A 135796-nucleotide genomic window follows, 5' to 3' on the forward strand; every position below is an offset into this window, starting at 1 on the left:
CATAGAGTAGGAGTGGACAGAGGAGAAGAAGCGGGGGGTGGTGGGAAAGTGTGCTGTGAAGGCCGTCGAGAAGAAAGGCCAGGAGCAAAACTCTACAACGCGCCTGCGTGCTTTGGCTGGCTTGCCGGAGGGGGCCTCGCCTTTCTCTCTCACTCTCTCTCTCTCTTTGCCCCCCCCAAGGCCACGCCTCCCTCAGTTTGGGAGGAGGAGAAGAGCGCGCGCGCGCGCGCGTGAAAGGGGGCGGAGCGTGCAAAGTCCCGCTCGCGGCTTTTTTTTTCTCCTCCCTCAGCTTTCCCTCAGTGGCGGGCGGGCGCGCGCGCCGCCCCCCCTCCGCACGAGCCGCCTCCGAGCCTCGCTTGTGTGAGGCTTGAGGGGAGGGGTGTTGGCGGGTGTGTGGTGTGTGTGGGGTTCCTCCCCTCGACGTCGAGAGGGTTGTGGGGTGTTGGTGTGTGTCTGTGTGGGGAGGGGAAAGGAAAGGAGGGCTGCGCTGCAGTGGAGGGGCAGCCGTGGCTCGGCAGCGTCCCTCACAAGGGACATTCCCGCTCGGAATGTGAGGCGCGGCAGAGGCAAGGAGGGTTCCTTGTCAACTGCGATTCCCTCAGAAGCCGCAACCAGCAGCGGGAGCGGCCTCGGGCTTCCCAGCGCGGGGTCGGGCGTTGACTGGAGGGTGGGGAGGCTCCTCAAGACCCTCCGGGAAGGGGCGGCCGAAGAAGGGGCGGCTTCTTGGGCGGCGGCGGCGGCACTACCACCACCTCCGTTCCTCCGGCGAGCCTGCGAGACCCCCTCGTCGCCTTGCCATGAAGAAGTTTTCCCGCATGCCGAAGTCTGACGGTACCGGAGGGAGTACGAGCAGCGGCGGCGGTGGAGGAGGAGGAGGAGGCGGCGGTGGAGGCGGCGGCGGCGGATCGTCGTCGGCGGGTGCGGGCTGTGGGGTTGGAAGCGGCCCGGCCGTGGGCAGCAGCAGGGTCTTCGCTGTAGGACGCTTCCAGGTCACTGTGGAGGAGCTGCTGGCGGAAGGTGAGTGTGGAGAGGAGGGCTGAAATCCCCGGTAACCCCAGATGATCCATTCCCATGTGGACATGTGCACGCACACGCAACCCTCCCTCCCCTTGTAGGGCCTTGGAAAAGACACCGAACTGACAAGAACCCCCTCCCCCCCCGCCATTTCCACCTCATCGGGTAGAAGGACTCCGATGGTCTTGCAGGCTCTCCCTTTTCTGTTGCCATGGTTCACAAGACCCGTTATTAATGTCAGCTCTTGGGGAAATTCTGGCATTTGTGTCCGTCTGGTGTGGGGATAGACCGTAACAATGGATGGATGAGGGGTTTGGTAGCCGCATTTCATTTAAGTAAGGGCAAGGATTGCCTGCCTGTTCTTTTTCTCTGTCATTCCTATTCCCAACTTCTGCTTTTCTAAGAATTGCGTGCACTCTGAGGAAAGAGAAGTGCCACTGCCAGATATCGATAGCGAGGCTTGAGTTCTGTATAACGCATTTCCTAAGCCTAGTTGTACCTGCCTCCTGTGTTTCATCTGCAAAAACCTAGCTAAAGTGCAAGTACTGTACACCCGTCTCTGGCTGTGCACAGGATAGCGGGATCATTTCTGAATCCAGCAGTTGTAGTCACTGTGTTGTAGAGGCCTTGAAGCAGACTTCCTCAGGCAGGCGACCTGTGTTGAGCAATGCAATCCTGGCTGGGAATGATGTGAATTGTAGTACGGTGGATTGGGGAAGGCTGTCCTAGATCTTTCTCTTTTATGGATGTAGGGTGGAAATTGCAGGCCCATAAGTTTTTAGACTACACTTTTTTGTTTGGACCTGGGGTGGCTTCCATAAGCCCGGTTTATGTACAGTAGTTCTGTCTGGGTATCATGTAAACCTATGAACAGTGATGTTAGGTGTGCGCTAAGCCTACTGGGGGCTGATTTTTTATTTGGCCTATAATTCTGTTTATTTGTTAACAGTGTTTATTATGAAAGTTGCATGTAAACTGCTGTTTCCTTACAAAGTAGCATGCAGAGGATTTGTAGCAAGGTAATAATGATTACATGCCATCAAGTTGATTCTAACTTACAGTTGCTGTCTAGAAGAAGGGGAGGAAAAAGGTAAAGAAATCACTCTTAGATTTCTTTACTTTGAACAGGTGACCAGTTGTCACTTAGAAGACCTGATACACTTCTGTGCTGGACAGAGCACCCGTCCATGTTGTATTCAAATACAGTATATATATATATATTGCTCATAATCCCCTCTGTACATGTTGGCAGTTTATGGAGTATTAGGAGCAGTGGAAAACCTATGTGTAATACTCATATAATCACCTAGTCCTTTATGTTTGATTGGGTTCTGCAGTCTTGTGGCACTTATTTGCTAATTTTGCACTTTGTATATGACTTCTAATATACAGTACTTTGCTGTTGTTTCATAATTCATTTTAATTAGTAATGCTTTATCACACAGGGACTCTGAAATAGGTAAATATCTGAATTATGTGTTTGAAAAATAGAAGTGATGAATAATATTAAAGAGAATAATCTGAAAATCTGAGTAAACTGTGCTGTTAAGTTTCTGTATTACTCTTTGCAAAGATATCTTCCAAGTTGTACATGTACAATAGTGCAGTTTATTTATTTCATAGATTCAGCATGAATATTAGCAAAATTGCATGTATGTCTTCCAGAAGTGTTACAAATATATACCGGGAAGGAAAGCACCTAATTTGTATTTTAAATTCTAAATATTTAAGTTTACTTGTGTTTAAGAGTTGGATGGATTTGATTTAAATCATATTAGATCACAATTTAAATCACAGTTTAACTTTAAAATGGATTTTTAATGATATTAGAAATCATTTTTAAATTCAAGTTGTGATTTAAATCAATATGATTCTTAAAAAATAATTGATTTTTTTATCACCTTGATTATGAGCCAGCCAGAATTCGGTTAAATACTCATTTCAGTGACAATTGTGAGACAGATTTAACAACTATTTGAAACCTTATGAATATGTTTGCCCTTATGAATGGGTTTATGCATGTGAAAAATATCCTACTCTTGAAACTGCATGTTGGTACCTGTTGGCTTGTAGAGTTCTTTGTTTTGAGAATTTACCATGTCATTTATGTCCCCAGCTTCTTAATGTTGTGGTTGCCTTGTCATTTATGTTTGGGTGAGGGACTGGATTAGTTCATTAATGTGCATACCCTACTTTAGTTTGTTTGAGTAGAGGAATATATATGTTGTAACTGCTGATATAATATCGATATTGATATGATACTGTATTTGCCTGTGACAACAGAGGTGGGTAAAGTGCAGTCTTCCAGATGTTTTTGGGCTGCAGTTCTCAGCCTTGACTATTCTGGCACCTAATGATGGGGGTGCAGTCATAAAACCTAGATCCCCAACCCAAGAAAAGGTTTAAAATTTAGTTGTAATACAGTATGATAAGCAGTGTTTCAATTTCTTACAATTCTAAGCAGCAACAACATTTTCTCAAAATGACTAGTTTGAGAAGGAGATAATTTTAGAACTGCACAGCTGGAAGGAACTCTATGGACCATCAAGTCCAGCACTTGTCGAGGAGGCACAGTGGGGAATTGAAATTCCAGTTTCTGGCTCCACAGCCAGATGCCTAAACCACTGCTTATCTACTGTTCAATATATATCTACACCTATCAGCAAGATATCTGTCACAACTCATCTTCTCCATATCTCTCAGGTTTGGTTGTTTTATAGAGAGCTGTATCCCTTACTTCTAACTTGCAGGAATTTAAAAGTGTTTTAACATCCAGCTGAACAGAGCAAGAGAAAGGCTGGCCAAACATAATAAGGCAGAGAAGTTCCATGATAGGGTATGACTTGTGGGAATACCCCTTTTCTTGGTGCCGTTAACCAAACCTCCTTCACAGGCATGAATACTGTATAGCAGTGGTCCCCAACCTTGGGCCTTCAGATGTTCTTGGACTACAACTCCCAGAAGCCTTCACCACCACCTCTGTTGTATAGGAAAGACCTCTCCAGCAAATATTGAGACGTTCTGCCTTATTTGAAATTGTTACATAGGTTTTTGTTATGCACACAGTTGTTAATATATGTTTCCTTTAGCCATGTTACATTGGTGTTTGTTAAGTGAGATGTGCTTATATATGCACAGGGAGCATGTTCAAATTGCATAGTAAGCCAGATTGTAGCAGGATGAACTGGCATACCAAATCCTGCTGTCCAGCCACTTAAGCTTACTGTGGAAGCAACAAAATTTTATGATGATGTCTCAGTGTTTTTCTTCCACATGCTAAAGAAATAAACCCTGAACTGTTTCTCTGCATGTTGGAAAAGAAACAAGCAGCATTTAGCTATTGCTTCATTCAGACGTTGTAAGGAACAGACCACAGCTCAAAGATCTGTGGCTTGTTGCCATTCTTGTTGACAGTGAGAGCATGCAAAAATGGGTGTGAGCATGCTGGCAGGACTCTGGCAGGCTAGAATGCAACTGAATTATGGCTGGTTATATGTGAATCTGTTTGCAGAGAATTAGATAAGGCAACTATGAGATTTGGTATAAAGCAGCTTATGTTCAGTAGGCATGTGTGGTTGGCTATTTTGGACTCCAACTCCCAGAATTTCCCAGGCAAAATTGTGTGAATTCCAGTGTACAGACCCACACTTACATTTCACTCACCTAAAGATACTGTATGTAGAAGGCTTTGTGACTTAGCCCCAGCCTAGCTTCCTATTAAAGAAGGAAGTCTTGAATTATACTCTGTGGAAGGAACCTTCCAAAGAACTACAGTCATGGCCAAAAACATTGGCACCCTTGCAATTCTGTCAGAAAATGCAACTCTTCTCTCAGAAAACTGTTGCAGTTGCAAATGTTTTGGTACATGTTCCATTTCTTTGGTTTGTGTTGGAACAACACAAAGAAACAGAGCAGAAAAGTCCAATCTGATGCAATCCCACACAGAAACCCAAAAACGCATGACTGTATGTCTCCCATGGATCCATAGGAATCACAGATATTGTGGGCAAGGATCCCTCTAAGGTGTGAGGCTGTGTGTGCACCTCCACTTTCCTCTTTGCAGCCCCTTTGGTTCTGGTTGCAACGGAACCCTGTGCACAGGCGGGCCAGAGTTGTGCACACACACACGGGAGAAGTAGCATGCATGAGCAGTGGAGCCCCACCCAGCAGGGCTGAAAATTAGAGGGTACATTGGCTGTGTCATATTCCTTTTAACAAGAAGCTAGGCTGGAAATATGCCATGGAATCTCCGAGCTAGGCTCTTCTATTAATGTTAGACTGTAGCCTGAACCTCCCACAGTCTTGCTTGGGGAATTCTTGGAGAATTCTGGAACTAGAGTAAAAAAAAACCCCAAATGGTACATCCTTAATGTTCAGATACTTGCATTTAATGAATAGTGTATTATGTTAGGTTGAGTCCCAACAAATATAAGCAGCTGAAGTGTGCTTACTAATATTGTTGCACAAACTTTTCTATGGCATGTGATTTGTGTTACAATGTGCTGTAGCTGTTTCCCCATACATGGAATATGTGTTGTTCCCTTTGGAAAGGAGGTATGAATGGTGAGGTACATGCAGTTTCATATTGGAAGGTACATTCAGACATGGCTACTTAAAATTCTCAAAATTAGCCTGATAATTGATATAAAAGAGCATGCATCCTGGCTAATTGGGCTTCCTTTGTGCACATGCTGGGAGATTTAAACTATAAACAGTTGAAGATGATGTATACAGGGAGGGAATAGCATTTTTTGTGTGTGGAAAAATCTGCTCCTCTTAGGACTGTCCACTTCTATTGGACTATTCTCCCACAAGGCCATCTAACATGAGTGTAACTGAACAAGTTCTTGATGACTACCAACATTTTCTAATATAGTTTCCTTTTATTTTCATAGTGAATATTGATGATACTTCTAGGCCACATTGAAAGTATTTCTGTTCTGAGAAGTTGGATATTAACAATTATTATAAATAAACAAAGGGTTTGTGTACATAAGAGCATGGATTTCAGCTCACTTTCTTTTGCAATGTGTATTTATTCATTTTAATATGTAATTGTGAATTTTTTTTCCTGGGAAAAAAGTTCTGAAACTATATAAACTAGAAACATGAAATTTTGAATGGACGCAGTTGACTTCCTGCTTAAGTAACTGAGGGCATGTCTGCGCTGGCAGAATAACTTGTTATTTGGATTACTTATGGTGCTGCTTGGTTTCCGGCATCCACATATGTTTTGAGTTTGATGATCCATTCTGCCCCCTTTTAGGGCTATTCTGCTTCTTTTTGGAACAATAGTAGTTCTACAGTTTTGTTTTGTTTTTTTTGCAGGATTTGGAGCAGTCCTGATAAGCCCATTGTGTAGCTTGTGCAGATGGTTAGCCTGCACTAAAATAGAGTTGCAGATGGTGTTATCTAAGGTGATAATCTTGTGACATATTTGATGGGTTGTGGCATTAAAAGGGATGATGGACACCCCCCCCCCCAATTTTCATAGTCTCTACCATTTATTTTTAAAGGAAAATATATTTACTCATTTATACATCAGGGGTCTCAAAACTTCACACAGAAGGCCACATAATGTATTTTTTATATTTTTGAGGGCCAAAGGAACATGCATGTACTCACATCTGCTCGCCCATACTCCCAGCTGCCCGCACTCTCGCTGGCCCGCATGCACTCCCACTTGCCCGGCTGCCTGCACTCCTGCCTGCGCACACGGACGTACAGACGTACAGACCAGATAAAAAGGACAGTAGGGCTGGATGTCGCCTGCTGGCTGTACTTTGAAGACCCCTGTTCTAGATAAAGGGCAGTATTATGTGCCCCATGCTAGATAGATGCATTGCAGTTTTGCTGTGTCACTTACTTTATTTAGCAAGAAAAAAAGGAAAGTTGCTGTGTCCCACTAAATGACAGCTGTGGGGAAATGAGCAGGAAGGGGGGTTCTCATTAATTGAAAGGGGGCAAATTGGCGCAGTCCAAAGACCTATCTGGAATCTTATTATGGGAGCAAAAACATTGACCAGTGTAAACAGAACGATTGCTTAAATGAGAGATAAAATAGATCACACTAAAGAGAAGAAACTTGCCCTATCTAGATGTGTTTTAAGTTGGAAGTCTGTTCCCCTATAGCTCTAACTAGGCCCACAAATCATCAGCTTTTAGTAGTGCATGGTTGTAGGTGTTTACTGGAGTCTTCTGTAATGAGTCTCAGATAAACTTCAAGCATAAAATGCTTTCCCTCTAGCTAAGAAAGAAGTAGTTGTACATGTTTTAGAAAGTTTCTTTGTCTCATCAGTCTCTGAAGCAGATAACTAAAAACACATCCATTTGCACAGCTATTACCAAACTTGGATTCCTGCTTTGGTTACATCTCAAAACTGGTTTCCCTGGAGCCTCAAATGGTTCTGATAATTCACTCTTAGTAGCGCCTGATCATAAGACATATGATGGGCTTTACTTTTAAGCATGTCGTGTAAAATGTAACTCCCTCTGGCTACAAACTGAGCAGTTAATTTACAGTACAGTATTGTCTGCTAGGCTTCTGTCAATTTTTTTATTTAATCACACAATTGTTTGTATTGTAATCAGCATTTCAAAACAGTAGGGATGAGTTGTGATATGCTATGATTTGTACACACATGAAATCTTTCAGGCAATGTAGGCTTGAAAACATTGTCCTTTTAACTGTAAAGATTGGGTGATTGTAATTATGAAATTGAGAGCTCCCTTTCTACCAACACAGATGTGAGTGCTGGGCCGAATAATGGGCACATTGTCTTGGAGGCAAATCCACCCTATTCTCTTTTGCAAAGTAAGAACTTAAAATAATAAAACTAGCAGGGTGAAAATGTATATGTTATATGGCTGAATTAAGCAGTCAGTCTGTGCAGCTCATTTGTGGCATTCAGGGTCCTGGCATCAACAGGTTTTCAGTTGTCTAGTAAGCCTGGCCCAGATTTACTATTGTTGTATTTCATTTTTAGGTGTAGAACAGTTTTTAAAGATACAATTATAATAAACCAAGAAGCTTGAATCATCTTAGTCCTGGTGAGGGTGAATGAATTTTAAATCTCTAAAAAAGTCTGAATAAAATAATAGGTTTAAATCAAGGTTTCCATTTACAATCCATGCTTTTAAATTCACTTTTATCTTTAATGAAATTATTTGTAAAAATTAAAGGAATTAAGTTGTGATAGTGTATCTTATCTATACCTTGAATATCCAGGGTGGATTTGATGTATTTTAAATAATTTAAGTAAAATTTTGGATTTTTAAATTTACATTTGATTTAAATCATGATTTAAATTGATATAATTTTAAACAAAATAATTCCTTCCCCACCTTGCTATGATTCTTTTTTCTTTTTTTGTGGAGGTTGAGAGGAAGAGAAAGAATTAAACTAGAAAGTGCAAATATATTCAAATATAATCCAAATGTATTCAAATATTGTTTTCAGATAGTTTCACTTTCAACTGTGTTTTGAGACCCCTTTGACATATGTTACATCCTGAAAGTGAAATCTTTGAAAGTTTGCCTAGCCTAGCATCTATGTGTTAAAACTAAAGCTACCACTAAATCGATTTTCATTATAATTTTAGGATGGAATTTCTTTTGTCCTTGCAGCAGAACTACAGCTGAACAGTTTTTAGCTGTGTTCAAAGTTGGTAGGTTCTACTTGGAGAATCAGTATGGTGTAGTAGTGGATAGAACGATGAATTGGGATTTGGGAAACTGGGTTCAAATCCCTCCTTGGCCACAGAAATTCACTGAGGTATGGCTGGTACTGGGAAAACCACTCAACGTGTCTCACAGACCTTGAAAACTCATTAAATGTGCATTGTGCTATATATCTATGCTTTTAAATCTTATGTTGGAAAAAGGAGAAGAAAACTCAGAGTGCACTTGATGACGGATAAAAACAGGTTTCATCAATGAAATACTGGGTTTGAAGTCTATGGAACTTGATAATTTGTTATAGACTCTTTGTTAAGAACTGAGAGTTCCAGAATCTAGGGATGTGGGTTTTCCAGAAAAAGTGGAACTGGAGAATTTTCCAGTGCTCTAAATAATGTTATCTGATCAAACACATCTAAAGCTTTTTGTGGAAAGTATTTTATTGGAATCTTTGTAATAATGCAACATATATGTAACAAAAATGACTGCACCTAAAAGAATCCTTTTTTAAAAAGTACATATACCTAAAGAGAACCGCACCTGATGTACCAACAGTTTAACTCTCTATTGTTGAGGTATAACTGTAAGTAGTTTCAGCTTCACCTATTCACTGTCTGCACTACTTTTCAGTTCCATTTCAAGTTGAGAAAAATCTGATTCAGTACAACTATTTGTACATTCTGTTTCATTAAAAGGTGGCCATGAGTCTGTCAGCACAGGGAACTTACCACAATTTATCTTGACTACTTGCACTTTTGATTGATTAAGAAGCAAGAGATGTGCAATAGAAGCAAGCATAATAGCGTGTTCGTTTGTTAATCTATTGAGGACAATTACACTGTGTATAATTCTGGTCCAGACCAAATAAGAAGCCAGTTGCATTGGGCAGAGGAAGAGTTGTCATACATTATTTTTCAGGTGCCCTGTGGACAACTGAGCATTCAGGTTTCTCAGTGCTTGTCTCTTTTAATGAGTAACTTACAGACGTCTGCGTTCCCCCTTTAGCCCATATATTGTGATTGATTCCAGTACAGCATTGCAGATTATATTGGTTGGAAAATTTTGACAGGAAAATATACCATTGGAAAATCATTAGTATCCAAAATATTTTTTTAGGATCAAGGTGCATGATTGTGGTAGATTCTGCCAAAGTTTTCTAGAGCAGAAGCTGTGTGGTTCATTTCTAATTAGAAGTTGTTTGAAGGGATGGTAAAGCAAGGCACTTTGAAGTCTGATGCTTGAATTTAATAACAATTAATAGTAAATAATAATTTGTAAATGCATTTTACAGGACTATATTGGAAACTGATATAGTGTAATACCTAGCAATGTGAGATGTGAGCTCAGACAGGTATGATTCAAAGCTATTCTTTCAGGAACTCTTAGCCCTAGCACCATTGGGATGATAGTACCAGTGTATTTTATTGCCTTTTTAAAACTGTTAAGAGTATATTTGTGAAACTCACCCTAGACTTACCTCAGCAGACTATTCTTATGTGTCCTGTCTTACATAAAAATAGTGAAAATCAGCTTTAAAGAGCAAAAGGGCACATGGATGATAGCTGGATTGCTTAGTGGTTTAGGTCTCTGGATGCGGAACCAGAGTTTGGGAGTTCAGTTCCCCACTGTGCCTCCTTGGCAGGGACTGAACCTGATGATCTATAGGGTCCCTTCCAGCTCTGCAGTTCTAAGATTCCACAGAAACTTTGAAAAAGCCAGTGAGCAATTCCTTTTACTCACTGAAGCTGTGCACCAAGTATGCTTTTTCAGCAGTTCAGGTTGCAGAGTCCAACTGGAAGAAAAACTGAAGCGAGGGGTTTAGATTGGAAGTAGGGGATTCAGATCTTTTTGGCTTTTAAATAGGACCCTTATTTCCACTCCAAATTTAACGTTGAAAAAAAAATACTTCTAAGTATCTCCTGCATCTCTTTTAGCCCTATAGGACTAAATAAATGCTCCTGTTAATGTATTGCCGTGGAGCATTTTAATTTGTACAGCTTGTTTTTCTAAGTTGTAAATATTCCAAGAAAACAAGATATGGTCAATTTAAGAAAAGAGATAAGTAGTATCATTGAGACATATACTGTACAGTACATCTAAACCAGATAAAATTCTAAGAAGATATGGAAAGCAGAAACTCCCAGTTTTTTTTTTAAATAATTGTAGACAGAAGATTAGCAATTATTGGCTAGAATCCTGTTGGTGATTTATGCATGTATAAATATAAATAAATTTGTATAGGCTGTGGTGGCAGACCATTGCTAATTACCAAGGTGCTGACTATGTTCTTGAATGCATGCCTAGTCATATGATGGAACCATAACCAGGAATGCAATGGCCATCTTGTTTATTAGTGACAATTTGCTGTTGTGTTTTTTGAAATTTCACTTATGCACAGGAAAATTCTAGCCTAAGTTTTAAAATTAAGTGATCATTGTACCATAAAGTCATTACAATATATGTGGAGAGAAAAAAAGTTCATAGTTACTTTCTATAATTCTGCAAAGCAAAGAACACAGAGACGTTGTTAGCAAACATTTTGAAATGTATTCTTCAGTGCTGCATATCAACTCTGTTCATGTTCAAAACAAAATACATTTCGTTAATTGTTATGGCTACTCGGCATGTCTGCCCAAATGTGTGAATTTCAGAACAGAGGAACTTTAAACTGACTTTTTTCAGTGATTTCTTAATGTTGTGTTGACTTTAAGTAAATCTGTTCTTGCCAAGAGCTGCATGTTACACTTCATCACATCACCTGATTTTTTTTCTTCTACAAAAATCAGAGGTGTGTGACCAGAATCTTGGTACTGATTTATTCTTACATGAGGGAAATTGAAGAAGTCTTGGGGGCAAATTGCTACTCATTAAGGAGGTACTTTTTGTCTTTCTGGAGGTATACACAGTCAAATAATTGGGGGCATATCTAATAGTGTGACCTGCTTCACATTAATGTTGACCAGCTTGTCATCAAGACTTACACCATTTCTTCTGTGCAAGTATAAATTAGTAGGGTTCTGGCTTGTATGTTTGTGTTGATAAGAATATAAAGTGTATGTCACACTATTCTGTACATTAGAAACTACATTAACTGTATGGTAATCTGTTCCAATATGCTGTCTTCTTCTTTGCTAGCCAATTCCTAAATTAAGTTAATCTGACTCTTACAGTACATTGAGATACACTGATAATTAAAATTTTAAAATGTGCCTTTAGCCCAGTGCTTAACACTTGAATAAGAAGCGCAATGCAAGTTTGTGAGAATGCATGGTTTCCCTCATTTGAACTTAAACTGTATTAACATTTTCAATAAGGTAGCTGTAGAATCAGAATTGGGAAAGAAGAGAAAGGCCAAGGGTGAGAGATTAAGGAATTCATCCATCACTGAAGTCAATTAAAAACAATTTTAACAACCTTTACCATTTCCCCCATAAATTAAATATGTAGATTTGCCTCTTAGGGCACAGCCCTTGGGCTATAGCATTTCTGAAAAATGGCTTTCAGCCTTGCTGAGGTCACCTATCCCACTACATAAGAAATATAATTATTAGAATCCTGATAACGTCAGTACTTTAACAGCCAATAATACAGTTCATTGCACGCCCTGTAGTTTGTCATCTTGTTTGTCAAGACTTCAAAAAACAAAGGGAAAATAATATTTATTGCTCTGAGGTTCCCTTCATCAGAAACAGATGTAGGGTTAAAACTCATATATTTCCAGTGCTTAGCTTTATCTGACATTGTAAAACAGAGTTTAAAATAAAGAACAGTTTTAATGTTCAGGGGCTTTTGGTACTGCAAACCAGTAATAGTGTGAGCATACTGACACTTCATTGAACCTAAACCTCATAGAAACACCTTAAAAAAAGAATGGTGAGACTTATTTATTTATTCAATTCATATACTGCCCATTTAGCTAATTGCTACTCCGGGAGGTATACAACAAATGTATAAAATATAAAGTATGCAATTGCTATAGACACTAAACATTAGCACAAATAAAAAGCATCAAGACTGGTGGCAATACCCATAATGGAACTTACACTAGATATTCAAGATATATTCTTGATAAGTCCCTACAGTTGTTTGTCTAAGCCTAAGAAAAGCAGTGTTGCGTGAAGTCGAAGTCTTATTTAGTCTAGCGTCCTGTTTCTCTTAGTGCCCAACCTAATATCATGACCCTCAGCCAAAAAAGAACCAAGTACTGTATTTTGAAATATAAAATTTTGATAGGGTGGTAAGGTCCTGGCAGCGCTACAAGCTTGAAGCATTCTAATCCATATCACCAGAGGTGAAATCTGAAATCTACCCTTGTTGAGTGGCTTCATCTCTGATTTGGAGTTTCCTTTGAACAAGGACCTAGTTGGATGGTTCTGTGAGTTGGGTGCTTAGCTGTAGAGGTTGGAATTTTTATTCCATACTCTGCCTCCAGCAAAAAAAGCCAGCTTGTGTAGCCTTGTGCAAACTACACAGTCCCATAGTGCCCATAAAAGAAGGGAATTGTAAATCATGTTTGAGTATTATATGTATCTCAGAAACATTTAGAAAGTCACTGCAAGTCAGATTTGACTATACAGTGTATAATTTGGTCTGCATGTCTGGCCATGGATTTTGGAATCTCAGTGTTGTTATTTTCCTGCACATCCTCCAGAATTGTGATGTCCCACCTAAGACTTATGTGAGGTTGAAAGCTAGCCTATTTGTGAGATTTTAGTGGTCTAACAAAGGTACCACCTATGTTTGTATTTGAATTGTCTATAATGATTATACTTGCCCACTTTTCATTACCTTGTACTGTGTTTCCCCGAAAATAAGACAGGGTCTTATCGTATTTGCCGGCGTATAAGACGACTGGGTGTATAAGACAACCCCAACATTTCCACTCAAAATATAGCATTCGTTATATACTCGCCATATAAGACTATCCCTCCCCCTGCCTTTTAACCTGCTGGAGGGGCCAAAGAGGGAGGAGAAGGAAGGCAAGTTTCTTGGGCAGGCTACCAGCTGGCTCAAGGCAGAGGCCAGCGTCTGCTCACTCGCCCGGCCTCCGGAAGTCTCCTCGGGAGCCTGGCGCGGTGACGGCCCTTGCGACGAGTGGGGCAGCTCTGGCTTGTCGCAGCCGCCATTTGCTTGCCAGCTTCTCTCCACCCGGGCAACATGGTAGTACGTCACGGGGAAGAAGGAGGTGGCGCTGCTGCTGCTTTCCACAAGGGTAACTGTGCGAGGTAGTGACTGAGCCGGTGGGGACCGAGGTCCACCCGCTTCCTAGGCTGGGCTTGTCTCTCCATGCTGCTTCCTGCTGGGCCATGCGGCGCCTGAGAGCCGGAGCCGCCTGCTGCCTCCTTGGGAGAAGAGGCGCCTCCTCCTCTTCCTCGTTCATTGTCCTCTTTCCTCCTTGCACTACATGCTGCCTGCTCTGGGTGCACCTGGCGTATATGACAAACCCCCCTCCCCACTTGGAGGTGTGTTTTTCAGGACAAAAAAGTAATCTTATACACCGGCAAATATGGTATATTAATTTTTGCTCCAAAAACGCATTAGGGCTTATTTTCAGGGGATTTTTTTTCATGTACAACAATTGACATTTATTCAAATACAGTCATGTCATCTTGTGGTTGCTGCACAAGGGTGGAGGGCGGTCTTTCACTTAAGTGGGGCTTATTTTGGGGGTAGGTTTTATATTACAAGGATCCTGAAAAATCATACTAGGGCTTATTTTTAGGTTAGGTCTTATTTTTGGGGAAACAGGTTATTGCTGTTTATTATGACTGTTATTCAGAAGCATACCTATAATTCTGAAGGTGCTATATAGGCATAATGGTTAGTAGCTATTTTTATTGAGTTCTGTTCAGTGGGGTTTTTCTAGTAGATGTGCATTGGCATATTGGAGAGCCAGTACTGTATAGTGTGGATTCAGGATCGTATTAGGAATCAAGATAGTTGTGTTCAAATGCCTGGTTGGTTATGGGAGCTCACTGAAGGTCCTTGAGAATCTCGCATATGTCAAAAAACCCTATTAAGGTTTCCATATCCTGGAAGTGAGTTGACAGTAATAAAAACAAGAATTTTAGTACTGGAGAAACAAAACTGCACGTCTGTTTAAATAGTAATGCTTTTGGTATTTACCAGACATCCAAGAAGTGAATATAAAGACCAGAAATGTCTTGAAATTTAAAATTCATATTTAAATGTTAAGCTGTCATCTGCATTACAGCTTTAGTTTAGGCAATATACTTTGGTATTGAAGAGGAATTTGTCATATTAATGAATGCTTATGTGAATAGCACAGACCATGGGTGTTGCGTCAGAATCACAGTGGAGAGTGCACAGTTGTGAATGGAATTGAAACTTTGTGAATTGGCTTTATTCTTTGAGCTAATTTGGAAACATACTTCAAGAAGACAAAAGATTATTTTAAAGAATTTTAAACTGCCCAGTTTTTCAGTGATTACCATTTTATTAGTAAGTCCTTATATCATTTGGGTCTTACTCCATTAATTACTTTAAATATTAAACTTATCAGCAACTTTTCTTTTACATTGTTAAACACTTTTTCCTGAGCCTGTTAAAACTATTTAATTAACATCATACAATGTTTTTTATGTTTACCAAAACAAGACAGTACATTCAGATCATGGCAATTTAGCTTCTGGACTGTTACAGATTTAAAGTTGCAGAATGTTGCCACCTAATGGCAAAAGATTAATTACCTTGTGGCTTTCAAACTTGGTTCCATGGAAATCTGCGGGTTTTGCAGTAAAATATTCTTGCCACGTAATAGACCTCTTGAAGCCTTCAAAGACTCATTGAAAGCAACCTCATTTCAATAATCCAGTTGTATCTAAATTTTGTGTTCCCATAATGTGGGTTCATGGAGGATGACAAGGATGTTCTTGGCAGGGAATTTGACCTGACTTAACCTTTAGATCAATTCTGATTTTAATATTAGGTGCCCTCAAGGAGAGAACTGTTGGCCTAGCTGAGTAAGTGCACCTTGCTCTTTAGCTTGGGCTTCAAAGAATATTTGTAAGCATTTTCTGACACTTAGAACGTCAGCTTTCCAGAGCAGTACTTGACATGTTCTTCAAGAGTGGATTGATGAATATAATCTACAAAAGCAAGAGGAAAGGTTGATTTAAATTACTGACTTCACTGAAATGTTTTCTTGATACTATTTCACATATTTTCTACACAGTGGCACAAGTCTCTTACTACAGCTAAACAAAATATTGTTTTACACTGTGGTTGCATTCATTCAAACCAGCCTACAGTATTTGTCACAATGTTCTTTATGCTGTATAGTAAATGTTTTCACAGTATTTCCATCAAGAGTCTTATGTTACCACTATCAGTGTGACAATTCCAGTGTGAAATTAAGTATGAGAAGATAGTGAATCAGCTCACTGGGCAACTTCTTGTTTCCATGTTGTTCTTTTCTTTTTCATATTTCTTGGCCCAGCCCTACTCTCACCAAAACCAAACAGTAAACAAAAATGAAATGTTCATAGTGATTAAATTGAAATTACTGACAGTTACCAGGGTGTTTATAGTAGTTTATGTGTGTGAAATGGAAATGAAATGCCTGTGCTTTGGCAGGTAGAAGTAGTCTTGCTTATCTGCAAAATTATTGAAATAGTTCTTCTACTTGCATAAATATTCTTTAACTCAGGGGTCTCCAAACCTTTCAGCATGGGGGCCGCATCATATATTTTAAACATTTTTGAGGGCTGATGGAACACATTCGTGGGCTGAAGGGAACGGAGCTGAGCCTGCGGTGGTCCTCAGGCTGGATAAAAAGGCAAGGCGGGCTGGATGTGGCCCATGGGCCGTAGTTTGGAGACCCCTGCTTTACCTTAATAGAAGAAAACTCTGACTGAAGAGCTAAGATGATTATAATGACTATAGTCTTAAAGGACAGCATAGTATTTTAACATTGGTTTTCCCTCATTTATTTTGTATATTCTTTATTGTATAGTACAGAGAGTTTCTACGAACTTTTCCCTTGTGCATATCAATGCCAAAAGTGATGCAAGCAGCTGCATTTGATTCTGGATTTGGGAAAAGGTGCAACCATCATTTTGTGTTCTGGGTGAAATGACTAGTGATGCCTTTCTGCAGATGAGGACCTGAGATGGGAAGGGAGCATGCTTGTCTCACGTTTGCTGTGAAGCTACTGAAATACAGGAATAGATTCCATGGATTTGTGAGTGGATTCATGAAGGAAAGTTTGGTTCCATAATACTTCCAAGTAGAGACAGGCATGAATTGCTGGTTTGGTGGTTTGGCACAGTTTGTTTCTTAGCGGAACAGCTCCCCCAGATGCTGCCTCTGCCTGGGTGCCCGCTGTAGGGGTGGGGCATGAACTACGGATCAGCTGTTCAACTGCGAAGCGAACCACACTGAACTGGTGGTTTGTGCTCATCTTTACTTCTAAATACTATCCCTTGGCAGAAGCTGAGAGTTGTATAGAAGATTATTTTTAAAAAAATTCTGAACCTGTTTTGGAAGCTGATGTGGTGCTTTGCAAACATAATATGCAGAAAAGGATTTTATATTTATGGATTGCTTGCTTGTACCAAAAATGGTAAAAAGAAAGATAGGAACAGATTATGAGAAAAATTCAGAGTTAGGGTTTGTCTTTTAGAATGAGAGTTTGAAAGATACACAAACATAGCTAGTGGTGAAGGCTTATGGGAGTTGCAGTTCAGGAACATCTGAATTACCCAGGGTTGAACTACATCACAGTGGATAATTAAAAGAATGTTGATCAATTTACTGTTTCAGGAGTGAAACTTTAGTTATGTGAAGAGAGGTGGAATAGAAATTAAATCAGCTCATCAGTCAATAATAATAAACAGATGTTCTAGTTTATAGATCCTTTATAATTTGATCTCTTCTTTTTTAGGTGGGTTTTCCACTGTTCTGCTTGTACGGACCTATGGTGGAATCCGGTGTGCACTGAAACGAATGTATGTTAATAATGTATCTGACCTCAATATCTGCAGGAGAGAAATAACAATAATGGTAAGTCACAACATTTTCATGTTGTGAATATATATATGTCTAAATATTGTGTTAGGCGTGTGAGTTTATTACCACAGCTGCTACCATATGTGGACTGAGGGATACCACTATTGTAGCATGTGTGGTATTATCTTAGGAAGACAATAATTCTGTTGCTGATTGTTGTTCAAACCTATTTTTATATGATGGGCTTTGTGTTCCAAAAGTGTGTCATAAGTTATGAGAGTGTAAAAAATTAGTGAGGCTGTCATCAACATTAACAGGCACCACGTAATAAAAATTACTTTGACAGTAATTTTAGCTGCATGCTGTTAAAACAATGGTAACTTGTTAGTGTTTTATCTTATGTTGGACCTATCTTTAATCCAAACATTTGGTGTGGGATCTAGTTATGTTTTTTGAAATGTGTATATCCCTCACTGAGCTCTCAATATTTTTTCCTTATCTGTTTTCTTAGATATGCTGGTTTAGGAGTCACGTCTGCCTAGGAAATACTGGGAACTTTGGTTTTGCTGCCTGTCTCAAGTTATAATTCCTAGGATTTTTTGAGAGGGGAGAAACAAATCACTACTTTCACTATTCTGCATTGCCGAGTTTGTGCGGGGAGGGGGGGTCTGTCTCTGCTCAGGCCATGGACCGGGGGTTGAGGACCTCTGTTGTAAAGTACTGGCTTGTAGACATACAGTATGTATTGGGAGAAAAAAGATGCAGAAAGAGAAGAAACAAACAGGGTCGGGCACCATTTCATGTAGTTCAATTTTTTATTATTCCTTTACACTCAGGAATCTTGTTTCTTTTTCAGAAAGAACTGTCTGGGCACAAGAACATTGTAGGGTATTTGGATTGTGCTGTTAATTCTGTTAGTGATAATGTTTGGGAAGTACTCATTTTGATGGAATATTGCCGTGGTAAGTAAGGCTCATCTAATTTTAAATAGTTGTCTAACAAATGGTAGAGTAAGACTGTAACAGCAAAAAATATTTCATGGATTGTTTGTGTAGCAGCTGTTCATTAGGACCCACAGAGATAGATAGTATATACATTGCCACATAAAACTCAGTGTTTTGATTAGTTATTTTTGAAATATGACCACTTCTCTCCCAAATGCTTTCAGTTTGGGGCATGTTCACCATAGGTAAACTAACATTCCTCCCTGACAACACACTCTCCAGCATGCAGAAGGAATCTGAATATTTATTATAGATACTGTAGCTAATCAGGACTTAAGTGGCATCTTTGGACTGTTTTTAAGGCATTTTTCTTGATTTGGACTGATACTGTTTTAAGTTTTGGCATTGCCCAGATTTTTTTTTTATAGTTGCTGCATAATGCTATCTGAGAGGCTTGCCACCTATGCTATTTTGGCTCCTTACATTCCTGCATATCTTGTATGTTACTCAATATATATTTTACTCAGTATATATTAAGAGTTGACCCATATTATTTTTGGTCTTTACATAGTGCCACAAATTCTATGAATAGGGAGCATGGTGCTCTTTCATTTTTCACTCATTAATTCATTAATTTATTATTTCAACTTCTATATCTCATTAGTGTTATCACTGTCTGTGTTGCTGTGTATATTTGATTTATTTGCATTATAAATACATTTTAATTGCTTCCAAATTGGCAATATATAGCTCTTCTGATTACTCTTGAACACAAACATAGAGTATTGGTTCAGAACATATAGTTGCCTATGGCTGTCTTCTTACTTCTTTTATAGTTTATATAGTACTGGGCAAAAGGGATTGCTTGAATTGGTATAGGTATGTATATGGAGATTTAGGTACGGCTACACTTGCATTTGATAGTCTTTCTGTGGCTTGATTTGCAGCCTATTTTATGCTTCTGTTTGGATTAGATGATCACAGAGACTGCAAATTATTTTGGTACCAGTGCCCATATTGGCTCCTAAATTTGAGGCAGTTTGATCTACACCACAGCCCCCCCTCCCGTTCACTCTGCCTACTGATCCTTGGCTCTCCTTTTGCGGTTCATTGTAAAGCTGGTAGGCTGTTTAAAGTGTTGCATGGCATTAAGGAACAGGGATAATTTCCCAAAACTCACCATAATGTACAGTCACATACACATGTATTATGAAAACATAGTCTCCTTTAGTTTGTCAGAGTTGTTTTTATTTCATATTGATTTTTTTTTCCTGTTGAGAGGTGATCTAGTGTTAGACGAGTATATCAATATAATGATAAGGTGATTTGTGCTAAACTCTGTAGTTTTTATTAAAATATATTTTGGAGAATGAAACAACTGATCCCATTAGGAATGTTTGAATCATTGTGGATTGAACAAAATAAAAGCCCCCAGTGGCAGGAAAAAAAAAGGCTGCACTGAGTTGCCTTTGTTTTTGCATCGTATGATCAGTTACAAAAAGCAAATTCTTCTATTTCACACAGCAGGGTTTGAACCCAGGCCTCCTGAATCCTAATCTTGACGCTATCCATTACTGCACAGTGACTCACGTGGTAGTCTTTCTCTATTAAATTTGGTACCTTGAAAAAAGACTACTTGAATTTCTCATTTAAAAGACAATGCTACTAGTTGATCAAGATAGTTAAAAACATTCGTGTTTTGAATAACTAGCATTTCCAGCCGTAAAGTCTTGTATTTATCCACTTTGTTCAGAATTCTTTAAAGTATTGTTGCATTTTTCTACCTTTTTTTTGGTCAGCGGGACAGGTAGTGAATCAGATGAATCAGAGATTGCAGACAGGCTTTACTGAGCCAGAAGTGCTAAGAATATTCTGTGATGCCTGTGAAGCTGTTGCTAGGTTGCATCAGTGCAAAACTCCCATTGTTCATAGAGATTTGAAGGTAAGTGGAACTATTGTGAGTGGTATTCTTGCTGTTCTTAGTTATGAATGGGCATACCTTTACTTTGTTTCTGTTATCTTTATAGTATGATGCTACTAAATTTGAATTAGCCTTTTGAAAATTCTTCACTGAGTTGAAAATCAATGAAGCAGATGTTTCCCTGCTGATGTGATAGAGATTATTTTTTTGACAAAGGCATCTTCTCCTGTCTTAGAGCTCAAAACAAAAAAAAGAGTTGGCACGAAGACTGCAAATGGTATAGGTATTCTAGTAATAGTGATTATACACATGTAGGAGTCTATATTGTCGTGCCTTCTGTCTCTCCACCTTCTCTATATCATCAGGTAGCTATCCAACAAAGCTTTCTTTGTTTGGAAACCTTTGGCAAAGCTGTATGGTCAGAAATGCTGATGATTTTATCAGTTGCTACCATCTATTGTTGATTTAATGTTTCTTATTCTCCCCTCAGGTGGTGAGGCTCCCTAGGGATCTCTTTCAACCTGAAAGAAGCCTTTGGGAGTCTTGGCTGGGAGAGCTTGTAATGTCTGAAAACTGTCACTGCTAGACCTTGCTGTGGTGATTTTTGGATATGAAATATCTTCCCCTTATCCTGAGGCTCCCAAAGGGTTTCTCAGGTTGAAAAGGATCTTTAGGGAACCTGGAAACTTTGAGTGGTGGAGATTTGAAATGTTAAAGATTAATGTTTATATGTGGTAACATCATCAGTATTTATAACCGTGGAGTTGTGCAAGAGGATTTCAGCCATCAAATGAAGAAAGATTTGCTGTGACATTTTGGAGTAATGAAAGGGTTGTTAAATGCCAGAGAGGAATGTATTAAAATATTTGAAGGCCTGCTCTGGTAATCTTATAGGCAGGTAACCTTGAGGTTATAGTTATTTGTACTAATTCTGACTTAGATGCTGTAATGCAGTGGTGTCGAACTGTGGCCCTCCAGATGTTCTTGGACTTCAACTCCCAGAAGCCTTCACCACCACCTCTGCTGGCCAGGATTTCTGGGAGTTGAAGGCCAAGAACATCTGGAGGGCCACAGTTCGACACCACTGCTGTAATGGATAGAGTTCTAAAGGAAATGTCCAGAGTACTGGCCCATTTGGCTTCCTTGACATGGTTCAACCCTTGCCACTAGGGTACACATAGTATCCTTACAATTTTGGATTAGAGATCCTGAGGTCTTGGATGACTGGTTATGCCACCAGATGCTAAGCCTCTGGAATGTGTCAGCTTACCTAACCCAAGCATGAATCTATTTCGGTATAAATTAGTTTAATAACTCAATTTTTATCTTGCTTTCCCACCCCCCAGAAGGGTACTCAAGATAATTTGCCTCATGGTTTGGTCCTTGAAATGGGAGCTATGGTCACCTGATCCGGACCTCTGATACGGCTAGGAAAAAGACAGGAAGAGTTCAACTGTGGCGATTCTTACTTAACCATGAGATCTTGTATAGGTAGAGGGCCAGAGTTGTACAGTAGGTCAGTTCTTATCTCTATAAGATACTGTATTAGCTATTGATTTCTGCTTGAGTTAATAGCATTTGAGTTTTCAGGTGCACATGTATATTAAGGTACTTGGTGAGGACATCTTGAGATTTGGAATGAGGAGCCATTAATGTACATGTGACATTGAGCTATATTTCTCAATGTCAGCTGAATCAGGAGATGTAGAAATGCTGGATTTTTGTCTGAACTCAGTAATGAGATGGATGAAGCAGAGTCACTGTGGATTTTTGTTTTCCACATATTGGAGGATGATATTCTGTCTGTTTTAGAGTTGGTTGCGCTCTCTCAAAAGAAGAAGGTACACTCTGTTGGTTCTCCATGGCCCATCGTTATTAGTAAAGCTGATATGGTCTTAGAAGCTTGAATCACTTTTTACCTTCTACTGGTAGCTTGGCGTACCTCAGTGACTGATGAACGTTGTTGGTGGGTTTGTTCGATTGGCTTTTAAGAGGTGCCATCCCCCTTGTACCACCATCAGGAAAGTTCAGTATATATCTACATATTTCTTATGGTGGCCTGGCTTTGGGTTATCCTTCCAAGGGAAGTAAGATCAGTGTAGAATTTAAAACATTTCAGCTCACTTAAGCATTTTGATGAGAATTTTGAAATGGTTGAATATTAGGGCTGTCTTCCATTTTAAAATTAACCAACCTCCCTCCCTTCCTCCCTCTCTTTCTAGGTTGAGAACCTTTTGTTGAATGACAGCGGGAATTATGTCCTCTGTGACTTTGGAAGTGCCACTAATAAATTTCTTAATCCTCAGAAAGATGGTGTTAATGTGGTTGAAGAGGAAATTAAGAAGTAAGCTACATTTCTTATATCAGTTGTTTAACACAATATTCTGATAAATGTAGAATTCTCTATGTAAAAACACTAAGTGTTTGGGGAATTTTATGTGTGTGCATGTGTCTGGTCTCTGGGTGTCTGTAAATTTCGTTGTATGGGTATACTGTGTACAGTATATACTTACAATGACAAAAAATTATTATTATTATTATTATTATTATTATTATTATTAGTAGTAGTAGTAGTAGTAGTAATAGTAATAGTAATAGTAATAGTAATAGTAATAATAATAAATGAATTTAAAGTATGTATGACACCTACAAATGTCATATGTCATCAACTACTTATTTCTGTCATAGATGTTTTAAGACGGGGTCCTCAACGCCCGGTCTGCAGCCTGGTGCGGGTCCGTGGCCTGGGCTGGACTGGGCCGCGGAGACAGATCTCCCCCCTCCCCTCCACAGCCCCTTTGCACATTTGTGCACTGCGTGCCTGCACGAGTGCCCCCAGTCCCACGCATGCACATGTGTATGCCCCCGGCTCCTTTGCGCATACGCACGAGCATGGCAGGGTGCCCCGCCTTCCCCAACCGGTCCGTGGTGTTAAAAAGGTTGGGGACCACTATTTTAAGAGGAAAATATACAGCGAAAGGTCCAAATCTCTAGATCTGGATGTGAGGTGGTAACAATGTCTTTCAAGCAGAATACATTAATTAATTTTTCTCTTTACAAGTAAAATACTTCCCTTACTTTCTTTTCTTCCATATATGCACTGTTACAGTAGTGCTTTTAATCCTTGCACAGGCCCAATCCAAAAACAAATTATTTATTTCTTAATACAGTGGTGCCTCGCACAACGGGCGCCTCGTAGAGCGATGAATTCGCTCTACGAGGCCGTTTTTGCGATCGCAAATGCGATCGCAAAACAGTGCCCATATAGGTGGGAAATCGCAGAACGAAGGTCGGTAAGCTGCTCGCTTACCGACCTTCACTTTGCGACCCGCTGCTCAGCTGTTCCGCTGCTTCAAAATGGCCGCCGGAACAGCCGAAAGGGGCCGGGGTGCAGCGTTTTCGCGCCCTTGGTAAGCAAAGGGAGCGCGCGAAAACGCTGCGGAAGCCCCGAAATGGCTGCGCGCAACCATTTCGGGGCTTCCGGCAGCGTTTTCGCGCGCTCCCCTTGCTTACCAAGGGCACGAAAACGCTGCACCCCGGGCCCTTTCGGCTGTTCCGGCGGCCATTTTGGACCCACCGGACAGCTGATGGCAGCCATTTTGGCGCCCTCGTTGTGCGAGGGGAGGGCGCGAAAATGGCTGCTGGCCCCTGTGAAACATCGCACAACGGTAAGTATTCTATGGCATTGGAACGCATTAAACGCTGTTTAATGTGTTCCAATGCCTTTTTCTATTCCGTAGTGCGATGTTTCCCACAGCGAAGGTTAATCCGGAACGGATTAACCTCGCTGTGCGGGGCACCACTGTATCATTTTGTATATGTTCACTGATTAGTGGATTCTGTGGATTTTCTGTCCAGCTTCCAATATCCCATTTTAAATAAGAACTTCTGAAAATGCATAATAATGTAATTAAAAAAGAAACTGATGCACATTTAAGACAAAAACATTTGCCTTTAAGGGCACAATGGTGTTAGTTCTTGAGATGACATGCTAGAAAAGCTCCTAGCTTTACATTTCATAATTATATCCTTTCCTAGATTTTCCTCAGATAGTTTTTAAATAGCTGCAGTGAATTTGACAGTTGTTAATGTGACATTGTCTAGCACAGTGGTCCCCAACCTTTTTCGGTCCACGGACCGTTTGGGGTGTGTGTGCTCCATGCACGGGCCGGTTGGGGGGTGGGGCACCCCCGCTTACTGGTGGGTGTGTCGTGCTTGCTGGTGGATGTGTCACGCTTGCAGGTGGGTGTGTGGCTTCCTCCAGCGGCCCTTCCCTACAGGGAAGCTGCTGTGGGGCAACCAGCCCGGGAAGTGCCCCAACGCACGGCTTTGATTCTTTGCTTGCTCGCTCGCTCCCCACCCTCCCTCTCCAGGGAGCAGCCAGCTAACAAGCAGCCGCTCCCCCTCCCCCCACCGTTACCTGCCTGTGTCCTCCTTCATCTGCAAGAAGCTGGGACGTGGAGCTATTTGCGGGGGGGGGGCAGTGGGAGAGACTGCAATAGCCAAAGCCAGAAGGGGGAGAGAGCTGGAGTAACTTTGCAAACAGGCTGGTTGGCCGTGCGGAGGAAGCACTGCCTCCCGGAGGCAAGAGTTCCAAAGTTGCTCCATCTCTCTCCCCCTTCTGGCTTCGGCTATGGCCATCTCTCCCACTGCTCCCCACAAGTAGCTCCACGTCCCAGCTTCTTGCAGATGAAGGAGGACACAGGTGGGTAAGGGTGGGGGGGGGGAAGGGAGAGCGGCTGCTTGTTAGCCAGCTGCTCCCTGGAGAGGGAGGGTGGGGAGCGAGCAAGCAAGCAAGCAAAGAAGCAAAGCCATGCATCGGGGCGCTTCCCAGGCAGGCTGTCCTATGGTGGCTTCCCCACAGGGAAGGGGCGCTGCTCTCCTGGAAGGGGCGCTGGGGAAAGGGTTAGCATGAAGGCCACACAACCACCAGCAAGCGCAACACCCCCCCCCATGTGGGGGGGCAGAGATCTGTGTCCGCGGTCCAGTTCCAGCTAACCAACGGACCGGCACCGGGCAATGGACCAGGGGTTGATGATCCCTGGCCTAGCAGTCTTAACTGGATTGTAAATGCTCCAATTTCATCATGATCAGGCTTTTTTTCTCTCCAAAATTTTATTTTATTTTTTATTTATTTATAACTATAACAAAAACAAATCATATACATAAAACATGTACACTTACAACACAATAACAGTGTTCCCCACCACCATATACGGGACCTCTTGCCATATTCTTCTTTTTCTTCTTCTTCTCATTCTTCTTCTTCTATTGTCCTCCTCTCCAGAACTGCATAGATTCTTGATTTGGAGCTCTCCCTTTCCCCCTTATTAACACATATTCCAAAAATTTGCCCCATATTACATAAAAATTGTTCTTTTTCAACTCTCCTTTCTTCATCTTTAAATTACAAGTTAATTTATCATTTAATGCTACATTCCATATTTCTTTATACCATTCTTCAATTTGTAATTCAGTCTTTAATTTCCACTGTCTAGCAATAATCAATCTAGCTGCTGTTATTAGATTAGTTATCAATTCTTTAATCATTTTGTCATATTCCACGTTCTCATATATTGATAACAAAGCAATCTCAGCCTTACATTCTATATCTTTTCCACAGATACAACTTAATTCTTTGAAAATTTGTTTCCAAAAACTTTGTACCTTTTCACATTCCCACCACATATGAAAGTATGTACCAACTTCTTTCTCACATTTCCAACAGACATTCGGATGACTGGTGTTAATTTTGTTTAATTTTACCGGTGTTAAATACCATCTTAAACTAAGTTTAAAAATTTTTTTCTTTATTCTTACTGACATAAGATTTATCTCTCCAAAATTTTAATAATAATAGCAAATAATAGCTTGGTTTGGATGTCATAGTTTGTCAGTGATTTGTGGGAACCCTCTCACTTTGACAAACAGCAGGCTGAAGTTGATACATGTTTCCTTTTTGTTCCTATTGCAGCATATGTGGCTAAAGAAACCATAGACTTTTTGTGTCTTTTGTTCTTTTTTGTTGTTGTTGTGATGTGTAAACATAAAATAGGCCCAGCTCTGAAAACCAGAGTAAAAAACTATAGGTTTTTAAATCTCATCATTTTCCTTATATTTGAAGGACTCTAAAGTGCAATGCCTTCTGTAAGCAAATGAGCTGTACCTCTGATTTCTGTTGAGGCTTTTGCCTTTAGTACTATTGGATCAACTTTAGTGCAGTGCATAATCATTTGGCTACTTAAAATAAGTTAAAATAATTTTTGTGCTCTCATTTAATCTTTATTCCAATTATTTACTCTTAGGTATACTACATTATCATATAGAGCTCCTGAAATGATCAACCTTTATGGAGGGAAACCAATTACAACCAAGGCAGATATCTGGGTAAGAAAGTTGAATAACTTTTCTCTGGTTAATAAGAAGCAGGCTAGTTAAAGATATATTGGAGAAATGCAAATGTGGAAATGGATCTAGATTTAGTCATACCGAGTTCAGTTTGTATATTTTAAGCATGGTAGTCTGGAATCCCCTCCATGGCATTTATGAAGACTTTATCCAAAATTCTGTTCATTTTTATTTCATGCACAGTGTTCCATCGCATGTGCCATTGTCCTTTCCTGGTGTTTCAACAAGGAGGTGTTCACTATCCCATTGTGTGAGTGTGATATCTGTTGCTTTCATTCAGGTTATCACCAGCTCATACAACTGGAGGCTACTCTGTATATTAAGTAGAGCAATTCATCTTTGGGGTGTTACGCTCTACATTTCCCTAGAGGATGCTGGCCATAATAAATAAAAATTAAATGGCTTGCCTTCATTCTTCTTCTTCGTGGCCTCTGTGAATACACACAAGTGGGTTTTACTGCACCTGCGCAGGACGTTTCGGAAGTGCAAAATTAATAATATAACTTTGTAAAAAACCATAATGCTGACTTATTCATTCACTGCTTTCTTTGTTCTGGTAACTAAATTTGAAAAAAGGCACACTGAGGTACAATCCAATGTTTTTGTAGCAGGCCTGAGATAAAGGTACCTTATTAATAATTCTAATACATAATTTTGTAATGGGAAAAGTCAGAACTTCCGTATGCCAAAAAATGGCAAAAAGAAAGAAAAGAAAATAATTCTCAAGGAAGAATTTTGGAATGACTGAGCAGTACTATCCAATTTGATAGGATTCCTTTTAATAAAATTTCACAAACAATACAATTGATACTTGAAGTAAAGAACTTGTGCTAAATGAGACTATTAGATTAACATACAAACCCCAACAAAAACCTGCCATCTTCTAAATGTTTAAGCAGTTTTGCTATTGCTTACATTTGTTTAGTGGGCTTGAGAACACTTTTAATTAATTTATATCCCAAAGAATAAATCAAATGTTATTTTTTTAGACTGCTGCATTTTTGTAGTTAAATTTGTGTGCAAATACCTCATATACAATATTGATGTCGATATATTTCTCATTGATAGTGTGTTTCACTCCATAGGCTCTTGGCTGCCTGCTGTATAAGCTTTGTTTCTTCACACTTCCCTTTGGTGAGAGTCAAGTTGCCATTTGTGATGGCAGCTTTACCATCCCAGACAACTCACGTTACTCCCATGGTGTACATTGTTTGATAAGTAAGTAACTGAAGCAAAATGCAAACTGAAGTTTCTATGCAATGATTAGATCAGGGATAGAAGACGTTTGATGCTGCTGATGTTTACCACCACAGTCCCCGCTATTCCAATAGTGTACACAGTTATCATTGGCCATCTCAACTTTGGCTTCAGAGAAGTGAAATTTAAAATGTCTGATCGGCCAAATGTAACTTCAAGCTTGGGTTACATTTTAAATTCAGTTCTTATGGTAGGAGAAGTGGCAGAGAATAATGTTAGAGGATTACATGTTGACAGTTTTATTGTTTTTTTTTTATTTAAAAACATCCTGACTTCAGGATGTTACCTTATGTGTGGTCATTAGGTACCTGAAGTGATACACTGACTGATGCCACTCAATTCTGTTTCTCCATTGCATTTGAATCAAGAGAGGCTGTGCATGATTTAGTTTTGTGCCTGTGTGCAGTGTGGGCTGGATGAGCATCAGAAAGTTGAAGCTGTGTCCTAGAAAGATAGAGGCACTGTGTGGCAGGGACAGATATTTGCATTTTACTTTGTGGAATGGTCTCCTCTCAACAGTGTAATAGACGTCACCTCTTGCATGTACTATGCAGTTTCTGCAAAGAAATCTTTTCACCCCTTCCATGAACTGGCAGGCAGCTTAGGTCAGAAGGCATATCAGAATCATGAGTTGGAATTTTCCAGATTTTCAGTGACATTTGCAACAGATGGGGCTCATTGAGCATAGACATTTTTGCCATTCCTAACAAGAAATGACGGAAGTACTCTTCCTGAGCAGGTTGAGAGAAAAGTTTTCTAGGAGGTGACCTTCATGGCTTGTTGTTCAAAGAAACTTCTATACCTTTTGTTTTTAAATGAACTGTTGGATAACTCAGTGGTTTCGGTATCTGGCCGCAGAGAAAAAGGTTGCGAGTTTGATTCCCCACTGTGTCTCCCTGATAGAGTCTGCACTCAATGATCCATAGGGTCTCAATTATTATATAGAGTTGAGAAAGAGACCTCATTCTCTTCATGGTTGGTTTTTCAGGTTTATACCTGAGGGGAGGGGAACCTACTGCCTCTTCCCCTCTGTCCCCTCTCATCCCCTTCCCGCAACTCCTGTCACCTTCCTACCTGGTCTTGTCTCTTCCTCCTCCACTGCCACCATCTTTACAGACAGTTCCCTTCCAAGAGGCGGGCCAGCTGTCTGTGCGCATGTGCACATCTATCAGCTGATAAGTGTGTGCATGCTCAGAGATAGCCAGACCAGCTCCTGGGAGGGAAGCTGGGCTGCTGCCTCTGAAGATGGTGGTGGCGGAGGAGGAAGAGGAGAAGATGGTGGGACCAGGTTAGGGAGTTGATGGGGGCAGCAGGAAGGGGGTGGGCAGGTGGGCATCTGTTTCTCTGAAGCACAATGAAGCCCCAAGCAGAAAAAAAGTTCAGCATTTTGTTTCTGCAAAACAGGTTGCTCAAACCAACCCCCCCTTTTTCCTGTTCATAGTTTGGTTCATGCTCATCTCTAGAAATGACCCATTACTTGTTAAATGCTGAATGTCAAGATGTTCAGTGAACAAAAGATTGTTTGGAGTGGAATAGATCTGGGTAGGGAAGAAATGTTAAGAGCAAAGTGTGAGGATGGAGAAGCTGGGGTAGAAATGAAAGTGGAACTTTCTTGAGCAGAATACTCCAGAAGTTTTGAGATTGTGAATGTAGCATGAGATTTATTACATTATTATGTCCCTTGATGAGAAAACCTGTAATGACCTTAGAACATAAAAGAGGCCTAGTTTGGGAATATTTTAATGAAATTCCCTTATCTGTAGATATTGCAGGTAGGCATGCAAAATGCAAACAGTGCAAACCAATCATTAATTTTCTGATGTAACTGTAAAAGTCAGCTGAAAAGTTATTGTTCCAAAAATAAAGCCTTCATGTGGATTGTAATACTAAAGTTGTAACAACTAGCGGTAATTAGCCTTTATGTTGAAAGCCATGGTTTAATTTGAGTGTTATTAACTAGTGATTAAATTTGGGATTTAAATCAGTTTAATTTAAATCAATTCACCCTGCAAGGAGTTGTGGATCTGTTTGTAGCACACCCTTTCTCTCAGTGTAGAGAAAGCCTTGCATTCCTACTGAGAAAAATGTGGAAATTTAAGAAATCAAGGCCATAATCCTATTAGTTCTTTTATGCCAGCATAGGTAAAATAGTGATTACTGATGATTAATGAGTTGTTTATATTCCTAGTTGCCTGCCAAGTCATGCAACTGGAACATGATGAGGAACACGAGCAATAATTCAATTAACCATTGACAATTTGCTGCTGCAATTTATACTATTACACTTATGTTGGCACAAATAACCAATAGGATGCTAGTCAAACTCATAAAAAGGTCAAATTAAAAAAGGAAAAAACCTGCTGCCCCAGTGAAAGGCAGCAGGGCATAAGAAAAAGGGGCTCTTCTGTCTGTGTTTTGCCTCTTTTGCTGTTCATAGTATTGCTTTGTTGGTCATGTGTAATTTATTGCCAGTGTGTTTTAATGGCTAATCAGTTTGAAAAGTATAATACAGATGATTACGTAAACTCAGTACAACGATAATTGATATTTACGAGAAGGATGTCTATGATAGTGTCATTTTTTTTCTTCAGCCAATGTTTGAATTTATAAGTGGGTTTGACCATGTTTATGAGTAATATGGTGAGAAAGGTCAGAATACTCAAAAACATGTATAAACTTGCTTGGGGGTTCAAGTATAGGTTGGAGAAAAAGTGTGAAATGTCATAGAAATCCTCCACCTACATAAGTATTTTATTTTGTAAAATGAGTAGATATATTCAGTAAATCAAGGAAGATTGCTAAAATGTGCTATTTCATGATTAAATATGGAAGCAAGATTTAAGACAAAATTAAATTAACAGTACCATCAACAGTTCTGCTAAAGTTGCTTGCAGATGTTTGGAATGTAAGAATTTGCAGCTATTTTGGTTATATAAAACTGTGTATTGCTCCAAAGACTTTTCTGGGAAGTGAATAGTTGAAAGGATAAAAGCTGACTTTTCATTTCTATAAATATTACATGAAAATAACACTTTTAATGCAGTTTCTAAATCTTCAGTATGATACAGACATATAAAATTTATAATCTGCAGGGTACATGCTTGAACCAGATCAAGATCAACGACCTGATATTTTTCAAGTATCCTATTTTGCCTTTAAACTTGCCAAAAAGGACTGTCCACTATCCAACATTAATGTAAGTATATCTGTTTTTGCTTATTGAATATGTAGGAAGTCTGTTTCAGGGTAGCCAATTAATTCATGACTTACAGCAAAAACAGATTATTCTCTTAGTGGTTCCTTTCTCTCTGTCTCCTCCGGTCTTCACATCTGCAACTTTATGAGAAACAGTCTGGTCTGCTCTTCTGTGGCTCCACAGCATAGGATGCCTTGTTACCACCTGTATTTCCTTGCATTTCATTTGTTTTTCTTGGACTAGGGTAAGGCTGAACCTTATTGAGGTACACTAGTATCACAGCAAACTATGGCAAGTCCTTAAAGAAATGGGAGTGCCTGACCATCTTATCTATCTGCTGAGAAGCCTATATGTGGGACAGGAAGCAACAGTTAGAATTGGATATGGAACAACTGATTGGTTCAAAATTGGGAAAGGAGTATGACAAGGCTGTATATTGTCCCCCGGCTTATTTAACTTATATGCAGAATACATCATGCAGAAGGCTGGACTGGAGGAATCCCAAGCTGGAATTAAGATTGCCGGAAGAAATATCAACAACCTCCGATATGCAGATGATACCACTTTGATGGCAGAAAGTGAGGAGGAACTAAAGAACCTTGTAATGAGGGTGAAAGAGGAGAGTGCAAAAACGGTCTTAAACTCAACATCAAAAAAACCTAAGATCATGGCCACTGGTCCCATCACCTCCTGGGAAATAGAAGGGGAAGACATGGAGGCAGTGACAGATTTTACTTTCTTGGGCTCTATGATCACTGCAGATGGAGACAGCAGCCCCAAAATTAAAAAAAAACACCTGCTTCTTGGAAGGAAAGCGATGACAAACCCTGACAGCATCTTAAAAAGCAGAGACATCACCTTGCCAACAAAAGTCCAAATAGTCAACGCTATGGTTTTTCCTGTAGTGATGAATGGAAGTGAGAGCTGGACCATAAAGAACGCTGACCACTGAAGAATTGATGCCTTTGAATTGTGGTGTTGGAGGAGGCACTTGAGAGTCCCCTGGACTGCAAAGAGAACAAACCTATCAATTCTAAAGGAAATCAAGCCTGAGTGCTCACTGGAAGGACAGATCCTGAAGCTGAGGCTCCAGTACTTTGGCCATCTCATGAGAAGAGAAGACTCCTTGGAAAAGACCTTGATGTTGGGAAAGTGTGAAGGCAAGAGGAGAAGGGGACGGCAGAGGATGAGATGGTTGGACAATGTCATTGAAGCAACCAACGTGAATTTGACACAACTCCGGGAGGCAGTGGAAGATAGGAGGGCCTGGCGTGCTCTGGTCCATGGGGTCACGAAGAGTCGGACATGACTAAACAACGACGAATATCACAGTTTGGGTGCAAACTCTGCATCCTTGACCTCATTCCAGTGATATTCATTTGTTTGCCCACTTAACTTCCTATGAAGCTCTTGATCTGAGGCAAAATGGTCATTGATTGAATGTATGTAGGTCCCATTCATTGAAATGATTTACATCTAGAGCCATTTCTGTATTTTCATTTGCATACCCATACATGTATTTTGTTTTTACCTGTATAAAACAAAAATGCAGGCTCCCCTTTGGTTAAAGTACTATGATGTTAAAAAACAAAATAAAACTTAGCAGATATTACTGGTTTGGGGAATGTAACATCCCTCTACCCATTTGAAATTTAATTTTTCTCAATGGTAAAGGATTATTGTTTTTCAGTGTTGATATCAAAATGGAGAAACCCCTCAACCTGATAATAGCATATTTTCCATTGTGCAGTTCACTATGAAAAACAACAACATTAAGGCACTGAGTTCAGTAGTAATTTATATGACAAGTACTTACTGTTCATGCCATTTAGAAATACATTGAATAATGTATACTGTTCGTTTTCCCAAGAACTCTCCTCTCCCTTCAACTCTTCCTGAGCCTTTGACAGCTAGTGAAGCTGCTGCTAAGAAAAGCCAAATAAAAGCAAGGTGAGTAGAATCTTATACATTTTATCCATTCGTTCTCTTATAGCATTGCACTGTAATATACTTCAGTACATTTTATGTGTGTTTTCAGTGTGGAAATAGTTCAAAAGAGTCAGAATTTTTCCATTAAATGAATGCTAGTGGTGGTTCTGTTTAGCATGGTAGGTTTCAGCCACTAGAAACTCAGTCTCCCAAAACAGATGAGCAAACAAGAATAACTTGTATTTTCCTTTGAATAACAAAGGAAAATACAAGGCATAATATACCATATCCGCCTCATTTTTTCATACAGTAAAATAAACAAAACAACCACCATACAAATAGTGGTTTGAGGAGTGGAAAGGAAAGGAAAGGAAAAAGGAGTATGAAAAAGAGCAAAGGATAGGGACATGAAGGGGGGGGGGAGGAGAGTGGCAGATGTGAGCAAAGAATAGGAAAGAAAAAGAAAAAGAGATGAACAGAAGATGAGGCAACTAACATTTTGTTGGAAGGAACATTGATGATGTGTGCAGTGAAATACTTATTTCTTTCCTTTTTGTTTCTTTGGGGGTATGCACATACTTCTTTAATTTTCTTTTGCTTTCATATTTTTTGTTTATCGGTCTTTTCATTTTTACATAAAAAGGAGGGCTTCCTCTGGGGTTTCCATTTATCTTTTCCGTTCGTATTTTTTGGCATTTCAGAAGTTCCAAAGAACCCTTGAAAAGTAGACCAAAAAAGAAAAAAAATCAGATATGTGCGGGTACTAGTTTACATTACCACATTCACAGAACCCAGTGGCACACTGACCGGCACAGCCACAAATCCCACACTCTGGCCCATGTTCCGCTCCCCCCCAGTGCAGAAGCAAACAAAAAACTGTATTTTTCCATGTATAAGATGATAGTTTTGTTTAAAATCTTTAGACTAAAAATTGAGGGTCATCTTATACATGGAAGCAAGCTGAGGAGAAAAAACAAGTGGAGGGGGGAAGGGATCAAAGTGATCCTGCCACTCTTTAATCGCTGCTTCCCCCTCCACATGCAAAGCCTCACAGAGCTTAGCATAAGGAGGGAGAAAGCAGGGATCAAAGGGCTCCAGGATCACTTTGACCGCTGCTTTCCCAGCCACTTTCCCAGCTGCTTTCCCAGCCACCGCTGCTTTCCCAGCCACTTCCTTAGCAAAAGAAGGGGGAAAGCAGCGGTCAAAGTGATCCTGCAGCCCTTTGAATCCCTGCTTTCTCTCTCCTTATGCTAAGCTCTGTGAGGCTTAGGAAGTGGCAGGGAAAGCAGTGATCAAATTTTCTAATTTGGTGTTAGAAAAGTGTTGTCTTATACATCAGAGCGTCTTATAAATGGGAAAATACAGTTGTCCTCAAAAGTCCCACCAGAATATACACCTTTAACAAAATAAATGCGCAGTAAATTAACCAGATAATAATTAGTAAAAAAGAGAAAGAAACAGGGAAAGCACCCACCACATGGAAAAAATAGTAATAAAAAGAACGACATGCACAGACTGCCTTTCCAGAAACAAAGAAAAGGCAAAAATTACAGTCAAAACCTGTGTAAACCAAAACTAAAACATGATGAGATTTCTCTTTCCTGTAACTCTTGATGCCTTTTCTCATCTTTGTTGAGTTAAAGTGAGAAACAAAATGAAAAATGAAAAAAAAAAGAGTGAGGGAAATTACAAAATAAATGGTGAGGGGGAGCAACAAAATAAATGGTGAGGGGGAACAAAAATAAAATCCAAAGGAGGCATGCATGCACGGGCAGGCTGTAACGAACAGCCCTGCCCTCACCTGTCCGTCACAGCTGAACAGTGGAGAAGGAGCCAATGACAGGATGGAAGGTGGAGCCAAGGGGGGGAGGGGGCTGGATATAAAGGCTGGTGTATGGAGTCTGAGAGAGATTCTGGTAGTGAGAGACAGTGTGAAACTTAAAAGTGAACTGAGAGTGAGTTAGAGGTCTGTAAGAATGCTGAATGGAACAGAGAGTTAATGGAGCTTTAAAGTTAAAGTTGAATTGATTCAAATACTAGTGATGAGCAACCTGTGATTTACTTATTGAATATTAATCATATATTAACTTCCCTGATCTAATAAATGACTTAAGTTTTAAAATTACACATGTCTCCATGATTAAATGGTATTAAAGCAATAATACCTGGTGGCAGCGAAGAAAGAAGAAGAGTGAGAACCTCGTGAAGACCTGAGGGGATAGGGGCTTCAGAGGAGATCACCACACAGGCAACTGGCAGAAACAAAAATAATCCAAAGAAATTGAGAAAATGAAGGAAAAGATCTAAGATGCAGGCAGGCAGCAATCTAAGATAAAAGGCACTAGGAACTCAGCACACAGTAATCCCCACTTTTTGGAAGCAAAAAGAACATTCTTCAATGGGCTCCAGGCCCATTTAAGATTCAGAATTCCTGCTTTCCTCCTGTACATTTTGATTGGCTGCCAACAGCACTTGCAATGCTGTTGGATGAAAAATTCCCCAAGCTAATTTAGCAACAAAGGGATACAGTACTGAAATATTGCACTAAATAGGGAACACAGAATAAAAATGAAACTTCTGTGTACTCTTTTGTAAACATAAGTTATTTGTGTTTTGGATTTGCTGAACAAATGTACACTGCACAAAAGAAAAAGTCCCCTTTGTGTTTTGGATCTTTTGTTTGGACCTGAAAGGCCCAACCCTAAGCATTCAGGCTGGTTTTGGAGCTTTGTGCTCTGCAGCTACCTATGGGATCCAGCAGTGTAGACTATGAGGTAAGAATTGTTTATTGTACAAGTGATGGGCTTTATTCTCAGTTATGATAGTATAGTCAGCATTTTAATGGTGAACTGTAAATAAAAGATGTCACAGGACTGCTTTTCTCTCTCTTGTCTGGGGGCATTTTTCCAGGGAACAAGGACCTTCAAGGACCCCTTCCTCCCTCCTACAATGACCTACTTTCGTAAAAAGATAGATAGGAATTTTGTTTACACATGAGTGTGTTGTTGTTAAGTCATGTCCAACTCTTCATTACCCCATGGACCAGAGCACGCCAGGTCTTCCTGTCTTCCACTCCATCCCAGAGTTTGGTCAAATTCATGTTGGTAGTTTCTGTGACACTGTCCAACCATCTCATCCTGTGTCGTCCCCTTCTCCTCTTGCCTTCACACTTTCCCAACATCAAGGTCTTTTCTAAGGAGTCTTCTCTTCTCATGAGATGGCCAAAGTATAGGAGCCTCAGCTTCAGGATCTGTCCTTCCAATGAGCACTCAGGGTTGATTTCCTTTAGAATGGATAGGTTTGTTCTCCTTGCAGTCCAGGGGATTCTCAAGAGTCTCCTCCAGCACCACAGTTCAAAAGCATCAATTCTTTGGCGGTCAGCCTTCTTTATGGTCCAGCTCTCACTTCCATACATGGCCACTGGAAATACCATAGCTTTGACTATACGGACCTTTGTTGGCAAGGTGATGTCTCTGCTTTTTAAGATGCTATCAGGGTTTGTCATCGCTTTCCTCCCAAGAAGCAGGTGTTTTTTTAATTTCGGGGCTGCTGTCTCCATCTGCAGTGATCATAGAGCCCAAGAAAGTAAAATCTGTCACTGTCTCCATATCTTCCCCTTCTATTTCCCAGCAGGTGATGGGACCAGTGGCCATGATCTTAGGTTTTTTGATGTTGAGTTTCAGACCGTTTTTTGCACTCTCCTCTTTCACCCTCATTACAAAGTTCTTTAGTTCCTCCTCACTTTCTGCCATCAGAGTGGTATCATCTGCATATCGGAGGTTGTTGATATTTCTTCCGGCAATCTTAATTCCGGCTTGGGATTCCTCCAGTCCAGCTTTCTGCATGATGTATTCTGCATATAAGTTAAATAAGCCCGGGGACAATATACAGCCTTGTCGTACTCCTTTCCCAATTTTGAACCAATCAGTTGTTCCATATCCAGTTCTAACTGTTGCTTCCTGTCCCACATATAGGCTTCTCAGCAGATAGATAAGGTGGTCAGGCACTCCCATTTCTTTAAGGACTTGCCATGGTTTGCTGTGATACTAGTGTACCTCAATAAGGTTCAGCCTTATCCTATCTTCCACTGCCTCCCGGAGTTGTGTCAAATTCATGTTGGTTGCTTCAATGACATTGTCCAACCATATCATCCTCTGTCGTCCCCATCTCCTCTTGCCATCACACTTTCCCAACAACAGGGGCTTTTCCAAGCAGTCTTCTTTTCTCAAGAGATGGCTGAAGTCTTGGAGCCTCACCTTCCGGATCTGGCCTTCCAGTGAGCACTCAGGATTGATTTCCTTCAGAATGGATAGGTTTGTTCTCTTTGCAGTGCAGGGGACTCTCAAGAGCCTCCTCCAGCACCACAATTCAAAAGCATCAATTTGTTGGCAGTCATCCTTCTTTATGGTCCTGCTCTCACTTCCATACATCGCTACTGGAAATACCATAGCTTTAACTACACAGACTTTTTTCGGCAAGATCATGTCTCTGCTTTTTAAGATGCTGTCTAGGTTTGTCATCACTTTCCTCTCAAGAACCAGGCATCTTTTAATTTCATGGCTGCTGTCACCATCTGCAGTGTTCATGGAGCCCAAGAAAGTAAAATCTGTCACTGTCTCCATATCTTCCCCTTCTATTTCCCAGGAGGTGATGGGATCAGTGGCCATGATCTTAGGGTTTTTTTGATGTTGAGCTTCGGACTGTTTTTGCGCTCTCCTCTTTCACCCTCATTAAGAGGTTTTTTAATTCCTCCTCACTTTCTGCCATCAGAGTGGTATCATCTGCATATTGGAGGTTCTTGATATTTCTTCTGGCAATCTTAATTCTGGCTTGGGATTCCTCTAGTCCTGCCTTTTGCATGATGTATTCTGCATATAAGCTAAATAAGCCGGGGGACGGTATACAGCCTTGTCGTTTTCCTTTCCCAATTTTGAACCAATCAGTTGTTCCATAGTGTTGCTTCCTGTCCCAAATATAGATTTCTCAGGCGATAGATAAGGTGGTCAGGCACTCCCAGTTCTTTAAGGATAAGGATTTGCCATAGTTTGTTGTGGTCCACACAGTCAAAGACTTTTGTATAGTCAATGAAGCAAAAGTAGATGTTTTTCTGGAACCCTCCGGCTTTCTCCATAATCCAGTGCATGCTAGCAATTTGGTCTCTAGTTCCTCTGCCGCTTCGAAATCCAGCATGTACTTCTGGGAGTTCTCGGTCCACATACTGCTGAAGCCTACCTTGTAGGATTTTGAGCATAACATTGCTAGCGTGTGAGATGAGTGCAATTGTACAGTAGTTGGAGCATTCTTTGGCACTGCCCTTCCTTGGAATTGGGATGTAGACCAATCTTTTCCAGTCCTCTGGCCACTGTGGCGTTTTCCAAACTTGCTGGCATATGGAGTGTAGCACCTTAACAGCGTCATCTTTTAAGATTTTAAATAGTTCAACCGGAATGTCATCACCTCCACTGGCCTTGATGTTAGACATGCTTCCTAAGGCCCACTTGACTTCACTGTCCAGGATGTCTGGCTCAAGATCAGCAACCGCAGTATCTGGGTTGTCCGGGACATCTGGTATAATTTCTCTGTGTATTGTTGCCACCTCTTCTTGATGTCTTCTGCTTCTGTGAGATCCCTACCATTTTTGTCCTTTATCATGTCCATCTTTGCACAAAATCTTCCTTTAATATTTCCAATTTTCTTGAACAGATCTCTGGTTTTTCCCTTTCTATTCTTTTTATATCTTTGCATTGTTCATTTAAGAAGGCCCTCTTGTCTCTTCTTCCTATTCTTTGGAAGTCTGCATTTAATTTTCTGTAGCTTTCTCTATCTCCCTTGCCTTTTGTTTCCTTTCTCATCTCTGCTATTTGTAAGGCCTTGTTGGATAGCCACTTTGCTTTCTTGCATTTCCTTTTATTTGGGATGGTTTTTGTTGCTGCCTCCTGTACAGTGTTACGAGCCTCCATCTGTAGTTTTTCAGGCACTCTGTTCAACAGATGTAGTTCCTTAAATCTGTTTTTCACTTCCACTGTGTATTCATAAGGGGTTAGGTTTAGATTATACAGTGGTGCCTCGCTTAACGATTGCTTCATACAACGAAAAATTCACTTAACGATGGCTTTTTCAGAGCAATCTTGTGCTTCACTTAACGATTTCCCCTATGGGCAATTTTCGCTTAACGATTTCGGGACCATGCTTCACTTAACGATGACAGTTTTAGGTCCCCTTGTTTCGCTTAACATTTTTTTTACAGCCCCGTTTTTGCTATTTTTAAAATATTCTAAAATGTTTAAAAAATGTTTAAAATGCTTGGAATCGTTAGTGCACCTGATAAAACCTTCATTAACTTAATTTGGCTTTGTTCTGAGTCTTTTTGAATTTTTTGTGAATTTTTTCCCCCCATTGAAATAGGCTTCAATTCATTTAAATGGGTTTCGCTTAACGTTTTTTCCTATGGGGAATTTCGCTTAAGGATGGTAATCCATTCCAATTGGAACGGATTATCTGGTTTTCAATGCATCTCTATGGGAAATGGTGTTTCGCTTAACGATGTTTTCACATAGTGATGTTTTTTTGGAACCAATTAAAATCGTTAAGCAAGGCACCACTGTACATGACTAGCCCAGTGGTTTTTCCTGCTTTCTTCAGTTTAAGCTTGAGTTTTGCTATAAGATGCTGATGCCACAATCAGCTCCAGGTCTTGTTTTTGCTGACTGTATAGAGCTTCTCCATCTTTGGCTGCCGAGAACATAGGCAATACCGAAATCAGATTGATTATCTGCTGATGTCCATGTGTAGAGTCGCCTCTTGTGTTGTTGAAAAAGTGTGTGTGTGATGACCAGCTTGTTCTCTTGACAAAACTGTATTAGCCTTTGCCCTGCTTTGTTTTGAACTACAAGGCCAAACTTTCCTGTTGTTCCTTTTATCTCTTGACTCCCTACTTTAGCATTCCAGTCCCCTAGAATGAGAAGAACATCTTTCTTTGGTGTCAGTTCTAGAAGGTGTTGTATGTCTTCATAGAATTGGTCAATTTCAGCCTCTTCAGCATTGGTGGTTGGTGCATAAACTTGGATTACTGTGATGTTGAAAGGTCTGCCTTGGATTCGTATTGACATCATTCTATCATTTTTTAGATTGTATCCCATTACAGCTTTTCCCACTCTTTTGTTGACTATGAGGGCTACTCCATTTCTTCTACGGGATTCTTGCCCACAATAGTAGATATGATAATCGTATGAATTGAATTTGCCCATTCCCATCCATTTTAGTTCACTGACCCCCAGGATGTCAATGTTTATTCTTGTCCTCTCCTGTTTGACAACATCCAGCTGATCAAGGTTCGTAGATCTTACATTCCAGGTTCCTATGCAGTATTCTTTGCACCATCGGACTTTCCTTTCACTTCCAGGCGCATCCGCAGCTGAGTGTCCTTTCGGCTTTGGCCCAACCACTTCATTAGCTCTGGAGCTACTTGTATTTGTCCTCCGCTCTTCCTCAGTAGCATGTTGGACGCCTTCTGACCTGAGAAGCTCATCTTCCAGAGTGATCTCTTTTAGCCTTTTGTTTCTGTTCGTGGAGTTTTCTTGGCAAAGATACTGGAGTGGCTTGCCAGTTCCTCCTCCAGGTGGATCACATTTAGTCATAACTCTCCACTATGACCTGTCTGTCTTGGGTGTCCTTGCATAGCATGGCCCATAGCTTCTCTGAATTACTCAAGCCCCTTCGCCACGACAGGGCAGGAATCTATGAAGGGGCACATGAGTGTAGATTTGTGTATTCAGCAAATTTTACAAATACAATATGAATGTGGTGAAAGGCATGTATATTAAGATGATAGTTTTTGCTGCTTTCGGAAAGAATGTTGTACATGCCCCCTCTTGTGGTGGTTGTGCATAGTGAGAGATTATGAAATTGAATAAAGTATTTCTTAAACAGAAAAAGAAATACAAGGTGTACTTTTATAAATATGATTGTGCATTTTAAATTAACTTGAATTATTCTCAAAGGTTATTAGATTGCAAATACGTTTGTTTTTTTAAAATGAAGCTTGGAATTCTATTTTATAAAGGAAGTTGCTGGCATTTGCTATTAATTTTGGAATTAAACCGCCTCCTTGTTATTCTTTGTTTTAATGTTACATTATGGACACATTGGGCAAAATTCTGTTGGTGCAGTTATACCAACATAAAATGGATGAGGATACTGAAATAATTAACTTAAAATAATTGAAAGTTTTCTGTATCCACATTTCAAGTCTTGAGGATTCCCTTTGCCCTAGGGAAGCCTTTGGAGCCTTAGGTTACCGGGGCATGTGACAGGAAACAAAATCACTGCTGGAACACCAGTTCAGGAGACATCATGAACTCAGTGGCAGCAATCTGGCAGCAATTTTTGACTATAAAAGGGCCCCTGCTCCTCCCGAGGTCAAAGGCTCTCTCAGGGTAAAAAAGGAGCCTTAGGGAGCCTTAGATCCTGAAATGGGGGCACAGGAAGCTTTTAACTAAATTTAGTGAATTATTTCCTGTGCCCTGTTCTGGCTTATGCTGGAATCACTATGTCAACAAGAATTTGCCTATCATTTTAAAGTTAATTTGCATTTTTTTTAAAAAAATCACCTTTGAACATATAAAAGCTTCCTAAACCCTCAGTATCATTACTGAGACATTATTTATAACATGTTATTTCTGTGATTAAAAAAAAAAAGGTAAACTTTGGTGGAAGATCGGTAGAGTATTCTCTTCCAGCCTTTCTCTGTTTCTTATCCACTAGTCTGTAATATTTTTTTAGACATGCAGGAAGTTCTCTGACTATGACTTTTGAATACAAATAAAGCATGTTGGCGGCAGAGGGTGGGAATGTACCTTCCATCATCAGTTCTTTTGCTTTTTAGGTTGGACATAGAGACATGAGCGTCCAGTGTGGAACTGCTTTGGATTGCTGAGAGAAGCATTCTGCCTGTCTCTCAGTCTGTTTATTTTATATTATTTATATGTGGTCTTTCTCCCCATAGGGACCCCCAATATCTAAAACTATACAACAGTCAACAGTTTTGAAACATTTTCCATGACTCCACTGGTGGTCTAAGGGGGATTCCCCAACATAGGAATGGCATAGAAATGCCGTGAGCTGCTGGAGGAGGGGCTGACTATCATGTTCCTTTCCAGCATAAAAAAACGTAGTTCCCCTTCCAATACAGTTACTTGGGTGAAATTCCTGGGTCGTTATGGCAGATGCCCCAGGAACCAGTTGAGTCCTTGCACTGATGGAAGATCCATTGCTGGATCTCAGAGCAGGCAATTTATTTCTTACTCATGTAGTGCTTGTGCTTCTCCCCTCATCCTTTTGTGATACTTGTAACTACAGTATTGGGGAAGATTTCCCAGTTGTCTGGAGCAGAACGTTGTGATTTTTAGGTGGGATGGGCTTCCCTCATTAGTATAAGATGTAACTGGAAATGATTAAAAACAAGACAACTCTTTATTCTAACATTTTTTGAAATACAGACAAGGTGTCTTATCTTTTCATTCTAGAATAACAGATGCCATTGGACCAACAGAAACCTCAATAGCACCACGACAAAGACCAAAGGCTAATACAAGCACTGCCACTTCTAGTGTATTAACAATCCAGAGCTCAGCAACACCAGTCAAAGTGCCAGTCCTTGGTGATCTTAACAGTGGACAGAAAGGTAACTTCTGAAATGTACAAATTTTTAAAAAGCCATCTATGTTACACATTGAGGGAAAAATAACTTAAATGCTTTATTTTAAAGCTGCTCTTTGTGAAGGGTTTGGCAGTTGTAAATTCATGTTAATCAATGTAAAACTATTGTGAACTCTTTTAAAATACTTCATTGTTTTGCTTTCAACACAGTAGAGGGACAGTTGTCCCTATGGCGCTGTTGTGAGATGTTATTGTAGAAAATGTAAAGCACTGGTTACCAACATTTTCTTTTGTTCTGGGTAACGTGTTTGCTCACACAAATTATTGGAATGGAAAATTCTTTTTGGAGAAGTGATGTTGAATTGCAGAGAATTATATGAATATCCCACGACATGCAAGAACAACATACATCATTATTTAATAGTGACTGATCAAAATCCTGTTGCGCAGCATAATAGATCACACTATAGTAGGCCCATTGAATCAATAGTGATTTAGTGAGTCCATTGCACTAAATGTTCTACTGATGGGCCTACTTTAAGTGTGACTTTTAAAATAAGTCAGAGTTAAGAGTAGGCCCGTTTGAGAAACTGGACCGCAACAACAGAGAAAACCTACAAACTTTATACTCACTTGACTGAGGGGAGGGGACTGTCACAGTTTGAATTTTGTGAAAATGAGATGTTATTCTAAAAATGTGAAATGTAATTATACCATGGAAATTTGAACAGAAATGAACTGCCTGGTAGAGGTTACTTCGGAACCAAGAGACATAACCTTGAAAATAGGAAAAAAAACAGGGAGAAGTAACAGTTTAAGCACCAATATACTGAATGTCCATTAGAACAGGGGTTCCCAACTCCCGGTCTGTGGCCCAGTACCAGGCCGTAACCTTGGCAAGACTGGGCCATGTATGCCTCCCCATTCAGATTTTCCAGGGGACTTAGAGTGTAGAAATGCATTAAACAGACATCTACTTTAAAAATATTCTAGGAGCCTCAAAACCTGGAAATAGTCAAGAAAGTATATTGCCCCAGGGAAGTAATCCAACCCCGCAACAAAACAGAGTACTGCAACAACTACAACAAGGTGATTGGAGGCTACAACAGTTGCACCACTTACATCACCATCAGCAACAGCAGCATTTGCTTCAGGATGCATATATGCAACAGGTACCCATGCCTTTTGACTGCAGTGTAAGCTGCTCTTAAATTCACCTTTGTTATGTATGAAACTTGCATATATATTTGGTTGCAGTTGACTCATATATTGTGTTTGGAGAGTAATGTATGTGAGATGTTTAAATTAGATTATGAAGTTGCCCTGCCTGAAACATTGAATTTTATGGAAGGTCCAGATAGTGTCACATGAACCCATTTAGATTTATGCACTGTTTATTCCATTTTTTCCTCACCTTAACTAGTTGATTAAATAAAGAAACTGACACAGTGCATTTTTATAGTTCTAAGAGGTGTCTGAATGGAAGTATGCCATTTCTTGTGTTATGCTTTGTTGTTGTTTAGTCATTAAGTTGTGTCCGACTCTTCGTGACCCCATGGACCAGAGCATGCCAGGCTCTCCTGTCTTCCACTGCCTCCCAGAGTTGGGTCAATTTTTTGGTGGTAGCTTTGGTGACACTGTCCAACCATCTCAACCATCTGATGTCCCCTTCTCCTCTTGTCTTCACACTTTTCCAACACCAGGGTCTTTTCCAGGGAGTCTTCTCAGGAGATTGCCAAAGTATTGGAGCCTCAGCTTCTCAATCTGGCCTTCCACTCAGGGTTGATTTCCTTCAGAATGAATAGGTTTGATCTCCTTGCAGTCCAGGGGACTCTCAAGAGTCTCCTCCAGCACCACAATTCAAAAGCATCAATTCTTCAGTGGTCTCTATTGTTACATACAGCACTGATGTTACCTGTCTGTCATGGGTTTGGAGGGAAAGTTCCATCCTATGGGGAGTGGAAGGCGGGACATCAGGAGGAGGGGCTGTACTGTATATATAGGTGAAGCCTGTGTGGAGAAGTTTAGACGCTGGGATGTGAAGAAGCAGCAGCTGGGAAGAAGAAGCTGGTGTGGGAGTCTGTGTGTCAGACAGGGTACTACTGTGTGTCAGAGTACCAACCTGATAGGTTCAGGTGTCTGTTAGTTAGCCAGAACTGATAGGTTCAGGGTCTGTGCTTCAAGTTAAGTGTTCTGTGTGAACCAAACTGTGTGCATGTATGAATGAGACTAAGCCACGTTACTATATCTTATTCACCTGATCGTTTTATTTTCCCTGTGTGTTGTTTTAAATAAACCTTATTCTTTTATTTGTTTGAAAATCCATCCCTGGTCTGTGTGACTTCTTATAGGGAATGGTTGGTGGCAGCTTAGTTAACGTGTGGCAGATCCCAGTAGGTCTGGGTTTGTCACATTGATTGGTGTCCAGCGTGTGGGATACGACTGGTCCAGTTGTCCAGCGGTCCAGCAAAGCCTTGGCAAGTGTGCCCAGAGCAAGGGGGGTCTAGTCAGGGACAATCTGAGAGCACGTAGGTAATCTTCTAGGTGTACCTCACGGGGGGGGTGCACTAGTAGAAGAACGTGTAACCTCAGATTGGGGACTAGATTAGGGTGCTCTGAGGCAGCCTGTTTTGGCGGGAAAAAGCTGAGGCAAAACTGTGAAATAGAAGTGATTTAGCCTGCCTGCTGAGAGGCCCAGCAGAGGGGGGTGGACTCCGGCTCGCAACTGTTGCAAGTTAGTGCTGAAAGGACAGCAGCAATCTATAGGGAAAGCTGGTTCTGAGGCAAAAGAAAAAAAAAAGTGGTCGTTTTATTTTGAGGCTTGACTTTTTAAAGCAGCCTGTTCTGGGGGGGGGATTATGCCCTTGACTCGAAGCCAAATGGCAGAAATGGGTGAAGTGAAAGACCCCCAGGTAGACCAAGGTTCTGAGGATGAATTTGGCTCAGTGCAAGGTGACAGCACAGGAGAGCAGAACCCAGAACTCAGAAAGATACTCCTAGCCCAACAGCATGAACTGAGGGTGAGGGAAATGGAGGAAAGATTAGAGAGAGAAAGAAGGCAATTTGAGATTGAGAGAATGGAAAGAGCAGAAAGATTGGAGAGAGAGAAAATGGCGTTTGAGTTAAGGAAATTGGAACTGATGAATCAGAACAATAATAATAATAGGGATTCTGAGGGAGGCCAATTGTCTAAAGCTGACCTGAAGAAATTCCCTGTGTACCACAAGGGAGATTGTCCTGAGGTGTTCTTTTCCCTAGTGGAAAGAGCGTTTGTGGACTTCTCAGTAAGGGAAACTGAGAAGATGACCATCATGCGATCTTTAATCAGTGGCAGCCTGGCAGAAGTCTATGCCGAGATGCCACAGGAACTGATGAGAGATTTAGCAGTTTAAAAAACTGGTGTTTGCAAGACATGGGATAAATGCGGAACAGCTGAGGCAAAGATTCAGGTCCCTCACAAAGAAACCAGAGCAGACTTTTACCCAAGTGGGGGCTCAATTGGTGAGGCTGCTTGAGAAATGGCTATCTCAGGAGGGGACAGAGACCTTTCAGCAGCTCAAAGACTTGATAGCGCTGGAACAGTTCTATTCAGTCCTGCATGGGGAACTGAAATTCCAGGTGAGGGAAAGGAAACCAAAATCTGTGGCAGAAGCAGCCGAGATCGCAGATTTTATTTCCCAAATAAGAAAGCCCTTGGGTGAGGGGAAATCTGTAGGTAAACCCAAAGAAACCTACAGCAAGTACTCTCAGGGACCAGGGAAAAGCCAGCAAGGGGGAGGGGCCCATGGTGAAGGGAAGCCCTCAGACATGAAACTAAGACCTCAGATTTTGGAGGGAAAACCAAAACAAGATGAGAAAGACTCAAAATACACCAGAAAATGTTATTTCTGTCAGGGAAAGGGCCATCTAATCTCAGAGTGTGAGAAATTAAAGCAGCTAAAAGGAATGGTGCCTCAGGATTTGAGTGGAACCAAGCCAAAGGCTGTGTTCTGTGTCCAGAAAGAGCAAGGCTCATTGTCACTGAGGGAGCCTGTTGCCATGGCTACTCAATCTGGAACAGCTACATCTGCTGATCAGGCTGAGGAAAATGGTCCTCTTGTAGAGGTCAGGCGCTGCCTGCTGGTGAGAACGGATTCTCAGTTGTTTGAGACAGCAGGGGTGGACGTAGGAATACTTAACCGTCAGTATCGGGGGCCACGGGACACTTGTTCCCAGGTGACCCTGTGCCATCCAGATATTATTCCTAGGGAGTATGTAATCCCAAATGAGAGCATGAAGGTGGCAGGGATTGAGGGGCAGGTGATCTCTCTGCCAGTCGCGGAGGTACCTGTCAACTTTCAAGGCTGGAGGGGAGTTTGGCGGCTAGCGATTTCATCGACTCTGCCAGCAGCCGTGCTCGTGGGAAATGACCTGGCTGAACATGTGAAACGGGTGCTAGTGATTACACGCTCACAAGCCACCACGGGGACAGTTCAGGGGGGTAATGATGAGCCAGAGACGGAAGCAGGTGGGGGGAGTTCAGAAGCTGTGGTGGAAACCTTAACCACAGACAGCAGGTTTGGACAAGAGCAAAAGGCAGACGCCACTCTCCAAAAGTGTTTTGAACAGGTGACTGACGCCCAGCTAACACCTGAAACCCCAGTGAGATTTCTGGAGAAAAAGGGGATTTTGTATAGAGAGACCCTGAGGAATATCTCAAAAGGGGGAGATGGGATCAGAAGTCAGCTGGTGGTACCTGAAAAGTATCGCCCCATGATCTTACAAAGGGGGCACTCTGACATGTTTGCTGCACACTTAGGGGTGAACAAAACACAGCAGAGAATCACACAGAATTTTTACTGGCCTGACATAGGGAAGCAGATCAGGGAGTTCTGTAAACAATGTGATGTGTGTCAAAGGCAGGGGAATAGCCGCGACAGGACCAAAGCAAAGTTGTGCCCTTTGCCTGTGATTGACACTCCGTTCAAATGCATAGGGGTGGATATTGTGGGACCTTTGCCCAAGGCCACAAAGAGGGGGAACAGGTTCATTCTCACCATTGTGGACCATGCCACGAGGTACCCTGAAGCCATACCCTTGACTAACATTGAAACTAACACAGTGGCAGATGCCTTGGTGGGGTATATGTCCAGGATGGGATTTGCCTCAGAAATAATCACAGATTTGGGAGCATCATTTACATCAAAGCTCATGAAACGCTTATGGCAAATCTGTGGAATTAAGCACAAGGAAACCACTGCCTATCATCCTGAAAGTAATGGGTTAACTGAGAAGTTCAATGGGACTCTAATGCGCATGATTAGGGCTTACTTGGCAGAGAATCCAAACAATTGGGACCAGAAGCTGCAATCCCTTTTGTTTGCTTATCGATCAGTGCCACAAGCCAGTACCGGGTTCAGTCCATTTGAACTTTTATTTGGGAGAAGGGTGAAAGGGCCCCTTGATTTGATCAAACAAAATTGGGAGCAGATCACCCAGGATGACCCACAAGACGTTGTGACATACATAGACTCTTTAAGGAAAGACCTAAAGAGAAACCTAGAGCTAGCAGCAGAGACCCTGCAAGCTCAAAAGGTCAGAAAGAAAGCTTGGGATGACCAGGAAGGCAGGGAGAGGCACTTTAACCCAGGGGAGGAAGTGCTGTGGCCTAGGCCCTGCAAAGAGAACAAACTGCAGCTGGGTAACCCAGAAATAAAATACTTGGGTCACATGGTAGGGGGAGGAGTGATAAAACCCCTGGAGGCCAAAATAGAAGCTGTTCGTGATTGGCCCAGACCCAACACCAAGAAAAAAGTCAAATCATTTCTTGGGTTGGTGGGCTACTACAGAAAGTTCATCCCGAGGTTTAGCGAGATTGCGGCTCCGCTGACCGATCTGACGAGGAAGAAGGCTGATGACCGCATCCCGTGGACCAGCGACTGTGAGGAGGCGTTCCAGAGGTTGAAGCAGGCGCTCATCAACTATCCAGTGCTGCGGGCTCCAGACTTCGACCGGGAGTTCATCATCTACACCGATGCGTCTAACAGCGGGGTAGGAGCAGTTCTGTGCCAGGAGGATGAGAATGGTGACCAGCATCCAGTGTCCTACCTGAGCAGGAAACTTCAAAAAGGTGAGAGACATTTGGCAACCGTGGAGAAGGAGTGTTTGGCCATAGTCTACGCGATCCAGAAGGCCAAGCCTTACATCTGGGGAAGACATTTTGTTCTGTGCACTGACCATTCACCACTGCAATGGTTAAAGACAATGAAAACCCACAATAGCAAACTTATGAGGTGGGCTTTAAACCTACAGGACTATGACTTTGAAGTGAAGGTGGTCAGAGGGTCAGTGAACTGTGTTGCTGACGCCTTGTCAAGAAGACCTGAAGATTGAAGACGGCGAAAGAACATGGACTATGTATATATTTTGATGACAAAAAGTTAAATGTACCTGTTTTTTGAACTTGGTTTGTATGAATAAAGGTAAATTGATGTAATGTATATGGTAAATGTTTAAATGCCTAATTGCTATGGTTAACTTAGAATGTAAGTATAAGTAAGTATGATATTGTATGTATAACTGTTGTTGTGTGTTTTATCCAGGTTGTTTTTTGGGAAAAAGCACCTTAGCTTTCCCCCTACAAAACAACTTATAAAGAGGGGAGGTGTTACATACAGCACTGATGTTACCTGTCTGTCATGGGTTTGGAGGGAAAGTTCCATCCTATGGGGAGTGGAAGGCGGGACATCAGGAGGAGGGGCTGTACTGTATATATAGGTGAAGCCTGTGTGGAGAAGTTTAGACGCTGGGATGTGAAGAAGCAGCAGCTGGGAAGAAGAAGCTGGTGTGGGAGTCTGTGTGTCAGACAGGGTACTACTGTGTGTCAGAGTACCAACCTGATAGGTTCAGGTGTCTGTTAGTTAGCCAGAACTGATAGGTTCAGGGTCTGTGCTTCAAGTTAAGGGTTCTGTGTGAACCAAACTGTGTGTATGTATGAGTGAAACTAAGCCACGTTACTATATCTTATGCACCTGATCATTTTATTTTCCCTGTGTGTTGTTTTAAATAAACCTTATTCTTTTATTTGTTTGAAAATCCATCCCTGGTCTGTGTGACTTCTTAAAGGGAATGGTTGGTGGCAGCTTAGTTAACGTGTGGCAGATCCCAGTAGGTCTGGGTTTGTCACATCTATATCTTCCCCTTCTGCCAGGAGGCGATAGGACCAGTGGCCATGATCTGAGTGTTTTGTGGTGTTTTTTTTTTTATGTTGAGCTTCAGACCATTTTTGGCACTCTCCTCTTTCACCCTCATTAAGAGGTTTTTTAATTCCTCCTCACTTTCTGCCATCAGAGTGGTATCATCTGCATATCTGAGGTTATTAATATTTCTTTCGGCAATCTTCTGGCTTGGGATTCATCCAGTCCTGCCTTACGCATGATGCATTGTGCATATAAGTTAAATAAGTTGGTTGACACTATACAGCCTTGTTGTACCCCTCTCCCAATTTTGAACCAATCAGTTGTTCCATATCCATTCTAACTGTTGCTTCCTGTCTCACATATAGATTTCTCAGGAGAATGTTATACTTACCTAGATGATAAGGAGCACTGAATAAAGCAAACTTGAGTCCTTTGTCACATGCTCTGTGATGGAAAACAACTGGATTGCTTTTGGTCCCTTCCTTTTTTTAATAACGCTTTACAGTTATCTCAGAATATATTATTGTTGTTATGTGTCACCAAGTCAGCTTTGACATGTAATGACCCTATGAATGAGCAAGCTCCAAAATGTACTGTCCTCAGTAGCCTTGCTCAGCTCTTGCAAATTCGAAGCAGTGGTTCTTTTTGGGAGTCAATCCATCTCATATTTGGTCTTTCTCTTTTCCTGCTGTCTTCAGCCTTTCCCAACATTGTTATCTTTTCCAGAGAAGCTTGCTTCTCATTAAGTGCTGAAAGTTGGACAGTCTCAGTTTCATAATTTTTGCCTCCAGTGATAGTTCAGGGTTGATTTGCTCTAAGACCCACTCGTTAATCTTTCTGTTAATCTAGGGCAGTGGTGTCGAACTGTGGCCCTCCAGATGTTCTTGGACTTCAACTCCCAGAAGCCTTCACCACCACCTCTGCTGGCCAGGATTTCTGGGAGTTGAAGGCCAAGAACATCTGGAGGGCCACAGTTCGACACCACTGGTCTAGGGTATCTGCAAAGCTCTCATCCAGTATTGCTTCTTGCTTCTGTTCAAATGCTGCTCAGTTTGCAAAATACACCTTTATGGTGGAGTTTCACTTTATTATGTGATGCTTATGATTTATCAAAATCTGTCTCTTTTTAAATGCAGTATCAACAAGCAGTGCAGCAACACATTCTTCAGCAGCAGCAGCTTTTGATGCACTCTGTGCAGCAACAGCAACCTTCTTCATCCCCATATCCTGTCATGGTAAGTGAGCTTTGGTTATAGATTTATTCTTCCTAAGTGTGTTTTAATGATAAACATAATGTCAAAAAGATAAAAGGGCAGTAGTTTGTTGGTTATTTTAATAAAGTTTAAACCATCTGTGTTTGTAGTTCATTTTCTTAGCTTGATTTTACTCATTGCTTTTTAGTTTTGACATTTTAACAGAATAATTGGTGCATACTGCAGTGAAGGAAGAAATGAGGGAGGATGGGATTTTATTTATTGTACTCATTCATTCTGAGTTCAACATTACTTTCTGGAACCAAAAAAGGAGTCTGTTCACTAGTCAGATGAATTAGGCTTTTTCCTCTGTGATTTGTGCTGAATGGATTGAAATATTTTTCAGTGTGTAACTTACTTAGTGAAGATGATTTTATAATGCAGAAATTGAATGGTTAGTATAATATGCAATTAAGTGGGTGGCCAATGCATTATTTAACTGTGTTGCAGTTCTTCATTGGCCTCGTCAGTCTCTCAACTAATTTTATTGACATGTGTAGTAAGTATAGTTTAGTGCTTAGATGTACACACACTTCTGTGTTGCAGTTGTCTGAGTACTGTAATGGATGTTAAAGAGTTCAGTTTTTGAATAAGGTGAAATTCAGCAAATTATGAAACATTTATATGAGGTAAAATTCAACAAGGTTGACATTTTCCTCTTTTTGTTTGAGATGCAGCAGTACCAACAAGCTCTTCTACAGCAGCAAGTCCTTCCGAAGCAGTTACCCCCGCAGAAACATTCTCCTGAATTCCTTGCCTCTCCCCAGGAGTTTTCACCAGCCTTAATGTCTCATTCTAAGTCCTTTCCAGCTCATGTCGGTGCAGCTCTGGACACTCCTTATTCGACAAATAGGCAAGCATCGTCAATTGATGTAATAGTAATAGTTGCAGAGATAGGCTTGACAGCTGTGCTTCCCCAACTTAAGGCCACTCTGATTGCTCTGGGGCATCCTGGTTAAACATTGTACCAAGCAACAGAGAGTCGTATTGCATTTTAAAGGTAAACACATCTATTGGAGAATGACCTTTCTTTAAATGTATGGAGTACTTGCACAGTATATATGTTTCAAGTGAGATTGTAGACATAGGAGGTCAGAGACCAATTAAATGCTGAAGGTACTGACAAGTAAGCATTATATTATTAATACTGTCTAATGTAATTGTTATTTGTCAGTACTTTCTCTTAAGTAAAGTTCTTCCTAATGTTTTCTCACAACCACAGATGATCAGATTAATCATCTCATTTGGCCAACATTGTTCTTTATTCACTGTATTTTAATTATGCATAATGTCATTTTAAGTCATTTTCCCTATAATTTTTACAGGTCATCTTCCTCTGATGCAGAGTCTGTTCCCAGCTATCCAAAACAAAACATCAATAACCCTCCTGACATGTCTGGCTGGAATCCCTTTGGAGAAGACAATTTCTCCAAGCTAACAGAAGAGGAGCTGTTGGACAGGGAGTTTGACCTCCTGAGATCAAGTAAGGGACACTTGAAGGCTTATTTTGCTTCACAATAAATAAGAGCTCTTTAGGTACAGCCAGCAATGCCAAAGACAGTTCTGTTCAAGGGCAACACAGTCTGTTGTAGAGAAAACTCTTTCTAAGCATTTGAGGGCAGAACGAGGCCCTCTGTGTGTCTTGTGCTTCTTTCACAAAAGTGTGTGCAATAGAAACATAATTGCTTAGCATTTATAGAACCACAGAAAATACCAAGGTTATCACCTGAATACTTACTTTCTTGAGTGCCAGATGCAAAATGAAGAAAAATAACAGGATGCTTAATAATAGAGAATAGCAGTCAGCTGTTTTCATTACTTCACCTTGCAGATTTGCTCCCTTGCACACCAGAACAGGAGAGTCCGTGGGTCTGGAATGCCTTTTGAAAATGCCTGAAAGAGAATAAATGACCTTAGTACATTATGTTAATGTTTTGTAATGTCTTTTCAGTGGCTTAATGTTAAAGGCTGCTTTATTGTTCTGAAACAACTATAGTTGAATAAACTCACTTCAAGTCAAAAAGCCAGTGTGTTTACTTGAAATCACTTGCTGTTCCTCTTTTCTTTGTATGTAATTTTTATAGAAACAAATTGCAGAGGAAGATACACAATGTGGGAGAAATAAAATAGGCTTTGAATTTTGCAGAAACAGATCTCAACCCAAGTAAATGACACTTGTGGTTGGTGAAACTATGTATTTCTGGTATCATAATATGAAAGTAATATTATTTTTAAAGATTCAGTGGGCTCAGTTCAGGTGCAGTAACCTGTGCAAAAGTCTTGGGACTCCATGCTTTCCTTTCGCCTCTGTGTGGGAGGAGAGGAGATATTAACTGGGCTTTGGTTGTAGAAAACAATTGACTTAATTGTGGGCAAAATAATTAGTGGAATTTTTCCATCAATGTAGTGTTTTCCACATAAAGGAGAAGCACCCAAAATTGGAAGGATGTTTTCCTGGGAAAAATGAATCTTGTATAAGAACAAAACGTACATTCTGTGAGCTGTAGTTCTGATTACTAGCTTTGATATGGATTTTGGGAACTTAATTGGGGATGTTTAAAATTTGCATTAAAGTGAAATGAATATATTGCATGTTTTCAGTGTTAGATAAGTTTGAAAAAACACATATTTCTATTGTCAGCTGCCTCATTTTACCTTGCTTTTACATCTCTGGCTTTATTTATGCTCTTTAAGAAATTTAACTAAATTCACACTGCATCTGAACAAAAGGCCTTAGGTTCATGAACACTTAATGCGGGTTAAAATGTGGAAGTCTTTAAGATGCTGCAAGATTCTTTGTTTTAACAGAATTCAAGTATCCTAAAGAGTATTAACAGGAGGTGTGGAAACTCCAATCTTAAAAGAATGTATCTAGTTGTACTTGATGTACCTGAATATTTATTAGATAAAAAAGAACAAATTGCAAAATGGTTTTCATTTTAAAAATCCAAAAAATAGCTTTTTATGCCTTGACAGAATTAATGGATGGCTTTAGAGAATAACATCAGTATAGAAAATTCATCTAAGAATCATATCTGAAACTTTTAGCTGTTTGCTCTATGCACTTCATGGTTACTAACTTACTCCATATTGTCAATATTGTATAGATCAAAGGGAATCTAAGGTGTTTTGCAAAAGAACTAGGAGACAAAAGAGGGGACTCTGATCAGATAAATTTGGATGACAAGGCAGAATGTTTATTGTTGATACTTTTGGGTTAGTTTGACAGGGATTTTTTAAATGTGTGTACTATGTAACTTTAATAGCAAAGTTCTGCATTTAGTTCCAAGTTCTGTGTGGCCCCAGTGTTAGGTTTGCTCCCTATCTGTTTAATACAGCACTTCACATATCCTCAAATGTTTTCCATTGTGTGCTGAGAATTTTCTTGTCAGATGAGAAGCCTTTGCATCTGTAGCACTTGTTCTGTACAAGACATGAACAGCATGTTGAAAGCTCTGTATTTATAATAAGATATTTACTAAATTTATAAGATATATACAGCAAAAGCAAAATAACTGGCCCTCCCATTGGCAGGCTTTCTTTTACTTGAGTAGTCCACTGATTGTGAAATTTGGCACATGAAATACAGTCTGTAGGTGCAGACTGTATTCACATGCAGTCTGCACCTGCATTCATGGGCATTTAAAATAGGCCTGATAGAAAAATTAAATGTCCTATATAGAACCAGGAGCAAGTTCTAGTAAATGTATAGAGCAGTGTCTAGTAATAATGTTGTAGAGCAATGTCATTATCATTGGTAGTAAACTGGGAAAACTCCAGTTTTATTTTTCACTACTTCTGTTTTGTTCCTTACATTTAATTATCTAAGAGACAGAAGAAAAACAGCTGCATGTTTTGTTGCAGTGTGATGAATGACTTCATTGATTTGCTTCTATAAGAAATATTTTTTCTTGCATCCAGGAAAAAAGTCTGAAGAAGTCATTAGTAGGGCTAACCTGGAATGGGTACTACATGAATATTTTTATTACTCTTAGAACTTTCTATATTTAGCTTGTTTTCTTTTATCCTTTGTGATGTTTAAACTTTAAACACACACCAGTTTTTCCCTATGGATATTATAGTATTTGGGGTCTGTAGAATATGAGCCTTTGTAAACATTCTTTATTATTTACAAAGGGAAAATGGCTTTTATATAATTCATGATATAGTAAAGTATTATAGCATAAAAAACAGGCTGTGAATGTTTGATTTATTCCTCTTTGTAAGATACGTTGTGTAATGTGAGAATGATAACTACAGCCAATATACACAATAATTTGTATTCTATTCCTGTATGGAAGATCAATGTATTGAATGTTTCCCTGGCCTTTTTTTTGTGGGGAAAAAAAATAAAACTTAGAAAACACAAGCATGGCATTGCTTTTCCAAAACAATATGTTCACTTATACAAAGTCTTGCATAAGAATTTTTTTTCTCATGCACTGTGGTTAAGAAAAGTTACAGAACTTATTGTCTAAGTTGTATTGTCCCTTAACAATGTGTATATTAATTAAAATATTCACACCTTCCTCATCCCTGTATGCTAGTCTGTGAATATTTAACATGTGTAATTCAAGCAGCAAATCAAATTCCTGTGCTAACTAGTTGGCTCTGTGCAATTGAGGCAACTACAGACAAAAGAGCTATGCAATTCTAGGGTTGCTATTTAAAATGTTGATATTGTTACTGTTTTAACAATTTATTTTGGTGTGAGAGCTTTAAAACTAATTTTTAAAGGTACTGGGTTGTGTCCTGGATTCTCATCAGTGAAACTCTTAATGATGTGTTCTTGCTAGAGGAACAGAGATGGAGGAATTAATTTTTATGGATTATTCCTTCCTTGGGAGCCATCAAAAAGTGTGGGGGATGGTAAATAAAATTTTTAAGGGAAGGAGTCAGTGAAAAGTACTCTCCCTTGTCCTTTTCTCTGCTGCTAATTTTCTTCTGCAGAAGAAAGATTTTTTTTGTTTGCAGAAGAACTCTAGATGTAACCTGGTGATGTGGATCCAGCTATCTTCAGTAGGAAAAATAAGTTTTCTATTTCACATAATCTGAAAAGTTGTTCCCAAGATCTACAATTGGAAGATGAAAGTTTGGCAGAGGTGCCTTGCAGTGTGTGGAGAATTGGGAGCCTTAGGAGTTTATTTGGGGACATGTCAGGGACTAGAGTGGTAAGGAATGAGTGAAAATTCCTGTTAACGGAACAGCCTTCTGCCCATGCATGCCAATATGATCATGACTGGGACTGAGACAGCTGGAACACAAAAAGCTGCTGTAGGCAGGCATGTCAAATTCTTGTGCCTGCATGACGTTTAATTTTGAATGGCTAACTGTCATGCATTAGAACTAATAGCATACCTGCAGCCTACTGCAAAAGGGCAAAGCCAATTGTTTTTTGGGTTTTTGTGTGTGTGTTTTTTTGGGGAAAACTTTATTCAATTAGTTTGAATACCTTACTGAGTTCTGAACACATTTTGAATGTTCACAAAGTTATCAGCTTTGACATCCTCATTGTAATAGCATGTTTTCTGTGGCTGTTCCATATCAGTACAACTAATCTTGCCTTGGGCACTTGCTGGAAGGTGGGCAGTTTCTGGAAAGGGGATTGTGATCTGCTGTCTGGCCAGACTAAATCGCTGGGTATGGGAATATTGGTCTTGAGTTTGCTTTTATGGTCCGTCTGTCTGTTTCTGTAAGTCTTGTTTTAGTTGAGCTTGTAGGAAGAAAGTTGGGTAATATTACTGTGTCTATGACCTCTTTAAGGAACAGGCAATAGACAAACTAAGAATATTTTTAATGGGCATAAATAGCTGCCATTTTTATTTTACTTTTTTGTTTTGTTTCATTTTTATTTTTGCAGATAGGCTCGTGGAGAGGAGAACATCCTCAGATAAGATTGTGGAGCCACATTCTGCTCCACAGAACCATCCTCCAGAAGATCCCTTTGGTTCTGTACCTTTCATTTCTCACCCAGGCAAGTTACATAATGTAACATCACTTCTTCTCAAAAAATATAAGTTGATAGAAAAGCAATGGGGCTAATTAAATAGCACAGATTCTTTCTTGAAGTCAAGCTTTCCAGAGAACTAAATTAATTCATTTCTTTAATCCAGTCTAAGTCAAGATTTTTTTTTCATTCCTGAGACCTAACATTTGCCATCTGATACTGAATTTCCAAAGACTTCCTTCCTCTGGTTAGCCTACTAAACAGAATTAATTATATTGTGTTAGTCCTTATATGGTGTTTATATGTGTTCTTTTTTTGCTACACTCTGTGTATTCAATGTCTGATAGTTATATAAACTCTCAGAATGAATTGTTTTAGTTATTTGTGTCTCCTAAGAACCTATTTGAAAGTCAGAGATGGGAGACATCCTGTGAATTAATACCTACATGTTCTTAAGAGTTTAAACTTCATAGACTCTCTTCCATATTTGTTTGGATTTCAGAATTAATAGTGTCTGAGTATTTACTGTATCTTAGCTGCAAAGGGTTCTCTTCATCTGAAGTTAGTTGTGCCACTAAATTGTCATTAATGTTTTGTTTTAACAAACTAGTTTTTGTTGTCTTTCCCCTCCTATTTAGCATGGACTTTTCCTTTCTTTCCAGATGTTCAGTTGCATTAAATATTTTTATTTATTTATTTTATTATTCGATTTTTATTCCGCCTTTCTAGACTGCATCTACTCAGGGTGGTTCACATCAGAATCATACATAAAAACAGTTAAAACAATAATTTAAATTGACAATATTAATGTTAATCAAGATGGAAAAGTAAAGAAACGGCCAAGCAGAAGAAGTAAAGAAAAGGCCAAATCAAGTAGTGGTAGGAGGGAAGGCCTGTCTAAAGAGCCAAGTCTTTAATTGGCTCTTAAAAACACCCAGCGAGGGAGCCAGGCGGATTTCCGTTGGTAGAGTATTCCACAACTGAGGGGCCACTGCTGAGAAGGCCCGATTTCTTGTTCTTTCTTTTTGGACCTCTCTCAGTGTTAGGCCCCTCAGTTGTCTTTCCTGGCTATAGCGAGTGACTTGAATAGATCTAGGTGGGAGAAGGCGTTCTGCTAGGTATCGAGGTCCTAAACTGTTTAGGGCTTTGTATGTCATCATTAACACTTTGAAATCAATGCAGAAGCGAATGGGCAGTCAATGCAAGGCAGCCAGAATGTGAGAGATACGGTGATATTTTCTTGTTCCAGTAAGTAGTCTGGCTGCCGCATTCTGTACTATTTGAAGCTTCCGCATCAGTCTCAAAGGTAGCCCCACATAGAGCGCATTACAGTGGTCTGATCTCGAAATAGTCCTCTCCCTCAACTGATTCGCCTTCCTTATATCCCATTCCATTTTGTCCTTTTGCTTTCTTTGGAATACTGCTTTTGGCCTTTAGATTTCTTCTTTCATTTGTGTAGACTTTTGCAGGAGTCCTAAAGTTGTCCACTCTGTTTACTTCCAGCCTTTTCCTGTGTCCCCTAGAAGTTAAAGAAGGGTTGACTTGTCCTTATTGTACTGAAAGCATTAAGCTGTGTACTTTCATGTATGCTTGTTGTCTGTGCCAAGCAGTTGCAGTTTCACTATAATTCAGCCTTGTTTTCCTGTCCTCCTTGTCACTACTAGTAGTGTACCATGTATGCTGCATGTATGCTGCATATATGCAATGACATAGATTATTAATCTTTACAAATTAGGCAGTTCTACTTTAATTATTTCATATCATGTATACCTTTGCTAATTTATAGAAACCCAATTTTAGCTCTCTAAAAATTGTTTTGAGTTACATACCTATATATAATGTAATGAGAATTGAATGGAGAAATGAATATACCAGGAAGGGCATATTATAGGAATAGATATTTGTTATATTATTATTTCTTCTATTTTTGCTTTCCAGACACTAAAAGTGGCGTACATCAGCTAAAACAAATTATAGGCCATGACGTCAGGTCAGGCCAGGCAGGAAGGAATTGGAAATGGAGAGAAAAGGTAGAAGGCGATCAGTTTGCTAAATAGTGAGTGACAGATAGACATTTATAGTCAGTTATGATCTTCCTATCCTGATGGTCTTGCACCGCTAGAGGTGCTGTAAATAACTTAGCAAATGTTAGTATTCTGTCCATCCGTGTGCTCAGCCCTGGAAGTTCAAAGGCAACTGATAGGTGAACGCAGAATCCCTGCATCTGGCAATACATGCAGCCAGGGTAGTGTTCCCCACTGTTGTGATGTCTTTCCTGGAAAGAAGGAGTGCAGCGTCACAGTGTTTCTTGGGTGGAGCATTGCAAGAGCCAGAGCATGTGTCAGCTGCAGTTTATATAACTTTTAAAATAGCTAAGATGAAATTTCATGTATCACAATAAACAACGTAAGTTATATTGCTCAATTGTATCTTATAGTAATTTCTTCTCTTTAGTTTACCAAAAATGTACATGTTCCTGTTCTGTTTTGAGCTATAAGTGTTTTTCAACCTATTATTATCAGTTTGATTTCTCTTAAGAAGAATGTCTGAAGAAATTAATTTACGTACTATAATGTGAACCTGTGGGACTATTTCCACATTTAAAAGTAAATATTTTGCCCCTTTTGGGCTCCAGAGGACCCCACATAGTTTGTATAAAATCAATAAACACAATAAACACAAGATAGCCAGGCTTACAATTTGGAAGATATATCACACAATAAAAGAAGGACAAGGAGGGAAGGGGAAGCAATCAAATACAGACACCAGGTTTCTTTGTTTGTTTTTGTGTGTGTGTGTGTGTGTGTGTGTGTGTGTGTGTGTGGTTTTTTGACCATCTAGAGTGGGATCACTATGAGAAAAAGCAGCCAAATAGAGCAGGTCTTTTCCTTTCTTTTTGTTGCTATCTTATGGAGTGCCTGATGCTAATTTATAGTTGATGGGAAGAGAAAAGCCTGATGGAGCTGGTGTGGGGGAGGGAATACCTAGCCAGAATGTCCAGGAACTCTCCTGTCATCCTTCTCTCCTCTGAGGTTTTCTTAGTAAGTGCCTTCACAATACTTATGCATTTTCTGCCCTCAGCTTATTTCCATTTAAAGGCTGAAGTCGCTGCTAATCATAAGGAGTTACAAATTGACAAGAAATTAAAGATTCTTAGTGGAGGAGTTGTTGTGATCCTTACTGCTTGCAATAGCTATTCATGGAAGAACAGCAGTAAAACTATAGCCATTGTGTGAGAGTCTGTTTTTTCCTGATACCTTTGGACATTCCTTTGAATTCTTGCCTTCTCCTGTGGGGGCTTCCCTGTTGCTGCAGACATGTGCTTGAGGAATAATGACAGAGGCTTCTATTATGGTAGGATTTGCGCATTCAAGGGAATGAGTAGCTGAATTGATTAGAACATTGTCAGGTCAAGTGAGAGAACAAAATGAGCAGTGGTGAATTTGCATAGGTATGCTAGAACAGGTTGACCAAAGGATAGTTCATTTCAGCTTCACAAAAATCAGGGAATGACTTTATCAACACTAAATGGAGAATTACAAGTGCCTTATAAATATGCATAAGACAACAAATTGAATTGAAGCCCTATTTTTATGATTCTGTACACATAAATTTTTGAGGGGTGTGGTGGCGCTGTGGGTTAAACCGCAGAAGCCTCTGTGCTGCAGGGTCAGAAGACCAGCAGTCGTAAGATTGAATCCACGTGATGGAGTGAGCTCCCGTCGCTTGTCCCAGCTCCTGCCAACCTAGCAGTTTGAAGCATGTAAAAATGAGAGTAGATAAATAGGTACCACCTCAGTGGGAAGGTAACGGCATTCTGTGTCTAGTCACGCTGGCCACGTGACCACGGAAATTGTCTTCGGACAAATGCTGGCTCTACGGCTTGGAGACGGAGATGAGCACCACCCCCTAGAGTCGAACACGACTGGACTGGATGTCAAGGGGAACCTTTACCTTTACCTAAACATAAATTTACAATAAATACCTTATTAACTACAGTATTACTGATGTTTATACCTTTCACAGCAGGTTTAGGAATTGATATTTGACTCCTAAAATATCAGAGAAGAATATTAATTCTGTGCATGTAAAATAGCTGAGTATCTTGCATAATTAAACAAAATTAGAGAGGGAATTTAAATGCCTAATGCCTTATGTGAAAATGCTAGTATATTATAAAGATACTGTAGTTATTTTTGTAAAGCTAATGACAGAATCATGTGTTCAAGGAGGCTTCTGTGCTCTCGTGTTTGAAAACAGATTTGGAGGATTCAGAAATTAGAGTTCTTGTCACATTAATTAGTTAATATATATATAAAATCCGGAGATAGTACATACTGTGTTAGAAAATCAGAAAGCAGTTAGTTATCTGTTTGGAAGAGAAATAATTTTCTCAACTTGTTCTTGCTTGTGACAGTGGATAAGTTAACTATCAATAATAGGGAACTCAAGAGTTTGAGAGGTTACCGTTACATTTATTTCATAGCAAGCTTACAGTAAATTTGAACATGTGACAACGTAACATAGATTTTCCACTTTTTTTCTCTGTGCCTCAAAATGAGAGCAGTGAACAGCCCCATAATCCATCACAGTGTATGACATCTGCTATTCTGTCCGTTGCCAAAGAATAGTGCAGATTTAGTTGATGTGTCTCAGCAATCCGTGAAGCTGACATGTGGCAAATTGCTGTGAAATGATGATGGCAGTATGTTACCAATTCAGAAGGAGCTTTAAAATGGTTATGCCTCTGTTTTCTCCAAGCCTTTGAAATGATGAACTAGCAGAAGGCTTGTAATTACTTCAGTTGTTACAAGCCATTCATCCTCTTATAATCGGATTTCTAGAAAAGAACATCAGAACAGAATTTTTCCTTGAAGATTGGGATCTTATGATTAAAGATGTTCTACCTGCATTGGATTTGAGTAGAACAATAGCCTTCTACAAGAGGAGAACCTGATTAGAAGTGATGTAATCTGCACAGTACATTGTGAGCAGATGTTATGCCACAAAGTTCCTCAGCTCTTCATAAATTTAGATATGAAATGTTCATAGCAGCACTTTATTTTGGAGATTACTTCAATCACATCTTTTTTCTGCATGCTAATCTTAAATCACTTTTTCCTTACATCATTATTATGGTATTAATTTAAAAATGATCTTGAGATTTTCTTCCCTTGGGCATTAATAAAATGTAACTATGTTAAATGAAATATGGATTTATGTGGCACAAGAATTGGGTTCACAAATCAGTTTAGTGCTTTGTGTGTGTGAAAATACATTTTAAAAACAGTATTCTGTCAATGTTCAGCTGCTCGCACTCTCACATGGACTTGGAAAATGTGAGTTGGCTCTCCTACTGAGTTATATTAAAAGTCAGTATTATGACTGTATAGTCTTAGAAAAGACTGAAAAGCAATCTAAAAATGTTAAAGTATGTGGGGTATACAGGTGCCCTCATACGTTGCTAAGTTCCTGACTCAAAATCCAATAAATAATTGCTTCATGTAGCACGTCTGCCTACAGCACATAAGTTCTTTGCTGACTAACATAAGCAGCCTCTTAAATGCATGCAAATAGAGATGCCTACTGGATGCTTCTGTGTGTGGGTAAAAGAACAGTTCACTGATAGCCATTTGAAAACTTGGTCTTTGGACAAAAATTTTGTGTTATATTCATGTAGAAAGATTAAGCTTTTAATCTTTCAAAGTAATCATGTCTACATAAATAATTACAGTATCCAAGCAAATGTTGGAAAACAGCAGGATTATGATGAGGACTTCTAGCATTCAGCATTGTGACTATTCCTTTGGGAAATCTTTATCAAATGAAGGGATCAATCTAAAGTTTAATTTCAAATGTATAAGATCAAATGTATTAAACAAAGAAGACCCTGACACCAGAGCAAACCTGAAACAGCCCAAAGCTCAAATCGCCTACTTGTTTCTACTCCTTTTAACTTATTTTTCTTAAAGCGTAGGTATAAATTTGTTTTGAATTATGACTCCATATTTGTTGGTTTGGGGATTTTGAAATCTAGTTCTTCTCCTGATCAACTGATAAGCTAATAAAATAATGTGTTAGTTTTGTCTAATACAATAATAGTTTGTAAATTTTACCCATTGTCCCTTTTATTACCTTATTTTCAACTACACTTTCTTTTTGTGATATAAATATGTTGTAAATTCCCTCCATTTACCATTTCTTTTTATCCAACCCTTTGTCCATTACTCTAATTGAATAAGATACCAAGATGCTTTATCCATTCTTTTATTTACTTTTATTCTCCCCCCCCCCCCCGCATTTTTTCTAACCAATGTTTTATTCTGTTAACTTGTGTCTTTCTTAATAAATTCTCAGTTCATCCTTTCAAATTTTCTGGCAATTTCTCCAGCTCTATCATCAAATGAAAAAAAATGGTGGAATAAATATTTCCAGATTCATCTGTTCCTGATTAAAAGCATATTTTAAAATAAGGGATATTCTCTCTCTCTATATATATATATTTTGGCTATTTTTATATTGTACAAAAAGAATATTTACAGAGTTCAAATACAATTCTTGTGTTTCCATATTCAATGAAATTAATTTATTAGATTGAGTTGTAATATCTAGCATATGTCTTAATTGACTGGCTATACAGTATAATATAACCTTAATTGTTAACAGTGGCAAGGTTGATTATAGCTTGAAATTGGAAAACAATGTAATTTCCAATTAAATGATTTGTATAGGAAAATTTGGGATACAACAGGCATATGGGGAGAATTTATTGAGTTTGTACTAATTAAGGGGAAGAAGCAAGCTCTCTCACAAGGGTCATTACAATTTTGAATGGGAGCAACAAGGATTGGACAGCCTTGTTAGACCTTCCTTAGCATCTATGGTGAAAAGTTAACAGATCGGGAAAACACTAGCATAGATGACACTGGTTGATAGATTCTGGATAATAGGAAAATTTACTTCTATGAAATCAGTTTGTACAAGATGTAGTGATAGCCACAAACTGGATAGTTTGAGAATCATTGGAAATAGTTATAGAGGATAGATTAGTTGCTGTTCAGTATGATAAAGAATAGAACATTCATACTATAACAGTTTTTCTAATTGGATGGGTTAATTTTGTGATGCCTAGTTTGGAAGTTTACCAGAAGTTGTTTGTTATTAAACACAAAATTGTAGATTATTACAATAAATCTAATCTGATGTATTTTTGTTGTTGTGGGTTTTTCGGGTTCCAGAGCACAGACAAAGTTCTCACTCCTGTCCTCTGAAGATGCCAGCCACAGAGACTGGCGAAACGTTAGGAAGAACAACCTTCAGAACACGGCCAAAGAGCCCAAAAAACCCACAACAACCACCAGATCCTGGCCGTGAAAGCCTTCGAGAATACACTGATGTATTATCTTTATGCACAATGTGTTTTGGTTAGCTAGATATTCACCAGTTGTTGAACTTGCAGGTTCTTTCATATGAAAATAGTCTTATGCAGATCCACAATACAGCAGTTGCAAAAAACAATAACAACTGCACAGTCAGAAATCTAATCTCATAAACTGCGTTCAGTTTATCATGAAGTCCTGGAAAATACAGTCCACTGAGTGTGTAGTAAAAAGAGGTTAAACATACATGTGTTTTTGGTGAAATGATAGATGAAATTGAAGTTGTTGTATATGCTTCATCCTTCCAGGTTCCCCAAGAAATGAAATTAATAATTTGGTGAGCAATCTAGAAAACAAGATAGTGAGTCCAGTTAAAAATGAGAAGTCAACCCAGTTTGCTGAGGACCATGAATCCAGAAAGAAGGTGACAGGACACATGAAAAAAGGAAATGATGAATCAGAAAGTGACTTTGAGTCAGACCCTCCTTCTCCTAAAAGCAGTGAGGAAGAAGATGAGCAAGAAGATGAAGTCTTGCAGGGTGGGCATGGAATCTTCATAGATGACAATGATACTGAACCAGAGAACTTTGGCCAGCATCCTCTTCTCATGGATTCAGAAGAAGATGCAGAAGATGATGATAAACAAAGTTCTGATTCAGATTCTGGTCATAATAGACCTGTAAAAGAGCTGCCTTGTAGTAGGTACAGAGAAGGGACTTCAAACATTGCAGACAAAGAGACTATTGCTCCGTGTTCTATATTGTCAGAGTTGCCAATTACAGTGACTAAGGAGAGCCCCAAACAAGAGTTTGATATCTTTGGAGCAGTTCCATTCTTTTCTCTTCACACTCAAGAGCCTAAGCAGAAAGATAGCAGAGATTTTTCTTCCCAGGCTGCTTTTCAAGCCTCAGAGCAAGATCAGGATGACTTTGATGTCTTCACCAAAGCCCCATTTAGCAGAAAAATTTCTCAGCCAGATGATTTGGTTTCAGGTTCTGAAAATCCACCTTCTCCTTTATCTCCCAAAACCGTGGATGTTTTTGGTTGTATTCCTTTCCAGCCTCTTTCCACCTCAAAGGATAGTGAGAACAAAGAGGACCTCTTTGGGCTTATCCCATTTGAGGAGATAGCAGGGAGTCAGCAGCAGCAGAAGGTGAAGCAGCAGCAACGGAATCTGCAGAAACTTTCTTCCCGCCAAAGACGCATGAAACAGGAGGGATCCAAGAGCAATGGGAAGCGTCATCATGGCACTCCAACTAGCACCAAGAAGACTTTGAAGCCCAATTACCGTACACCGGAAAGAGCCCGGAGGCACAAAAAAGCTGGTCGTCGGGACTCACAGAGCAGCAATGAGTTCATGACAATCTCTGATTCCAAGGAAAACATAAGTATTGCCCTAACTGATAGCAAGGACAGAGTCAACCCATTGCAAGCAGAAGATGGCCTTCTAGACCCCTTTGGAGCCAAGCCTTTCCACCCCACAGAACTGGTGCGTCTCCCACAGCATCAAGGATTGGCTGATAATCGTGGGGACCACAACACTGTAGTGCCTGGGCGATCTAGACAGGGTTCACTGCTTGGCAGCGTTCATTCTAGTGATGGGATAAAATTAACAGATGATTTTGGGGCAGTTCCTTTCACAGACCTTGTTGTGCCAAGTGTACCATCACAACAAAGTCAGCAACAACAGGCAGTAGAGTTAGATCCATTTGGAGCGGCTCCATTTCCTTCCAAACAGTAGGTTCTTCCAGGAGTATCTCCCCATTACTTAACCTATATACTGTCACAATCCATCTGGTTGAACTGTGGAGAAAACTATTTTGTTAAGAACAAAATACTAATTCTCAAGAGTCACTGGACCCTCAGATTTTAAAATCTGCCATATTCTGTGTACAATATTGAGATGTTCCGACGGTGAAAACATTTCAGGAACAGCAGATTATGAATAATGAAATCAGAAGCTAGTTATCATGGCTTCTGCCTGTGATTATTTTGTACGCGACCACTGTGTCCTTCCAGCAGGTAATAGGTCTGAGTTGTGTACCATACCTTGATTGATGGGACAGATCAGTCAATCCAGACCTTCAGAAAATGCCCAAATGAGAAACCAGGCTAAGCTGAAGCTACTTCACTTTGCTCGTTTTGACAGTTTTGTCCTTTTCATCTTTCTGAACATCTGAGTTTGCTGACTTGAGACTGGTTGCTAAACACAGATGAAGAAATGCAAACTTTTCTATCTTTGTATTCCAGGACATTGCTTTTTCCCAGTAAGTGCCATTAATGTAAAACAGGGATAGCTGTAACTCTTAAGATCTTACAAACTAAGTGGAATACAATGCTAGAGCAAATTGGGAGTGTTGAGAGAAAATAGCACAGCTGGATTCTGTATAGCACTTTGAAGACTTACACAATCCATTTCAGAAGAGAGCCTGGCTTACCTCCATGCAGTTTGGCAGGACGGGGGGGGGGGGGGGAGAGGACCGAATATGTGTAGCAAGCTCAAACTTGTACAAACATTAAGTATGATTTTCACTCAGTGGCTCCCCCCCCCCAATTTAACTGGGGTTTTGTATTCCAGATAGTCTGTGTGTCCCTTAAAAATGTTTTTAATCTGCATTCAAAACTGCTGTCACCTAGTATTTTAATGCATTCTGTCTCACAAGTCTGTACTCTGAGAGTTAGTGCAAAATACACTGGGCTCTTAAGAATCTTTTAACTTGAATTCATGCAGTTTTCAGTATGAAAAATTGATGCTGATTTGAGTCTGCTACCAGTAAACTGCATAATAAATAAGTCACCAATGCCTTACAACCAGGACCATCACGTCCTGCTATAAACTTACCTCTGAGCCAGTTGGTGCTCTCAAGACACTTTTTGAACATTTGTAGAACTTAGAAGGTGAGTATATGATGCATCTTGGAACTTCCCACTAGAATGAAGGTGTTCTGTCTGTTTATGGTCTGCTCTGGACCATTTACGGCCTTTTCAAGTAGCAGCATAATATGCAAGGGATCTTTGGCAGAATGTTTCCTATGCAGCTAGGTCATTTGGCTGTGCTGAGGCCAGCTAAACCTTCTGAAATGAGGTGCTTTGTGGAATTTGAAAAACACCCTAGTAAGCAAGTGGATCTGAATTGTTCAGTATAAATTACATAGTAGATGTGGTCAGGATCTAGAGAACACTGCGGAGGTGTGTGTATATGTCTGCGCATGCACACACACACACACACATGTGAGTGTACATGTGTATATTTGGAATAATGGTTGAGCAGCAGTAACAATTCAAGAATAGTTTGTGATATGGGAAAAAATTAATTACATATAATAAAAATCCCACTGAGTGCATGTAAGCCAATTCTGGATCTTAGGACTTTGGTAATATTTGTATCTGTGTGAATTTGAACTGAAGCACATTGGTGCATTACTACGTACCTGCTGGGCCATGGATATAGGTGGATATTGATTACATGGCTTGACTATGAATAAAAAATATGTAACTATGAAATGGGCTGGGGAGGTAAAATGCCAGGCTGCATGAAATCACTTACACTTTGAAGTTATTTATATTCTTGGTGGTGGTTTCTAGCCTGAAATTCAGTGTGAAAGCAAAATATCAACATATTTTTGGTAGTTTATTGCATGTTAATAAAAGATGAATTTGAATGAAAGAGATAAAAAATCAAGCCCCCTTAAAACTCATTAAGTACTTTTTTTTAATGCTTTTAATGTGAGGAAGTGTTTTTTCCCCTTGCCTGGAAACCTCTATAAGATGAAATCTGAAGCTCTCTCTATCCCAGAACCCATTCTTTTTTATACCAAGCACAATTTCTAGGTCATTTAGATCTCTTGAGATACTGAATTTCTGTAAAGCACATATGGCAAAAACTAGCAGTGCATGTACCTCAGAATGGTTGTTCTTTTAATCTTGTGCCAAAGTCTCTTAGAATATGATACAGATATTGCTATAAGACATTTGATTTATGAAGTAGCGACCACCTAGCTCTGTATGTAAAAGCTGTTTCAACCATGATGACATTTCCTGCCCAGAAAATGGGGCTTTCCAGCAATGAGCACCTGATAAAATAGACAGAGAGCCAGCTGTTGCACGTTTCTGTCTCCTACAATTATTTCCTACATAGAAGGGATTTTGGGATGTATGTCATGATAGAAGCATCCATAGTGTGTTGGTATTCTTGCTTTAACAAGCTGGTGGAAATGCTCTGGTGCCAGTGCAGTAGCCTGTCTTTGTCTTTTTGTACACATGTAAGAACTTTCAGGCATCACAAAATGGGCACAGTAGCTTTGATTTTTCTGCTATCATTCATTATTCATACTGAAATCCCACTGAAATTAATCGAACTTAAAGTAAATCACTTGTAACTCGTCTAGTTAAATGTTAACTAAATTTCCCTGGCTTGGAGGCAGTATCTAGTATATGACTGAAGATGGCATGTGGACTATTTGGTTTCTTTTTGAGACTGTTGAAAAGTTCTTCCTTTCAACAACAGATTGCCAAAACTTGTTTTAAGAAGTACTTGGGAAGATCCCAGCATGTGCTATAAAAATGTTGATTTGTAATCATTAGGGTGCCATAATCTTAATTGATTGCTAGCTTTTGCCAGAAGACTCTTGTAGTTGATATTTGTTAACAAATTGATAGGATGTATACGATTTTTTACAGACACATGAAACACCTTTGACCAAAGGGATGCATTTTATTCTGCAATAATTCAGTGGCGAGGAGGGCAGAAGTGGCACATTCTCATTACAGATTTCCCACCTGAAACCTTTTGAGTTAGAAAACTTGGAAGACATTTGTGCCGAATCATATTTTTCAGTAGAGACTCTTCTAGAGGATATCTGAGTTGCTGTTTTGGAGCATAGGCAGTATGAGGATTTGAGAATAAATATATGAGTGCCCCCCCCCCCCGGAATGGGTCTAGACAAACATTCTGTAGCACAACTTTTAAGGCCAAAGGAAACAGAGGTGGCCATTACTTCTAACAAGCTTTGCTTTCTTGTAGGGTTCTTAATGCCCTCCTTGCTTCATGTATTCGTATTAATTGGGCAGAGGTGTATTTTGTGTATGATTTTATTTTCTTAGGTTACTGTAAATAAGAATGCTTATTTTACCCGCCCATGATGTGATAATACTGGCAAAATCCTTAAAGTTGATTTCTGCCTGTTTTGCTTTTACGAAGAGCTGTGGAAAGCATACTGAATAATTTGAATGTCCCTTTAGTTCTTGGCTTCATAAAGAAACATTCATTACCCTTTGGGGTGATATATTTGCTTATATTTTGTATGTATGTGTGCATATATTTGAAATCAGGGGAAGTCTGGGAGATACTGATTCATACCCATGAGTGCCCAAGTGAAGGTTTATTTCCCTCTTTAATGCAGGGATAGGCCATCTTGGTGGAGACAAAGGCCATTTTTCGCATTTGCCAGAACCCTGGAGAGGAGTGGATAGGCAAATAGGCTAACTTGTGTAATTTTTTAAAATGCAGTGGTCATATACTGTGAAGGTTGCCACAGTGGGCCAGAAAAAGCTTGGACCCTGTCGTGGCCATAAGCATTTTTTTTTTAAAAAGTGGGGGGTAGGTTGTACTAGTCCTCCTTAAACCATGGTGAAATTGCTTCAATACCATTTACAAGGCAGAAGGGGACATTTGAGTAATTAAATAAGCTGAGAGTCCAGGGGGTCTACATGTGACCCATGTGCCACATTTTGCTTATACCTGGTGTAATTGTTTGACCTTTCCATATCTTCCAAATTCAGCTGTGTGTTTAGATAAATAAATTCACTTCCATATCTTCCAAATTCAGCTGTGAATAAATAAATTCACTTATTACCTCTGACACAATAGGCACCCTAGGGTCTGCGGAGACAGATCTTCAGCCCCTCCACACACACTCCCCCCCTGGACAGCCCTGCCCCTCCCAACTGGTCCACGGTATCAGAAAGGTTGGGGACCACTGCCCTAAGGTACTTTCAGTGTACTGGTCAGAATGGGGAATATTTAGTTTCAGATGTGCTCTCAGGCATAAAACAATACACTCTTTGTTTAATTTCGATATGCAGAATATTATCTATCGGTGGGATTTCCCCCCTCCCCTTCAAATTTGTGTCAGCCCTTTGTACCAGTTAAAGACTGAATCCACCACAAATCTACTTACCAGGTTGGGGAAGCTGAGGGCAATATCTTTAAGCTTGATCTTGCACTTCTCAAATTCAGTGGCAAACATCCTATAATTTAGATAGGCAACATGAATGCCTGTATGTATTTGGCAGAGGATTTCCTAGAAGTCCTTACCTTTCTCCCAAGAGTAACAAGAACCTACTGTGAGAATAAATGGGTATAGCTACTACTGTGAGAATAGCATATAGAGTTTATCTGCAGATTTTTTTTAATGAGATACAGTGTATTTTTATAGAGAGACATATATGAAATACACACACGCACACATCACGTCTCTTGGAGATTGTGATTTAAAAAATAACATTGCAGTCACAATCATTTTCATGGCAATGGAAAAACAAGCGTAGCCAAAAGCTGCTCAAAGAATAACAGGGAAATGCAAAACAGTGCCAGCCTGGTTATTTTTCTAGAGTGCTTCATTTGAAAGAAATAGTGGTGCCTCGCTTGATGATTACCTCGTTAGACGCGGAAATTGCTTGAAGTTTTTGCAATCACTTTTGCGATCGCAAAACAATGTTTTAATAGGCAAAAATTGCTTAACGACGATCGGTTCCCTGCTTCCGGAACCAATTTTTCACTTAACGACGCTCTTTACAGCTGATTGTCGGGTCTTCAAAATGGCCACCCGCTGTTTAAAATGGCTCCCCGCTGTGTTTTAGGATGGATTCCTCGCTTTACAGGCACCAAAAATGGCTGCCCTATGGAGGATCTTTGCTGGATGCTGCGGTATTTCACCCATTGGAACGCACTGAACCGGTTTTCAATGCATTTCAATGGCCTTTTTCGGTTCACTTGATGAGGATTTCGCTTAATAACGATTTGAACGGAACGAATTATCCTCGTCAAGCGAGGCACCACTGGTACTATAGTGATAGTGTCTGTAGCCAAGTTTGATTTCTGTGACTAGGACATCATTCAAGAGTAAAACAGCGTAATGCTATATCTTAATTGCTGGTAAACAGCTTTAAGTGCACTTTTTTCAAATCACACTTCCATTTCTTGTTAGATTTGAAATTTCTAAAGCTTTGTGTGTGTGTGTGTGTCACTAATACAGAACTTTAACTTTTGTGTGAAACTGTATCTGAGAAAACAACTTTTGGTTGTTATTAAATAAATAAATATACCAGATATCATGATTCTGTACATACATCTTCTGATTCTATACCTGAATCATTCAAACCATCTGTGGCATTCACAAAGTTTTATTTTATTATTTACAGCTCATGCGAGTTTCTGTTCCTGTATTCAGTGTCAATTCTTTTGTGAATCCTTTCAGTTCTCCTTCAGACATCTGCCTTATTGGCATTCAGCTTGGGTTTATCTGCTTTCATTCAGTTGAATGCTATGTTAAAACACTATGAATGCAGGAAGCTGTTATAGCCAGACTTAGACCAGTGGTTCCTCTGACACTAACAGCTCTTCAATCTTTTGACTTGTGCTGCTAAAACACTTAGTTCTGAGAACTCTATGTGGGTTTTATCAACAAACAAGCAAGGACAAACAAGTGATATAGATCTACCGTGCATACAAAAGTTAGAAAACACTTTTTCCTCACCTCTTTCCCCAGTTCCTCCAGCCTCTGCTGCTGAACACTGTTTATCCATATACAAACAAAACAAACCAGGTACATTTGCCACATACTGTTTTATTTACAGAGACAATTATTTACATAATACATGTTATGTAACATGATTGCACATGTGTAAATGCAAAGTTTTTGTAGTGAATTTAACTACATATAGAAGGTTAGAGCAAACCAGTTCTCACACCAAGGCTTATAATGTAACTTTAGGAGGACTATTTTGGAGGCTACATTTAACAAAGAAGAAAACTATTGTTTTTGAAAAAAATATTTAAAACAAGCTGATTTATATGCATAGGCAGTTGTGATGTACAGCTATCACTGGAGATCAGTCTACCTTAGAACCTCCTGGTAAGATGCCGATTTCCATTGTACTATACATAACCTACTGGGCACAATCCTGTCTTGAAACATTAAACTGGGATTTATTCTAGAATAAAATAGGCCATGAGCAGGAGAGTTTATAAGGAACTTTCTGTAATGCTACAAACTATAAATAGAAATATCCTCCCCCACCCAAGAGAACATCAAATATTGCTTGTAGCATCATTTCACCAGATTTAGCATGCCACATTTTACATCCATTGAACTGTGATCGGAATCCTATTGCCAATTTATAGTTCTTAAGGAATGAAGTCTAAGTCACTGCTGTTTCCTGTTGGTTGATACTGATGAGCTTTCCCCTCCACCATACCCTATATGTGCCAATATGTATCTTCAGCAGGAATACAACCAGCATAGTTAAGCTGTAACAATCTGACATTGATATTTAATCCCGTTCCCTTTAACCTGAGTGCAAATTGGCAATAGGATTGCGCCCAGTGAGCCTGAACTCTTGATTAAAGAAAAAGTTCATTTCAAGACTAGAATATCATATGAGCAGGTACTGAACATGTACAAGGAAAAAATGAAAGTCGTCTCCTGCTGTTGCTAGTATCTCTGCCTCTTAAGTTTGCACCAGGAAACAAAAGAACCCTAATGGATGTCTTTACAGTTGCCATATACAAGGACAGCTTTTTAATTTATACTTTGTCATGAATGCTATGCTGTGCGTATAGTTAGTTCAGTAAGGTGCCGTTGTGGTAAACAAAAACCTACAGGTATGGATTCTTTAAGTTTAGACATTTAAATTAATATGGAAATTTTGCTAATTAAGGATTAGACTTGGGATAGTCACATTCATATCCCTGGGGATAGGAATACAGATATCCACACCACAGCTGCCTGAGAAGTCCATCCCTCTCTCTGAATTGGCAGGTCCAATTACTGGTCACCACGCAACTGGCATCGTTCTTGTTGCGTCAATCGCAGAATTAGCCCAGCTGGGACTTCCCTGCCTCCCCCTGGAGCCAAACACTCCGGTGAGATGAGGCTCCCCACTCAGCTGTTGAGCAGTTGGCTGTGCAGGGAAGTGCTGGCGACGTTACTTCTGTGATTGGTGCAATGAGAATAAGGCCTGCTGTGCAGTGACCAGTAATTGGACCTAGTTGGGGGAGGGCAGGGATTGGACATCCCAGGCACCTCTGGTGCTGTAATTTCTATTCGTATTCCCAGGAATATGAATATCCCATTTCTATTAAGGATGATGCAAACTGCTGCTCTTTTTAAACAAGTTATCCACATCCAGTAAACCTCTGTAGAATTTTTCACCCCACCAGCAACATCACTATGAGTGAAACCAGCCTTGTAGTACTGGCACATATAGGATGTGATGGAAAGGAGGGGAAAGAAAAGCATTTTTTTTAAATAATGATGCAATTGTACCAATGCAGTTGGTAGTTATAAGGCAAAGGATAAGGATCAGTAGTTATAAGGCAAAGTAAACAGCAGTACTTGAAACTTGGTTACAGTCAGGGCTGGCATTGGGAAGCAAACATCATGTTTGGAATAAGTCCACAAGACACAGGTATATGTTCACAATAGACTTTCAACTAGTCTATAGTAGATTTTGGTCTGGCTCTCATCTAGTCATTTACTAACTTTTAGCTTATCAATTAAGGGTTCAAAAACTGATTTTTAAAAAGGAATACAGAAAGCAAGACTGATAACTTTCTCCTCTGGTTCAAAATATAATGGGCACAGCATCCTGGCTCAAAATTTTGCATATTAAGTACTATTACTTCAAGCTTCTATGTAACGTCTTAATATGCACTTGCTCACAAAACCTGGTAATGCCAGCATTACTGGCCAGACACAACTAAAAGAACTGATTTTCTCAAAGGCCAGAAAGAACAGAGAGTGGCTGCCTAGGCACAAACAACTACTCTGCATTTGGCAATAGGGAAGTATCATCCTGCTATGTGATAGCTCAGAGCAATTCTTCATAGTCAACAAAGAGCAAACATGTTTATTGAGTGCTGATTCTCCCTATAGTTATCTTAAAACAAACAAACAAACAAACCTTGGTATTTATACATGTTAAACCTAAAACTCGAGGGGCATCTGTTTAAACTACAAGGTGCTGCATTGTTGACTAATAACAATGAACATGTTAAAAGTACTAAGTCCAACACTTCTTTCAAAGATTACCATGTTAAATTACCACTGGAAAAAAGTTACAGCAAGTAAATTGAACAGGTAAACAAGTCCAGTAAAAATCCATCAAATCCATAGCTAAAAGTTTTACAACAGCAAACATCAGTGCAAAGACACAGAACATGTTAAAAAGTTACATCAGGCTACGTGGATTTTCATATTCCAAGCGGAGATCCCAGAATGAAAATTTACAGCAGGGACTTCACATACATGCATCCCCCCCCCCCCGAGATGATTAAAATTAAAGTTTCCCAGGCAAATGTTTTATTACTGTTTGTATATCAGATACGTATACAAATCTGAAAGTAATTTTTATATGGTTTAGTTACAGTACCCGGATACAGGGTGATCCGCTGCAGCTTTTTTCATTGTCCTCAAATTAAGAGAAACTTACTTGGCTGCTGGAGACCTCTAATGGTCTTAGGAATGCCTGTTAACATACCACCCCAAACAGCAAGAATTCCAAGGGAACAGTCACTTATGGTAATGCTCCAGAAGTGAGCATACAACCAAAGACGTTCATCACCACAATCTCAGAACAGCAGTGAATTTCTGAAAAACAAACAGAATCCTTTTCAAAGGGCTGCAACGTACAACCTTATGATCCAATGCTACAAAGAAATCCAACTCTTCAAGTAAAAACAAAAAACAAAGTTCAGCAGCTTTCAGACTAACAAGTTTATTTCAGCTTTTGTGGATTGCCATTTTGTGGACTGCAGGCCACAAAAGCTCATATTGAAATAAACCTGTTTTGAAACAGATCAAGAGGTCCCTGTCCCCATGGTTTTAAAGAGAAAGGAAAGATGGGTTTGATGCTGGAGTCTCCTTTCTTCTTAGGTCTTGGAAGATGCAATGTAGTAGCAAGATACAGGAGGGCATGGGATCATCATCATGTGGTGAAACATCTTGGGTAGAAATAAAGTTGTTGCCAATCATGACAAATTGGGGGGGGGATGTTAAAAAATAAACCACTCCTTTTGGCCAGAATGGATGTAGTTGTATAAAATGCAGACCTCAGATGCATCTTCCACCATGTTTAACAACAGAGTCAGGGGGAGCACTACTTTCTATTTAGCACGGGAAAACCACACAGGGCAGAAATTTAACCTTTCATGAACTCAATTCATGAACTGGATGGAAGCAAAGTATCAATGTTTGGAAAAAAGGAATGCCTGAATACAACCAAGACATGTGAGAGGGTACAATCGGTTGGAATGTGTGTATTGTACCTCTCCAGCCTGTTCTCTATATCCCCCTCACTGCATGACAGCTTTTCCCTACGATGAGGCTACTTAGGAATTGACAGCCCAACAAATGTAGTGTCAAGATAGGAAGGTAAGGGAATATTTTACTCAGAAAGGACCTCTTGACCTAAAAGTCAGGGGCTGGGATTCAAGGAAGCAAATTTCAGCACTTTCATTGTATTAGTGCTGCCTTGTGCTCTCTGATATTTCCATGTACAACTCTAGCAAGAGCTCCTGCCTGGAGCTTAGAATGGGTGCCGATGCGCAGTGTAGGCAAAAATGGACCAGATACTCCGATTGGGTTCATAAACCCAGAAAGCCACAAAGGCTGTCAAGAGCAGAGATCACACTATGTGCACTATTGATCTTGGACAGCCAAAGATTACTCCAAAAGGAAGTGGTAGGGCACCAAAAAAGACAGCTTCTCATTTGTAATGAGTAACAGCCCTTTTTTATATAACTTTTGGCAAGAAATGGCATCTGGGCCACCTTTCTTAAAAATAAAAAAAGGCAAATGCCCTTCCCGTAACAATCTAACTCTTCTTCTTCCCCCTCCTTTCCTATTAACAGACCATCATACCTTTGTGTGCTAGCGTGCACGGTGGCTTGGACAAGGTTTGCTGTGTCTGTACTGCATGATGTACACAGTAGACTGATGCCACCAATATAACATCACCACTGCAAGGATGTGCCACACTTGGTGGCTTGAGCCGAGGTAGTTTAACTGCCCTTGAGGAAGGAGAAAACACACGAATCAATCCAACGCTTCTTTTATTAATCCAAATGCTTGTGTGCAATTGGGCACTTCATATATATTTATTCCTTCCCGGATGATCTGGAAACAATCCTTTCCCCCTACCGACATGTGAAAGGTTGTCAACATATTTCTGGAAGTGGAGAAGACATTTTTCTCTTCCTACGAAATTATTTATTACCACTGGGGCCATCCACTTCATCGATGGCTGAGGAATTCTCAGAGGCACATGGGTTGCCACTACAGGGATCTTGAGCTTCATGCCATAATTTCTGATGCTCACACAACAGCAGGGTTTTGCCACTGTAACACTGAGATTCCCAGATGATTAAGCCCATGTGCCTTTAGCAGGTACACAATAACTTGGGCACAGCACCATGCCAATCCCAAGACTGCGGCCGCCATACAATCTCAATCCAAGAACTACAAAGTATGTGCCTCCAACAGTCTAATGAATAAGTGTCTCTACCTGGGAAGTATCTTTCTGGGACTTTGGAAATATAGAATAGAAATGCTATGGCAGCTATGAAGTACATCACAATTACACGGGGGGCAAATTCCTGGAAGGAAAAGGAGAAAGGTTAGTGCTTGTGGAGATCAGCAAGAACCAGAGTTAATAAAAACATGGAGGCAAGGAAGACTAATCTTTTTCAACAGAAATCAAGTCATAAGTAGGTCCCTAAAACTCAAATGTAAAGGGGCCTTATTGAGAAGCACACTGTCTTACCACTTCTGTTTGTTTTAAACGTAGGCATACTTGAAATGCAATGGAGTGTATTACCCACAGTATTATGATCTCTCCGAGTAAAATAAATAAATAAATAAAAAATAAGATATTTAGAAATGAAGCCACAGCAGCAAATTCCCCCACCAAAAATCCCATAATGAAGGTCTTATTTTCTCTGCATTATGCCTATAAAAGACTTCATACAGGCCGAGGCAAAGAGGCAGTCCCAAAACAAGCAAAACCAGGGAGCTGGGCAGGGGACAGATTGTATTTGTCTTCAATGTGTCACTCTCGAATTGGCCTTCTCAGCCACACAAGACACTGTTCCAAGACCTCCATACACAGCACGTTACCATAGTCTCTTGAGACTGAAGGATGCCTACTACTATGCCTATAATGATCAAAGTAAGAGTTTCTAATCAACTAGTATTGAGATAGTGTGGAAGTTACTCTCACTGTTCTCCAAAATCTGGGGCTGAAATCCTGTTCTTTAGTTTACTAAGTGGCAATTACAGTAGGCCCATTGAATCACCAGAACTTACAGGGGAGGTGACTTACAAAATCCCCACTTACTACACTGACAGGATTAGTGTAGAAAGGAGAAAACACGATCTAGGAACAGAGATGGCCCTAATGATGCAGACAAAATTTATTTATTTGTTTTCTCTTTTTCTTCCTTTCTGAAGAAGAATTATGTTGGTTTAGGATTTCATTTTCTAACTTATTTTCAAAGGAGTCCCCATAAAGAGTCAATGGAAACTTATACTGGGATAAACGTGGGCAGGCCAGAATTGCAAACCTTGTAAGTATTCAGCTCACCTGCACAATTGATGCAGTGACACCACCATTAAGCCAAATCCAGTGGATGGTAGGAATAATTCCATAAATTGACACAGAGCAGAAGATGAGTGAGCGCAGCCTGTGCCACTGCTGAGTGAGGTAACTTGGGTGGATCTGAGCAAAAAACACTGCCAAGATCATAGCAAGGACAGTAATCAAATATACTTGACGCCAGTACTAGAAAATGGATAAAAAAAGGCAGGTCAGGAGACAGATACAAATAAAGCCTTCCAGGTCTTGAAAACATAAAAGCCATAAAGGCAGCACACTATTTTCACTTATAGTCTTTTTAAATATCAAAACATTAGAACCCTTTTAAAAAAGTGGTATGTTTTTGCTGATCTAAAGATGCGCTGTTTCATTTGATGGGTTTTACTTCCCTGATAAATGAGAGCCTTCACTTAGAACATGCACTAACAATATTTGCCTAACAACAGTGAAGCTGCTCTCATTCCTCAGTCTGATTTGGATTAGCAATGTGGGAGTAGTCCAGGACATCATTCAATTTATGAGAAAGCAGCTCTCAAACATACTGCTCGGTTTCCTGTTTATCGTAATACAGCGTAAAGCCCTTCTCCATGTGATTCCAATGTTGCTTTGGCACATAGTAGTGGAGACTGGTCCATTGAAACAAATGGAACTATGTTACATATTAACGCTTAATAGTTCAGCTTTATACAACTTGTCATGGGGAAATGCCATACTTTCTCAGAATAAAGTTCAGCACCAGTGAAAATCCCTTCTGCAAGCAGGATTTATGGTGTTTATGGTGGTACTGTTTATGGTGGTACTGCCAGTTGCCATAAACTGCTATGTGCATCCACAGTTTTAAGCAATTAACTACTTTTTAGATTCATCTCTCTAAGACAGCAGAGGTGTAATGGAATTGGGCTACTATCATGGATCCAAAATTAAGGATATCCGCTGACAACTTTGGCTCAGCATAACTACCCTAAACTATTGTTACATGGGTAAGGAGGGTGAGGGCTTTGACTGACGTAGCCTGTTCAACCCTCTGTTTGCACAAATCGAATATGTTGTCTCCCTTAAACTTTGAGATGTTTGAATTAAATATGGCACGCTTATTCTGGACACAGTTCTGAATGAAACTGGAATATTAGCTAGGAACTGAATGTTTGTTTGTTTTTTTGGACTGCAACCCCTGGACTATGTCAAGAATTTCCCCCCAGGCAGAATTCTGGGAGAAGTAGCCAAGAAGCCTACACTTTACACAGCAGATTTTATGGGTCTCCATCACTGTTATTTGCCTTTCAAGAAGGAAACTGCTCCAACGCTGTCTGGACATGGCACAATTTCACAGGAATCACAAAGCTTCGTGGGACGGGTAGAGCTTTGAGAGGCGCCCTCTACAGAGCCTAGTGAGCAGAAAGACTAGGCTTTCAAATTTCCTTCTTGAAAGGTGATGGCAGTCCATGTGTACGCAGTGAAACACGGTCTGTAAACTTCTGGTTTTTGGATGCCTCCTTCAGAATTCTGTCTGGGGGAATTTGGGGCAAATTCTGGGAGATATAGTCCCAAAACTCCAGAACTCTCATCTGTAATGTCAGCTAGACCCATGTGCTTTTTTAAAAGGAGGTTACATCCCATGTTAAACCAGCTTCTCAAATTTAAATATTTTCAAGAAAGCTGGGTTTTTTTTTTTCATTTATTTTCTTCACGGGGAAAATACATTTGATTTGAACAACATGCATCCTTAATAGCTTTTCCCTGCCAACCAAATTATTCAACCACAGTGCAAGTCTGAAGGGCTAGAACATCAAAGGCAAAACTATATCAGGAAAGCCGCGAATGCCAACTTACGTTATTGCAATAAAATGCATAAAAGACTCCAGACACATAACAGCCCAGGATACCAATGGAAATCCCTGCATAATCCAAGGCCATCCAACGTCGACTTGTCTTCTCTGAGCGATGACAGCAGAAGAGGTGGTACCCTACTGAGCAAAGCATACAGACCTATAAAAACATCCAAACACATTGACATTAATTTCTTCAGGGTCTGATTTCATGGGACTCAAGCAATAAGGTACCAGATTAAAGAATAACCAGATTAAATTTGACTTTTGGGGGGGGGGGTGTTTAAGAAGAATATTAGTCCTCAATTATCCATAAAACATGTTGCTCTGACACTGGTGTTATTGAGGATGAAGGTCTCATACTACAATTGAGAATAGGGTGCCACCATTTAATTGGTTAAATAAATCATTTGAAACATTAAATTGACTTCCATCTTAGCTAGAGATCAACCTAACCAGGCTGCGAGTATTTTTTATTACCTGAAAAAGCTGCAGAGGACAAATCCTCTGTTAAGTGCATCTCCCTTCTCTCACATGCAACAGGAATACAGTGGTGCCTCGCTTAATGATGATAATCCGTTCCAGGAAAATCGCCATTAAGTGAAAACATCGTAAAACGAAATTAAAAACCCAACTGAAACGCACTGAAACCCATTCAGTGTGTTCCAATGGGGTAAAAACTCACAGTCCAGTGAAGATCCTCCATACAATGGCCATTTTTGTTGCCTGTATAGTGAGGAATCTGTCCCTAAACACAGTGGGGAGCCATTTTAAGCAACCGGTGGCTATTTTGAAACCGCCAATCAGCTGTTAAAAAACATCGTTTTGCAAAGAATCGGTTCCCGAAGCAGGGAACCGATTATCGCAAAGCGAAAAAAAAACCCTATTTAGACCAATTACTATTGCAAAAAGATCATCGTACAGCGATTTCGTTGTAACGCGGGGCAATTGTTAAGCAAGGCACCACTGTACCTGCCACACACACACACACGCTATCTGACAAGCAAAAGTATATTTCTCCCTTTCACATTATTGCAAGTGAAAACTGATAAAATGAACATCAACTATTTACGAACTGATTCACATGGCATAGAAAATCGTGCCCCTCCACTTCTGAAGCTTCAGAGGAAAGCTGTGTTCATACTGGGCTTGATCGTCACACACTTGCCAGGGAGCTGAAATGAGACGTGCTGGTCTCCTATTTAGGCCCAATAGGGTGCACCTAAGAAACATTTCTAGTTGTGCCACACAGAGCAAAGGTATACGGCTCTACCACTCAGGAACTGTTATTCCACTCACGACTCCAAAAGAACTTACTAAAGGCTATACGAATGGGCAGAAGTAATTTTACTGAAAAGTTCAGAGCCTGCACTTCCAATGCCCAGTAAGAAAAAAAATTACTGTGGATGAAGAAAACAACAGGCTCATTATTCTCTTTTCTAAAAAAACAAGAGTTCCTCACATGGAAGTCATCACTATGCCAGGAGGATTGCTTTTTGAAGCAAAAACAGTTGGAGGAGGTGATTAACTGCCTCCTTTCAATGTACAGTTCAGCAAAACTTGCAGGCCAACGCTACGCATGCATGCTTGCTTATTTCTTTAGGATCTTTTGTAAACTGTCTCAAGTTCCTTTTTTTTTAAATGATGCGTGACACAAATACTTACAAATACTTCAGATGTAAAAAGAAAAAAAAACACTAAATGCAACTCTTCTTTCACTAGTGAATGTGACTGGTGACTGAATTACAGTTAGCAGAACCCCACAGGCCTTACCTTGGGGTAAGACCTCCCTCCTTGCTCATCACCCTTCCCCCAAGGTTGGACTAGAGTTTATAAAGGGGCTTACTTGAAAACAGAAGAGACAAATAGAACAGATAACAAAATCTTCTCTAGAGGCACTCGCTGAAGGCAACACAGAAGTCATGTCGTATATGCCCAAAGTAAAGAAGAGGAAAAAGCCGAGTAAGTGACTCCAAATGTTGACTGTTTCATTGGATAAAATGAACAGGCTAGAACATGAAGGAGAAAACAACCATAACTGGTTTGCACACAATCAACTTTTATAGATGGCAGTCCAATCCTGTTTTCAAACATGATGGTTGCCACTGTATCCTGCTATGAAAACTGGCCCGTATGCTGTCTTCCAGCCTAGTTCGGTATTTTTGTGCCAGGGCTATTTACAGTATGGCACAGGAATTATAAAAAGCAAAGCAAAAAGCAAAGTGTGCTGCTTATATACTGCCCCATAGTGCTTCAAGCACTCTCTAGGCGGTTTACAAGTTAATTATGCAGGCTACACATTGCCACCCCCCCCCCCCCAGCGAGCTGAGCACTCATTTTACTGACCTCGGAAGGATAGAAGGCTGAGTCAACCTTGAACCGGCTACCTGGGATTGAACCCCAGGTCGTGAGCACAGTTTTGGCTGCAGTACAGCGGTTTAACCACTGCGCCATGAGGCTCCTAAAGCTTAATTCAACATCATGAGATATTGAAATCCTGCTGCTTACCATATGCCAAACTGCAACTTTTGGTCCATTCCTTTCTAGTAAACAAAATGATCTTGGGAGCACATGCATGCATGCACCAAGTCATGATGGGCTCCTAAAGACGTCACAGGAATGGTTTATTGGGGAAGAATGGACCAAAAGTTATGATTTGGCTCATGTCAAGCAACAGGATTAATCTTTTGAAAAAAGTTTTGCTAAGTAGCATCAGTTAATTTTCAGGTGGAGACTTCAATATTACGGGGTTACGCCATCTTTAGTATGAATTATTTTGACTAATCTTTCCATTTCCCTTCATACTCAGCCTACCATCAGAAAAAAAAAACTCTGCAATTGTCAAACTGGGTTTGTGTGTCTAGAAGAACATACTTGATAACAGCAATATATCAATTCAAGATCAATATATCAATTCAGGATCAATACTATTTTCCAGTCTTGACTAAAGTTATTCCTGGAAGTCACTTCCTCTCGCCCCTTTTGACAAGATATAGTGTTGGAAATTCTTGAAAGCCCTAATAAAATCTCTGGGATTGCATTCAGTTGTTTCCTTGAGTGACGCTGATTCCTTCTGAGGGGCAACCCCAGTTACTGTGCCTCTACAACTTTCTGTAGACAAAGTCAAATTCTTACTTCTCTCACTCAAAGAGCACACTTTTAGATACTACAAGTGCCCATGAATAATGATTGGAGGTAGAGGCAATCAAGGCAAGCATTTGTTTAAAAAAGTGATTTCATTAAGACCATACAAGAGTGCACTCTGGACAGAAAAAAAAAATCACGATTAAATAGATTTTTTTATGAGTAGTGATTTATAGTAAAAGGTAAAGGTTCCCCTTGACATTTAGCCCAGTCACATCCGACTCTAGAGCGCAGTGCTCATCCCTGTTTCCAAACCATAGAGCCAGCATTTGTCCATAGACAGTTTCCGTGGTCCCATGGCCAGTGCGACTAGACACGGAACGCCATTACCTTCCCACTGAGGTTGTACAGTGGGGTCTTGACTTGAGAACTTAATCCGTATTGGAAGGCAGTTCTCAAGTCAAAAAGTTCTCAGGTCAAATCTGCATTTCCCATAGGAATGCATTGAAAACCATTTGATCCGTATCTGCTCTTTTCCGTCCATAGAAACTAATGGGAAGCTGCTATTCCGCCTTCAACCACTAGAGGGGGATATTTTGTTTCTTTTTTCTTAGGTCAAGAAAGGTTCAGGGAAGGCAGGGAAAATACAGTCCAGGCAGGACAGTACCAGGCAGTCTGAAGACTGTCTCCCAATCCACTCTCTAAACGCTGGGAGGAGTGAGGAAGCAGACAGGCACCCTTTTCACTGGCCAGCAGTTAATTGAAAGTTCACATTTTGCACTTTCCCTGCCTCCCACGTGGTTTTTTTAGTTCTTAACTCAAATCTAAGTATGTAAGTCAAGTCAATATTTTCCTATGAGAGCGGTTCTTAAGTCAAAATGTTCTTAACTCAAGCCGTTCTTAAGTCAAGACCCCACTGTACCTATTTATCTACTTGCATTTACATGCTTTCGAACTGCTAGGTTGGCAGGAGCTGGGACGAAGTGACGGGAGCTCACTCCATCGCGTGGATTCGATCTTACGACGGCTGGTCTTCTGACCTTGCAGCACAGAGGCTTCTCCGGTTTAACCCACAGCGCCACCATGTCCCTACTTGTAATTTGTACCTCAATTTAAATCAAATCCATCCTGAGAGGATGCCAACCGACGTGCATCACACATTGCATCCTCCCATTTTGGCTCAGTCTGAGGTCTTGCATCAGTGCACTGCACCTGTGTGAACACCTGTGGGAGCCAAATTGCTTCAAAAAATTAGCATAAGGAACAGGATCTCTGCCTCTTCCTTTTGAGATCTAATCAGCAGTCACATTCCCAACCAACAAAACAAAGTACTATTTCACACTGATAATTACATTAGAAATAATGTACTTGTTTTGACTAGCGGCTTTACTAAAGCAAAGCAGAAATCTAATGAAACAGAAATTTTTAAAATGGAACATGGCTTCAATACAACCTAGCTAGTAAATCTTAACACTGAACTACTTGGATCCCAACCTTTTAATGCACAGCCTGGAAGGCAAGTATGCTCTGTAGCCATCGGTGATGTAAGGATTATCCTTAAGGAACACTGGAATCTGTTCATAGGTATACAGCCGAATTCCTCGAGGCACCAGAACAGGCCAGTACTGATAGCTTCCCAGCTCTATGTAATGAGCACTCTTCAGGAGTTTTTGATGCATCTTAGCAGTGTTTCAGTAATCAATCAAGGCATCAGTAAAAATATGGAATAATACTGAAGGCATCTGGCTTCTGCTATCCCTTATCTGAAAATATATGTTAAAAAAAAAAACACAAGATACACAAGAGCAAATAGTACACTTCACCCATCTCTCATTAAACAGTGATGAAAGGCACCACTCTATACATATCCACATATGCACATAGATTTACACACACAAATATAAATGAGTTGCTAAACAAAGCTGAGAAATTGTAACTTTTATGATAACAAAAAAGATACTACAATACTAATAGTAACATAATAGTACTAGGATTAGCATTATATGGCATAGTATAAAGCTAATATTTATTTACAGTCTGATAACATATTTTGGCTTCTGCCTTGTAAGAAGGCAGAAGTGTCATTATGCTTATAAGAATACTTTGATAAACTACATCTTTAGAAAAAAAAATTTACTGTAATGCAAACTTTTTAGTTTTCTGTACTTTTATTCAGAGCAACCAAGGAAAGTAAAAAAAAATTTTTTTGGTCATGCCATTTGAACATTTCTGTTCTGTCCATCACCTTAATAATTTTTTTTAAAACAAAGCAATTAACAGCACAAATCTGGGAGGCTGAGCAGATTTGCTTGAAGTGCTGTCTGCTGTTAAAAAAGTTGTCTCTGCATATACACACAACTCCACATGCACAGTGCATTGTTTTCAACTTGAAACATTGTCTTGCAGTGTTGTAAGCCGCCTTGGGTCCTTTTTCAAAGAGAAAAAAAAGGCAGGGTAAAAATGCTCTAAATAAATGAATGAATTCCGTGGAAACATTGAAAGAAAACCGTGTGCTACCTGCAACCCCTTGGTGTTTATTCGCACCTTGCTTGTTGACAGGCAGGGGTTGAGTCCTTCCAGAGGTAAGCACAAACAAAAGGGGGCTGGCATGGGAGGAATCATGCACATCTCTGCTGCACATTCAAGGATTACTGTAAATAATTTAAATTTATTAATCCAAGGTAGCCGCCCTAAAGGAGAGGAACGCTGCCCACTCCCGCAGGACAAGCATATTTATGTACTTATTTATGTATTTATTTATTTATTTAAATTATATCCCGCCTATCTGGTCCTTATGACCACTCTAGGCGGCTTACAAAAGGGCAGGTCCGGTATTTGGGAAGGAAACCCAAGCCTCCAAGGCCAGCAGGCACCGGCTACGCAGGGTTTTTAACAGGCTGCTGTCAAGGGAATGCTCTTGCGAGCGCCAGTTCCCCAAGGGGGAGTCTCCCAGAGGTGTTGGACTACAACTCCCGACCTCCCCCTGCATCCCGGGACAAGAGGTGGGGGAGCTTGTGGGATTCTGGGAGTTGTAGTCCAAGCCCCCGCCCGCCCGCCCCCAGGCAGGGGCAAGGCTGCTTTACAGCCGCAGACTCACCCCGGTCGTCGCCACGGCCCCTTCCCCGGCGGCCGCTGCCGCAGCTCTCCGCGCATCCTGGCGGAGGAGGAGGAGGAGCGCGTTGCTTGTGCCCTCGCTTACCCACCCGCCCGTCCGCCCTCCGTGAGGCGAGAACCCCCTCGGGCTACATCGCTCACCGCGGCCCCATCGCTCGCCGGATTGCGCAATCAGCCTGCGACGCTCGCGTGACCCAGGCAACAACACCCCCTCCTTTCTTCTTCCTCCCCGAGCGGCGCACCAATCAGGCCTCCCCCGCGCACTCGCGCGCTCCGCCCCCTCCGGCGCGCGCCCTTGCGTCATCACGCGCCCAACGAAAGCCGGCCGCCTGGCTAACGGTCTCTCCTTTCTTTTCGCCGTTTCCATGAGGGAGGCTTAGAAGCGCGCATGCGCGTAAGGAAAGGCGGTCATTTGGGGGGCACTGCCAACCGCTGCTGGGTTTCCCCCGTTTAAATCGCCCTGGAGACGGTAGCGGGGAAAAGGAACGAAGGGAGGAAGGAAGGAAGGAAGAAGGGGGCTTTTGTAAACATGATCCTTCATCGGTGCCGTGTTCTCTGAGGAGCGCAAGGCGGTGCCGGCGTCTGCCGTCCTTTCCGCTTCATTCGCACAACAGTCTTGTGAGGTGGGCCCCGGCTGGTGGCAGGTCTTGTTTTGAAAGCGTGTGGTTTGAGGCTGATAGCTGTGCAGTTGGAAAAACAGGAAAGGAAGGAAAAAAAGAGTGATGGGGAGCGTCATGGTACTCAATTATAAAGGGTGTGAAACGTTGGATTTATTTATTTTTATATTTATTTATTTATTCATTCGATTTTTGCCCCGCCCCTCTAGATAATGTCTACTCGGGGTGGCTCACATAGATAAAAACACAAACAGTATATCATATATAAAATCATCAAAAGTACAATTATAACAATTAGTTACATACAACGCAATACCAAGATGGCATGACTCAGGAGAAAAAATAATAATAATAATAAAGAAATCACTTAATTGTGAGTCTCCAAACACGAAGGAAACGTCTTAAAATCACATCAAAACCACTTCTTCTGGCCAGAAACTCTTCCACCTCACCTTCAGGCAGATCTGTCTTGTCTATCGACCCACACATCTACCGTATCTTCAGGCAATGGTTTATTTATCCATCCACCGATCCATCCATCCGGCCCATCTTCAGGCAGTTATTTATTTATAATTATCCATCCGTCCACCCATCCATTTCACTCATCTCGTGGCATGCCTACTACTGGGGCACCTTACAGTTCCTTGACATAAACACATAATAAAATGACAGTAATAAGCAAACAACATATTAAACAAAAAAAACACTAAATATAAAATAATTAATCCAAAAAATACGAAGGTACAGTAGATGGGGGCAAAGAGGTAAGGTTTTGTTAACATCCTTTCAAATACTCTTAAAGGACTCCTGTGCCTTACGGAGAGAGAGAGAGAGTGCAGTTGACCCAAAGTCACTCAACCCATTTTTTCCTTCTCTTATTATTATCATTACACTGGATTTGCTGTTGTTTAGTCGTTAGTCGCATCCGACTCTTCGTGACCCCATAGACCAGAGCACGCCAGGTCCTCCTGCCTTCCACTGCCTCCCCGCATTGGGTCAAATTATTTTCAAATTATTTTCCCCACTGTGTCTCCTTGAGAGGGGCCAAACTCAACGATCCATAGGATCCCTTCCAGTTCTAAGAGGATTATCACTACTCCATCTTTTCTCCAGTGAACTGAAGGTGGTATATTTGGCATCCTTAAGCTTCATCTCCACAACAACTCCCTGAAGGGTAAATTGGGCTGTGAGAGACTGGCCCAAAGTCACCCAGTGAGTTTTGTAACTGAGCAGAGAGAGGAACCTGGACCTCACAAATCACAGTCTAATACTCTAACCACTGAATCAACTGGCTCTCCCCTACCTCTCCCAATTTAAATCAAATCCATAGGTTGAGACTTCAGTTTCCCACTGTGCCTCTTTGACAGGGGCTGGACTCAATGATCTATAGGATTCCTTCCAGCTCTGCAGTTCTAAGGTTATTATTAGTAGAATTCATGTTTGTTGTGATCTAGGAGGAAAGTTCTCATGTTTTTATGTGGTGGATTTAGGTGACCACAAAAGATGTTTCATTGCTATTGCTTCTTATTTATAACCATAACTTTAAACAGAGTCTGGAAATGGTCTAAAAAAGTAACTTTTCTAAATGTTCACCTCAGTAAAAATGAGTTTTTAAAAATGATCTCACAGTTTCTCTCACTTTACTATTTGTGAGCAAATATGAACATTTTTCATCAGATTCAACATGTAAAAATCTGCTGATCCATTCCCCCTGCCCACAGCGGAGAGAAACCTGGACTATGAAATAAAAAGATGGAAACCCAACTGCCAGAAGCCAGATGTTGTGGCCTTATAAATTACAATGAAATTATGCAGCCAGCTGTGCTATATAACCCGCCAATTTTTATATTCTGCCATGCTGTTTTGTTTAATGTCACTGTTCTCCCAACTCCAGCCAAATACTGATGATTTTCAGGTATTTCCAGCTATCAGTTGTGCAGTCCTAAGATCTCCCTCCCCCACATGAATGCTATTAAAGGATCTTAGTATGTGTCCCTTGCTGAGAATGATAGTTTATCCATATTTCCATTTGCAACAGCAACTTCCTGCTGTTATTGGATCGTAGATAATTACAAGCTTCTTCCCATGGCTTTACTGTATTTATGTAATATGTGCAGTACATCTGTCACAAATTAACCACAGTCCTATGTATTCATGCCTTTGAGTATGTTCCATTGAAATCACTGAGTCTTATTTTTGTGGAAATATGCATACATATATGGGAATACAGAAGGCTATTTTATATGGCTTTTTAATATTTATTAATTTATCTTTCATAATCTAAACTTAGAACTGTACAGCTGGAAGGGACCCTAGAGATCATCAAATCGAGCCCCTGTCAAGGCAGCACAGTGGGGATTTGAATTCCCAACCATGACTTAAACCACTGAGCTATCCAGCAAATTTTGACATGGCTCTCTGAGCTGATAGTATTCAAAAACATAAAAGCAAACAGTGACGAAACACAACAATAACATGTAAGCTTGGCAATAAAACGTAAAAGCAACAAAACGCTAGCCAACATTAAACACTTAATGGTACTGGCCAAGGATATGCTGTCTATCTAAAGGAAAAAATATGGAATGGACCAGTTTTACATCTCTCCAACGGTAATTGTGCAGGTTTCCATTTATTTATTTATTTTAGCTGTGAGTGGATATACTCATGTTTGGTATGGGTGGCAGAAAATTTGAGTTTCAAAGTGTATTCTGGAAAGTTGCTTGTTTACACAAAGTTCCTTTGACAACTATAATTGATAATAATACTACTCTTCTACTGTTCTATTTTTACATTGTACTGAATATGCAATATATCCCTTTTATTGGTGGTTCTGGTAGAATTTTGTGTGCAAGTTTGTATGAATTTCATTGTATGCAGCGGTTATGAAATAAATCAATAATTTGACTTTTATGAATGTGTTGCCCAAAGTTCATTTTCTTCACAGCACCAGCAGATGTCACTCTGGCACTGCAGAAGTTCTCTTAGAACACGCCTTTTCACAGCAAAAATAATGAAAGGCTTAAATGTGTTGGTCTAAACTCCACAAAAGGTTCTTGATGTTTCATCTTTAAGACTATCACATTTATTATTTCAGGACCATTTGCAATGTGGACTAGAATTTATGTCAGATGTAGGAGGCTCTGACTCAGGCAAGATGACATGCCAATAAATTGGTAACCTTTAAGATGACATAAGAGTCTTTGTGGTTCATATAAAATTGTGATTTTGATTATTACTATTATTTTGGCCTGTTAAAGAAAAATACAGTGATTTCCAACCAAACTCCAATTAAAACTCAGAACTGGTAAAACGGTTGAATTCTGTCCTATTATAATTCCTCAAGAATTCAGTTCATGTGTTGCATACTAGAAAATAAACCTGTAAAACTTCTGGAAATGCTTGACTGTTGTTCAATTATTTGCTTGCTTACAAGTATGTATCTGACAGCTTCATTGCTTGGCCAATCAAAGCAGGTTGACCATCACTCAGTTAGTATTCCAGTTTTCTCAGGATATTATTGCGACCAGTATCTTTGTAAGATTCAGCTATAGTGGTGTCTCCTTTTTTGTAACTCTGTGAATGATGGTCAGGCAGGAGTTATAGACGTGATGAATGACAAATATAATTTTACTAAATGTAAAACTCTTACGATGGCATAACATTTTTCAGCATCCTTTCTTCCAGTTGGTAATAAAGGAGCATGCAGCTTACTTTGATTTGCTTCCAAATTTCATTTTTAAAAGTAAAAAAAAAAAAAAAAAAAAAAAGGATTTTCCTTCAGAGCATCTTAGAAATCTTTTTAAAAATAAGTAAGAAAAAAAATTCTTTGTAGAATCTCTAATTCTAGAATTTTTTTTCTTTGTTACTGTTTGGGTGTTGAAACCTAGTTAAAAGCCTTCATCCAGAAGGGTTTGAGTATGTACCATATATGAGCTTCATCAGAAGTACCATAGAGATAACCTTTGCTTCTTGAAGTAACGTAGACTAATAATAAACCATGCCTTCTGGGGGGTGGGGAGCACAAAGTTACAGAAAAGGCGATTACCAAGGAAAGGGGAATATATTATAGATGGTAGGCAGAATGCCAATAATGTCAATGACAGGTACTTCAGAGGAAACAAATGCCTTTTATCATCATCGTCGTTTAGTCATGTCCGACTCTTCATGATCCCATAGACCAGAGCACGTCAGGCCCTCTTATCTTCCACTGCCTCCCAGAGTTGTGTCAAATTCATGTTGGTTGCTTCGATGACACTGTCCAACCATCTCATCCTCTGTCGTCCCCTTCTCCTCTTGCCTTCACACTTTCCCAACATCAGGGTCTTTTCCAAGGAGTCTTCTCTTCTCATGAGATGGCCAGAGTACTGGAGCCTCAGCTTCAGGATCTGTCCTTCCAGTGAGCACTCAGGATTGATTTCCTTTAGAATTGATAGGTTTGTTCTCCTTGCAGTCCAGGGGATTCTCAAGAGTCTCCTCCAGCACCACAATTCAAAGGCATCAATTCTTCGGCAGTCTGCTTTCTTTATGGTCCATCTCTCACTTCCATACATTGCTACAGGAAAAACCATAGCTTTGAGTATTCGGACTTTTGTTGGCAAGGTGATGTCTTTGCTTTTTAAGATGCTGTCAAGATTTGTCATCGCTTTCCTTCCAAGAAGCAGGCGTCTTTTAATTTCGTGGCTGCTGTCTCCATCTGCAGTGATGACGGAGCCCAGGAAAATAAAATCTGTCACTGCCTCCATGTCTTCCCCTTCTATTTCCCAGGAGGTGATGGGACCAGTGGCCATGATCTTAGTTTTTTTGATGTTGAGGTTCAAGCCGTTTTTTGCACTCTTCTCTTTCACCCTTATTACAAGGTTCTTTAGTTCCTGCTCACTTTCCGCCATCAGAGTGGTATCATCTGCATATTGGAGGTTGTTGATATTTCTTCCAGCAATCTTAATTCTGGTTTGGGATTCCTCCAGTCCAGCCTTCTGCATGTTGTAATCTGCATATAAGTTAAATAAGCCAGGGGACAATATACAGCCTTGTCATACTCCTTTCCCAATTTTGAACCAATCAGTTGTTCCATATCCAGTTTTAACTGTTGCTTCCTGTCCCACGTATAGGTTTCTTAGGAGATAGATAAGGTGGTCAGGCACTCCCATTTCTTTAAGGACTTGCCATAGTTTGCTGTGGTCCACACAGTCAAAGGCTTTTGCATAGTCAATGACGCAGAAGTAGATATTTTTCTGGAACAAATTTTATGATCTTATATATTATTCTGTTTCTACTACTGTCTGGGCACATTGGTTCCTATGACATTGCTGTAATACCTCCAATCTACATTCTAACCACATAAGCGTAACCTTCCCTCATCCACTCTCTTTCCTTCCTCATCCAGTCTTTCAATATTCCATCCCTGACGAATTCCACCAGAGGCCATCCAGTTATGGGATTCTGACAGTTGTAGTCTGAAAAACCGAATTTTTTCAAGCTCTACTTGAAAAAGTAAAATTTCCTGTTATCTTCCATCAAAATGAAAGTGACAGTGTAAAACCTGCCCCGGAAGATTCTGTTGCTTTGGGAACAGAGCAACATCATTCCTTGGCCATGGGGAAAAAGAGTTTGGATGTATTGCCGGACTGGATATTTGGGGAAAGCATCACTACCTCAGTCTTCTCATTTCTGCATGCATGAGTTTTAATTCTGCAGTGTTACATGCTTCTGTATTAATCTGAATTCTTTGTTTGACACATTTCTCCAATGAGGGCGGGTGGGCATTGCTACAGACTTTCTCTCTTGAACAGAACTGAAATTTCAAAGGGCAGCTGGATTTGCTAATATTCTGTGTTTCGGCACCCGGAGTATGAGCCACAATTATGGGACATGAAGCAGAACAGCTTGCTCAATTGCCTTTGTATTAACTTCACAGTGCTGAGGGCAGTTTTTTTTTTTTTTTTTTAAATGGCTTTGCACATAGACAAAGTAAATATATGGAGCTTGGAAGGTAAATGCAAGCCAGCAATAAACTGTGCCGCACTTTTTCTTATTCATGGAGCAGTGCCTTCTCTGCTTGGAAATGTTCATCCGTTTTAAATCATGCTGGAATTATTGTGGAGGAGTGGCATGACGAGGCCATTTGTTTATATGGTGTTAATAGAAATAACACCACCCACATTTAACCGTGCTGCTGCACACTGACATTCCGTTGGCTGCCTCAGATTTATTTTGCTAACCATTTAGGCTTAATGACAACCATTCTCTTGTGTTGCAGCCGTTATCTGGTACCAAAACAAACAAACAAGCGTCATGCTTGCAGGATAATTACTTGGGAAATGGGCTGGATTTGACCTTTTACAGACCGAGATGAATGGTGGAGAAATAGCAGGCCTGCGTTGGTGGAAGGTAGAGGGAGGAACGGCGCGCAGGCACATGCTTTGTGATAAGTCTAGGAGGCAGACAACGCTGTCCATCAAAGAGAAAACCTTCCCTTAATTGTGGGGAGAGGAGAAGGGAAAAGAAAAAAAAGTTGAGGGGGAGCACCACAACTCTCGTGTTGGATACTTGGAGCACGATGGGAATTTTAAAACAATGATTCACTGTGTCTCCAGCTTTCCCTCCTGGTCCCTCTGCTTCTGGAAGATTTTCTGGTAACAGGAGAGGCCTTATAGCTGTTACTTTTAACATTTGGCGATTGGTGAAGACCCTTAGAAGATTCCTTTCTTATTGGGGGGCGTGAGAGCTTTCACTACATTTTGTGCCTGGAAGGCAGGAGAGACGGGACTTTTGAAGGCATACAATTTTTTGGAGAGCTCTCAAGCCCAGGACTGACTCAAAGGGCCACAAGGATGGAGAGCAAGGGCCTGGAGGTCATCCATCTACGAGGAGTTGCTCCTGGACACCAGAGCTGGCAGGAATACAGATCACCCACTCGTAAAATTCCCTCCTTGAAGGAGATGCATTGCAACTCCGTTTAAATTAGAAAAAAAATATATTTCTAATATTGCAGGTATACATATGGGACAGTATATGCCATTTTAGGCAAACAATTGCCCTCTTTTGTTTTCCAGGGGGCTAGCTCTGATGTGGCTTTAATGACATGGGAGCCAGCTGCCCCCCCCCAATATTTAGATTCTTTGTTGTTGCTGGGCCCTGAGAAGCAAACAGTGTCTGGTAGCATCAGCCTCATGGTGCGGTAGTTAAACTGCAGTACTGCAGTCAAAATTCTGCTCACAACCTGGGTTCAATCCCAGGTAGCTGTCTCGAGGTTCACTCAGCTTTCCATCTTTCCGAGATCAGTAAACTGAGTACCCAGCTTGCTGGGGTGGCGGCAATCTGTAACCTGCACAATTAAATTGTAAAAACCATGCCAAGAGCTCTTTTAAGAGCTATGAGACAGTATACAGGCAGCACACTTTGCTTTTGCTTTAACAGATGGCTTCTAAGCTCTGACCTGTCCCTGGCAACTACCATATCATTTGTACCATATCATTTGATCAAATGTAGCAATTGCAAGGAACTAATCAGAGAGTGACCACATCACCCGTTTTAATAGAGGAAGTTCTCTAGTTGAATATATCATCTGTTTGAAGGCTTGTCCCGTTGGCCTCCAGTTTAAAGATCAAGAATTGGAAGGAGAGAGAGCAGTGGCCTTGATTTTGCCCGTCAACATTTAGCTCCTGGATAGCAAACTAAGCATCTAGTGCAAAGGCCACCTATTCTCAATCTTCTCCATTATGGGCTGTATTCTATTTCTATTTAAATTACAGTGAAGACAGACAGATAGACAGACAGACAGACAGACAGACACACACACACACACACACACACACACACACACACACACACACAGACCAGACAGAGAGACAGATAGACGGACAGATAGATAGATAGATAGATAGATAGATAGATAGATAGATAGATAGATAGATAGATAGATAGATAGATAGATAGATAGATAGATAGATAGATAGATTGATAGATTGATAGATTGATAGATTTCTACCTCCCTTAGCTTGGCAAGGCTCTAAAATGGGGGCAGAATTGGCCAGATGTTCACCTCCAATATCTGGCAGGTGTTGGGGGCAAAACAAGGTGCAACATGTCCTGTATCTTACTACAACGTATTGGGGAACTGGTCCTTTCTCCCTCTGATTTTTGTTGGTGGTGGCAGGTCTTGGGCTCCAGGAGGATACATGGAATGCAGAAACAACAGTGGGGGATGCATACTGTATGGTCCATACACTGGACTTTGGCGGTCCCTGCTCTATGTAAATGTTGACACAAATGAGCTTCCTCTTTTGTTCTTGTTGCTAGTGATGAGTTTCCTCTCTTAGCAATTTGTGACTAGCCACCCCACTTTAAGATCACACACACACACACACACACCCGCAATGTCCCAGCTACCTGCGGCTTCATATGCTGTCAGGCTAAGCTCTGTCTGGACGTGTGGAGAAGGAACAGTCAAATAATTTATCGTTACTCCCCCTTCCTCTCCCGCTGTCTTTTGAAAGAACAGCAGCATTATTATTCATCTGTACAACTTCAGACACAAGGTGAAGATGAAGCAATTACTAGCTTTTGGAGTGTCAGCTTCATTGCGAGTTTTGAGTGACAGTGGAGAACGCAGCCCTGCCGGGCTGTTGCTATGTAGCCCTGCAAGTTTATGGACAGGCTGGCTGGCCGAGAAGCTCCGGTGATTTAATTTCTATGAGTTGAAATGTATTTATTGCTTGATAGCCTCCTAAATTATGAGGCTGTGAGCTTGTCAAACATGTTTGCCAGATTTTTTTTTTAATCCACAGATCATCCCAGGTGGAGAGCCTGATAAACAGCCTGGCATCACATCACATGGAATGACCGATGATGCATCATATATTTTTAATAGACAGAATGTTTTAATAAACATCTACCCACCCGTTACTAAAACATTGGCTTTAAAAAAGGAGGGAGATGGTTGCCTTGAGCCATGTAGCTACCCAGCTGTGAATTTTATAATGCAACCCTCTCTACATCATTAGAGGTTATGATTGCTGTTTCAACTACTGTGGCAAGAATTGTCAACATGACACTTTTTGAAGCAGAAAGTTTTCATGCAACGGAACTGTGCTTTCACTTCAGCCAGCTTTCTAGAGAGGTGTGAGCATCAGACCTGTTTCTTTTTTTAAACAACTAGCCATTACACCAAAAGTGATGATCTCAAAGAAAAGTGAGTGTTCCTGAACCTGGAGGCTGTGCAACGTTCTTTATTTTTTGCCAGAACCTTGAGATCTACCACTGAGAATAAAGACCGAAGAGAGATCCAACTTCGTCTGAGTTTTAATGGGTCATCCTTTCCAGATGGCTATTTTTTTTTACTCCTATCAGTATGATAGTGTATGAAATATTATCAGAGTGTATGAAATATTATTATCTTAACAATGTTAAGATAATGAGACTGTTTTTAACTAGAAGCAGGCTACTTCAATAGTGTTATCTCCGCCACTTGCTTGATTTTCTTTTGTCCATGTACTGGAGCATAAATTGCATGTGCATAAATGTTGCATTGATTGAATTTCTCTGCAGTCACAGAAAAATAGTCCTGTACCCAAGTAGCCCCACTTTGCTTGATTATTCTTTGATCTTCCTATTTCGCTTCAAAGTCTATTAAAAGGCTTCCATATGGTCCAGCTAGACTCTTGTCCTGGTGGGAAACACTCTTCAATATTCACCCCTTTGGCAGGGTGTCTTCTTTTTGCTCCCCTTAGGTTTAGCCTAGACTTTTCTGGTTTAACATTTAGCACATGAGATGGGTGCAGAAAACATTTCCTCTGTTTTAGCCATTGTCTAGTGTATTGGTGCCCATTAAATGTGGATGGGTTTGGTGCCGTATTACTTTATTTAATTCACTGTTTGCTAGCACTGCTCAATGTACTTCTGGAGGGGCAATGCCAGCCAAATAATAGATTTTACCAATGGAGTATGTTTCAGGCAACCAGTAGTGATCCTGCATTAAGAGCTACATCCACTTGTTTGGCCTGTAATGATTTGTACCATACGGCACTAGCATATTCTGCTGCAAAGTGCCACAGGGACAAGGCTGTTATTCTTATTGCTGTGCACCCAAGTCTGACCCAGCCAGTTTCCTAAGTACAGTATGTTCTTTCTGGAGGCAACTTTCAGTTTGATGTTTAGACAATATTTTTTTGTAGATCAGGGTTTGATCTAAAGTGACTCCCAAATGCTTCAAGGTAAGAACATAGAAGGAGCATCATCAAAGAGTGGGAAAGCATTGTGAGTACACTCGGGTGTCCCCCCAAGCAACGGTATGCAGCCAGCCAACCTTTACTTCCAGAAGTGTTGCACTGAAAACTTGCTGATGACATTGAGACACATATACTGTACTTTGAACTCTGGGATTCTCATCTTGATGAATGTCTGTGGTCAGGTCTGAAAGAAAGTTCATTTGACAAGACTGTATATAGAGAAAAAAACACTTCAAAAGTGTGCAAAGAAAACTAAAACATACTTTAGTCAATGGCTGGGGGAGGAATGTATTCAAGCAATGCATCTCATTTAAACCAGTGGTTCTTAACGTGGGCGATAATGCCCCCCAGGGGGCGATTTCATTTTTCAGGGGGGCGGTAGAACAAAAAGGGGCGGCGTGGGGGCGCTGGAGCAGAAGGGGGGCAGTAGGGGGGCGCTGGAGCAAGCCAAACCTGTGAAGATGGCTGCAGCCTTTTTACAGTGTGCATGAATATATATTTTCCTCCAATTTTAATTTAGCTGCAGACTTTTTGTCTTGAAATTTTTAGTTCCTGCATTTGTTTTTATGACCTTTTTATATTTCTTTTTGCGTCTTAAAATTCACTTGCAACTAAATCATTAAATGTTACTTTTTGGGGGGCATTTCATTTTCTTGGAATTTAATTTTTTTTTCAGGGGTCATTGGATTTAAGTGTCTTAAATAAATAAATAAATAAATAAATAAATAAATAAATAAATAAATAAATAAATATCATCACCGCAGGGAGGGGGGCAATGATAACTTCCTCAATGGCTCAAGGGGGCGTTTCTTTCAAAAAGGTTAAGAACCACTGATTTAAACAATATACAATACTGAAAAGAGCCAACACAAAAGGGAATGGGTTTGGGCCCCATTAAAAAAGTGAGAAAGTGTGATTATGCAGTGCACGATGAATACAGATTTTTTAAATAGATGCATGCATCCCTTGAAGAAAGCTAGGGTGGAAAATAATGTTTGGTTCAACAGTCTCAACAAAAGCAGCATTTGTTTTCCCCTGCCCCTCCTGAGACTTGCTGAAAGAAGAAATGTACTTAATCTAGATATTTTTTCACATTTCCAAAGCTTATGTCCAGGAAATAACATCCAGAGCACCATTATAAAGCACAATTGGCTAAAACATGAGATGGTTGAAAAACGTATGCACAGTCATTGGGGAAAATATGCATGCACTAAGTAACAAATGAGTGTGTGATAAATTGGCAGCCTGAAAAATTGTGTAAAGACATTACTTACAAATTCTCATGTGGAAAAGAAAGTCAAATGGAAATCTGATAAGCCAATACAAAATAAAGATAGAACTCACAGATGGAATTCAGAAAATTAGAAGAGGACTTTTCACATTCTCATGTAAAACTAGGTATAAGTTAGCAATTACGGAACAGGGAATTCTGATACAAAGTGATGAAGTGTGTTGTAGGCTACAAAAACTTTATGGTGCTAAAATACTTTTGTTTTTGCTGTGACAAACTAACACAACCTTCCCTCTGGAAACAGATCCAAAGTAGTAGCTCACTGAGCAGAGGTGTTTCTTGTTTCTTCTTCAAGAGCTCTGTGCCAGTTGTTTGTTGTTTAGTCATGTCTGACTTTTTGTAGTCTGTATATGCAAGTATATCTGGGTTACTTTAGTTCAGGAATTCACCTACAAAATTCAAAAATTCGCTGGTGAAACTGCAGAAGACTTGGTACAAAGCAGATGACTCGTATTTTACATCGAAGGGCTGTGAAATGAAAAGATGAGCTATCAGCGCAAGGCTTATACATAATTTAATTTGCTATTGGTAAACTGTTAGAAATGGGTAAACCTTGCCGATCTGTTATAAACCAGTCAGAAATCTAGATTCAGATCCACTTTTTCTCTGTTGTCAGTGAACTTGGCTGGAAATGAAAGAATCTGGCACATGTACTATCATCTGTCTGAAGAGCTAGTTAAAAACATTGTTGTTTGTAACTAGTAGATGAAATTACATTTCCTTCTCTCTTTTTATATGGAGGGGAAAACATATGTTGTCTTGCATACCATTGCCGTGCCAGCATTGTGCAACAGCATTTTGATCAGTGCTCTGTTAATAAATAGGTCTTTTGTCACCATAGTTCCTCCTATTTCCATCTCTCTGCCTCAGCCTCTGGTTCTTAAGGAAAGTAAATTTCATTAACTGGAAGAGAAATATGTTTCTCCCCTGAAGAAAATATACACTGCATTTATTGCACGCTGCTTGTTTTGGCTTTGACGACTGTGTCTATTAGAGAGTAATTTCTAACACATTCCTCTTGTTGCTGTCACCCTTCATAAACTCTGCTCCCCACTGGTTTGGAGGAATTGGTCTCAGTCTTATTATAAATGATGTTGTGACTTCTGAGGTTGGAAATCAGGAGTGCTTTCAGGTATAGCACGGTCCAATACCTATCTATGCAGATTTCATCCCTACAGTGTTCTGTGGGATATATGTGTACATAAACATGCACAGGATTGTAGCCTCAGTCCGACAGATTATGCAAAGCCTGGATATCTGGACATGGAAAGCCTGGCCATAATTAGGAGCTCGTGGAATCCGGACAATTATTGACCCAGAAGTAACAAGTAAAATTTTCTCATGTGAATGATACAAAGCTCCACTTGAACACATTTTTATTTTGCTTTTCCTTAAATACGATATTGGTGATGATACAGAATAATCTCCTTCCCCCTTTTGCCTTCACAAAGACGTTGCACATTGAGATAGGCTAAGCTGTAGACCATAAAGAAAGCTGACCGCCGAAGAATTGATGCTTTTGAATTGTGGTGCTGGAGGAGACTCTTGAGAGTCCCTTGGACTGCAAGGAGAACAAACATGAATTCTGAAGGAAATCAACCCTGAGTGCTCACTGGAAGGACAGATCCTGAAGCTGAGGCTCCAATATTTCAGCCATCTCATGAGAAAAGAAGAGTCCCTGGAAAAGACGCTGATGTTAGGAAAGTGTGAAGGCAAGAGGAGAAGGGAATGACAGAGGACGAGATGGTTGGACAGTGTCATTGAAGCTCCCAACATGAATTTGACCAAACTCCGGGAGGCAGTGGAAGACAGGAGGGCCTGGCGTATTCTGGTCCATGGGGTCACGAAGAGTCGGACACAACTTAACGACTAAACAACAACAACAACAACAACAAGCCGTAGTAACTAGTTCTAGATGGTTGTTTTGACTTACATGAAATTCAAGATAACCAACTTGGATAAGTGGAAGGATTTCCCAGGCTGTCTCTGGGATTCTAAGATTGGTAGTTAAGCTAATTCAGTTTTTCAGACTTTGCACTCTAACCACAAAACTGTACTGGAGTCTCATCGAAATCTGTGTTGTTTCATTTCTGCTAGTCTTTGCAGGGAGTCTGGCACTGAACTCTTCCTTGGAAGGCAAAAGGAAATTCACATAATTTTCCTATGTATGAAAAGAATGTGTGAGGGAGAGAGAAGGGCTGCAGATAAAGCCCCACCTCTCCTCCACTGATCATGCCACACCTCCAGATGTACCTACGGTTACAGTAGAAATGCTTCTCAGTTGTCAGTGAACTTGGCTAGAATTGAAAGAATCTGGCACAAGTACTATCGTCTGTCTGCAGAGCTTCTCCCTGTGAAGGGGGACCTGACCTTCTGCATACAAGAAGGTGTCATTGTGGATATCTTGAGTGGAGGTCAGGTGAACCACACTTCAAAAACATGCTTATTTTCCTTATATTCCAGTAGCCATTGCACATGCACATTGAAGTTTATCTCCCCCCCCCCTAAAAACTAGGGATGCAAGTGTTCAAATGCATTGTTTAAAAGGAACATCTGTGAGGAACGTTTCCAGTGTCGGGCTTGTATATTTCTGGGAATCCCCGAATCCACCAGATCTGGGTAGTAGCTCACCAAGACTTTAATAACCAACCTTTTGTCAGGACCTGCAAAATATGACTTGTCAACTCAAGCAGGTCTTCCCCTGGCAGATCAGAATGAGAGGCTGCCTTTTGGCATGACAGGGCACAGTTGGATCACTTTCAGAACCATGGCTAGCAACGCAAATCTGGTTGGCGCATTCACAGTTGATTTTATGGCCATGGGCAGCCATTTTACAGCTAGACTGCGAGCATTATAGGTGAAAACAAAATAAAACTAAAAAGTTAAAAAGGACAAAAGCATGGTGGCACCTTAAAGACTAACTTTTATATATTTTTTTAATTTGTGAGCTTTCGTGGACAAGCCCACTTCATGAGGCAGCTAGACTGCAGACGATCCCAGCACAAACTGGGATCAACTAGGCGTGTTTTATAGTAGGAATATCAATTGATGTAAAATATTCTCTTTACCTGCAAGACGGTGAAATTGAATCGTGGACCAATTTAATGTGAAGCATACAGAAAACCCAAGTGTTGAATGCCCCGATCTGCCTGCTAGTCTTGTTGAACCCTGAGTGAAGCACAGGCTGGACTAGCTTCTTCTCTAGCATCTTCATTCTCCTTTGCTGCTTAACCTCATCTAAAAACCCACTTTTCCAGTAGAGTTGCTTGGCCATATGTTTCCGAGAGCAGCCTTCATGCTGAAACCAGAACACCGCATTTTCCTCACTGTAACATTTACACAGCAGCTACGCACCTCTGGCGAAGTCTTGAAACTCTTTGTGGGCGATGACATTCCCTCCTAGATGTGCTGAGCTTTCTTTTTAACCTTTCATAAAACGTTGTGATCTTTATGGACTGTATCATATTGTGCCGTAATGTGCTTTATTGTCCACAGAATAAGCTTTTCTTAAAGATAATTGGAAAGCTGGAAATGGCTGCTATCGGATGAGGGTTTTTTTTAAAACACCCCCACCACATTATTTCTGAAATGGGGCTGGTGTGTAATAATGACCCTATCTGTTCAAGATTTAAGATTTGCCTTGGCAGAGAAAATTGATCCATTTCACCTTTGTCTAATGGAAATTTTTATCTTGGATTATCTGTTTATGTAAATGAACGTTCCTATGAAAAGAGAACTTGAGGGGGCTGTAAATCTCACTGACACTTCAGTTTAATGGGGGGGGGGAGAGAAATTGGAAAGGAGGTTAGTATTTATCTGTCTGAAATTGGTTATAAAAACAAAATTATCTGCATGTACTTCAGCATTTGATGTTCCCTGGAATTTCATTATGCTTTTGAATAATGTAGGGTTACAGTAGGAACAGGAAGGATTTTATTCCTTTCTTTTTATTAGGTGAGAGGTTCTTGGTGTTTGCTTGTCCAGTGGCATTCTGACAGGCCCAAAGTAGATGTGGTATTCACAACACATCTGCGGCCATTAGTGACAGCTGCCTGTCTTAACTCCCCACAAATACTCCTGGTTTCTAAAAAGAATGCTCTGTTTGTTTCAGCATGAAGGCCAAAAAATAAATTAAAAAGGAATGAAAGAAAATAAACAAAGGGACAAAATATTATGGCGCCTTAAAGACTAACTTTTTTCCATGTGTGCTTTGAGGGGTAAAAATCCCCTTCCCCTGGCACATGGGGAAGTGCTCACACTGTTCCATTTGAACTTATACATACCCTTGATCTATCTACAAGAGCTTTCCTACATACATTATGATATTGATACACTGGGATGCACCAAAGCCTGAACTAGATTATCTACAGTATAGCACATCTTTAGAAGTAGAGTTCCTTGAAGATGTAAAAACTATCTGTTTATCCTAAGACAAGCTTACATCTAAAGGATTTAGCAAATCCCTTGCTTCTGTTTCATACTTGATCCTTGGGGGGATAAATACAGCTCTCTTTGCTTGTCTGATTTTTCAGGCACCATAACTCTGAAAGCTTTCTGTGCTTGGAGGGATAGCGTTGCAAGAGGAGGGAACAGACATTGGCCTCGGAGTGCGGCACCCTCCAGATACGTTTGGCTATAACTCCCATCCCCGCAAGCAGAATAGCCATGGCTGGAGTGATGGGGCTTCTCATCTGAAATACTGTACCTGGAAGAAGACAGGCTGGAAAAGGTCTTCATTGGACTAACTTCCTTTTTCTTTTTAAGTCTCCATGAAGAAATCCATGACTTCTACACTACTCAAAACAAAGAATTTATGTCTTCTAGACATAAATTAGATCTCCCAGATGCAGCTGAAATTGGGGTGAGAGCAGGAGGATTCCGAGTGCTGTGATGATCATCAGAAATAAACATATCATGCAACTTCCTCCTAAGTTTTTAAAAAAACTTGACCCTAGATAGTCTGCCAAGAGAACTGCAACAGGTTTTATTTGCCCTCTTTATTTAGTCAGTTGTTCCATCTCTCCTCTATGCTTCATGCTGTCTGTATGCTTTCATTTGCTTCTTAAAGCATTTGATGCAAAGTTGTTCAATTAAATCTGTAAACTTAAATTTCATTGTTATTGGATTTAACTCCAGCTAGAGTAAAAATGCTAAATCTTCGATCTGCAGATCTGGAAAAAAAAAAAGACCCTATGAACCATCAAGTCCAGCCCCTGTCAAGGACACATAGTGGAGAATCAAACTCCTAGCTTCCGACTCCACAGCCAGATGCCTAAACTACTGAGCTGTCTAGTTTACTCAACACTTGCCAAAATTCCATTGATTCAATAGGTCTGCCTTAAATGGGACTAATAACTGGACCTAGTTCATGCTCCTCCCCTCTTTTCTGTTTCTGCTTTCAAAAAGCATGATTCATTTCCAATCGGTTGAAAAAGTGCTCCAGAGCAGTAGAGGTGAGCTTCAGTCAACATTGTCCACTGCCAACTTCTACTGGTGACATTCAGAGGTAAGCAAATGTTAACATTTAGCAAAATATAAGAAGTACACTTTCACAGATGAGTCACTGCTCAAATCCCACATTGCTATGTGCTCTGGGAGCCTCATAAATAAGAGGTGCACACAGTTCATATTTCTACAGAATTAATATTCAATAGAAGTGCTTAAAATTATCTGGCCATTTCTCCAAATAACTTACACTTAGAGGTAAATATTATTTTTAAAAAACATATATAAACCATCTCATTAAAATCTAATGGAAGCCCCATTAATCAGTTAAAAATACGATGTCTCTTAGCCTCTTCATAGGTTGCTACGTTGTCGTGGCGAAGGGGCTTGAGTAATTCAGAGAAGCTATGGGCTATGCTGTGCAGCGACACTCAAGACGGACAGGTCATAGTGGAGAGTTCTGACTACCACTATTCCCATCACCTCCTGGCAAATCAAAGGGGAAGATATGGAGGCAGTGACAGATTTTACCTTGTTGTGCTCCATGATCACTGCAGATGGTGACAGGAGCCACGAAATTAAAACATGCTTGTTTCTTCGGAGGAAAGTGATGACAAGGCTAGACAGCATCTTAAAAAGCAGAGACATCACCTTGCTGACAAAGGTCCGCATAGTCATAGCTGTGGTTTTTCCAGTAGCGCTGTATGGAAGTGAGAGCTGGACCATAAAGAAGGCTGACTGCTGAAGAATGGATGCTTTTGAACTGTGGTGCTGGAGGAGACTCTTGAGAGCCCCCTGGACTGCAAGGAGAACAAATCTATCCATTTTCCAGGAAATCAACCATCTAGTATGTCACTTTCCTCCCAAGAAGCAGATGTCTATTAATTTCATGGCTGCTGTTTCCATCGCAGTGATCATGGAGCCCTAGAAAGTAAAATCTGTCACTGCCTCCATATCTTCCCCTTCTATTTCCCAGGGGGTGATGGGACCAGTGGTCATGATCTTGTTTTTTATATATATATATTGAGCGTCAGACCCTTTTTTTGCACTCTCCTCTTTCACCTTCATTAAGAGGTTCTTTAATTCCTCCTCACTTTCAAAATGATTCAGGCAACGAAATCTTCCAGTGTAGGGTAAAGCTGCTCAGAGTCCCAACCATCTGTGTCCCTCAGAGGATATGCCACTCCATTCCTAACAAACCCTCGTCCTCTGTTTTTCATTTGTTTCCCCAAAAATCAGCACTCTGTGCCAAGAGGAAAAGTTATGTTTTGGGGCTAGAACTCCCATAATGGCCATGCTGGCAGAGAGTTGTAGTTCCAAAAAGTAACTTTCACAAGTTTTTTTCTGTGGCTGTCAAGAATTCTTTCTCTTCGTTTAGCTCTTTCTTAACTCTCTTCACTTCCCTCCACTGTCTTCTCTCTTCCTAAAATTTGTGTACTTTTACAATCCTTGAGAGTTGTGTGAATCCACTCATTCACACCACACATTTCCTCCAAGGTGGTGTGCGTACTTTCCCTCTGCAGTTAGAATTTATCCTCACCGAGGGTGTGCTTGGTCCAAGGTCACCCCCTTTGTGTTATGGCCTAACGAAAAACTGAACCTCTCCTCATTTTTTAGTCCAGCAACTCTTCACTATTATGCTCCCCCGGTTTTTATGCATCTCTTGTGTATGAAATGATGTCATTTTTGCCTTTGTATCTGTGGCTATTAAAGATCCAGGCACTTCTCCTGGCCATTGCCTCTGGCCTCCTTATTCCCAGCGGTTTCCACACTCCTTTTGCACGGCTTAAGAGGGGCAGGATTTTCAAAAGGGAGCATCAGATGTTCCATCCCATTGTACCTTCCCACCAGACACAAACTTTCAGGGTATTCCCAATGGGGAACCACAATGGATCTCGGATGATGCCAGCAACATTAATTGCCACCCACATGTTAGGCATTTAAGATGGATGGGATAAAATAAAAGGCAGCAATAAGGGACAATTGACTGCTTATTAGACCATTTGTGTACAACCCAAAAGGGAGGAGAGAGAAAGGCCAGAGGGTAAGTTGCTGGAGATGTCCCATTACCAGAAGGTGTCCTGCTAGGTCCACAAACAGATTTAGCTGCTGGAGATGCTTTGAGATGCTTTAAGGAAGGAGGGAGATGTGGGTGCTGGCAAAACAGCATGCTGCCGATACAGCAGCAGTGGGCAAAATGTGGTCTGTTGGATGTATATATCCCTCCCCTGTGCTCATGGCCCCATCCCACCTCCAGTTGCCCCCCAGTGTAAAAGCAACCCCCCTCAGGATGTCTCTTTCTGCCTTCTTGGGAGTGTGAGGTTATTTTGTCATGCTTTGCCTCCTCCTTGTGTAAAAACCCCCTACTCAATCAATAAAGCACATTCTACATTTTTGATGAAAGAAAAGGTATATTTTGGGATGGGAGCAGGTGGAAATGTGGCCATGCTGCCTTGGAGATTTTGGGATGGGTGTAGGAGTCCAAAAAGTAACTTTTCTAACCTTTTTGTCTTTGTAATCTGACCTACATTACTTGTTTTAATTGGGGACCCTTAATGTGGCTCTTTCCAGTGGTTCAGTTCAGTGTCATGGCAAAACCAGGAGTGCTCATAAACATGCACAGAAGACATGTCTTTCCCTCCTTCTCTTCCTTTCTCCCTCTTTCTCCACTGAATAACCAATTTTCACCGTGGCTTACTCACATCTGTTGGCCTTACTGCTGTGTGGCTTGCTCTCCTTTTTTAGGATTAGAAAAGAAGTCATTCCTATGAGCGCTGTAGAGCGCTTTGCTTTTGGAGTGGAAAGGTGGGATATTGAAGACAAATAGATCAAGTAAATAAATAGCGCTGCGGGTTAAACCGCAGAAGCCTCCGTGCTGCAAGGTCAGAAGACCATCTGTCCTAAGATCGAATCCATGTGATGGAGGGAGCTCCCATCGCTTGTCCCAGCTCCTGCCAACCTAGCAGTTTGAAAGCATGTAAAAATGCAAGTAGATAAATAGGCACCACCACGGTGGGAAGGTAATTGCATTCCATGTCTAGTCATGCTGGCCACGTGACCACTGAAACTGTCTTCAGACAAACGCTGGCTCTACAGCTTGGAGACAGGGATGAGCACCAACCCCTAGAGTCGGACACGACTGGACTCAATGTCAAGGGGAACCTTTACCTTTACCTATAGATTTTGACCTTGATAGATGAAGAAGCAAAAAAGGCGTTGTGAGGAAGATGCATTTTCTCTAGATAATCCATTTTCCTTGCACGATGGCCATTTCTCCAAGGTACGTACTCCAGTAATTGGACTTGCAGATTAAGCCCGTGCTTACCTTCCCATGACTGATGCAAAGCATGCTAAATGTGAGATAGGTAGGTGAGGAAAGTCATATGCTTTGAAGTTGTCTTTCATCACTTGCAGAACTAGGTATTTAAGGGACTGCATGTTCCCTAGAAATTAGCTCATTTTTCTTCCTGTAATGCAATTTTCTCTGAGATAACCTTGGCTAACAACCTTGCAAATTGAGCTTGTGCTTGCTTTCCCAATAGCCAATCACAAAACCAAGCATACAAGAATGCAAGGCAAAGATATGATAGAAGGCATGTGTTATATTAGACATTTTTCCTCTGCTGAAGGAGCACTGCTTCTAAATACAAGCTAAGTTCTTATCTCGTTTGAGACAGCTGTTTCAAAATTCCATTTCCTCTGTTAAACTACAGAGAAGCAAAGGCTTCTTCTCCCAAACTGTGTTTATTTTTCCCTTCCCAAAACAGATCTGGGAGGCAAAGGCAGCTTCTGAGCATGTACAGAATCTTTCCTTCTGACAAAGCTAGAAAACCAACCCAACTCAAACATTTGCGGTTGAATGTACAAAGACGGGCACAGATGGGCAATCCTGGAGCCCATCTTCTTTTGTCTCACAATTCAAAGTGCTGAGGTTTGGGACTTCCTTGCCTGTGAGGTGTTACAAATGGACCAGACATGTAAGGGATTGGAGAGATGGGGAAACGCTGGAGGTAGAAGAAGAGCCTCGGAAGGGCTGGCTCCTTTCCATGGCTAAAGACTGGGGGAGAGAGAAAGGGACCCATTGGTTCTTTTGAACTCATCTCACATTCAGCTGGCTGCATATAAATTTCCCCCTGAACTCATCAAGCCCTCACTGTTTGGCCTCCGCTGACTGATACTGCCTCATCATACTTAATCTAGGGTGAAATTTCCTCGTCTGAGCTAAATTACTCGCAGCCATCAAGGGGAAGCGATATTTATTTTTCGCGGGGCTAATGACCTGTCCCCCAGACCCACCCACTGATGGTTATTTACTAGGCCCCAGATGCTTGAACTCAAAATGAGTGCTAATGTCAGCAGGGGCCATCCTTCATCCAGGCCTCTGATTGAATTGGAGCCTTCGTGTTGACATTGACTCGGTGACTTTTAAGGCCATTAGCCTCTGCCAGCCGCCGGAGATGAAGCTCTCCTCTTCCTTGCGCCAAACGACGCTGACAGGCTGATTAGCAAGGAATTACAGCGGGCTGGGAAGGGAAGGGGCTTTGCTGCTCCTTCTTAGGTTGGGGAGAAAAGGGACAGGAGGACAGGTAAGGAGTGCCGGCTCACCTTACGAAGGCAGAAGGTGCGCCAAGTGTGGTCTGCAGGCTGCATGCATCCTCCCAAACTAGTTCCCAACCCTTTTTTTTTTTGCAGACTTCCAGGAGAAACATATATATATATATAAAATAAGTTGGGGGACTCATCCAGGCCCCTCAAAATTAAAACTGGAAGTGGATATCCTGGCATTTCTGTCTTTAAAAACATTTCCCCACATTTCTGGGGCTGGTGCAGCCCCTCCGGCAGCTGTGGGTAAAGGTTTTGCCCATCCTTGCCCCAGCCGGGAGCATTCAAATTTGTGTGTGTGTGTGTTCAGCAACACTAATCACAACTCCATAGCAGAGCTTGGAAAATTCCTTTTAAAAACTGAATTGCACCTCTAGTTTCAGCTCCTCCCAAAGTACTGTTCTGGTTCCCAGTTTTGGAAGTGGTTGCTCTCATTTTACAGGAGCAATTAAAATGTAATTGCTTCTAGTCACTTTTAAAGGCAGAAGAATGCTACAAGCCTATTATGCAGTATTCAGGCTACACCGAGTGCATATACTTAAATATAAAACTAAACAGGAAACAAGTACAGTTCCATCACCAAAGAAGTTTAGCGTTGTTAAGTTCTAATCACAATATAATTTAATTTGGGGTTCCTCACTACAACAATAAATCAATTATGGATTATTCCTTATTTGTGGAGAGTTATGGTCTGAAGCTCAACATGAAAAAAACTAAGATCATGGCCACTGGTCCCATCGTTCGTTCGTTTAGTCGTTTAGTCGTGCCTGACACTTCGTGACCCTATGGACCAGAGCACGCCAGGCTCTCCTATCTTCCACTGCCTCCCGCAGTTGTATCAAATTCATTCTGGTAGCTTCGATGACACTGTCCAACCATCTCATCCTCTGTCGTCCCCTTCTCCTCTTGCCTTTACACTTTCCTGACATCAAGGTCTTTTCCAAGGAGTTTCTCTTCTCATGAAATGGCCAATCACCTCCTGGTCCCATCACCTCCTGGTAAATAGAAGGGGAAGATATGGAGGCAGTGATAGATTTTACTTTCTTGGGCTCCCTGAGCACTGCAGATGGAGACAGCAGCCATGAAATTAAAGATGCCTGCTTCTTGGGAGGAAAGCGATGAGAAACCTAGATAGCATCTTAAAAAGCAGACACCTCACCTTGCCAACAAAGGTCTGCATAGTCAAAGCTATGGTTTTTCCAGTAGCGATGTATGGAAGTGAGAGCTGGACCATAAAGAAGGCTGACCGCTGAAGAATTGATGCTTTTGAATTGTGGTGCTAGAGGAGGCTCTTGAGAGTCCCCTGGACTGCAAGGAGAACAAAGCTATCCGTTCTGAAGGAAATCAACCCTGAGTGCTCACTGGAAGGACAGATCTTGAAGCTGAGGCTCCAATATTTTGGCCATCTCAGGAGAAGGAAAGACTCCCTGGAAAAGACCCTGATGTTGGGAAAGTGTAAAGACAAGAGGAGAAGGGGGATGACAGAGGATGAGATGGTTGGACAGTGTCATTGAAGCGACCAACACGAATTTGACCAAACTCTGGGAGGCAGTGGAAGACATGTGGGCCTGGTGTGCTCTGGTCCATGGGGTCACGAAGAGTTGGACACAATTTAACGACTAAACAACAACAAGTAAGGGTTGTATAATGTCTGTGAAAACAATCTGTGAAAAGTCTAATATCCTGCTGAGTTTGAAAGCTATTGGGGTATTAACAGCTGAACAAAAAGTGTAGGTAAGATGTTTAGCCGCCTAGAGTGGTCACAATTGACTAGATAGGGGGGATATAAATGAAATAAATAAATAAATAAATTTTAGGGAAGCAAGCAGCTGGCTTTTTGCTCAGCGAATTAACACAGGGGTGGGGTGGGGTGGTTAACAGCTCCGAATAAGCAGGGGATGTGTGTTCCTTAGATTTATAGTCTGCCTTTCTCCTAAAAACATGGCTCAAAGCAGTTCAACACCATGACTCGAAGTGGGCAGAGCTCAAGCCTCCCTCAGCTACACTGTTAAAAGAGAACTAAACAAATAAATCATCAAATCAAAATGCTCTTGAGTTTAAAAGCCAGTTTAAAATGCAGTGATAAAAATACAAGGTAACCGCAGTGGTATAATGTATTTATATTAATTTGCCGAGATCTTTTATGGTTCTACACAGTGCACTGTAAATAGTGGGTAAGAATAAAACTTAGGAATGTCTGATATAAAATAGGACCTAAACCTGAAGTCCTTCTACTGCGAAGTGAATCAGATCAGAGATTGGGAATATTTATCTTTTGAACCACAGCGCTCATCACTGGCCATGTGGGAATCGGGGCCTGCAGTCCTTAATCACCAAACATTTCCCATCTTTATTGGCAGTAGCTAAAGCACCACCTAGGTTACCTCATGGTAGCCTTTTGTCCTAGGAATGTCTTCTGTTTCGTTCCGAGAAGGGAAAATTTTGTTGCACAGAATGATTGATAACAGTTAGATGCTACCAAGTTGATTCTGACTTATGCTAACACTTTCCAGGTTTTCCTAGGAGCAGAGAAACGGTTTGCCCTCCCCTCCTTCTAAGGACATCTTGGGACTGTGTAGTTTTCCCAAGACCACATAAGCTGGTCTTCCCTCCTATGAGGCTTTGCAAACATTTGTGTCTGTTCCCCGAGCTATTCAGGCAGCTTTCTAACACAGAACTAGCCCCCCCCTTCCCCAGTCAAGAACCATTCATTTCTATTATACTCAAACCGTAGCTTCATCCTAAAAACATCCAGAGTCATCCCTCTGGTGCATTCCCAGCTAAATCTATACCTTCTCTTAGATTTGGCCATTTAGCGTGCTTTTTGATAGTTGGGCTCAGTTCAGGTGGACATTCTGCCAAAAGCTTTTGGAATGTGACTTTTCATTTCATTTACAACAGGGAACCTTTCTCTTGCCCTACACTGTGCTGCTGTAATCTCTTTTTTTTGGGGGGGGGTGTATGCACACACAGTATAGGGCAGTGATGGCGAACCTATGGCACGCGTGCCACAGCTGACACGCAGAGCCCTCTCTGTGGGCACACAAGCCATTAGTCGCCATCGAGAAATACTTACCCATCCTCCAATTCCAGATTTCGGCATTCCCGTCTGCTGGTTCAGTGGTCCAGAGGAGGTGTGCAATGGTGCCCATTACCATTCTAGTCTGATGGGGGATTGGAGGACCAGTAAGTATTTCTCTGTTAATTCCTCTAAGCAGGAGGGGCCAGGTTAATCCTTGTATGGGAGACTAATAGGAAAAACTAAGTCCCTCCATATAAGGCTGAGAAAAAAGTTGTGTCTGAAACCACAGAGTGCTGCTGCCAGTCAGAGCTGGTAATACGAAGGTAGATGGATTAAAGTTTTGGGTCAGTACGAGACAGCTTTCTAGATTGTTATGTGTAATTCAGTGTCACTGAGCCTCGTGGTGCAGTGGTTAAACCTCAGTACTTCAGTGAAGACTCTATATTCACAACCTGAGTTCAATCTTGGGCTCAGATAGCTGGCTCGAGGTTGACTCAGCTCTCCTTCCTTCCAAAGTCAGTAAACTGAATATCCAGCTCACTGTGGGTGGTAGCAGCACTGTCTCCTATCTGCATAATTAAATTGTAAAATGCCCAGAGTGCTTTAAGCACTATAGAGCAGTATATAAGCAGCAGACTTTGCTTTTTTGATGCGGGCTCTCACTGATATAAAGCAGGGTTATAGAGGAAAAACAAGGTAGATTCCTGACGCCCACCAATGCTTTGTAGTCCAGGCAGGACGTGTGTACGCACAGGTACATGTATGCGAACCTCACCCAACCATTTTGAGGATAACCCCCCACCATTAAACCCCCCTGCGTGTTGCCATAGACCACCACATTGAAGCCTAAAGTCTTCCCACCCCATTTATAGCCTGTCATGTTCACCGGAAACCACTGCAAAAATCTATACATGCCAGGTCATGTACTCGTGCACATGTGTGAGTTTTGCATGCCCATGTTTCCCAAGATACCCGACAATAATAAGAAATCTCAGCTTCTGCAAGAAATAATCTGGACTCTCTGATGCTTTCAAGTTGCGTTCCATTTCATATGGACTACATGATAAGGGCATTTTCCGGCAAGAAGGTTGTGGGGGGAGGACACCCCCAACCTTTCACTTTCTCTTGTTTGTGTGTCTGCGTTAATCACCGTCAGCCACACAGAGAAGAAAAGGCACTCCCCCCCCCAAGCCTTACCCTCCTTTACCAACAATGTTTTATTGTTTGAATCACTTGATGCCGAACTCAGGATGGCGGTAAGATATATGTGAATTGCTCAGGGCCTCCAGTAAAATATGAGACCCTGCTGGCTTATGTTGCTTGCACAGGTAAAATTTATATCGGCTATTTTTACTTTTGTGCTTTGAATATAAGGGACAACAGCTGCTGAATTTATATTTACGGCTCTTTATTTAAACCGTTTTGCTTTGAACAGATGCGTGCATATTTATGTGGGACCAATGGTACTCGAGCATGGTGGGAAATAGCAGTGTGATGCTTTTGTACAGGAGAGTAGCCGCAGCAGATCACGCCAATGGTCGGTCGGTCCCAGCATTCCGGTTTTCACAAAGCCCACCTGAAGCCCAGCAGGAAGGCAGGAGTGTTGCCTTCCACTGTTGTTTGCCCTCAACATCTGGTTTTTAGAGACATATTGATTCTGAATCTCAGATTTCTGCAACACAGTCATACAGAGCTTGGGATCCTGGTTTGATCACAACTCCCAGAATCCCCAGCTAGCACAGCCCTATATGTCTTCCAATATTCTTTCCCAAACACTGCCCCCCAGCGCTTCCCCCCCCCCCAAAAAAAGATAGATGGCTACCACACTTGAAATGTTTTTGACATAAACTTTGTTCTGCAGGACAAATATGAATAATGGCTTGATCTCACTGGCAATAAAACCCGTCGTTGTACCATGTCCTGCTATTTTTTAATAAAGATTAAATTTTAGCATACATACAAGGTACCTGCGTGTGTAAGGTACTGTGCCAGGAGAGTGAATTTTTCTGCTCCTCTGCTAGAGATCTGTTTATTTGGGGGTATATGTGGAACTGATTCCTTAGTATTAAGTGCCCCATCTGCTGGTTTTTTTTTTAAATTCTGCTATCTGATATATTGCTATGCCAGATAGCAGGAATTTAAAATAAATAAATAAATATAAGCACTCTGCTTGTCAAAAACGCAGGTGCCAATCCGCTCACTTGCGCCTTCTCCCGTCAATTCGTCCCCCTTGTTTGCTTGCCTGTCCACCCGATCGCTCCTCCTCTCTGATCGCTCACTCACCTGATTACCTGCCCAATTGCTCATTCACCTGACTGGTCACTCCACCCCACGCTTGCCCACCTGCCTGATTGTTCTGTCACCTGATTGATTGCCTCTTCACCCATCCATCCACTCCCTTTCTTACCCACCTGCCTTCCTGATTGCTCTTCTGCCCCCTTCCTCACCCCCCCAGCTAAATTGCCCCATCTGCCTGACGGCCCCTTTGTCCACCCAGTCACCCCCTGCTTGCTCACCCACCTGATTGCTCTTTTGCCCCCTGATCACTCGTCCTCCCAGTTTCCCCTTCACCCAACCAGTCACCCTCTTACTCACTCCCCCGCCCCCAGTCACCTGTCCTTGTGCCCTCCCACCCTCCCCTTTGCCCCTTATCTCCCTTTCTACCCCTTTCCCTCTCGTCCTCCTCCCCCTCCCTTTTCGTTCTCCCTGCCACTCCCTTCTCCCAGCCCAGCGGACCCACCTGATCAGAGAAGATGGAGTTGGTAGAGGTGGCAGTGGCAGCAAAGACTCACACACTGGCACAAAAGTTTTGGATTCTGGCTAAAGTCATTTGAATCTGAAGCAAAAAAACAAAACAAAACAAAACAAAAAACCCCACACCAAACGATCCCTTGGCCCGTTTATTCTGGCAGTGGGAACAGACCCTTAGAGATCTGGATCTGAAAAGTGGAAGAGGCATCAGTTGCTTAGTTACAGAGCCACTGCAAATCCACCTACCAACACTGGTCCCTGGAGCTTTTGACATCTCTTTTAAAATTATTTCACTTTTCATTTCCTTGCAAAGGAAAGGCAAAGATGAATGCATAAAGGTATAAACATCCACGTGCCAAGGGGACGGGGAAGAGAAAGGTTAAGAGCTTGCTCAAACCATGAAGTGGCAGAGATGATGATGATGATGATGATGATGATAATAATAATAATAATAATAATAAAATAATAAAATAAAATACTACTACTACTACTACTACTACTACTACTACTACTACTACTACTACTACTACTACTACTACTACTACTACTACTAATAATAATAATAATAATAATAATAATAATAATAATAATAATAATAATAATAATAGTGTTGCCAAGTCAATTTTGACTTATGGTGGCCCTTTTCAGAGTTTTCTAGGTAGACAGTACTCAGAAGTGGTTTCCCCTTCCCTTCTGCTGGGGGTGCCCTGGGCTTGTGCAGCTTGTCCAAGGCCACCTGGGCTGGCTCTATTCAGAGGAGGCACAGTGGGGAATCAAACTCCCAAAGCTGATGGCAAAACCAGCTTTGCTTTTAAGTTGGGTAACGTGCCAAGCTGAGAGAAAAGGGGCCTCACGCCCTGATGAACAACTTGTGGTTCCTCCTCCTCCTCCTCCTCCTCCTTCTTGCCTTTGCCGACCGTCTCAGCTGCCTTCCTTCCTTCTAATAATCATGGCCGTATGGGACAGACGAGCTCTTTAGCTGATTTTGCATTCTGAGTGATGCTTGAAATTCTATGTATTCTCAAAGGCTTTCACGGCCGGGATCACTGCACATGAAAGACTAGCTAACAACAACCCTTATCACAACAACACACCCATAACAAACACCCTGATCACCATAATCACCCAATCTCCTCAAAAGGACAAAAAGCTGATCCCACAGCTACAAATTCTCAACTATCCCACAAACTGCACCAGGGCACAGACAGAGTTCTGACTCTTGTCCTCTGAAGATGCCGGCCACGGAGACTGGTGAAATGTTAGGAAGAAAAAACTTCGGAACATGGCCGAACAGCCTGAAAAACCTACAACAACCATTTAAAATTCTAGTTTGGGATCCCTTTTTAAAAAAACACATGCCTCTCCCCCATGAACCCACAGCTGCCACTTTCTTGTGCCTAAGAGACATGCCAACAACATTTTTGGGTAGCCTCGTTTCAGAAAGTACTGCCAGAGCCCAGGAGATGCTTGATGATCCTCTTTAGCAAGTGGTGCTGCCAACTGTGGGGAGGGAGGCCACAGCCTCTTCTCTCTCTCTCTCTCACTCTGAACAGGAGGATGCCTCAGGCAGTGAAAACATCCTGCAAAGGGGGCTAAACAGTCCCACTTTGCCTCAGGCAGCTGAGACCCTGGAGCTGAAGTCATTTCTCTCTGTGTGTTTGTGTGCCTGCATTCAAAAGGAAGGAGGATGAAACAGGACGGTGAGCAGCCTGCGATGACACTGCTCACTCCGAAAAAGGAAGCGAAAGGAGGGAAAACAAAGGATTTTTCCTTTCAGAACACAGAAGACAAGTAAAAATCTGATATTCAGGCAAGGAGATCAGATGCTATTAGGGTTCTGTTTTGCCACTTTGTGGAGAAGAGGAATCTCCCCCAGTGCTGTTTTTCTTGCATGGTATTGCAGAAGCAACAAAGCAGGGGAAGTTTTAAAACTTCCTCAAGAATTCTGCAAGTTATACTGATGTTCCATGAATATTCCCTGCAGGATTCTTTAGAAGTTTTTTCTCAAAACGAACCTGCATTTTACTTTAGGTGAAACATTGTCAGCAATCTGTGGATACACAGAACAGGTAAGACACATATCCATGTGTGTGTACTTGTGCTGTTTTTATACAAAATTGTTTCAATTCTTGGCACAATTTGGTAGGAAGAGAAAATAATTAAATCAGAAAACAAGGGGCAAAATGGAATTCATGAAACATACAGAAGAGCCAATGTATTGACAGCTTCGTGGAGGTTTGGTGAGAATTCATTCATATATGTTTTTAGTGAATGTGACATTTGCTTTGAATTACATTTTGTGAAACACAATTCTGGACTGCATAATTACAGACTCCAGATAGAGTTTTATTATTTTTGTGAACTTTCTTTGTATACAAGGCATTGGCTAAAATCCTGTTCATTAGTTACGCAAAAGATGTAAGTTTTAGAGGTGCATTGCCTTAAGTCAAGAACTCTCCGTAGATGTTATCTCTCACATACCAAGTGACATGACTTCCAAGAATGCTTTTCAGTGCCCTGTTAGACCACTATCTGGACTGGAATGCCATCCCTTAAAAAAAAAAGGTTTCTATCACTGGAAGGACAGATCGTGAAACTGAGGCTCCAATACTTTGGCCATCTCATGAGAAGAGAAGACTCCCTGGAAAAGACCCTGATGTTGGGAAAGTGTGAAGGCAAGAGGAGAAGGGGACGACGGAGAACGAGATGGTTGGACAGTGTCACCGAAGCAACTAACATGAATTTGACCAAACTTCAAGAGGCAGTGGAAGACAGGAGGGCCTGGAGTGCTCTGGTCCATGGGGTCACAAAGAGTCAGAGACAACTAAATGACTAAACAACAACAAGGTTTCTATCTCTTCCAGAAGCAGAGATATGAGAGCAAACATTCAGTTACTGTTTTGCAAGAAAAAAACCTGCTACTGACTTGCTGTATATTTCACCATTGAGTGAAATGAATGGCAGTATCACTGACACCTTAAATCAAAGATGGCATTTTGGCATAGTTGTAAAAATGAGACAGCCCCCATGTACCAATCAGTATCTCACTGGCTGAAACACAGGGGTAGGGAAAAAAACGGTTTCTATCACTGGAAGGACAGATCATAAAACTGAGGCTCCAATATTTTGGCCATCTCATGAGAAGAGGAGACTCCCTGGAAAAGGCCCTGATGTTGGGAAAGTGTGACGGCAAGAGGAGAAGGGGATGACAGAGGATGAGATGGTTGGACAGTGTCATCGAAGCGACCAACATGAATTTGACCCAACTCCGGGAGGCAGTGGAAAACAGGGGGGCCTGGCATGCTCTGGTCCATGGGGTCACCAAGAGTCGGACACGACTAAACAAGAACAACAACTCCAACACCTTGCAGCTGTTTCAGAATCTGAGGCAACCACCTCAGTCTACCTAATGGTAGGGCTGGCCGGAATAGCACCTCTATAGTCAGTTCTCCTTTTAGGGAAGCCTCGTAGAATTTCCTCTGTGCTATTCTCTCATTTCCGTTTTGTGCTGGGAATAAATCGTTCTGAGCTGGTGACAGATTCTTCCTGTATGTCTTGTGAAGAACGGCCCTTTACAACTGAACTGTGTCCTCACAGAAAGAAGGCAAAGGGAAAAAATCCATTGCATGTGATTATGCAGGGAAGGGGGTGGGGTGAGAAAGAACTAAAAGAAATGGTCAGGTCAAGCGATGGAGTACAATTTGGAATTACTGAGGGCTATTGATTTTTCATTACACTACCATGTACTGCTGTAAAGGTGGGGAGGGTTGAGGGAAAGTAATTCATTGATTTGAGCTGAGGGCCATGTTCTCGTATTGGTTTCCTGCCACATCCCATTATTCCCAAACTTAAATGTATATTGAAGTCAGTTTATTCTAATCACTGCCTCCTGTCACTGCAAAATCCCTCTTAGAAACCATTAGTTTAATCACCCCTTTTCTTACAATGTTAATGAGTGATTACTTCCGGCATTATAGCAAATTTAGAAATATTATTCATGGTAGGGAGATGGTCTTGGGTTCAGGCGAGGCCACCATTAAAAGTCAAGCAGCCTCATCATTTGGAAAAGGGTCTGCTGTGGGGTTTTAATAAATCATCCTGTAGTATTCAACCCTAACTGGAACCGGGTGAAGGAAGGAAGAGAGGGCAGAAGAGTTTCTTAGAGCATAAGAACCATGTGGTTGTTGGCGATGGTGCTCTTGAATTGTAGGTGGCAGGAAAAATACTGCTGTGCTCAACGGACTAAAACTATCTGTTTTTCACCAACAAAAGATGTTGCAATCTTTGTACAAGATACAGACAGTTTTGAATTTGCAATGGAGTTTGGTTCCCCCCCCCCCCAAGATGATGAATCAGACTTTCTTTTACTGTTCCACTGTCAGCAAGTCTAGGTTATGATGATGTCATATTAGGAGCCATGGGACTTAAATCAACCCTGTCGCAGCCAGGTTGCCTTAGGGCTGTGTCAGAAGGCTGGCACAGATTTGCAGACGTCTGTGTCAGCCTTCTGTAATCAGAAAAATCCAGATGTTTTGGACGGTAGCTCCCATGAGCTACACATCAGTTGTGTGGTCATTTGTAATGGGAGGGGCAGTACCGCACAACTGGGTGACCCCAGACCGGAGAAGACTACTCTTGGCCCCCTGAGTTGCAGAAGGAAAGTGCAGGTAAATAGCAACACCACAAAGCAGGATCTGCTTAGACCAGAGGAGGACCAAGTGATCCCAAAGAACCAGTTTGGTGTCAGAGCCAGACCTGAAGCTTTCAGCAATGGGGCACTGCTTTGCTGAGGAAAATCATAGATCTCCCTGCCCCACAATTGACAGATTGGGGTCAAAGAACATGCACGAAGGGAAATGTATATTTGTTTAGATCCTATTCTTTTCCTTCCAGACAAGCAGTTCTTATGAAGCACATTCAGACTTGGAAATGAAACTTGTATTTACTTCTGATGACCAGACACAAAAAGCCAGCTGGTAGCAGAGATGTAGATGGAGGCCAGCTTCTGATAGAATAAATATACATCTTTTACCTCTTAAACCCTCTTTCTAACAACAGACTCTGGGCCTGATTTGCCATCCTACTCAAGTGCAGTCCATCCTCATAATGATGCTAATAAGCTGCTCAGGAGAGTTTCAAAACCCTGGGGATCCGTAGTCCTCTGTTCCCCAGTCCTGCATCCAGTCAGCTGTGAAAGGGCATGCTGGATAGGGATGATGGGAGTTGTTCCTCCTCACATCTTTAGGTCACCAGGTGGAGGAAGGCTGTCTGATACTGTTCCTCAGGTCCACATCTAAAGAACAACTTCATGTCCAGGTCGTCAGACAGCCTAGTCTTTTCCTGTGGCCTTCGCTGCTTGTTCACACAAAAAGACCCGAGGTCAGGATGGGGAAAAGCAACGTGGCTGCTCATGTCACAAAGCCATGTTTCTTGAAAAAGGAACAGTAATGCTTTCAGGTATTCTTTCGATGCTGAAGAGTGAAGCACCCTTGGGGGGCCCAGTTGGAAGGTCATGAGGTTCCCCAAACACAGTATATTTTATTTCTCTCCACTCCCAGGTGGCATTTCATCCAGATGAACTGGCAAAGTTATTCAGAAGGAGAAAATGGATTGAGAGGCAGAAGTACGGGATAATATTATAAAGAATTTATTGAAAAGATTTTATCCTTGTTTCTTTTCAATAAACAGAAAAAGTGGTTAGTTAAAGCTTACTGAAGAGTTGCTAGTGGGGGTTTGGGGGAGGAGACAGAACATCTGACAAGTTATTTATTTATTTGGTTGTTGTGGGTTTTTCGGGCTCTTTGGCTGTGTTCTGAAGGTTGTTCTTCCTAACGTTTCACCAGTCTCTATGGCCGGCATCTTCAGAGGACAACACTCTATCTATCTATCTATCTATCTATCTATCTATCTATCTATCTATCTATCTATCTATCTATCTATCTATCTATCTATCTATCTATCTATCTATCTATCTATCTATCTATCTATCTATCTATCTATCTATCTATCTATCTATCTATCTATCTATCTATCTATCTATCTATCTATCTATCTATCTGTCTGTCTGTCTGTCTGTCTGTCTGTCTGTCTGTCTGTCCGTCCGTCCATTTATTTATTTATTTATTTATTTATTTATTTATTTATTTATTTATTTATTTATTTATTTATTTATTTGACTTACAGTATGTACCGCTCATCTAGAACATGTCTACTCCGGGCGGTTGTAAATATCCAGAGCATCAAAAGTTTGAAACCAGCCAGGTGGTAACCTTCGTTACATAGCATGTAGGCCACCACAAGCAAGTTGGCCGATTAGGAATTCTGATAAACAAGTTTGCTATTTACACTGGATTATCATGACATGGGCCTTCTAGGAAAGCAGACGGAGAATTCATATTTTTTTGCATAATGAAAGCCTGTGGAAAGGGAGCTAGCTCTCTTGTGTCAATATCACAGCAGATGAGCATCTCTGAAGCCTGAAATGTAGATTTAAAACTACATTTTAAAAAAGCAGGACTTCTTGCCCTATTTAATTTCTTTTTGGCCAATGAATCCCTTTGCCTTAACTGCTCGTTTTCTGTGTATCTTAAGAAAAATGACTCATTGGCCAAAATCCTGTTGCGTAGGCATTGGTCAACTGCACTGGAATAGGCCTATGGAATCAATGGGGATTTTTAGTGAGTCAACTTCTCCAGAAGTCCCATTGATTCAAATGACTTACATCAAAGTCACAGTTTAGAGTATGTAAATTTCAGTTGGGTTTTAATCAAGTTTTATGAAAACTTGAAAAACTTGAACACAGGAGACAACAAAATAGACATATTGCTGTTGCCCGCATTTAGCTCAGATTCTTCTTTACCAGTGAAACTAACATGTGTTCTATGTGTCACAGAGCAGAACTGCTTATTTTGTTCTTGGCTTTCAGTATGATTCTTCTTATGTCTTTAAGGGCGAAACAAAGTGCAGAAATTGCTTGCTCCATAACTCTTGGTCAAAGAAACTTCTTCAGGTTTTTGTTTTCTAAGTCTGGAAAAAAAATTTGGACTAAGGCAGACAACAAGTGTATTGTTTTAAGACAAGACCCTGGACGTTCTTCTTTTTTCCACCTATGGCATGAATCCAGTCTTTCAATTTGGACAACAGATACAAAAGAAAGTCAAATACTAGGTAAAAAGCACTGTCTTGCCCCCAGATATCTGGTGAGGTGCCTCTATTACAGTAACAATTTGTCACAAAGTTTGTTACATTTTGATTTCCAATCTTATTAAAAGAAACAGGACCTTTTAAAAAAGTTGCACAATGAGACTTGGAGGAAATGTGCTTGGCATTACAGATTCTAGCCAGTCAGTGCTGTCATAGCTAGTTTTTAATGGAAAGCTGCAGAATGATGTTTTTTCAAAGAGGGACCTTGGAAAGAAAGGAACAATTGTACTGAATGGAGGGAGGGCATTCCCAACTGACCCTATTGCTCTGTAAATGTTACATCATCCATCTTCATCTTAAATTAATCTAATGGCACATGTTTGCATTCCACCTTCAATTTCATCCCCTATTTTCCAATTATTATTATTTTCTTGGTTTTGTTTCCAGCCCAGCTTGCTGTTGAGAGCTTCCACTGGAAAGGGAGAAATATTAATAAGAATTAAAGCCCTCTTTGCATCTTTCAGCTGTCCACTCCCATCTGTGGTTGTATTGTGAGGCTGGCTGCAACCATCTACACACAAACCAAAAATTGCTGCATCATGCGTGCATGATGTTTTTTCTCCAGGAACACATCCAACTGTCAGATCCATGCATACAGTACATCCAGGAGAGATTAAACATGCTGACCAGCTCCACTTGCAGCATCTAATGCCACGGTTTGTCCCCTACACTCTCCCGCCATATTTCTGCCTGTTCCTCTGATACATTTTGGTGCCCCCAACTTTTTCCTATTTTTCCCCCTTCCTTGTTCCTTCTCCCCCTTTCCCCCCTCTTAAGTAGAGCTGACACAGATCAATACCTTTGATGGAAAGTAATAATCAGGCCTATTAAGTGACAAAGGTTTACTCTGTAACAGCTGTGCTGGCGGGAGAGGAGAGCTTGTCTGCCTAATGAATCATGAAACAATCAGGCAGCAGCCATTTGTGTTTAGATCTGTAAATATGGTGTGGTTCAAGTGCCAGACCATCGCCGGCATTCCAGCTGGGGGCACAGATGGTCCACATTCAAAGCTGCACACAAGTGCAAAGAAAAGGACCCCCCCCCTTTTCATCTGCCTCTCTCTCCTCCACTGTCCCATATTGCACCTCTCAGAGGAGCAGTCCGACTACCTTCAGGTTCAATGGGAGACAGAGAGACAGTAGCATTAGGAGAGTCTTGGAAATACGTACACTGTGGGTAGCAGTATATAACACTGGAAGAACCCACCCCCCACCCCAGTCGAATGATGGTCTAAGAATTGGTGTAGGGAAATTTGCAGAGCCAAAGGAAAAGGGCGGTTGCTAGTAAATCCTGCTTGTGTTTTGTTCAAATTGGAGATTCCTTTATGTACATTTTTCTCTCCCCTCATTTGCCATTGAACAGATTGACTTGCCTCCTGGTGGGATGGAGAAGAGTCCTTAGCGTGTAGCTCCTCAAGGACAGGAAACGGTGTATGAAAGGATGCCAAACCCCAACTGAAACATAGAGAAAAATCAGCCTTTCTCTCTCTCTCTCTCCCCCTCTTTGTGTGTTCTTATTTGGAAATGTGCACTTGTTAATGTGGCTAGTTGGGCTTAAGACAGCCCATCCAGGTCAGTATTCAGTTGATAACCAAAAGTGACCATCTGAATGAGAATCTCAAAAGCACCCCCCCCAAAATAAAAACAACCCTCCCGTATGGCCCTAGTATTACATGCAGAATGTATCAGCATTTCATCCTTAACAGTGGTTTGATCTTGCTTTAACTGTTGCGACTCAAGCGAACTGAATTGTGGGATTCGTAGTTTGGTGAGAGAGATTAAATTCTCTGAGGCAACCCAATGGCATGCACTAGAGCTCTTTAGTGTACAGTCGATGTGTCTCACCAAACTGCAAATCCCAAGATTCGATGTGACTGGAGCCATGGCAGCTAAATTGAGTTCAAACAACTATAACTTTTATTGTAGACACAGTCTGAGATTCCATTTAGCTGGCTGGCAGCTGCTGGTAGCCATCCTCTAGTGTCTTCTACTTTTAGATTCTACTTGATCGAGTTTCCTACACTCCAGGGGGCATGTGGGAATGTAGCTTCACTTCATTTTGGATTGCCTGAGAGGGAAAGAACCTGAGGTGTTTTTTTTTAATGCATGGAAGAAGAACTGAAATGGACCTTTGAGTGTTTAAAGCTAAAAAGGCTGCACCTCTATGTATTCAACCCCATTATGGGCAAAGCATACGTCAAACTTTAGTGTTATATGCCAGATTAAGGAACCTGTTATGGACAGAAGTTGGCATGAAGCACTTTCTGCCATGCTGTCTAAATTGTGCCACACATTCACTCCTTGCCCCAGCTGACTCCTGCACTGACCTGGCAGTGTGCACTGCTCCGTCCACCCCCATCGCATGATCTTTCATTCGAGCAGGAGGACACACTTCCCTTCTCTGCCTCCCCAGCAGCTGACCACTTAAAGGCAGTGCTGCAGGAATCCCTGCCCCGCCTCCTCGCCTGAGTGGGCAGCTGCTGGTGGAGGTGGAAAAGGGAAGGTTGTGCTCTTGCTGGAATAGAAGATAATCCAAGAAGAAGAAAAGGAGCAGCATGCACTGGCAGGTCAATAGGGGAGTAGGCCCCAGGGTGGGGTGGGGAGAGTGAACATATGGCACCTGTGGTGCTGCTTCAGTGACCTAGACCAGTGGTCCCCAACCTTGGGCCTCCAGATGTTCTTGGACTTCAACTCCCAGAAATCCTGGCCAGCAGAGGTGGTGGCGAAGGCTTCTGGGAGTTGTAGTTAATAACATCTGGAGACCCAAGGTTGAGGACCATTGACCTAGAGCAGTGGTTCTTAGCCTTTGTTACTCGGATGTTTTTGAACTGCAACTCCCAGAAACCCCAGCCAGCACAGTTGGTGGTGAAGGCTTCTGGGAGTTGCAGTCCAAAACTCCTGAGTAACCCAAGGTTAAGAACCAGTGACCTAGAGGACACAGCACAAAGTACTTCATGCTGATCTCTATGGGTTTAAAGGGACTGCATTTGAATGTGCTGGAAATGTGAATTCACCTTTGAAGGAGTATCTCACCCATGTGCCCAATGGTTGAAATCCTGTTGCTTAGCAGAGTAAGTTATAACTAGAATAGACCCATTGAATCTATGGGAATTTGGTAAGTCATCTCCTCTATAAATTCCTTTGATTCAACGGGCCTACTCTTGTTGCAACTTATTACATTATTCAATAGGATTTCAGCCAATAAAAGGTGAACCATGTCCTAACTTAATGAGTGGCCAGAGAATTATCCAGAGCACAGCTTGGAAATAACTAGTTGTGCAATAACAAGTTCACTGCAATTTATTGCTCTTGGATGATGAGCAATTACAAGGTACAGTAAAAACAATGAATAAGTAGTTACACCATTACTTTCAGATGTAACGAATAATTTTTAGTTACTTTCAAATCCATTTTAAGGCATTTTGGCAGGTTTGACACTCTTCTCTTACCAGTCCTAAGTATCAAGGAAGTCTTTTTTTGGGGTGTTTGTGTGCATTTATATAAATATTTCCAAGGGAATTACTGGCATTGGCAACTGCAGGGAACCCAAGAATATTTTCCTGTATTCTTCTGGCCCACTGGGAGCAGAAATGCAAGGTGTTAGTAAAACATAATATGACAAATTACTTGCATGACTAGAACAATGATGGGTGAACCGAGCGCTGAGAAGTGGTGAATACTGCAATGATTACCTTTTAAAGAAAAAGGTTTCAGGCTGTGCTCCAGAGACCAATCTATGGCCTATCAAACTGTCAAGCCCTTTGCTTCTCTTATGTAATTGGGTTCCCTTTCCCGTTTGAGGGAGAAAGACAGAGAGGGAAACTACTATTGATCTTATGGCAAGTTTAATACAACCTTGAAACTAATTCCCTTCAAAAGCCACACGGCACCGCTCAGTTTAATAGTTAAAATCATTCGCTCTCTAGCAAAGCAGAAATCCTGCCCTGGGGCTACAAACAGTGGGGGTCTGCAGTCTGAAGCCTCACAAAATGTTCAACTAACGACCCTTGTGGGTTGGCTAAAAAGAGGGGAGGGGAAGCGCACGGAATGGGCTGCACACTGGCTGCGGAGAACGGAAGCTCTGTTAGGAGACTGTGAAGTTCTGATGGTTTTTTTCCAACGCGAGGCAGCGTTGTTAGTGCCTCCCCTCCCACTTCTAGACAGGCGGTGGTCTTCCCCGCCGTGAGCATTTATTGTCAAGGCCAATATTTCCCCACTTTGATAAGAAGAAGATTGTCAAGATAATAGCAGGGAAATTTCAGCAGAAGTTTTGCTTTTTTAAAAAAAACACAACAAACCAGACATACAGTACATACATCAGCCTCAGCCTTTTTCCTGAGAAGAAGCTTTCAAAAACAAGGGATGGGGAGATAAATATAAAGAAAATGAAAAGAACATTGAGGGAAAAAAAGGAGAAGAGTGTTCGGGAAGAGATAGCAAAGTAAAAACATGTCCTTTAAGCAACTTTCATTGTGCGGCAACAGGTCCACATGGAGAGGTTTATAAAATGACAAAACACAATAGAGGAGTAATTTCATGAGGTGCAGTAGCTTACAATTACTTTTGGAATAGTCAATACCTTGGAAAGTGTGTTTTCACATTATGGCTTGTCCTTTTAAAATGTAATTATATCTTGCCATCTTTCATTTTCCAAAAAGTGAGCTGGTGAAAGTTAAGGGTCTGAACCAAGCAGTGTCTGCTTCAAACGTTTCTGTTACCTCATGTTGACAGATGTGCCTTAGACATAATATCTCACATCACCTTCCCACTTAACCATGTGTAGTATGGTTATAACAGTATTGACATTTGACATTATTTTACCTCCAGATGATGAGAAAATGTGTACAATGTTATTTTTACGTTGAAAAGGGTATATGCATATTGTTAATAATAATGCTTGACAAAATATAGGAATCTAAATTCCAGCAAAGTGTGGTTATAACTCTGTCAATGATTTCATTAGATGCAGTTTTGATGAGACAGGGAAAAAAGTATAATACAGTATACTTTCCTGTACAACAGTCCACCAGAATCTGGAATGAATAGTGAAAAAAAGTTGAGAAAGTATCTACACAAAGGTGACATCTGAGTTTACACTTAGTAGTAGTAGTAGTAGTAGTAGTAGTAGTAGTAGTAGTAGTAGTAGTAGTAGTAGTAGTAGTAGTAGTAGTAGTTTTGTCCCATCCCACTTTTAGGGCCCTTATCTCAGATATTTCTCATATTTTGCAGCTCTAAGAATTTTCTCAGAGTTGCTTGTACATCTGTAAGGACATCTGGAAGTTGTCCTAGAGAGACAAGTCATCATGATGGAAAAGGACCCAATTCCAAATAGTGCTTGAGTAACTTTAGATCAGGGTTGGGTAAAGACAGGGGCTTAAATGCCATCCCCAATGCTCCACATACACTTTCCCCCGAAGTATTTGTGTTCCTTATGTCCTCTAGGGCAGTGGTTCCCAGTCTTGGGCCTCTAGATGTTTTTGGACTACAGCTCCCAGAAGCCTTCACCACCACTTCTGCTGGCCAGGATTTCTGGGAGTTGCAGTCCAAGAACATCTGGAGGCCCAAGTTTGGGGACCACTGCTCTAGGGGACATGAAGAACCACCAAGCAGTCCTGGGATCCCCCGCTTCTTCTCAATTTTATTTTATTTTTTGAATGGCCACTAAATGGCATGAGGTCCATCCACCCCCAGTTAAAAAGGCTGGGCATATTTTTGCAGAATCTCCAGAGAATTCAGTCTTCAAGGCAGGCATTCTGCAACATTGTCACCCAGGACGTCGTTAATAATGTCCCTGAGCTTCATACATTGCCCATGTAAAGTTTCTGCTTGTGTTTTAGACTAAACAATAGCTGGGATTTTTTTTAAAAAGTCTCAAAATATCTACTGCATTTTGCCAATACAGTACTACAGTACTTGTTTTGCCTCAGGCAGTCTAAAATATTGGGATGAAAAATGGCATGTTGCTGAGAAGCAGACGGATCCAGAAGAACGCAGCCAGACTGTGTAGACAATAGAAGGCTCTTTATTCCTACTTGGTGTAAGGCAGCTCCCTTTCTTTCTCTAAGGATGAAATGGAAAGATTTGTGGAATCCATGTACAGTGGTGCCTCGCAAGATGAAATTTAATTTGTTCCATGGTTAATGTTGTCTTGCAAAAAATTCATCTTGTGAAACGCCTTTTCCCATAGGAAAGCATTGAAATCTAATTAATGCGTTCCTATGGGCAAAAAAAGTCAGAACAAAGTCAAATTTGGTTTACAAATGGTTTGTTAAGTGCTCTTTAAAGCCATACATATTGTGCAGATGATTTCAAAAATTTCAATCAAAAAACTTTAACTTTTTAAACATCATGGAAAAACATTTAAAAATCAGCAAACATAAGGCAAGAACATCTGCCTTCACTGAAACTGAACAGAAACAGTCGCTAACAGTCCTTGGATTGTGCAAAACTCTTTGAAAAGTGCATTTTCAAGGCATGTAAACATACAGAAACCAACAGTACAGAAACTTTTTACATTTCACATTTTAAAATGAACAAGTACATCCAGGCCTTCCCTCCTGTCAACTACTGATTTATTTTGCTTTGCTATTTATTATTTATTTATTCCTGCACTAATGCTAATGTGTTTATGTTTTTTAATTGTTTTGATATTCTGTAAGCCGCCCAGAGTGGTAGAATATACCAGATGAGTGGGATGTAAATCGAATAAATAAATAAATAAATAAATAAATAAATAAATAAATAAATAAATAAATAAATAAATAAATAAATAACAGAAAACATTTGTCTTGCAAAGCATGGCCATAGGAACATTCGTCTTGCGAGTTTTTCGTCTTGCGAGGCACCACTGTACGTTGCACTGAGCTTCTAGTACAGGTAGAATTGCACATCTAATGAAACAAATAAAAATGAATGTACCTAATCTCTGTTTGCTAATCATCATCGTCATTATGTGCCATCAAGTCAATTATGACTTATTGTGATCCTATCCATGGTTTTCTAGGTAGAGAAAACTCAGAAATGATTTACCATTCCTTTCCTCTGGGGGTGCCCTGAGACTGTGGAGTTTGCCCAAGGCAACACAAGCTGGCTTTACTCACAGGAAACACTGTGGGAAACTGGATCCCCAATCTCTGGCTTTGCAGCCAGATACTTAAACCACTAAGCTATCTAGCCAGCTAATTATAATGTGATTCAATACAACTGTGATTTCTTTATTTGGAGAATTTGATTTGTCTTCAAATCTCAGAGTGCCTGGTTCTAAAATTCACTATTTCTTTACGCAACATACCCTGTTGAAGAATGTCATCATTCTGTCTGGGACAACTTTCTCTTTTAATCTCTGAATTATTTCTGTCAGGTTTTGCATATGAAAGACCTGCCAATTTTTAATGTAACCACAACCCACTGAAAGGCCCCTTCTTTCCACTCCCAACTTGCTCGACCGCATGTTTGGCTTCGAAGGTCCACAACGTTCCTTTTCCCTTCTTCTTCTCCTTTTACACCAGTTGTAACATTTTCTTCCTTGTATTTCACAGGTGTAGTAACAGCTCCCCAAAGCTGTGAGGAAAAGGAGAAAGTAGGCCAGCTGCGCACACAATTGCACAAACAGATGGAGACGGCATACGGGTCTCTTTGAATATATTTCCCTTAAGGTCTAAATTCTCCACGGGAGATGACATGGTAGTTGTGAGGACTGATGGTTACCTCAGTCATTACAGCTGAGGGGAGAAGCGACAATGATCAGTGGAGTAAAATGAATGAAACCTAAAATGCAAGCCATTAGAAAGAGGTATCCATGCTTTTTAAAAATGTGCCTTGTGTGCAATACCTCTGTAAGCCAGGAGTGGGCAAAAGCACTTCTCCAGATGTTGCTGAACCACAGCTGTTAGAATTCCTCACTGTTGGCTAGGCTAGCCTGATGGGAGTTGTTGTTATATGCTGTCAAGTTGCCTCTGGTTTATTTCAACCTTATGAATGAGAGATCCCCCAAAATGTACTGCCTTCAACAGGCCCTGCTCAGCTCTTGTAAATTGAAGGCTGCCTCTAAGCTTTCTCAGTACTGTATTATTGACTTTTCGAGAGAATCTTGTCTTCTTATGGTGTGTCCAAAGTATGACAGCCTCAGTCTCATCAATTTTGCTTCCAGAGAAACTTCAGGCTCAATTTGCTCTAGGACCCACTGGTTCGCCTTTCTGGCTGTCCAGGGTATCCACAAAACTCTCCTCCAGCACCGTATTTCAAATAAATAATCCCCCCCTCCCTGTCAGCTTTCTTTACTGTCCAGCTTTCACATCAGTACATGGGGATCAGGAATACACGATGTATGACCATCTTGGTCTTAGTTTCCAGTGTCACAACCTTATGCTTGATGATATTTTTCTAATCCCTTCATTGCTGCCCTTCCAAGTCTCAGCCTTCTTCTGATTTCTTGGCTGCAATTTCCAGTTGGATGGATGACTGAACCAAGGTATACAATATCTTTCACTATTTCAGTTTATTCGTCCTCACCATTAGTTGTGTATTCTGTATTCATGATTTTTGACTTTTTAATGTTCAGCTGCAGTCCTGCTTCAGACTGTTTTTGGACTTTAGACACCTTTCCTCTAGGAAACCATTCTGTCTCTTGATGTCCCAATGGTAGCTTCTTGTCCATAATACAGGTTACACATCAGGACAATCAAGTGCTGAGACAAAACCATTTCTTTCAGAATGAAACCATTGTTTCTCATGATCCATATAAAGCACAGACTGATCTTCTTTTTGTGTGCTCCAGTAGCCTGCAGATATTTGCAATACGATGTCAAGGGCCTCTTCCTTTTCTGTGTCCAGCTTGAACATGGGGCATTTCTCGCTCCATAGAAGGCAAAAGTCTTTGTTGCAACACCTCGAGCCTCATTTTTGCTTGCCTGGGAAATTAAAGCAATGGTCCTCTAGTTACTACACTCCTTGGCATCTCCTTTCTTGGGGATTGGAATGTATTTTGAATATTTCTAGTCCGTGGGCCATTGTTTTGTTTCCCATATTTTTAAGCCAAGAGGGATCTTGGGTGCAAACATGTGCAGCTTGTGGGTTGTGTTTTACCCACCCAGGTAAAAGTAGTAGTCTGATTTGATTTCAAACAGAAGAGAAAATGTGTGGCCAAATATATGAGGAACATGGAGGGAAGCCCTACAAACGTTCAGCAAAACCTTTAATTCCAAAAGTTCCAGACACCATAGAGAGAGAATTCAATGAGTGGACCTTAGCAATGAGTGGACCTTGGGTGCTTATGGTTTTGTGTGAAAAGCGCACCTGAGAAAATATTTCCAGCTTGTTCCAGGAAAGCTTACATGGTCGAGAATATCCAGCGATCATTTAAAATGTGAGCAGGAGATTCCCATGAGCACAGGGCCTTGTCTCTTGTTCAACTGCCTGCTGTCCTGCAAAATTAAGGTCAAAGTGCACCTGCTTGGTCTGTGACTCCTTTGTCCTGCATATTGTAATGTCATTGGATGAAAAGGCTCATCGTGTTGGAAGCAACATTGACCCCTGAGCTGAGCCATTTGATGGGTGAAGATGAGTTATTACGAAGAGTGTTGATGCTGGGTGGCCAGTAGAAATTCCAAAAAAGACTTCTTTCTCCCAACATGGCTACAAGGAGAGTTCTTTGGGTTTGGGTTAGCATAGCCAGGTCATCGAGGTCAACACCCTTGATCTTGCTTTGTTGGGATTGTGTAGACGTACAATGTAGGGATCTTCTAAGGCAAACAGGAGACCAGCAAGCCCCTGAAGTCATGACACAACTCTCTCTCTCTCTGTATTCACATGGCTGTCTTTTTTCAAGCATCATTCACAATCAAAATAAGCAATATGAGAAACAGACCTTAATTTATTTGTATTGGTTTCTGACTGGGAGAAGATCTATGTTTCTGTTTCAATCAGAATCTGCTCAGTTTTCTGAACATATACTGATCCTAATGTGCCAATGGCATTTAAGGTAAAGGTTCCCCTTGACATTTAGTCCAGTCGTGTCTGACTCTAGGGCGCGGTGCTCTTCCCCGTCTCCAAGCCACAGAGCCAGCGTTTGTCCATAGACAGTTTCCGTAGTCACGTGGCTAGCGCGACTAGACATGGAACGCCGTTACTTTCCCACCGAGGTGGTACCTATTTATCTACTTGCATTTGCATGCTTTCAAACAGCTAGGTTGGCAGGAGCTGGGACAAGCGACGGGAGCTCACTCCATCACGTGGATTCGATCTTACAACTGCTGGTCTTCTGACCTTGCAGCACAGAGGCTTCTGTGGTTTAACGTGCAGTGCCATCACATCCCCTGCCAATGGCATTTAACTTCTGTCAAATTAAGCAGATTCAGTAGCTCATGGTCAGTGTTATGCTGGAATGGGTATGGTCACTATGGCTCACTCGTTTACCTAATGTCCCCTTGAAGCATGCGTTTTGACAAGTGTTGGCACAGCTCCCAATGAGATAACTAGTCAGACATTCTATTACTATGCTCAGCTTTTAGTTCTAGAAATTTTCACACCTCAAAATAGTTCCTTATTGCATAGAGACTTGACTATAATATTGCTAGAAGTAACCAAGATGGAAATTTCCAAATAGTGGAAGGATCTGGACAGTCTGTCAGTGAATACTTGGATGGATCAAGTGTATCTATTGCCTTCAGTGAAAAACTGACCCATAAAAAAAGAGTAGGAAGAGGAATATATTTACACATCTAGTATATTTTCTTGGCATATTTTAAATAAGAATTCTTTCTCCATTGGAACATTCCAAGATCATCTTGGGTTGTGGAAAGATATTTGGTGAATCATTATGAGAATGACTGTGTAACCACAAACTGATTCATGTTCAGACTCAGTTCAGCTCCACTCTGGGAAGGGAGGCAGGAAGAAGGGTCAGCTTTCATTGCTGTAAATTCCTCATGTGTAACAACGATGAGAAGATAAATTTCTTATGTTGGTCTTTCTTGTTTTGTTATGTGCCTTCAAGTTGCATCTTTTTTGCAACCTAGGCAAGACTAACTACTTGCACCCCTCTCAGGTCAGTTCTGCAACTCTCTGAGTTCAGTTCTGCGACCCTGTGAGGTCAGTTCTGTGACCCTCAGGTCAGTTCTGCAACCCTCTGAGTCCAGTTCTGCAACCCTCTCAGTTCAGTTCTCTGCCCCTCATCGCCTAGTTCGCCTAGTTCGCCTAGTGGTAGCTCTGGCCCTGCCAATATGTGATGATGACCCTAGTAGGGTTTCCAAGGTACATGAGAAAATTTAAGGAATGGTTTAGTGGGTATCAACCCCCATTGAAATTCCATGGCCAAGCAGGGGCTTGAACCCAGGTTTCCTGAGTCCATCACACTGTCCACTACACTAAACAGGCTGTCTTATATATTTCTAACAAAATGGATACATCGGAGTACATATTCCAAATGTACACTTTCCATAAGTACCCAAACAATTTTAGCATTTCTGTAGGTCAGCCAATGAATGCAAACCAAGCATCTTTATAGAAATCAAATGCAGAGATTTAGAGAGCGGGTACTGACTTTGCTTTTCCCAGCATGCCTCGGACTGACGCGTCATCATTGCTAGGAATATGTCCTCATTAACAGGGCTCATTTTCTTTGTCATGGATTCCAGCAGTAATTTCTGAAGCTCAAGGATGTGAGAAAGATGGAGCCGGGCCAGTGCTGAGTGGACTTAATGCAGCCACTCAATGAAATGTCAGCTGCCCAACTAAATATAACCCCAAAAGTAGAATTTATGCCTTGTGGTCCTTTACTTTTTTTTATTGTGATGATGGAAGAGAGGGGAGGGCAACTCAACTAGGAGGAGTTCAACGGGCTGTAACTGTAATAGGTAATTCAACCCTCTGCTTACCTTTACAAAATCTCAGTTAGGCAGGGGGAAGACAATACAATGATGAGATTTTTTAGCGGCATTAACCGTCATGACCTAGCAGAATGAAAGAAAATGGTTTAACAGAACTGTCAGATCCAATATAGCTAATAAAGGCATGGATAAATGTTTATTACGTACCGGAGACAGATAATTTCTGTACAGAAATTGAGAATGACCTTTTCTGATAACTCTTATCTGCCTGATATCCAGAATAAGAAGGAGAGAGAGAAAGAGAAACAGAAGAGGGGAGGAGATGCCTCTGTGTGTGTGTGTGTTGGCCAGAGGTATGTGTGTGTGCTTTTGGTGGTATTTATCAAAAGTAGAAGGTGTGGAGAGGGAATTACTATTTTTCAGGAGAGTATTTATAAAAGGAAAATGGTGGGGCTGGAGGCTAAGATGCAGATACAGAGAGTCCTGCTGCAGACCTCAAAGACAGTCAGATGGAATGAATGAATGAATGGAGAGGCTATGGGGCTGAAGAACATCTTGAAACCATGGACTCAGACCCCATGTCCCTCTCTGACTATCAAATGTTGTAGGCAAAGGTGGGCAAGTTGTGCTCCTCTAGATAAAGGTAAAGGTTCCCCTTGACATTTAGTCCAGTTGTGTCCAACTCTAGGGCAAGGTTCTCATTCCTGTCTCCAAGCCGTAGAGCCAGCATTTGTCCACAGACAGTTTCTGTGGTCACATGGCCAGCATGACTAGACACAGAACACTGTTACCTTCCCACCGAGGTGGTACCTATTTATCTACTCACATTTACATGCTTTCGAACTGCTTGGTTGGCAGGAGCTGGGACAAGTGACGGGAGCTCACTCTGTTGCGTGGATTCGATCTTATGATGGCTGGTCTTCTGACCTTGCAGCACAGAGGTTTCTGCAGCTTAACCTGCAATGCCACCATGTCCACATGCTCCTCTAGATATTTGACTGTAAATCCCACCATCCCATACCATTGGTTAAGCAGGCTAAGGTTGATGGGGGTTGTAGTCCACCAGCATCTGGAGGATCAGAGCTTGTCCATTCCTGCTTTGGTGGCCTTTTGTTAGGGTGGTGATTTATCAATCATCAAAAAGAAGGACACATTTTTTTTAAAAAAAGGGAGGTACAAAAGAAGACACAGAGGCACATCACATTTGCACCTGCTGATTTAGAGACACAGATGTAGATTTCTCCCACAGAGCCATTTCTGGCCATTTCATTATGGCATGGAGGTGACCCTGATGTCTTGAATGTGATATCAGTGGAGGAGAAGCATTGGCAGTTCTTCTGAGCTGGTGGGCGACATGGAGTCTTCCTGAAGAATGTGAAGGCATTTGGCCATCCCTGCACAATGGCAGCACCTGTCGGTTTATCCTTCAACTCCAGAACCACCCATGAGAAGAGGTAGGAACAACAAGCAGGTAAGGCTTTTTATATTACTCTGGCGGTGGACTGCATGTTTGACATCTGAAGATCACCTAGCTAAAGATGGAGAGGCTTCTTACCACTGGCTGATGAACTGGCCACAGCAACCAGGAATATAGTAATGGTTGCGGGATTGTTGTGAACTGTGTCGAAGAGGGAACTAAACACAATTATTATTTATTATTATTATTTATTGGACTTATATACTGCCCCATAGCGCTACAAGCACTCTCCGGGCGGTTTACAATTTTAATTATACAGGCTACACATTGCCCCCCCAGCAAGCTGGGTACTCATTTTACTGACCTCGGAAGGATGGAAGGCTGAGTCAACCTTGAACCGGCTACCTGGGATTGAACCCCAGGTCGTGAGCACAGTTTTAGCTGCAGTACAGCGTTTTAACCACTGTGTCACGAGGCTCTGTCTGAAGCCAAAGATCTTTATATTATTCACTGCATCTAATGAAGAAGCCAAAGATCTTTATATTATTCACTGCATCTAATGAGAATTTCTAGTGAGGTTGCCCAGCCTGCTCCCCGGGTTCTAAACAAATGGGCAGTTTCAAAGTTGGGGCTGTCCCTTCTGAGGGCTTGTTCTCTCTGTGCATGAGAAGAACAAGGTGGTTCACTAAACAGAGCATGCCTTTAGACAGCAGACTGTCCCCTTCTGATATAGGCGTCTTCTCTATAAAATATAATTAATGGCCTTCTA

The 135796-nt window shown here is 41.0% G+C and overlaps 2 protein-coding genes across 12 annotated transcripts; one reads left to right on the top strand and one right to left on the bottom strand.

Annotated features, from left to right (window-relative positions):
- Positions 1 to 647: 647 nt before the first annotated feature.
- Positions 648 to 72060, top strand: BMP2K (BMP2 inducible kinase). Of its 8 annotated transcripts, none has more exons than XM_020813929.3 (16): positions 648 to 1017; positions 17597 to 17715; positions 18518 to 18623; positions 20405 to 20547; positions 22749 to 22870; positions 26832 to 26913; positions 28020 to 28152; positions 31284 to 31387; positions 33258 to 33337; positions 42841 to 42998; positions 43967 to 44145; positions 51288 to 51386; positions 52082 to 52257; positions 52730 to 52887; positions 57265 to 57378; positions 65039 to 72060. In XM_020813929.3, the coding sequence occupies exons 1-16, from the start codon at positions 798 to 800 to the stop codon at positions 66469 to 66471; spliced, it is 3426 nt and encodes a 1141-aa protein (XP_020669588.3). In that variant the 5' UTR covers positions 648 to 797; the 3' UTR covers positions 66472 to 72060. The 8 variants fall into 8 exon arrangements, with proteins under 8 accessions (XP_020669588.3, XP_020669587.3, XP_020669590.3 ...); XM_020813928.3 differs by having other exon boundaries at positions 52076 to 52257; positions 65039 to 68826; XM_020813931.3 differs by lacking the exon at positions 65039 to 72060 and adding an exon at positions 59290 to 59775 and having other exon boundaries at positions 52076 to 52257.
- Positions 72061 to 72557: 497 nt separating this feature from the next.
- On the bottom strand, positions 72558 to 86802 carry PAQR3 (progestin and adipoQ receptor family member 3). 4 transcript variants are annotated; one of them, XM_073002044.2, is made up of 8 exons: positions 86771 to 86797; positions 85010 to 85278; positions 82278 to 82440; positions 80436 to 80591; positions 78594 to 78791; positions 77517 to 77607; positions 76874 to 77022; positions 72558 to 75601 (listed from the first exon to the last, which is right to left on the bottom strand). In XM_073002044.2, the coding sequence occupies exons 2-7, from the start codon at positions 85192 to 85194 to the stop codon at positions 76883 to 76885; spliced, it is 933 nt and encodes a 310-aa protein (XP_072858145.1). In that variant the 5' UTR covers positions 85195 to 85278; positions 86771 to 86797; the 3' UTR covers positions 72558 to 75601; positions 76874 to 76882. The 4 variants fall into 4 exon arrangements, with proteins under 4 accessions (XP_072858145.1, XP_072858144.1, XP_078250618.1 ...); XM_073002043.2 differs by lacking the exon at positions 86771 to 86797 and adding an exon at positions 86613 to 86745; XM_078394492.1 differs by lacking the exon at positions 82278 to 82440 and having other exon boundaries at positions 86771 to 86802.
- Between the last annotated feature and the right edge of the window lie 48994 nt (positions 86803 to 135796).

The sequence above is a fragment of the Pogona vitticeps genome, chromosome 5, assembly GCF_051106095.1.
Source record: "Pogona vitticeps strain Pit_001003342236 chromosome 5, PviZW2.1, whole genome shotgun sequence".
Lineage (NCBI taxonomy): Eukaryota > Metazoa > Chordata > Lepidosauria > Squamata > Agamidae > Pogona > Pogona vitticeps.

Bases quoted from the DNA above. Each gene is read 5' to 3' on its own strand.
- PAQR3 (XM_073002044.2), bottom strand. From the start codon at position 85,194: ATGCATCAAAAACTCCTGAAGAGTGCTCATTACATAGAGCTGGGAAGC. The intron at 80,592-82,277 runs GTAAGCCCCTTT...ATGTTTTTATAG, and splicing joins TTTGTCTCTTCTGTTTTCAA to GTCTGTATGCTTTGCTCAGT. The intron at 78,792-80,435 runs GTAAGTTGGCAT...TCCATTTTCTAG, and splicing joins ATGCATTTTATTGCAATAAC to TACTGGCGTCAAGTATATTT.
- BMP2K (XM_020813928.3), top strand. From the start codon at position 798: ATGAAGAAGTTTTCCCGCATGCCGAAGTCTGACGGTACCGGAGGGAGT. The intron at 18,624-20,404 runs GTAAGTAAGGCT...TTTTTTGGTCAG, and splicing joins TTTGATGGAATATTGCCGTG to CGGGACAGGTAGTGAATCAG. The intron at 44,146-51,287 runs GTACCCATGCCT...TTTTAAATGCAG, and splicing joins AGGATGCATATATGCAACAG to TATCAACAAGCAGTGCAGCA.